This window comes from Pelobates fuscus, chromosome 5 (assembly GCF_036172605.1).
Source record: "Pelobates fuscus isolate aPelFus1 chromosome 5, aPelFus1.pri, whole genome shotgun sequence".
NCBI lineage: Eukaryota > Metazoa > Chordata > Amphibia > Anura > Pelobatidae > Pelobates > Pelobates fuscus.
Genome location: NC_086321.1, coordinates 237,059,283 through 237,197,209, shown reverse-complemented (window position 1 = coordinate 237,197,209; position 137,927 = coordinate 237,059,283). Strand labels below are relative to the sequence as shown.

General features: G+C 42.5%; 1 protein-coding gene across 3 annotated transcripts; it reads right to left on the bottom strand.

The window, feature by feature from the left end:
- Window positions 1-21,087: 21,087 nt before the first annotated feature.
- Window positions 21,088-87,506, bottom strand: LOC134612781 (uncharacterized). Of its 3 annotated transcripts, none has more exons than XM_063457223.1 (5): window positions 87,333-87,506; window positions 74,447-74,602; window positions 48,273-48,617; window positions 43,746-43,876; window positions 21,088-21,208 (listed from the first exon to the last, which is right to left on the bottom strand). In XM_063457223.1, exons 1-5 carry the CDS (start codon window positions 87,394-87,396, stop codon window positions 21,185-21,187), a joined length of 720 nt encoding a protein of 239 aa, XP_063313293.1. In that variant the 5' UTR covers window positions 87,397-87,506; the 3' UTR covers window positions 21,088-21,184. The 3 variants fall into 3 exon arrangements, with proteins under 3 accessions (XP_063313293.1, XP_063313291.1, XP_063313292.1); XM_063457221.1 differs by having other exon boundaries at window positions 21,088-21,211; window positions 43,750-43,876; XM_063457222.1 differs by having other exon boundaries at window positions 21,088-21,211; window positions 43,750-43,876; window positions 48,285-48,617.
- Between the last annotated feature and the right edge of the window lie 50,421 nt (window positions 87,507-137,927).

Genomic DNA, 137,927 nt, shown 5'->3' with positions numbered 1-137,927 from the left:
CCTCACCTGCCTGGACTGATAGCTTTACTTTTAAATGTATGTAAACGATTAAAAGAATTACATCATAACCTAGATGAGATAAGTAGAAGGCTGTGCAAATATTACATTTTTCTTCTTCTCTGTATACCTTCTGCTATGTGCAATGACCACACCCTGCTCAATACAGGGCCTTTACAATGAAGTTGATGGTCAACCAGAAAGACTTCTGTTCCTGGCTTCTGTAAACATACCTGCTTTTATACCATCCTGCTGAAACCCAACCTGATCTACTCTACCAAGCTTATCTATTCCAACCTGATCTTCGTTACCAACTTTTCTTACCAACCTACTTTATTCCAACCTGAACTACTCTATAATCCAACTTTATTACCAATCTGAGCTACGCTGCTAACCTATTTTATCTTACCAACCTGCTTTATACCTACCTGATTTACACAACCAACCTGCTCTATACCAATGTGCGTAACACCAACCTGGACTTCACTACTAACTAATATTGCTATTTACCTGTATTATCAGTACTCCCTCCCAAACAGGGGACAGATTCCCCAAATGTCTAGTTTACCTGAAATTCTGAAATCTTACTGTTCTGTTCTGTTCTATTTTACTTGTTTTTCTATATACCCTATACTTTCAACTATAGGTGTTTGCTACCATCTAATTATATCTTGGTAACAACCTGTCTGGGGCATATTGCCTAAACCTCTATTTCTATTATTTAACCTCCTACCTATTTACCTATAATTTCGTTTATAGGTTCTATCTATCTACCTTTGCCTATAATTACATTTATAGGTTCACCTTTTATCCATTAGCTATATTTTCGTTTATAGGTTCTCCTTTTTTCCTTCTGCCCACAATCTCATTTATTGGATTTCCTGCTACTTTATTATGTCCAATCTCACCAATAAAGAACCTAACGTTAATTCTGGCCAAAGTCTCTTATTTGACCTGATTAAGACCATGACAGAGAGATTTAACCAGGTACTATCAATGAAAATCACCTATAATATGTGTTAACTTTTTTTCATGAGTTGCTTCACTTTTTAATGTATGTAAACAATAAAAAAATGACATCATAACCTAGATGAGATGAGTAAAAAGCTGTGCAAATATTGCATTTTCTTCTTCTCTGTATACCTTCCCTATGCTGACTGCCATGTGCAAAGGACAGGGCTTATAAGAATGATTGACAGGGAGCTAAGATGGATATTTGTTAAACATATTGGAATAATAATGGAATGTGACACTCCTTTTTTTTCCCTGTGCTCTGTCTTTTGTCTTCTCTCTCTCATCTTTAATTCTCGTACATTTTGGCTCTCAGTACTATTTGAATGGGACAGTTATGTTGATGTCGTCAGACTCCAACACATATTGTTAAAATGTAATGGAATATCAGATGCTCACGAATTTCTTCTACAGAATATATTGTGTACATTTGCCCAAGATGCCACACTTTCCTCTTTTTGGTTAAATAAGATTACCCTATGTTATGAGTTATATGACATATATTTCTGTACCATGACATTCTTCTTTGCATTTTAAAGAAATAAAGATTGTAAAAAAACACAGAATGTTACAGTCCTCCTCTAAGTAACCCTGCACAATGCCATGCTCAGTACAATATTTCACATTTTCAAAAGTGTCAGTCATCCAAAATTACTTTTTACTATACCCACCATAGCTAAGCCTTTTCCTCACCCTGTTCACTAAATATTAAGAATAAGAGAGTACATCCTATTGCTAGGATGGCTATCAAAACAATTTACATAACATTGTGACAATATTATTGAACTGTCAACTGTTAAGCACAGAATATATGTTTATTATATTTTAAAACAAGTAAAAATTCAGTTTGCAGAGAAGGCATATTATCCATATATAAAGAGCATATTTGTGTAAACCAGGCATCTCAAATTAAGTCTTCAGATCTCAAATCTTGACTTTAAAGAGATTCTTGGCAAACCACTTCCTTTTATGTTAAATTAGCACTCACAGATATTATTTCATTACAAACTGCAATTCATTCATATTTTGGCCGATTTGGTGATCATATGACTTCCAGAACTCCAATCCAAAATGTAGCTCAATCATGAATCAATTGAATTGTGCAATGGATAAGAATGTTCATTTTGATTCATCATTTGGAATTCTTGGCACCAAAAAAATGTATGATTTATAGGGAAATGTATTTTGATGGGGGAAAAAAAGATGATTGATGACTAGTAGACAGCCATTGAATGTTGATTTTCATATCAAGTAAGAAGTGACAAAAAAAAAGGAAAAATAAATAAAAAAGAAGAGCATTAAACAATATATAAATCTATAGTTATATTGTATATATTTAATCAATATTATTAGATTTGCATTAAACATAGTATAGAATTTTTTTTACTGCTCCTTCTCTTTTTCCATTTTTTTTTACTTTTTCTAACTTGATCTGTGAGTCAAATGGAGAGAAATGCACATATCAGTGTACTGCAAAACAGATACATTATATTTATATCATGTAAATCTCATTGCAGTATTTAAATTATGTAAATCTCATTGCAGTATTTTTGCTCACATTCAGTTTATACAATTCATTTTACCACAAATATTTTTTTTAAGTGTTTTGCCCCAAAACATTATTTTTTTTTATTTTGGACAGGTTTAGTGAAGTATGAACTATGACAAACATGAACAACCTTCATAAATAGAACATAGAAACTTCTATACAATATATATAATTATTTAAATGTGCCGAATATCTACTTTATTGGTGTTGTCTAGCATTGTTGTGTCTAGCATTGTTGTGTGATAGAAATATGGTTTTGCTTTAGACATCTGTTGATCTTTTGTCCATAATTATATCCTTCATTTCACTATTCTTCTTTTCTTCACCTTTCTGAGCAACAGGATGCTGATATTCTACTGCATGTGGGCTAAAACAAAAGATAATGGCAACACTATAAGTAACAAATGATATAACTTTTTTTTTTAAATACAGAAATACATATACTTCATTATCTTATAATCAGCATTTATATAGTGCCAAAATATTCTGCAGCACTTTACAATTATACAGGCCCTGCTCAAACAAGCTTGCAATATATGAGGATTTGAGGTACACTGATAAGCCACAACATTAAAACCACCTACCTAATATCATGTAGGTCCCCCCGTGCTACCAAAACAGCTCTAATGCATCGAGATATGTAATCCACAAGACCTCTGAATGTTTCCTGTGGTATCTGGCACCAAAATATAGGAAGCATATTCTTCAGGTTGCAAAGTGGGGCCTCCATGGATCTAATTTGTTGTTCCAGCACATCCCACAGATGCTCAGTTGGATTGAGATCTGGCGAATTTGGAGGCCAAGCAGGGCCGGACTGGGGATTCCAAAGCAGCCCTGGAAAAAAAATCTATGCCAGCCCCATAAGTCATTGCGACATATATTGTCGCATGTAATATGTAAGGCTATGTCTTGCCACCTTAGATGATTGATTATATATATATATATATAGCTTGATGATCTCAGCCAATCCGCACTGACACAGTAAGGACCAATATTTTATATTGGAATAAGCAATATATATATATATATATATATTATATATGTAATCAATCATCTAGGCTGGCAAGACATAGCCTTACATATTACATGCAACAATATATGGCGCAATGACTTATGGGGCTGGCATAGATTTTTTTCCAGGGCAGGGCCAGTTGAGGGGAGACCAGCACGACGTGGGGGAAAAAAAAAGTGAGTAAAAACACACATACACACACACATAGCATGACAGACACACACCATGACACAGACATACCGTGACACAGACACACACACCGTGACACAGACAGAAACACAAACACCATGACAGACAGACACACCATGACACAGGCACACACACCATGACAGAGATACACACATACCATGACAGACACACCTTAAAAAAGACACACACACACACACCTTGACACACACACACCATAACACAGACAGACCATGACACAAACACACACACACTATGACACAGACACACATTACATGACATATGCAGACACACACACACACACCACGACACAGAGAGACCGTGACACAGACACACACACACACCGTGACACAGACAGACACACACACATTACATGACACAGACGCACACACATTCCATGACAAACACACACACACACACCGTGACAGACAGAAACACACACACACACCATGACAGACAGACACACCATGACACAGACACACACATACCATGACAGACACACACCTTAAAAAAGACACACACACACACACACACACTTTGACACACACACACACAACATAACACACACATACACATACATGACAGACACACACACACAATGACACAGACACACATTGCATGAAACAGACAGACACACACACCATGACACAGAGAGACACACACACACCCCATGACACAGACAGACACACCATTACAGACAGAGACAGACACACACAATGACACAGACAGACACACACACACAATGACACAGACAGACACACACAGTGACACAGACAGACACACACACCATGACAGACAGAGACACACACACAATGACACAGGCAGACACACACACACCATGACACACACACATACACTCACACTGACACACATAATTTTTACCTTTGTGCTGGCGGCCGCATGGGGAGCTCAGGTTGATGGTGGCTGCATGGGGGAGCTCAGCTGGCTCTTCTGGTGGCCGCAGAGGGAGCCGTTCTGGCGGCCGCTGGCTGGGGGAGCTCTTTTGGCGGCCGCAGGGGGAGCAGGCTGTTCTGTCTCTGCTCCCCCGCCCCAACGTGCCGCTTAATGAGACCGCGGCCGGAATATGACGTCAGATTCCGGCCGCGGTCTCATTAAGCTGCGCGCGAGGGCGGGGGAGCAGAGACCGAACAGCCTGCTCCCCCTGCGGCCGCCAAAAGAGCTCCCCCAGCCAGCGGCCGCTAGAACGGCTCCCCCAGCCAGCCAGCAGCCGCAGGTCAGCCAGCTGCCTGCCCGGCCCCAGGTGCCGACGGCCCACCGGGAAATTTCCCAGTATCCCGGTGGGCCAGTCCGGCCCTGAGGCCAAGGATACAAGATTTCACAGCAAAATATTGTTCAGAGAATAACACTTCCACTGCGGCCTGCCTTCTTACCGTAGTGCACCTTGATGCACACATAAACCCAGCCACCCACCTGATTTAAAAGAAAATGTGATTGATCAGACCAGGCGACCTTCTTCCATTGCTCAATGGTTTAGTTTTGACGCTCACGTCCCTGTCTAAGGTACTTTTGTAGATGGACAAAGGTCATCATGGGCACTCTGAACAGTCTGTGACTACCCAGCCCTACATGCACAAACCTGCAATGAATGGACTGTATGTTCCGACACCTTTTTATCATGTGCAGCATTAAGTTTTTTTTGTTTTGTTTTTTAACAATTTGAGCTATAGTACTTTTATGTGTGAACGGACCAGACAATCACTTAGATCTTTTTGCATGCCCACTTTTCCTGCTTCTAACACATGAAATTCAAGAACTGACTGTTCAGCTGCTGCCAAATAACAACAATGAGCAAATTAAGTCCTCCCCATAGAATAAAACATTGAATCAATGTAATAGTACAGAAGATAAGACATTCTAAATTAAACATAATGTGCAATAAAGTATGTTTAAACATTAGATTTTACTTTGCAGGAAGTATTTAGGAAGGCAGTGCAAGTCACATGCAGGGAGGTGTGACTAGGGCTGCATAAACAAAACAATGTAATTAAAAAATGGCATAGAATTGAGCAGTGGGACTGCAGGGACATGATTTATACACCAATACTACTTCAATAAGCTGAAGTTGTTTTGGTGCATATAGTGTCCCTTTAACTTAAAAAAAACTAGCAGAAATAACATAACATGCTCATAAGATATTGGTCCTTTCAGAGTAAAACGTTTAATTATACAGTAAGCATACTAACATGCAGACACAGGCAATCTCACTGACATCTCAATGACACACACAAGCTCATTGATACACAGCCTCATAGACAAACAATCTCACTGATATACATCAGCTCATTGACATAAAAAACACAAGCTCACTCACTAGCAGGCACACACATGCATGCAAGCAAGCTCACTCACTAGCACTATGAGCCTTATAGCAATATGCTTTTCATCAAATATCTATATTATGCTATACATAAATTGTATTATTCTTCCATTATATTTGAAATGTTTTTAACACATGCACATCTTTCTTCCCTTTCTTCCTCACTTAGAATGTGCTGGGATTTGATTATTCACTACCATATTTTTCATGATATTGATCACATTTTGGATAGTTCATTCACTCTTACACATATCACTTGTTAAGCATAGTCTCTCATTGAGGACAGAGGTTTTGCTCTGCTATTTTTACTTCATTTCACGCTTTATGCACAACGCGGATTGAATACCGATCATATAATTCTATTTGTTTATCGGTATCTTAGCAACCGGTAACACGTCACCACGCTCCCATTACGGCACGTCACGTGATTGTGGGTTTCACTTCCGGGTTGACACGGAGGGAGTTAGGAGTTCCTTCACTATTGGTGAGTACACTTTGATATTTCTTATATATATAACTTTTCTGTATGGGTACATTGATCTTGAGGAAGACCCGAACTGATCGAAACGTCGGTCATTTTTTTGATGTATCACTTATTGGAATAAATTCCTCTTTATTCACCTAAAAGTCCTGAGAGTGCATCTCTTACTTTATTTTTCTATATATTCACAATGTGGGATTGCACCCATGCATAAATTAACTTTGTTTGGAGAAAGGGTGAGTGCCAAGATACCTTTTTTGTTTATATATATATATATATATATATATATATATACAACAAGCGATAAATAGGAGCACCCAAAAAGGACTTCTCTGTAGTATATTTATTGTGCAAAATTTTTTACAACTAAGTGTAAAACATCTCAATCGACGTTTCGACCCCTCAGGGTCTTTTTCAATCTTGAAAAAGACCGTGAGGGGTCGAAACGTCGATTGAGATGTTTTACACTTAGTTGTAAAATTTTTTGCACAATAAATATACTACAGAGAAGTCCTTTTTGAGTGCTCCTATTTATCGCTTGTTATATATTTGGGACGTTGGATGCACCAAAGGCAAGATTCATTGGAACCTTTCAGGGGTGAGTGCCTAAATTATAATTTTTTGTACATATATATATATATATATATATATATATATATATATATATATTGCTTTTTCTAATATAAAATATTGGTCCTTTCAGAGTAAAACTTTTAATTATACAGTAAGCATACTAACATGCAGACACAGGCAATCTCACTGACATCTCAATGACATTGATACACAGCCTCATAGACAAACAATTTTACAAAAATGAGAGCCTAGTGTAAAAATATATCTAGGCAGTGAAGGGGTTAACCCTACATGGAAATTGGTTGAGAAAAAAGGAGAGCGAGGAACACTGCCTATAAAGTATACGTATGTCCAGAGAAATTGAATTAAAGTAAAATAAAAAATATATTTATTAGTGAACAAGATACAAAGTGATTATTTCGTATATCCACTCCATCCATTACTCAGACAGCACTGTCTCTTGCTTTGTGACCACAGTGACAGTACCCTATAACTCTAGGACAGCATTTAGACAGCACCTGCCTCCTGTCTTACAGCTATAGATAATATCTTTCGCAACCTGACTACATCGAGGCATTACTAATCATAACGGCAGAGACATTACTCTGATAGCACTGTCTCCTGCCGTCTGACCACAGCTATAGACAGCATTTTGTGCAGTTGTACGAACTGCCGAAAGTACTACCAGTCGTGACAGTAGAGACATTGCAACGATTAACCTAAGAATAGCTGTGTTTCAAGTGCTGTTGATTTTCGTTTTTAAACCCTTTTTTATTTCTGCATAGCACTTCCGTATGCCCCTGTATGTACTTATACAGACGGTTTAGGAGTGGATATACGAAATAATCACTTTGTATCTTGTTCACTAATAAATATATTTTTTATTTTACTTTAATTCAATTTCTCTGGACATACGTATACTTTATAGGCAGTGTTCCTCGCTCTCCTTTTTTCTCAATCATAGACAAACAATCTCACTGATATACATCAGCTCATTGACATAAAAACACAAGCTCACTCTCTAGCAGACGCACACACACAGCTTAATGTAGTGGTACTGGCGTCTATAGCATGTCCCTACAGGCTTTTAAACGTAAACACTGACTTTTCAGAGAAAAGGCAGTGTTTACATTGCTTCAAAGTGACACCGCTAGTGACAGTCACTCAGACGCTCACTAGAGGTGCTTCCTGTGTCAGTGCACCTACATTCAGGGCCTCCACACTCTGCCGGTACTGAACGTTCCCCATAGAGATATATTGATTCAATGATTGGTGTAGCGTTTTGCAGCCAATCCTATGGCAAAGCATTGGATTGGCTGAGATCATCAAGCTTGATGATCTCAGCCATAGAGGCAGGGCCAGTCGAGGGGAGACCAGCACGCTGTGTGGGGAAAAAAAAGGTGAGCAAAAACACTATTTTGAAACACACATATACACCATAACAGACACAGATACACACATATACCATGACAGATACACACCCCATGACAGACACACACACACCATGACAGACCATGACACAGACAGACCATGACACAGACAGACCCACACACACACCATGACACAGACAGACATACACACATATACCATGACACAGACAGAAACACACCACATGACAGACAGACACACACACACCATGACACAGACACACACACCATGACGGACAGACATACACACACACACACACACCATGACACAGACAGACAGACAGACACACCCACACCATGACAGACAGACAGACACACACACACACACACACAATGACACACACACACACCATGACAGACAGACACACACACACACCATGAAAGACAGGCACACACACACACCATGGCAGACACACACACACACCATACAGACATATACCATGACACAGACAGACAGACACACACACACACACCATACAGACAGACACCATGACACAGACAGACACACACACACACACACACACCATACAGACAGACACCATGACACAGACAGACACACCATAACAGACAGACAAGCTCACACTGACACACATTACTACTACCTGCCAGGGGGTCATGCAGTGCAGTCTGTCTGTGCTGGAGCACCTCTGCTGGAGGCTGCTGGGGCACCTGTGCTGGTGGCTACTGGGGGAGGTCTTCTGGCGGCCGCTGGGGGAGGTATGCTGGCTCTGCTCTCCCGCCCTAGCACGCTGCTGAATGAGACCGGGGCCGGAATATGACGTCATATTCCGGCCCCAGTCTCATTAAGCTGCACGCTGGGGAGCAGAGACAGCGCTGCTCCCCCAGTGGCTGCCAGAAGACCTCCCCCAGCAGACCCAGGTGTCTGCCCGGCCCAGGTGCCGACGGCACCTGGTAGAGAAAAGGTTAAGGCCATGCACTGGATCTCTCCTTGGTTAAGAATTGAACTCTACCTCACCCTGCCTGTGTGGTTGAGGAAGAGTGGAGTCATTTGCTAGTCCTGGGGAAGCAGCCAAACTCTCTTGGGTAGATTCTGATATCTCGCAAAGCCCAGAGTATCAATGGCTCTATATGGCTGTGGCACTGAAAGGATTAATTTAAACTATGATGCACAAAAACAGTAAAGCTATAAGTATATAGCCTAACTGACATTACAGGGAGTGCATAATTATTAGGCAAATTAGTATTTTGACCACATCATCCTCTTTATGCATGTTGTCTTACTCCAAGCTGTATAGGCTCGAAAGCCTACTACCAATTAAGCATTAGTGTTGTCGCGAACCCGAAATTTTCGGTTAGTGAACGGCGAACGCGAACTTCCGCAAATGTTCGCGAACCGGCGAACCGCGCGAACCGCCATTGACTTCAATGGGCAGGCGAATTTTAAAAACAACAGGGACTCTTTCTGGCCACAATAGTGATGGAAAAGTTGTTTCAAGGGGACTAACACCTGGACTGTGGCATGCCAGAGGGGGATCCATGGCAAAACTCCCATGGAAAATTGCACAGTTGATGCAGAGTCTGCTTTTAATCCATAAAGGGCAGAAATCACCTAACATTGACACCTGTCCTCAAAGCCCAGCCCTGATACACACTGACACAGAGCAGAATAGAGACTGTTCCCCCTACATAGGGTCACTTGGCAGATATGGATTGACACCTGTCCTCAAAACCCCTGATACACACTGACACAGAGCAGAATAGGGACTGTTCCCCCTACATAGGGTCACTTGGCAGATATGGATTGACACCTGTCCTCAAAACCCCTGATACACACTGACACAGAGCAGAATAGAGACTGTTCCCTGTCCACAGAGACCATGATACACACTGACACAGAGCAGAATAGAGACTGTTCACCGTCCACAGAGACCATGATACACACTGACACAGAGCAGAATAGAGACTGTTCCCCCTACATAGGGTCACTTGGCAGATATGGATTGACACCTGTCCTCAAAACCCCTGATACACACTGACACAGAGCAGAATAGGGACTGTTCCCCCTACATAGGGTCACTTGGCAGATATGGATTGACACCTGTCCTCAAAACCCCTGATACACACTGACACAGAGCAGAATAGAGACTGTTCCCCCTACATAGGGTCACTTGGCAGATATGGATTGACACCTGTCCTCAAAACCCCTGATACACACTGACACAGAGCAGAATAGAGACTGTTCCCCCTACATAGGGTCACTTGGCAGATATGGATTAACACCTGTCCTCAAAACCCCTGATACACACTGACACAGAGCAGAATAGGGACTGTTCCCCCTACATAGGGTCACTTGGCAGATATGGATTGACACCTGTCCTCAAAACCCCTGATACACACTGACACAGAGCAGAATAGAGACTGTTCACCCTACATAGGGTCACTTGGCAGATATGGATTGACACCTGTCCTCAAAACCCCTGATACACACTGACACAGAGCAGAATAGGGACTGTTCCCCCTACATAGGGTGGCAGATATGGATTGACACCTATCCTAATGATCCCTGATACACACTGACACAGAGCAGAATAGAGACTGTTCCCCCTACATAGGGTCACTTGGAAGATATGGATTGACACCTATCCTAATGATCCCTGATACACACTGACACAGAGCAGAATAGAGACTGTTCCCCCTACATCGGGTCACTTAGCAGATATGGATTGACACCTGTCCTCAAAACCCCTGATACACACTGACACAGAGCAGAATAGAGACTGTTCCCTGTCCACAGAGACCATGATACACACTGACACAGAGCAGAATAGAGACTGTTCACCGTCCACAGAGACCATGATACACACTGACACAGAGCAGAATAGAGACTGTTCCCCCTACATAGGGTCACTTGGCAGGTATGGATTGACACCTGTCCTCAAAGCCCCTGATACACACTGGGGGGAGCTACTGTCCTCCCCAACCCCTGTGCGGTGGGTGGGGGCCATAAATCACAATGGGGTGACCTACTGTCCTCCCCCCCTCGGCCCCCACCCCTGCGCGGTGGGTGGGGGGCATAAATCACAATGGGGGGGCCTACTTTCCTCCCCCCCGGCCCCCATCCCTGCGCGGTGGGTGGGGGGCATAAATCACCATGGGACGGACCTACTGATAGGAGTGGAGTATTGTTCATATCAGTTTAATAACTTCCGCGTCTCCTATCAGTGGACGTGTAAATGGCAGAGATTTTTAATTGTTGAATCACCTCCCCTTTTTAGGCCAAGGTGGGAAGATGCTTAGACCACTGGTATATTGGTGCCATCTTGGAGGATTTTAATTTTTGGTTTGGTTTTTGAAGCCACAGTGCTGCACCAGTGGGCCTAAAAATTAGGCATGTACACATGCCTGAAAAATGTGGTATTGTTGCAGCCGCTGCTGTAGCAGGGGCCAGAAAAATTGATGTTTGTTTCACAGGCAGAAAGTGCCCTAAAACATGGTGGCTTGAACCCTAGTTGGTGGCGGATAAGTCACGCAAGTCAAACGTCATTCAGAGCTAAAATACAGCAGCGTGTGGACCATTTTTAGCCCAAGGCAGCTCATCTCATCAGGCCTTTTTTAAGCGAATGTATCGCCCTTCGGGATCCATCCCTCATTCATCTTAATAAAGGTGAGGTAATCTAGACTTTTTTGACCTAGGCGACTTCTCTTCTCAGTGACAATACCTCCTGCTGCACTGAAGGTCCTTTCTGACAGGACACTTGAAGCGGGGCAGGCCAGAAGTTCTATCGCAAATTGGGATAGCTCAGGCCACAGGTCAAGCCTGCACACCCAGTAGTCAAGGGGTTCATCGCTCCTCAGAGTGTCGATATCTGCAGTTAAGGCGAGGAAGTCTGCTACCTGTCGGTCCAGTCGCTCTCTGAGGGTGGATCCCGAAGGGCTGTGGCGATGCATAGGACTTAAAAAGGTCCGCATGTCCTCCATCAACAACACGTCTTTAAAGCGTCCTGTCCTTGCCGGCGTGGTCGTGGGAGGAGGAGGATGACTTCCACCTCTCCCCCTGTTAGATTCCCGTTGTGCTGTGACATCACCCTTATACGCTGTGTAAAGCATACTTTTTAATTTATTTTGCAAATGCTGCATCCTTTCCGACTTGTTGTAATTGGGTAACATTTCCGCCACTTTCTGCTTATATCGGGGGTCTAGTAGCGTGGACACCCAGTACAGGTCGTTCTCCTTCAGCCATTTTATACGAGGGTCCCTCAACAGGCAGGACAGCATGAAAGACCCCATTTGCACAAGGTTGGATGCCGAGCTACTCATTTCCCATTCCTCCTCCTCACTGATGTCATTGAAGGTATGTTCTTCCCCCCAGCCACGTACAACACCACGGGTACCAGATAGGTGACAACGAGCACCCTGGGATGCCTGTTGTGTTTGGTCTTGCTCCTCCTCCTCCTCCTCAAAGCTACAATCCTCCTCTGACTCCTCTTCCTCACAATCCTCTTCCAGCGTTGCCGCAGGTCCAGCAAGCGATGCTGATAAGGCTGTTTCTGGTGGTGATGGTGACCACAACTCTTCCTCTTCCTCTTCACGCTCATCTACAGCCTGATCCAGCACTCTTCGCAGGGCACGCTCCATGAAGAAAACAAATGGTATGATGTCGCTGATGGTGCCTTTGTTGCAACTGACTAGGTTTGTCACCTCCTCAAAAGGACGCATGAGCCTACAGGCATTGCGCATGAGCGTCCAGTAACGTGGCAAAAAAATTCCCAGCTCCCCAGAGGCTGTCCTAGCACCCCGGTCATACAAATATTCATTAACAGCTTTTTCTTGTTGGAGCAGGCGGTCGAACATTAGGAGTGTTGAATTCCAACGTGTAGGGCTGTCGCAAATCAAGCGCCTCACTGGCATGTTGTTTCGCCGCTGGATATCGGCAAAGTGAGCCATGGCCGTGTAGGAACGCCTGAAATGGCCACACACCTTCCTGGCCTGCTTCAGGACGTCCTGTAAGCCTGTGTACTTATGCACAAAGCGTTGTACGATCAGATTACACACATGTGCCATGCACGGCACATGTGTCAACTTGCCCAACTTCAATGCCGCTATCAAATTTTTTCCATTGTCACACACCACTTTGCCGATATCCAGTTGCTGCGGAGTCAGCCACTTTTCCACCTGTGCGTTCAGGGCGGACAGGAGTGCTTGTCCGGTGTGACTCTCTGCTTTCAAGCAAGTCAAACCCAAGACGGCGTGACACTGCCGTATCCGGGATGTGGTATAGTACCTGGGGAGCTGGGGGGGTGCCGTTGATGTGGAGCAAGAAGCAGCGGCACAAGAGGACTCAGCCGAGGAGGTTATGGAAGAGGATGGAGTAGGAGGAGTAGAGGAGGTGGCAGCAGGACTGCCTGCAATTCGTGGCGGTGTCACCAACTCCTCTGCAATGCCACGCATTCCTTGCTTGTCAGCCGTCAGCAGGTTTACCCAATGCGCAGTGTAGGTGATATACCTGCCCTGACCATGCTTTGCAGACCAGGTATCAGTGGTCAGATGGACCCTTGCCCCAACACTGTGTGCCAGACATGCCATGACTTCCTTTTGCACAATCGAGTACAAGTTGGGGATTGCCTTTTGTGAAAAGAAATTCCGTCCGGGTACCTTCCACTGCGGTGTCCCAATAGCTACAAATTTTTTGAACGCCTCAGACTCAACCAGATTGTATGGTAAAAGCTGGCGGGCTAATAGTTCGGACAAGCCAGCTGTCAGACGCTGGGCAAGGGGGTGACTTGGTGACATTGGCTTCTTACGCTCAAACATGTCCTTGACAGACACATGACTGTGGGCAGATGAGCGGGAACTGCTCAAGGCGGGAGACGGAGTGGCGGATGGTTGAGAGGGGGCAAGAAGGACAGCAGTGGTTGACGTGGCTGAAGATGCTGGACCAGGAGGAGGATGGCGTCTTAGAGTAGGCGTGCTGCTTGTACTCATGTGTTGATCCCATAGGCATTTGTGATGTGAGATCATGTGCCTATGCAAAGCAGTTGTACCTAGGTGGGTGTTGGACCTCCCACGACTCAGTTTCCTTTGGCACAGGTTGCAAATGGCATCGCTTTTGTCAGAGGCAGACACACAAAAAAAATGCCACACTGCTGAGCTCTGCAATGACGGCATTCTGGTGGTGGACACAGCATGCGTTGATTGGCGTGCTGTCGGGCTGACCCCGGGTGCGATGCATGCTGTCTGACTGTGCCACTAGCTCCTTGCGACGACACCCCCTGCTTCCAACTCGTCTCCACCTCCTCGTCTCTGTCTCCCCATCTGAACTTTCGCCCTGTTCTTCTTCTTGCCGAGCGGGCACCCACGTGACATCCATGGACGCATCGTCATCATCAACCGCTTCGCTTGTATCTGACAACTCAGAAAAGGAAGCAGCAGCGGGTACAACATCATCATCATCACATCGTACCTCCATGTGTTTAATGCTGCCTGCCTGAGACATATCCCTGTTATCTACATCCTCTAGCAATAATGGTTGCGCATCACTCATTTCTTCAAACGGGTGTGGTGCTAGTTTTGGTGGTGGCGGCTGTGGTGCTAGTTTTGGTGGTGGCGGCAGGCGGGTGAGTGCTATCTTGAGAGGAGCCTGAAGCTAAGCTGGAGGAGGATGGTGCGTCAAGGTTCCGAGCGGAGGCTGTACAAGATTGGGTGTCCTGTGTTAGCCAGTCAACTAAGTCCTCAGAACTTTTCAAGTTCAGGGTACGTGGCTTCTGAAAACTGGGCATTATTCTAGGGCAAAAGGGAATCACAGCACCACGACCACGACGGCCCCTGCGGGGTGGCCTGCCTCTGCCTGTCATTTTTTTGGGGATTAGTGGTACTATGCGTGCAAGCTACTGTGAGACCAGATATGATTGGCAATGTGCACTGGAACAGTTCTGCAGAGCACACGCTGAAGGAAGGACTGACAGAGCCGCTTGAAGACAAGTAACTGCTATTCAATCTATAACAGTGAAAAACAAATTTTGGTTTTAAAAGCACGCTATAAAGACACCAGATATGATTGGCAATGTGCACTGGAACAGTTCTGCAGAGCACACACTGTAGGCCTGAGACACCCGCTTGAAGACAAGTAACTGCTATTCAATCTATAACAGTGAAAAACAAATTTTGGTTTTAAAAGCACGCTATAGAGACACCAAATATGATTGGCAACTGGCAAAGCACGCTGGAACAGGTCTGCAGAGCACACGCTGAAGTAGGCCTGAAACACAGACGCTTGCAGACAACTAACTGCTCTTCTATTACAGTGAAAAAAAAATATTTATTTTAAATGTAAAGCTTAACCAGTTGTTAAAACAGATATGAGTGGTGGCACTGGGCTAGTGGGCACAGTATCCAATGTGAACCTCACACAGAAGCTGGCAGGCAGGCAACTGCTCTTCTATTACAGTGGAAACAAAATTTTGGTTGTAAAAGCACGCTATAGAGACACAAGATATGAGTGGCAACTGTCAAAGCACGCTGGCAGGGTTGTGCAGGGCACACGCTGAAGGAAGGCCTGACAGAGCCGCTTGAAGGACACTGACTGTCTGCTATTAGCTTACACTGGAAACCTTTTTTCTTTGTAAAAGCACGCTAAAGAGACACCAGATATGATTGGCAACTGTCAAAGCACGCTGGCACAGGTCTGCAGAGCACACACTGAAGTAGGCCTGACACCCAGACGCTTGCAGACAACTAACTGCTCTTCTATTACAGTGAAAAAAAAATATTTATTTTAAATGTAAAGCTTAACCAATTGTTAAAACAGATATGAGTGGTGGCACTGGGCAAGTAGGCACAGTATCCAATGTGAACCTCACACAGAAGCTGGCAGGCAGGCAACTGCTCTTCTATTACAGTGGAAACAAAATTTTGGTTGTAAAAGCACGCTATAGAGACACCAGATATGATTGGCAACTGTCAAAGCACGCTGGCACAGGTCTGCAGAGCACACGCTGAAGTAGGCCTGACACCCAGATGCTTGCAGACAACTAACTGATCTTCTATTACAGTGAAAAAAAATGATTTCTTTAAAATCTAAAGCATAACCAATTGTTAAAACAGATATGAGTGGTGGCACTGGGCTAGTGGGCACAGTATCCAATGTGAACCTCACACAGAAGCTGGCAGGCAGGCAACTGCTCTTCTATTACAGTGAAAAAAAAATATTTATTTTAAATCTAAAGCTTAACCAATTGTTAAAACAGATATGAGTGGTGGCACTGGGCTAGTGGGCACAGTATCCAATGTGAACCTCACACAGAAGCTGGCAGGCAGGCAACTGCTCTTCTATTACAGTGGAAACAAAATTTTGGTTGTAAAAGCACGCTATAGAGACACAAGATATGAGTGGCAACTGTCAAAGCACGCTGGCAGGGTTGTGCAGGGCACACGCTGAAGGAAGGCCTGACAGAGCCGCTTGAAGGACACTGACTGTCTGCTATTAGCTTACACTGGAAACATTTTTTCTTTGTAAAAGCACGCTAAAGAGACACCAGATATGATTGGCAACTGTCAAAGCACGCTGGCACAGGTCTGCAGAGTACACGCTGAAGTAGGCCTGACACCCAGACGCTTGCAGACAACTAACTGATCTTCTATTACAGTGAAAAAAAATGATTTCTTTAAAATCTAAAGCTTAAGCTATTGTTAAAACAGATATGAGTGGTGGCACTGATTGTGCAAATGAGCAAGGCATCCAACCTGACACAGAAGCTGGCAGGCAGGCAACTGCTCTTCTATTACAGTGAAAAAAAAAAAATTATTTTAAATCTAAAGCTTAACCAATTGTTAAAACAGATATGAGTGGTGGCACTGGGCTAGTGGGCACAGTATCCAATGTGAACCTCACACAGAAGCTGGCAGGCAGGCAACTGCTCTTCTATTACAGTGAAAAAAAAAATATTTTAAATGTAAAGCTTAACCTATTGTTAAAACAGATATGAGTGGTGGCACTGGGCAAAAAGGCACAGTATCCAATGTGAACCTCACACAGAAGCTGGCAGGCAGGCACCTGCAATTACATTACACAGGAAAAAAAAAAAAGCAGCCTGATGTTATAGCCCTAAAAAGGGCTTTTTGGGGTGCTGTCCTTACAGCAGAGATCAGATGAGTCCTTCAGGATTGTAGTGGACACTGAATACCCTAGCCTAGCTATCAATTTCCCTATCTAATCAGCAGCAGCTAAACTTTCCCTCCTCTCACTAAGCATGCATCTTCCGAATGAATCGAAAATGGATGCTGGGAGGGAGGTTGGAGGGTGTGGAAGGGAGGGAGTGCTGCTGATTGGCTGGAATGTGTCTGCTGACCGAGAGGCACAGGGTCAAAGTTTGCCCAATGATGACGAATAGGGGGCGGATCGAACTGCGCATGTGTCCGCCCGCCGCGGCGAACGCGAACACGCTAATTTCGCCGGGAACTGTTCGCCGGCGGACAGTTCGGTACATCACTATTAAGCATATTAGGTGATGTGCATCTCTGTAATGAGAAGGGGTGTGGTCTAATGACATCAACACCCTATATCAGGTGTGCATAATTATTAGGCAACTTCCTTTCCTTTGGCAAAATGGGTCAAAAGAAGGACTTGACAGGCTCAGAAAAGTCAAAAATAGTGAGATATCTTGCAGAGGGATGCAGCACTCTTAAAATTACAAAGTTTCTGAAGCGTGATCATCGAACAATCAAGCGTTTCATTCAAAATAGTCAACAGGGTCGCAAGAAGCGTGTGGAGAAACCAAGGCGCAAAATAACTGCCCATGAACTGAGAAAAGTCAAGCGTGCAGCTGCCAAGATGCCACTTGCCCCCAGTTTGGCCATATTTCAGAGCTGCAACATCACTGGAGTGCCCAAAAGGACAAGGTGTGCAATACTCAGAGACATGGCCAAGGTAAGAAAGGCTGAAAGACGACCACCACTGAACAAGACACACAAGCTGAAACGTCAAGACTGGGCCAAGAAATATCTCAAGACTGATTTTTCTAAGGTTTTATGGACTGATGAAATGAGAGTGAGTCTTGATGGGCCAGATGGATGGGCCCGTGGCTGGATTGGTAAAGGGCAGAGAGCTCCAGTCCGACTCAGACGCCAGCAAGGTGGAGGTGGAGTACTGGTTTGGGCTGGTATCATCAAAGATGAGCTTGTGGGGCCTTTTCGGGTTGAGGATGGAGTCAAGCTCAACTCCCTGTCCTACTGCCAGTTTCTGGAAGACACCTTCTTCAAGCAGTGGTACAGGTAGAAGTCTGCATCCTTCAAGAAAAACATGATTTTCATGCAGGACAATGCTCCATCACACGCGTCCAAGTACTCCACAGCGTGGCTGGCAAGAAAGGGTATAAAAGAAGAAAATCTAATGACATGGCCTCCTTGTTCACCTGATCTGAACCCCATTGAGAACCTGTGGTCCATCATCAAATGTGAGATTTACAAGGAGGGAAAACAGTACACCTCTCTGAACAGTGTCTGGGAGGCTGTGGTTGCTGCTGCACGCAATGTTGATGGTGAACAGATCAAAACACTGACAGAATCCATGGATGACAGGCTTGAGTGTCCTTGCAAAGAAAGGTGGCTATATTGGTCACTGATTTGTTTTTGTTATGTTTTTGAATGTCAGAAATGTATATTTGTGAATGTTGAGATGTTATATTGGTTTCACTGGTAAAAATAAATAATTGAAATGGGTATATATTTGTTTTTTGTTAAGTTGCCTAATAAGTATGCACAGTAATAGTCACCTGCACATACAGATATCCCCCTAAAATAGCTATAACTAAAAACAAACTAAAAACTACTTCCAAAAATATTAGTTTTTTGGGTTCATTGAGAACATGGTTGTTGTTCAATAATAAAATTAATCCTCAAAAATACAACTTGCCTAATAATTCTGCACTCCCTGTAAACCTGGACCTACTATGCATTAGATTCTTCACCATCTATAGTTGCATTTTTTGTGGTTTTCTATGAAGTAGTTTTTTTTTTTTTTTAATTCTTTATTTTTCGTGTGCATGATATTATATAACATAGAGACCTATAGTGCCACAACAGTGAGCACAGGCTTTCAATTGCATACATTGTCATGGCGAGAGTGAAAAGCACACATTTTTTGGGGGGAAGACAAAATAACAGGATAATAATAATAGTTGCTAAGGTATGTGTTTTAGATTATTGCATGATGTAGTCTACGAGTAGTGACACATATTGATTTATGAGTTAGGTGCGTCTGAGAGGTCACAGGCTATGTTCATCTAGTATTCTAGTTATAGACACGGACGGTTATACACGGTAGTCTAACAACTCACTGCTGTATATAGTCTAACAAAATATTACAGTTTCCTCTGAGTAGGAGTACATGAGTGAGCTATGTGTTTGGAAGCATGCTTATATATTATGTGAAAAAAGTTAAACTATATGCTATACTAAGAAGAGCAAAATGTAAACACGCTGGTAAAAAACGGGCTACTAAACATGCAGCACAAAAGAGTATTCTATACATTTAGTGCAGTGCGTAGGTGAGCTAAAAGGCATTAGATATAGTAGAACAGTGCTAGGTCTGGCTTATAACTTGAAATAACATCACTGCACATAAGATTGTTCTGCTATATTAAGGGTTAACTAGGTGATATATACCACTGGAAATACATTTTTAGCAAAAAATAACATTACGAGTAAGGGTTAATGTTGGCACGGGAGCATATTAGGCATGAGACATGCATTTGTTATCAGAGTCTGGGTATTTAGCTGTTGTAGCGGTTGGTGACATTCCAGGCTAAGTATACCATTGTGCGGCAGTATGGTGGGGGCTTCAGCCGATACCCAGAGTTGGTAAGTCCCATGTGCTGCCGTTGGGAGTCCCACCTTTGTTGCCCCTGGGCATGGTGTCTCTGCGTCGGGAGGCAGCTCCGGTAGAGCTCTGTGGGGTGTGCAGCCGCACAGCCATATGTTTTGCAGCGTTGGCTGTAAAGCGTTGAATCATGTAGCACTGAATGCCGTGATTTTGGCCGGGTGAGGTGCTCATATGTGCCGCTTGTTTTGTGGTTCCGCTTTTGTTGGTCAGTGAGTGGGAGCGTGCGCTCGAGGAACATGACGCCTGTTCCTGACTTGAGGATCTTAGGTACCTGCTCCGCCGGACGGCCTCTTTGGACGTTCGAGGTACATGCCTGTGGTAGCGGCGGCGTATCGTTGGTCGGATCCATGAGGCCACCGTTAGTTCTGCCTGGCGGTAGGTTGCTCCTCGGCTAAGCAATGCGTCTCTGAGGATTGCGCAGAGCCGGTCAAAAATCCCCAAAGGTGTCGTGGGTGGTTGGGTGCGGGTGCCCCGCTCCTTAGCTCTACGCTGGGCGGCCATTTTAGCTGTGCCTTTGTCTATGAAGTAGTTTTTTAAACTACTTTTTTAAAAACATATCTTTTTATGCAGTGCAAGTAAACATCGTCTAGGTACCAAAACAGAAAAATGGATTATGAACACTAGCAATTTTACCTAAAAAGTGTTATAAATGTGAACTGTGAAATAAAGTTTGTAATACTTCTATTTACTCACCAATTTAATGTTCCATCCTCTCCATTCACTGTATTATCATTGGATTCCACGTTAATTGTTTCGCCAGCTTCACTATCTTGTTCACAATTTTTGGTAATAATAGCTCTTCTGAAAGAAAAATTATGCAGATAGTTTTTTTTTATTATTAAAGAGCAAACAAAGGGACACTGCATCCAGACCACTTCAATAAGATGCAGTGGTCTCTGTGTCTAGTGTCCCTGTCCCCATAGCTCTGCCACATAAAACATTGCAGTTTCAGAGAAATTGCAATGCTTATATTGCATGGGTAAGACTACCTCTAGTGGCTCTCTGAGAGACACTTTTTGCATTTACACAGAGTTTAACTCCATGAAAAGAAGCTGGGCGTAGCGTGAGGACTCCCAGTGTCTTCAAATTCCCCTCAGGAAAGCATTGAGCCAATGTTTTCTTATGGGATAGCCTAATCTGCCTGCAACATCCTCTGCGCATCTTCATTAGGTTTCCCTCCATTGCCAAAATCGAAGGAGGCGGAGATGGAGCCAGTGCTGAGGGACCTTGGTGCTGCAAGAGGTACATTTTTATAAGGTTTTATAACCTTGTGCAACACCAGATGGAAGTGTTCCTTTAAATATACTGCCACAAAAATTGTAACTGTAACTCATAAACTATTTTGTGTTTTCCTAAAGCACAGAATCCATAGAATTTAACTCTGTCAGCAATATGTTCTGCCTTGGGCATATTCCAATTATGTGAACTATAATCACCAGAGTTGAGAAAATTATTTTCTCATTATTCTTCTGCTTAATTCTGTAAATATCTCATTGTGCATTGTGAGATTGAGTTTGTGAGACAGCTCAAAAGTTAAATATATGCTAAAAGTTCGGTTCTTGTGGTTTATTTTGTTCTTTATCGGAAAACTAATGCTAGTGTGTGTTTTTTTTTAAATTGTCTTTAACTACTACATCAGATCTACCGATCAAGAGACAAACCTAGATCTGTGTGAGAACAACTATGGGATACATTTTTATCTTTGAAGTCTATAATCAAGCTGTGATAATTAAAGCATGTAACACAAAAACCATGAAAATCAAAAGAAAACACCCAGAAGGTCTTTACCTCCCACTAATTGTTCAAACATTCTTGTGCATACATGCTACTCAAATCTGCGTAAAAGGGAGCCAGACTATAAATATATGAACATAAAACATGCAAACATAAAGAAGAGCTTTCCTGGTAGGTTCTATGTCATTTTCCTTATACACACCACCTAATGAGATATTTGTTGCGGAATAGATAAACCCAGACCTTCTTAGCAATAAGACTCACAGTAAAGTGCAGTATGTAAGAGTATATCACAGAGCTCCCTAGTAATAGAACTCACTGCTACATGAAGTGTGTAAGACAGGGCTCCACATTAGGGCAATTGAATATTTATTTCTCTTGCCATAATGACAATATAGTAAATAAACACTAAATATCAGTTTTGCAAATGGGACACATGACATCACGGGTACAGGGAGTGATATTGTGGATAAATATATTAGCTTCCAAAAAGGAATATGCATGGGGCATTAGAGAAATGGTATTATGGTAATGGGGCATAATATGTGTAATTTGCAATATAAATTATCCTTGAATAACTAGAGCTCTAGTGTAAAAAAAAGATAATTGTAGTAGATGATATGCAAAAATGGTATTTAACATTGTGCATATCTCATCTTCTAAAGCAGTGTACCCGCTCCCAAGAGCCCTGATAGTACATATTTCAGAGCCCTGTCCCGCTTTATCTGACTTTGTTTAGAGGTGTCCCATGTTTGGGTACATCAGGAAACTGTACCTAGAAAGTGGAGATTGCACTACACCTAGGGTGTGAAAATTGCCCTACCGCCCCCCATATGTCTAATTCCCCCATCACCCTCTCCATGTGTCATGTTCACGCCCCACAGCACCTCCATGTGTCTCATTCACGGGCTATGGGGTGAGTGTGGCATGGTTGGGATAGAATTGGAGTGGTTAATGTGACCGGGTAAGTGTGGCAGGGTGAAAGGGGGCAAGTGTGACAGAGTGATGGAGAATACGTGTGACAGGATTGTACAGAACTATTTTTCGTCAGTATATATTATGGAGGGTCCTATGGCAATAGATATGCAAATGATTGTTGCAAAACACTTTCAGAAAAATTGTGATCGGATGATCGGATGACTCAAGACTAGGTGCTGCAGCAACTAAAAAGATATTAGTGTAAACAAAGCTCAAAGGCCTGACGGTATTCACCCACGCATACTTAAGGAGCTAAGTGTGGAACAAAGAGAACCTCTGTTTTTAATCTTTCAGGATTCTTTTCTTTTAGGAATTGCACCAGAGAATTGGAAGAAGACAGATGTGGTTCCTATATTCAAAAAAGGTTCAAAATCTTTGCCTGGAAATTATAGACATGTGAGTGTAACTTTTCGAGGCTGGGAAAATATTTGAAAGGTTATTAAGGGATAATATTCAAGGATTCATTGGGAAGAACATTGTTATTAGTAATAATAAGCCTGGTTTCATGAAACATAAGTCATGTCAAACTAACTCAATTGCATTCAACAAAGAAGTAAGTAAAAATATAGATCAAGGTGTTGCAGTGAATATGATTCAAACTAAAAGAAATGGTCTAGATTAGACAGAGGTATTTAGACAGATTGTGGGACTTGGCACTCAAATGGCAGAAGAAATTTAATTTAGAAAAATGCAAAGTTATACACATCAGAGTAAAAAATGCTTAAGCAACAAGGGTTAGTAAGAAGAATAAGGATGTGGAATTCTCTTCCTGAAAAGGTGGTTTCATCAGAGTCTCTACAGATTTTTAAACAACTGGATGAATACTTACAAAAACATAATATTCAGGGATAACATTTTTAACATGTGGGGTAATAATGCCTTGATCCAAGGAGTGCTTCTGTTCCTATCTGTATGGAATATCCTGCTGATTTAAAGGAACACTTCACTGCCCAAATACAAAAATAAAAATCACAGTTTAGTAGATATACCCCAAATGAAACCTTGCATGCATTTAATTATGCATTTTTTCTTTGGAGTTATATCTAAAACCAGCTTGCAAAAACTGCAGATCTCTTATCTGCTGCCATTTCAAGCCCTCCTCTTCTAACCCCACCCAGACTTTGTGGGGATGTCCAATCACAGACTTATCAAGGCAGCTCAATAAGAAATCTTTGCAAGGCAGGTGGTCAGGGCAATTGCTGCCTCTTGAGTTCAGTGCAAATAAGCTAACTAAACCAGGAAGGACCTGTTGTCTGCTTGAAAAGCCAGTGGGTGTAACCAGTACAATTCACATAAGTGTCAATTTCTATTAAAATCTGCACTTTTTCCAAACTCAAAAAATAGTAAACCTTTCACACAAAGCTTTATAGCAATCTAAAGTGCTTTAGGCAGAGGCAGCTCTCTAATTAGGCGGTTTAGGTGGCCACCTAAGGCTTCGCGCTGTCTGGTGCCTCGTGGCCGCCAAACCGCCTTAGGGCAGACTGTGTCAGGTACTCAGTCAGATGGCCGAGGACCCGACACCAGGAGGGGGCCCGGCGGCTTGCTCTGTGTGTCGCCAGATGCGAGGTCCCTCCAATCTGCCAGGAGGAGAGCGTCCATTGCAGACACTGGTCTGCAATGTGCAGAGCTGCAGACCACGTGTCTTGCGAGATCTGGCCAATCAGAACGTTGCCGCACGTTACCACGGCAGCGCTCTGACCAGGTCTTGCAAAATACATGGTATGCACATCTGCACACTGCAGAGGTACAGACTGGATATCCTACCCACCGGACTGCCAGGGTGTCCACACAGGACCACCAGGGAGCCCACCGGACTGCCATGAAATGAAGGACACTGGATCACCAGGGAAATAAGGTATTTAATCTCACTCTCTCCCACACCACCATTACCCCCTCCCTCCCACTTTCACACTGACTCCCAGTATACCCCCTCCCACACCACCATTACCCTCTCTCTCCCAGTCTCCCCCTTCACTATCACCCCCTCCCAGTAGACTTCCTCCCTCACCACCATTACCCTCTCTCTCCCAGTATGCCATTTCACTATCACCTCCTCCCATTATACTCCCTCCCACACCACCATTAGCCCCTCCCTCCCATTATCCCCCCTCACTATCACCCCCTCGCACACCACCATTTCCCCCTCCCTCCCAGTATCCCCCCTCTGTAACACCCCCTCCCAGTATTCCCCCTCCCACACCACCATTACCCCTCCCTCCCAGTATCCCCCTCACTATCACCTCCCTTCCAGTATACTCCCTCTCCATTAACTCTTTCCTCCCAGTATATCCCCTCACTATCACCCCCCTCCAAGTATACCCCTTCCGACACCACCATCATCCCTCCCTCACAGTATCCCCCCTCACTATCAACCCCTCCTAGAATACCCCCTCCCACATAACCATTACCCCCTCCCACCAAGTATCCCCATTCACAGTCACCCCCTCCCAGTATACTCCCTCCTGTACACCATTACCACCTTCCTCCTTTCACTATCATACCACTCCTAGTATACCCCCTCCCTCACACCATCACCCCCTCCCTCCCAGTATCCCCCCTCACAATCACCCCACTCCTAGTATACTCCCTCACTCACACCATCACCCCTCCCTCCCAGTATCCCCCCTCACTATCACCCCACTCCTAGTATACCCCTCCCTCCCTCACACCATCACCCCTTCCTCCTAGTATCCCCCTCACCTTCACCTCCCTAGCAGTATACCACCTTCTTCACACCATTACTCCCTTCCTCCCAGTATCCCCCCTCACTATCACCCCTCCAGTATTCCTCATCCCAGTATTCGCCCTCTCTCCCAGTATTCCCCTCCCTCACACTATCACCCCCTCCCTCCCAATATCCCCCCTCACAGTATCCACTGTCTCTCACACTATAACCACCCTCCCTCACAGTACTTCCTCACTTACAGTATTACCCTCCTCCCTCACAGTATTACCCCTTCCAGTACAGTACGACCACAGTAGTACACCCTCCCTCACAGTATTACCCCCGCCCTCACACTATTACCCCCTCCCTCCCAATATCCCCCCTCACATTATCCACCGTCTCTCACACTATAACCACCCTCCCTCACAGTACCCCCTCCAGTACCCCCTCCTTCACAGTATCCCACACCCTCCCTCACAGTATTACCCCCTTCCCTCACAGTATCTTCCCTCCCTCACAGTAAACCCCCCTCCCTCACACCATCACCCCCTCCCTCACAGTATTACTCCCTCACTAATAGTATCCTCTCCCTCATACCATCATACCCTCCCTCACAGTATTACCCCCTCCCTCACAGTATTACTACCTCCATCACAATATTACCCCCTCCCTCACAGTATTACCCCCTCCTTCACACTATTACCCCCTCCCTCACACTATCACCACCTCCCTCACAGGATCACCCCCTTTACACATCATCACCCCCCACACACTCACAATATCACCCCTTCACACACACACTGTTATGCCCCCCACACACTGCCACTCTCCACAATGTAGTCACCCTACTCTCACACACTGTCAGCCTCCCCACTTACACTGTCAGCCTCCCACATACACTGTCAGCCTCCCCTCATACTGTCACATCCCCACACGTTGTCACTTCCCCACACATTTTCACTCCACACTCACCCTGTCAAATTTATCCCTCTAATTCTGTTGCACTCACCATCTCTAACTCTGTCATACTCTCCCCCCCAACACTGTCACACCTTTTCCATCACAATTAATGCCTCTGATCCTGTCACATTCTGCCAAACTCACCCTGTCACATTAACCACCTTAATCACACAACTACAGCCACTGCAAGCTTCTGAACAATGAATGCAGAGACTAACTCTCTGTATCCAGTGCTGCAAACACGCCTTTCAATATAGCAAATACTGATTACACACACACAAAATACAACCCTATTATTTTATACTTTGGGTATTAATGGGGTCTGAAGTGTGTCTCGTTATTGTCGGCTAATCTAAAAAACTGTCACTAAATTAGTGGAATATTCCTTTCTGATAATGGATCATTACATACAAGATTGGAATGGTGGAAATTTTGCACCATTGGTCCTTAAGTGATTAAACAAAGAAAGTTGGTCATTTTAATAAACCATTATGCTGCAATGGTAACAAAGACTTTTACTGTATTAGTAAACTCAACAAATCACATGATGATAACCAAAGGTTGAATCCTGCCTGGAGAAAACCAGCATGAAGGAAACACTGACATGCATAAGTATTTATTAATGCACAGATTATGGCAGATTCCATACTCACAAAAATATTTTTATTGATGCAAGAACAGTATACTGTACTGTTAAAGGGACGCTCCAAAACATCATAACCAATACTGCATTCTGTAATAGCTAAGGTGCCAGGAGTGCCCTGGCTCCCCCTCCTAAAGTGAGTAGTCAACTAATTTTCATATTGGTTGACTTTTTAAATGGGTTCTGTCGGTCTGTCCCTTCTCTTCCAATCCAACCTAAGGACTGTAATCTACTGCACCGAGCTTCCATTAGCTTTCCTGAACTAAGCCCCCCCCCCCCTCCCAATATAAACAGTCAAATCATTTGCTGACAATTTGACTTCTTACCTGGGATCCACTGCCATTGCCTTCATAGAGTGCTGGTAGCATCTGTTAGCTCTCCTGAGCTAAACCCTGCCAGTGCATTGACTTAGAGCTTTGGCAAAACTACCACCGGTACAGCCTGTGCAAGAGCACTGGTGCCCACAGGCTTTGAGGGCCCATCTGGTAGCCCATGCACTTAGGGCTAACCCAGCAGGCAGGCTGATCTGATCAGGTGCTTGGTCAGTTGCTGCAGGCCTTAAGTAGAGCACCTGGGCCTTATTAATGTAGGCACCCCGTGTTCGGAGTAAGTGATTTTCTGTTACATCCTCCCAGCTTACTTACCACGCAGAGGCTGGGAGGGTGGAAGAGGCACAAAGATGGGAGGAAGGAGAGCCACTGAAGACAGCATCTCCAATTATCCTTAGCCAGTCCTAGAATCCATCCTCCTGCATCCAAAAGGTAAGAAAGCAGGGAGTGAATAAAAATATGGGGGGGTGGGGTGGGGGGGTGGGGGGTGGGGTGACTCGTGTTTCTGTCTGAGGCTTGTAAGGATTTTTGTGGTAATTTATTACTATTATTTTATTGTATCTGCCTTTACTTCTGTTACTTTGTTTATATTTATTTTTTCTTATATGTTTACATTCTGGTACTTTTTTGTACATAATACAATTTAAATATTTTTTTGAGATTGTTATGGTGTGCATTCTATATCCTATATACATTTGAATATTTAAAGCACTTGAGGGAGTGCTTATATGGTTTGCACCTGGCTGTTTTTATATTGTTTTGTCTCTCCATGTGCTGTTGATTTGAGAACACATATAAACACTAATACACAAATACATATAGACACTGATACATGCACATGCAAACACACACAAATACACTGATGCACAGAGACACAATTACTGACTAATATAGACATGCAGTCACAATGTTTATTCATCTGGATGTGTGTATTTGAGTGTGTCTGGCATTGTCTATCTGTGTATGTGCCTGAGAGCAGGCCCGGACTGGCCATTGGGCACACCGGCAAATGCCTGGTGGGCGCCGGTGGCCATGGGCTGTGGCAGGCAGGGGAGATCACAGGAGAGGAACCTGGAGGAGCTCTAACATGCAGCTTCGCCGGGTTCCTCTCGCGAGATTCGGAGCGTTGCCATGGCAACACTCCAGGTCTTGCGAGAGTGAACTTTAGCCCCACAGGCTAGAGTTCACTCACCATTAGCACCACCAGGGATGGCAGCAGCATGATCCCCCCTCCCAGGCTAAAGGTAAGAAGAGAAGGGGGATATAATGACACTCACACACACACACACACACACACTGCATCCCTGACACTCACAGCACCCTTACACTCACAGCACCCTTACACACACACACACAGTGCACCCCTGACACTCACAGCACCCTTACTCAAACACACACACTGCACCCCTGTCTTCACAGCACCCTCACTCACACACTGTCAGGATCGGGACAGGGATCCAACACGCAGAGTACAAAGAGTGGAAAGGTACGTATACCGGGCCTTAGAATGGCCGGACTAACGTACCGAGAGTAATAGAGAATAGTCAGAGACAAGCCGAGGTCGAGGGAACGGGAAGACAGATAAGCGAGAGACAAGCCGGGTCAAGGGAGAACAGAGAAGCAGGGAAGTACAACAAGCCGAGTCAAAACCAAATAGAGCAAACTAGAATACCAGAGCACTGAGTGACTAGACAAGCTAGAACCACGACAGGGCAATGAGCTGAAGAGAGAAGTAAGCTTAAATACCCTGGCTCTGGATGGTAATCACGCCTCTGACAAGTGCCGATTGGATATCGGACACTTGAGTGACAGGTCGCTCGTGATAGCGTCATGACGTCACGTATTGAGCGTCCTGCTAGAAAAGGATGTGGATTCCTCGCGGCCGGTGTTTAAGTGGCTGGATGGACCGCGAGGAACGGAGGAAACAGCTCGCCTGGACGGATAAACCACCAAGTCTCTACCTCCCTTAGAGGTAGAGACCTCAGGTACCCTGACAGTACCCCCCCTCTCAGATACGCCCACCGGGCGGAAGGAACCGGGGCGAGATGGGAAGCGGAGGTGAAATGCTCTGCGAAGGCGAGAAGCATGAACGTCCTCCTGAGGTACCCAACTCCTCTCCTCAGGACCATATCCCCTCCAGTTGACCAGATATTGCAATTTTCCCCTTGAAATTCTGGAATCAACGATGGAGCTTACCTCGTACTCCTCCCGACCCTCCACCTGAACAGGACGAGGCGAGGAGACTTTAGAGGAGAATTTGTTGCAAATAAGAGGTTTCAACAAGGAGACATGAAAAGAGTTAGGAATGCGTAAGGCAGGTGGCAGAGCAAGGCGATACGCAACCGGATTGATACGAGTGAGAACCCTGTAAGGGCCTATGTAGCGAGGAGCAAATTTCATAGATGGAACTTTTAGTCGAATATTCTTAGTACTTAGCCATACCCTATCCCCAGGAACAAAAACAGGAGCCGCTCTTCTATGCTTGTCAGCGTGTTTCTTGAACAACGAGGAACTATGTAACAGAATTTGCCGAGTCTGATCCCATAATTTCTTCAGGTTGGCGACATGATCATCAACCGACGGTATCCCCTGAGAAGAGGAAACCGAAGGAAAAATCGAGGGATGAAAGCCATAGTTCATGAAGAAAGGGCTAGAGCGAGTTGAATCGCAAACAAGGTTATTGTGTGCGAACTCCGCCCAAGGAATCAGACCGACCCAATCGTCCTGGTGTTCGGAAACAAAGCAACGCAGATACTGTTCGATCTTTTGATTGGTACGTTCAGCAGCTCCGTTAGACTGAGGGTGATAGGCCGAGGAGAAGTTCAATTTGATGCCCATTTGAGAACAAAAGGATCTCCAGAAACGTGAGACAAATTGAGAGCCTCTATCAGAAACAATCTCCGAAGGAATCCCATGTAGGCGAAAAACCTCTCTTGCAAAAATCTCCGCCAATTCAGGAGAAGTCGGAAGTTTAGGTAATGGCACGAAATGGGCCATCTTAGTAAATCTATCCACTACCGTGAGAATAACAGTCTGTCTCTTGGAAGCAGGCAAATCAACGATAAAGTCTATGGACAAACAGGACCAAGGTTTCTCAGGAATGTCCAAGGGGTGTAACAGGCCACATGGAGATGCATGAGGTAGTTTAGTCTTGGCACAAGTTTCACAAGCTGCGACGAACTCCTCAATATCTTTTCGAAGTGAAGGCCACCAGAAATCCTTGGATATCAAAGAGTATGTCTTGCGAATACCAGGATGACCAGCTATTTTACTTTCGTGAAAACACTGTAAGAGCTCCAGTTGAAGTTCAGGAGGAACAAAGTTTCTTCCCTCAGGAGTGTTTCCGGGAGCTAGATGTTGTGACTTCAAGATCTGGTCAAGTAGCGGAGAATGAATTTTGAGACTGGTATTAGCAATAATATTGCATTTGGGTACAATGGAGGACATAAGTGGTTCAACTGAAGCAGAGGGCTCATATTGGCGAGATAGCGCATCGGCTTTAGAATTCTTTGACCCAGGTCTGTAAGTCAGAACGTAATTGAAATGGGTAAGAAACAACGACCAACGAGCCTGCCTGGAGGACAACCGCTTAGCCTCTCCGATATAAGACAAATTTTTGTGGTCAGTTAGAATGGTAACAGGATGTAATGTACCTTCCAATAAATGTCTCCACTCTTTCAAAGCCTTGATAACCGCTAGTAATTCTCTGTCACCAATGTCATATCTGCTTTCAGTACCGGTCAATTTTTTAGAGAAAAATCCACATGGATGTAATGGTTTATCAACCCCCAACCTTTGAGATAGGACAGCACCTAAACCAGTCTCTGATGCGTCTACCTCAAGTAGAAAAGGCAGAGAAGTGTCGGGGTGAACTAAAATTGGAGCGGAAGCGAAAAGCTCCTTGAGAGTTTTGAACGCAAGGAGAGCTTCAGTAGTCCAATTCTTAGTATCAGCCCCCTGTTTGGTCATATTAGTGATAGGTGCGATAATGGAAGAATAGCCCTTAATAAAGCGCCTGTAATAATTAGAAAAACCAATAAATCTCTGTATGGCTTTAAGACCTTTAGGTAAAGGCCACTCTAGAATGGATTGGAGCTTATCCGGATCCATCTTAAATCCCTCCCCAGAGATCACATAGCCGAGAAAGGTTACCTGGGTTTGATCAAAGCTACATTTCTCCAACTTGCAGTACAAGCCATGCTGGAGAAGCTTGTGCAAAACCCTCCTGACTTGCTTGTGATGAGTCTCAATCTCACTAGAATGAATGAGTATATCATCTAGGTATACAATGACGCAATCTTGCTGAAATTCCCTAAGAACCTCATTTATCAGATCCTGGAATACAGCTGGCGCATTGCATAACCCAAAAGGCATAACAGTATATTCATAGTGACCATATCGAGTATTGAATGCCGTCATCCACTCATGTCCCTGCTGGATTCTCACCAAGTTATATGCCCCTCTGAGGTCTAACTTGGTGAAAATTGTAGAGCCCTTCAAACGATCGAAGAGTTCGGTGATCAAGGGAATCGGGTAGGCATTTTTAATGGTTATCTTATTCAAGCCTCGATAATCAATACAAGGTCTCAAAGAACCATCTTTCTTTTTAACAAAAAAAAATCCAGCCCCGGCAGGGGAGGAGGACCTCCTGATGAATCCCTTGTCTAAATTCTCGTGAATATACTCCTCTAGAACTGAGTTCTCTTTAGTAGATAATGGGTATACATGACCTCTGGGAGGCATGGTACCAGGGAGTAGGTTAATTTTGCAATCAAAGGACCTGTGTGGGGGTAAGGTATCGGCTCTCTTTTTGTCAAATACTGCCTTTAAATCTAGATACTGAGGCGGAATTTGTGTCTCTGTAGGATTGTCAGAGGTAGTCGATGTATTAGTTAATCCGAGAGGTAAGACCTTCCGCAAGCATTTCTCTTGACAATTCTCTCCCCACGAAACTATCTCCCCTGACTCCCAATTAATAATAGGGTTGTGTCTCCTCAACCAGGAGTACCCCAGGACTATGGGAATAGACGGAGAAGAAATGAGCATTAAGGATATATCCTCTTTATGTAGGATGCCAACAGTTAAGTTAATCGGTATGGTCTCATGGAAAATAACAGGCTCAAGTAACGGTCTACCATCGATGGCCTCAACAGCCAGTGGTGTCTCTTTTAACTGGGATGGGATGGCATGCTTGGCAACAAAACCCTGATCTATAAAGCTCTCAGCAGCTCCAGAATCGATTAGTGCCATAGTCTTTACTACTCCCTTCTCCCACCTCAAAGAAACGGGTAACAGAAGCCTGAACTCTTTGTAATTGTGAATAGAGGACAAAGTAGAAACACCCAAGGCCTGTCCTCTAGAGAAACTTAGGTGCGAGCGTTTCCCGAACGATTGGGACAATTTAGGCGTAAATGTCCTCTGACTCCACAATACATACATAAACCCTCCCTTCTTCTGTACTGTCTCTCTCTCTCTGTGAGATGAGTACTGCCTATCTGCATAGGTTCAGAAATACGTAAGTCCTCGAACTCAGAATTTTGAAAGGTAGGCGCTAGTTTAAAGGAGGGTCTACGGGTCCTATCTCGAGTGTTCTGCCTCTCTCTTATGCGTTCATCAATACGAGATATAAAAGAAATTAAATCCTCCAAATTCTCAGGGAGTTCTCTAGTAGCGACCTCGTCAAGAATTACATCTGATAACCCATTCAGAAACACATCTATATAAGCCTGTTCGTTCCACTTAACTTCTGCCGCCAAGGACCTGAACTCTAGTGCATAGTCCACAAGTGTTCGATTGTCCTGTCTAAGGCGCAACAGTAATCTAGCTGCATTGACCTTTCTACCAGGAGGGTCAAAAGTTCTTCTAAACGCAGCTACAAAGGCATTATAATTATAGACTAGTGGATTATCATTCTCCCATAAAGGATTGGCCCATCTCAGAGCTTTCTCAATGAGTAAAGTAATAACAAATCCAACCTTCGCTCTATCTGTAGGATAAGAGCGGGGTTGTAATTCGAAATGAATGCTAATCTGGTTCAAAAAACCACGGCACTTCTCCGGTGACCCGCCATAACGTACTGGTGGGGTAATACGGGAAGAAGCACCTACAGTGGCTACCTCTAGACCTGAGACTGCAGGAGAAATAGAAGGAGTACGTGTCTCCTCAGGTGGGTTACTAGCACGAGACAAAAGTGCCTGTAGTGCTAGAGCCATCTGATCCATCCTATGCTCCATGGCGTCAAACCTGGGATCAGAAGAACCAAGCTGACTGTTTGTACCTGCAGGATCCATTGGCCCTGTCGTAATGTCAGGATCGGGACAGGGATCCAACACGCAGAGTACAAAGAGTGGAAAGGTACGTATACCGGGCCTTAGAATGGCCGGACTAACGTACCGAGAGTAATAGAGAATAGTCAGAGACAAGCCGAGGTCGAGGGAACGGGAAGACAGATAAGCGAGAGACAAGCCGGGTCAAGGGAGAACAGAGAAGCAGGGAAGTACAACAAGCCGAGTCAAAACCAAATAGAGCAAACTAGAATACCAGAGCACTGAGTGACTAGACAAGCTAGAACCACGACAGGGCAATGAGCTGAAGAGAGAAGTAAGCTTAAATACCCTGGCTCTGGATGGTAATCACGCCTCTGACAAGTGCCGATTGGATATCGGACACTTGAGTGACAGGTCGCTCGTGATAGCGTCATGACGTCACGTATTGAGCGTCCTGCTAGAAAAGGATGTGGATTCCTCGCGGCCGGTGTTTAAGTGGCTGGATGGACCGCGAGGAAGGGAGGAAACAGCTCGCCTGGACGGATAAACCACCAAGTCTCTACCTCCCTTAGAGGTAGAGACCTCAGGTACCCTGACACACACACACACTGCACCCCTGACACTTACCGCACCCTCACTCACACACAGACACACTGCACCCCTGACCTCACAGCACCCTCACTTACACACACACACTGCACATCTGACCTCACAGCACCCTCACACACACACACACACTGCACCCCTGACACTCACAGCACCCTCACTCACACACACACACACACACACACATACACTGCACCCCTGACAATAACAGCACCCTCACACACACAAACACACACACACACACACACACACACTGCACCCCTGACACTCACAGCACCCTCACACACACTGCACCCCTGACACTCACAGCACCCTCATTCACACAAACACACTGCACCTCTGACACTCACAGCACCCTCACTCACACACACTGCACCTCTGACACTCACAGCACCCTCACACACACACACTGCACCTCTGACACTCACAGCACCCTCACACACACACACCGCACCCTCACACACAGCTTCCTCACACGCACATTGCACCCTCACGCAAACACAGTACCCATCACTCACACACAGCACATACACACACTGCACCCCTCACACACACACTGCACCCCTCACACACACACTGCACCCCTCTTGCACACACACATACACACGCACACACACACACATCACCCTCACACACACACACACTACAAAATACTCTTTCCTGGCATTTTTGTCTCCTGGTATCCCATCTATGGAGACACCAGAGACAAATTTCAAGCAAACACAGTGCAAGCATGTAAAATTGCTTGCGCTGTGCAGAACAAATACAGGGCCTTTTCTCATGCTAGAGCTCTTCAGCAGAGCTCTGCGCATGGTCTGCCCTGCATTGAACCAACAGGCTCACTTTGTGATGCAGCGTGCTTGTCATTGGTGATGACAAAACACACCCTATCTGGCCCCTCGCCCTTTTTAGTGGGCCGCTGTAATTAAAAAAAAAATTTCTTCCCAGTCCGGCCCTACCTGAGAGTGTCTGAGATTGAGTATTTTGTGTGTATGTGCGATGTTTTGTGTATATGGGGGGCTGCCTGTGGCCTTTGTGCCGTTTGTTTAAGGCCAGGCAATGTATTATGACTTTGTGTGTATGATGATTGTCTTCAGGGATGACTGTGACAGGGTGAGTAAAGGTGTAACTGTGGCAGGGTGAGTATGACAGGGTAAGGGACTGAATGAGACAGTGTTAAGGGAGGTTAGTGTGACAGAATGAGGAAGGGCAAGTGTGAAATGGGCCGACAGCGTGGAAGGGAAGGACAGAGTGTGGAAGGGAGTGACAGAGTGTGAAAGGGTCACAGAAGCAAAAGGACACAGGCAACACTCCAGGATCAAGAAGGTAAGTTTATTTCTGAAAACACCACCTCATAAAGTGCAAAGTGCAACGTTTCAGCTCAACAGATTAAGCAGCCTGCTTTTTTGGGAGCAGCATTGTTGTAATTGTTTTTATTGAATATTGGTCTTTATTGGTCTATTGAGGAAGTCCCATAAGAGGACGAAATGCGTAAGACCAAATTTTCTTTTTATTGCAATTTTAAACTTACTACCAATAAACCTCTTTTCTACTCATCTACCTGTCGGAATCCTGCATGGTTCCTGATATTGGGTGATACCTGATTCTAAGAGGGAGATATTAGCCCCTCAAATACCAGGAGAGGCACCATTAGATCACATTTAACTCCAAAATCCTGTGAGTGCTATCTTTAGCAGGGATTATTACATTTCTATCAATTGTATTATGCTATGTTCTTTTTTTAATTACATTTTAGGTTTAGCAGCTGCATCCCACGTGTATTCTATATTTTGGCATGTATGTATGTCATATATATGTATGTCAGTATGTATATATGTCAGTATAAGTATGTATGTCGGTATGTATGTATGTCAGTATGTATGTGTGCATGTATGTCAGTATGTATGTGTGTGTATGTCAGTAGGTATGTATGTTAGTATGTATGCATGTCTGTATGTATCTCAGAATGTATATCAGTATTTATGTATATATGTATGTATGTCAGTATGTATGTATGTGTGTATGTATGTATGTGTGTATGTATTTCACTGTCAGTATGTCAGTATGTATGTCAGTATGTATGTGTGTAAGTCAGTATGTTTGTATATGTATGTATGTGTGTGTATGTATGTCAGTATGTCAGTATGTATGTGTGTATATATGTATGTCAGCATGCATTTATGTATGTGTATGTCAGTATGTATGTATGTGTTTGTATGTATGTATGTATGTGTATGTATATCAGTTTGTATGTCAGTATGTATGTATGTGTGTATGTATGTCAGTATGTATGTCAGTATGTATGTGTGTATGTCAGTTTGTATGTATGTATGTATGTATGTATGTCAGCATGTACGTATGTTAGTATGTATGCATGTGTGTGTCTGTATGTATGTTAGTATTTGTCTGTATATGTGTGAATGTCTGTTTCAGTATGTGTGTATGTTTGTTTCAGGATGTGTGTCTGTTGATATGTTTGTGTGGGTCAGTATGTGTGTATCTTTGTGTGTGTGTGTATGTGTGTGTGTGTGTCTGTGTCCTTTTGTATCAGTGCAGGAGTCTTTGTGTGTATTCTGTGTCAATGTTTGAGGATCTGTGTATGTGTGTGTCTGTGTGGGTATATATTTGTGTGTGTATCTGTGTGTCAGTGTGTGTATTTGTATGTGTGTCAGTGTATGTGTCTGAGTATTAGTGTTTACATTCAAACATGCTTACATTCAAACACAAATTGTGTGTGTGTGTGTGTGTATATATATATATATATATATATATACACAATGTAACGGCACCCCCAGGCATAAAAGGGGTTAAGCAATGTTTGGGAGATATTCCCCTTCCAGAGACACAGGCAGCTACTGCAGAACACCAAACTACCGAACTGGATACAAGGGAATGCTCCAAACTCCCGAACTGGATCATGAATAGCTGCTAGCAGACGAACAGGAAAAGCACCCAAGCGGCTTACACTCCTAGCAATCAGTCTCTAACAGCATACAGTAAATCCCCCCAAGAACGAGACAGAGCTCCGTGTTGAGGATCAAGCAGTGATCAGACAGAGCTGTGGGTTTATTCTTACACATTAGTACCACTCACAGGGTTTTGGAAAACAACCAATAAACACGTACAATACACTAAGACACTCCCACACAAAATCCTCCCCTCTGCCTGTGATACAATTACCTTACACAATGGGTTACTGTAATTATCACAGGCAGAGAAATACAGTTTTTCCACATTATTCATAACGTTATTCAAAACGTATACATCACATTCACATAAAACTTACATTTTCAGAATCAGCATACTCCAAATACAAACATATGTCAACATCATCCAAATTGGTCCAGTTGTTCAAAAGATAGATTGAAGTCCTTTGTGACCAAATGAAGCATGGCCAGTTCCAGAGAGTCTGACCCAGTTCCAGAGCGTCTGCTATCCTGGAGATAATTGGGAAGTAATCCAATTATCTCTAAGGACAGAGGCAAAACTCCATTGAACACATGGTAGCAAAAGACAATAAAATACATAAAAATATATAACTGTGCAGCTATTGCATAAAACAGGTACATTCAACATATCCCCAGATAGCTTAGATCTGAGCGCACATTATTGCTGAATGGCGCTCAGATCACATACATACAGTTCAATTGCCATGGAGCCAAAGTCTTTCACATAGTGTTTTGGCATAGCTATCTGGGGTATCACTGTTCAAATAGGGCAAGTACTGAATGACCCGGCTTTCGTGTCTTTGCAGGGGAAAATCAAGCGTTTCAACATGGGGCCATAGTCTAAAGGCAGCAGACGGGCAACCAGGCTCCTCCAATGCACAGTGGCGAGATTGGTCTCGTCACACACACACACACACTATTCACACAGTGCATCCTCTACACACACATTGCATTCCTTACACATGCACTAACACACACTGCAGCCAATATGCAAACACACACTACATCCACAAAACACACACCCTATTTATTTGTGTACTGGATCAGAAATTCATTCCCTTCTCCTTCATAGTCACTAGTATTTTATATTACTCATAGATGTGAAATGACAACCTAAAATTTATAGCAATTATATTGTTGTTGTTTTTTTAATTTACTGTGCAATTAGCTGTTTATGTTTTGGATTCATGAGATCAATGTCATACATTGGAATTAGTCATGCTTGTTACATTGTGACTGTCTGCTAATTATGACACAGTAAGCTCATACACATTGTAATTGCCACATACAAGCCTTGCTGAATGCAAGATTAATGTGTGATAAGCTAGTTATTATATGGATAGCCCAAGCTAATGAAAGAAAACTTTCCAGTTCTTATGTTATTCAGTGTAACACATAAAGTAACATGTGTGAATTTACCCCAAGCATAAAAATGAAAATATTGTTTTCTGAATATCGGTGGTGATAAATAAATGTAAGTGTATCGATCATCCAGACCCTCACTAAATCTGGGAGGAGCCAAAAAGAAGGAGCAGGAGACAGTCATGAAGCACCATACATTTATATTAAAAGACATTTGGGGTTAATCATTACAGTGAGAATTTAAAGTGAATTTAATGTGAATTTCAATTTTAAATTTAAGGCCAAAATAGCTGAATTGGAAAAATTCTTTAAGCCAGGTATGCTTCTAGTTTGGTTGCTTTGGCCTAAAATGTGAAATTTACTTTTAGTTCACTTTGAATTTTCTCTTTAGTAAATAACCCCAAATATTTTACTCATTGATTCTCTTATAGGTTCATAGCACATTTTCATATCCTTCTCTTTGCTAGGCATGCTGTTGAGTATGGGAAGGTACTCCCTGTAATGGATCCCCTATACTCTGGCAGAGTATTTCCGTTAGTAGTCTCCTGAATCCCAAGTGCTGCAGTGACTATAACTCCTGTTTCCAGCAGAGTAGTGAATAGAGCTCACAAATCCCCCAAACATGAGCCTAGACTTCATGAAGGGGTAAAACAAATGTTTAATGGGAGCCACACACGGTCTTTTATGTAACTCTCCATGCAAGGGGTTTCCTTAAACATATTCCAGGGGCATTCCCCTATGGAACTGAGAGGGAACTAATAACAAACAAACATTCCACATACTCCCCTGTGCCTGAGAGATAATTACCTGAGCACATAAACATATACTTACATTATCTCTCAGGTACAAAAACATACAATTTAACAAACCCCCAAAACACATGAAATCCCCACAAAGTCACATCCTAATAGCTCCAATCTGGGTGAGCAACATATCTAAAAATAACCCAGATAGGTTCAGGGGTTCAGGATTTTCATGGAAGTCAATTATTTGACCGACTGTGCACATGGTCCTATGCCCAAAATAGTTCCAGGAAATCAGGGCTAACACAGCCTTTTTTAGGAGCACAAAAGTATGTAAAACACTGAACGGAATCCTTAAGTTACTTGTGTAGCCTGTTCCCCTTGTTTGTGGGAATGATGATGGAAGTCCAGTGGTGTTCGGGAGTTTCTGTGTCCAATTTTAGTTCCATGAGATTTATGCCCAAACATCGCTGCTTGCGTTCGCGGGAACAAGATGGCCACCATCTCGTGGGCGTTCGTACGAAATGTGGCTACCTTGACGAACACTTAGAACACTGCGGTGGAAATTGCTACAAAGTATTAACTGGGCTTAACAAGCACCCGGGTGGTCTCTGGTTCGTGTGGCTGTTCGGTTCCCATACAATTGCACAAACAAGCCTTTTTTCAGTGTATTTGGCATGGTCCATAATCCTGGAGCAGGAGGCTGGCTAGCAGGCTCATCCAGGAACCCGTGACGAGGTTCGGTTCGTCACACTCCCTATTGAATGTTTGTGTAAAGGCTGTCAGTATGGGTTATATTGCAAGGGGCATTATATATATATTTATTGTGTAGTCCTGGCCCATTCCAAAAACTGCTACCTGCCTTTAACATTTTACATATTTTAATTGTTGCTAGCTTTTGGTCTCATTCCATATTATCTCTTGTAGACTGTGAGTACATTAGTCATCTTGCTCTGGACTGTAAAAAATAATGCAAGATGCACACAATTATTCTTTACGTTTGTTTCTTGTTGTCTAATTTTATATAATGCACTTTAATTCCTGTTTGTACAATGTAGCTATTGTTCAGTGCTACAGAAAATGAAAGTATTGCAATTAATACTAGTTGACCTAGTATACCTAGGTAACATATCAAGGTGTAACTAGCTAGACTGTGAGTTTGTTGCATTTGGTGACTGCAACTAGTTTGCTTTCTTTAAGGCAAACAGCTAATTCAAGATAGTTGAAAAATCAGTGCAACTCAGCCTTTAGTGGATAGACCCTGCTGTAAAATAAGATCCATGAGTATTTGTTTTTAACAATTTATACATTATTTATTTGTATCCATCTTATATTTAAAGGGCACTCTAAGCACTAAAACACTACATCTTAATGTAGTGGTTTTAATGAATGAACTATGTCCTTGCAATCGGACAATTGTAAGCATTGTCATTACTGAGAAATGGCAATGTTTAAATTTGTCAGGCATAGTGCCTATAATAGCTGTCAATCAATCAATCAATCAATCTTCCTCATGAAGACTTTCAAATATTTAAAGTCTTCATGTTTAACCCCTTAAGGACACTTGACATGTCTGACGTGTCATGATTCCTTTTTATTCCAGAAGTTTGGTCCTTAAGGGGTTAAAGTCATCATGCACAGCATGCACAATGTAAAAGTTTCTTACAGAGGAGCACTGGTTTCATTTCTTTTCTATGAAAAGCATCAGATTGACTGAGCATAGCAATTACCACACATGCACAGTAAGTCCTCAGTGCTTCTCTATGTCACAACTGGAAATGACTGCAGCGCACACTGTGTTTTAAAAATATTTTATAGATTAGTATCAAACACAGACAGGCCCGGACTGGCCATCGGGCAAACCGGGCAAATGCCCGGTGGGCCGCGATGGCCACGGGCCGAGGAGATCCAGCCGGTCTATGCAGGGCCGGCGCTATCCGAGCGCCAGCCCCGCTGTGTTGCATGAAGGGCCGGTGGGGAGATAGAAGATCTCCCTCACCGGCCCACATGCTCTCAAATGCGGCCGCCGGCTGGGAGAGAGAGGGAGGGAGCCAGCTTGCCTGGAGAGGCGGACCCGGCGGAGCTCTAACTTGCAGCACCGCCGGGTTTCTCTCGCGAGATCTGGGCCGTTGCCATGGCAACCGGCCCGGTCTCGCGAGAGTGAACTCTAGCCCGAAGGCTAGAGTTCACTTACCACGAGGACCACCAGGGAAGGATGTCATCGCCCCCCTTCCAGGCTACAGGTAAGAAGGGAAGGGGGGAGGGGATATTTATTTTTATAATTTAAAAAAAAAAAAACTCAATATTGGCATTTACCTGCCTCCCCCCAATACACAATCCTTGCAAACACACACATCACCCTCACCCAGCACCCTAACACTCACACTCACACAGCACCCTAACATTCACCCATCACCCTAACATACTCACCCATCACTCTAACACTCACACAGCACCCTAACATTCACCCATCACCCTAACATACTCACCCATCACCCTAACATACTCACCCATCACCCTAACATACTCACACAACACCCTAACACTCACACAGCACCCTAACATTCACCCATCACCCTAACATACTCACACAGCACCCTAACATACTCACACAGCACCCTAACATTCACCCATCACCCTAACATACTCACCCAGCACCCTAACATTCGCCCATCACCCTAACATACTCACCCAGCACCTTAACATTCACCCATCACCCTAACATACTCACCCAGCACCCTAACATTCACCCATCACCCTAACATACTCACACAACACCCTAACATTCACCCATCACCCTAACATACTCACCCAGCACCCTAACATTCGCCCATCACCCTAACATACTCACCCATCACCCTAACATACTCACCCATCACCCTAACATACTCACCCAGCACCCTAACATTCACCCATCACCCTAACATACTCACCCAGCACCCTAACATTCACCCATCACCCTAACATACTCACCCAGCACCCTATCACTCACCCAGCACCCTAACACTCACCCAGCACGCTAACATACTCACCCAGCACCCTAACACTCACCCAGCACCCTAACATACTCACCCAGCACCCTAACATACTCACCCAGCACCCTAACGTACTCCCCCAGCACCCTAACGTACTTCCCCAGCACCCTAACGTACTCCCCCAGCACCCTAACGTACTCACCCAGCACCCTAACGTACTCACCCAGCACCCTAACGTACTCACCCAACACCCTAACATACTCACCCAGCACCCTAACGCTCACCCAGCACCCTAGCTCAAACAGAACCCTAGCTCAAACAGCACCCTCACTCACATAGCACCCTGACACACACAGAACCGTCAAACAGCACCCTAACACATAGCACCCACACACAGCGCCCACACACACAGCGCCCTCACACACACACATACTGCACCCTCCCACACACACACAGCACCTTCCCACACACACTATGCTCCTCACAAATGCACACTACACCCCTCACACAGCAGCCTCCACACACGCTGCACCACTCACACACACACTCACTAGATCTCCTATACGCACTCCTTCACACACACTAGATCCCCTACACACAGACGCTGCACCACCTACACACACACTACATTTCTGACATACACACTCTGGATACCCTATGCACACACTAGATTCCAGTTAAGCAAACACATAGTGTCTCCATAAATGGGATACCGTGAGTATCCCAATTATGGAAACCCCTGAGACAAGTTTCAAGCAAACACAACGCAAGCATGTTATTAAATTTGCTTTCGCTGTGCAGAACAAATACAGGGCCCTTTTCTCATGCCCTGGAAGAGCATTGAACCAACATGCTCACTTTGAGATGGGGCGTATACAAAACACACCCTATCTGGCCCCGCCCCCTTTTCAGTGGGCCGCTGTGAATAAAAAATGCCCGGGCCGAATTTTTTCCCCAGTCCGGCCCTGAACACAGATGTGTGTATTGTTGAACTTGATGTGCTTGAGTTTTTTCACAACCTTAATGACCATAAATATGTCAATGTGAGATAGTGTCTGTTAGTTAAAATGCTTTCTTGAAGCACTGATGTTTGAGAAATTGAAGATAATCATTATAGCTATGCAACGTACCTCTTTTTTTTACATACATAGCAATACGCAGTTAGCACCACAACTTCTATGATTAGGAATAAAGCTGCGGAGATTAAACCAATTTTCCATGGTTCAAATCCCATTTTTTCGCATGTCGACGTGAAATCTGTGAATAAACAGATAAACGAGATTAGATCTCACAATCATCTCAACATTCAGTACAGCATTCTTTGTCAATGTGAAATAACTAGCATGCACAATCCAATTTCTTACTTTATTAATCTGAGGAATAATTTCCAGCTCTGTTCTAACAGGCAGTGCTTTTTTGGCAGCTCAATGATGAGATTTTTCGGCTCTTTGTTTCTGTCTTTGTCATACTTTTGCAGATAAAGAGAGTCTTTTGTGTTCTAGTGCAGGGAAGCAAGGGGATCTTTATTTTTCTTCCATGTGACTCATGGAATAAGAGACAATTTTTTTTTTTTTTTTTTTTTTAGCATAGTCAGCAATGAAGCAAAGGAACATAGACCGGTTGCTTCGTAGCATTACAGGTCCAGTAACAGAGATTGAATATCACTTCTGTTAACAGTTCCACATCCTGAGCTCATTATAGTCATACTGTTAACCTTTTGCTATGACTTGACTTCTATAACTATTTCATTTAAGAGGGGATGGTATATAGAGAAACTTGAATTTATAAAGCTGATTTACATGATAAGCACACTATGAGCTACGGGATACTGCTCTCTCTTGGTGCTCCTCCTACCTCTCCCAGCGCTCTTTCAGTGTTTCTTTCTCTGGTTCTGCCTCTTCTCCCCAACCCCTCTCTGTCGGCGTCCCTCAAGGTTCTGTCCTCGGCCCCCTATTGTTCTCTATCTATACTGCCTCCCTTGGTAAACTCATCAGCTCCTTTGGTTTCCAATATCATTTATATGCAGATGACACGCAAATCTACCTGTCCTCCCCTGATCTCTCTCTGCCCATCTTGACTCGTGTCTCTGACTGCCTCTCTGCTATTTCCAACTGGATGGCTGCTCACTTCCTTAAACTCAACCTGTCCAAAACAGAACTTCTAGTTCTTCCTCCCTCAAGTGCTGCTACTCCTGTTGTCTCCATCCAAGTCAACGGCGCTACTATCACCTCTACCTCGCAGGCTCGCTGCCTAAGGGTTCTCTTTTACTCCCCATGTCCAATCGATAGTCAAATCCTGTCGCTTCCAACTCAAGAACATAGCGCGCATACGCCCATATCTAACGCCAGACGCGGCTAATATACTGGTTCATGCTGTTGTTATCTCTCGCCTCGACTACTGCAATCACCTTCTCACCGGTCTTACATGTTCCCAGCTTGCACCGCTGCAATCTATAATGAATGCGGCTGCGAGGCTCATTTTCCTGTCCGGTCGCACCTCCCACGCCTCCATGCTCTGTCAGTCCCTGCATTGGCTTCCAGTTAGATATAGGGCCCAATTCAAAATTCTGGCGCTTGCTTACAAATCCCTACATAATGCTGCTCCAACATACCTATCCTCCCTCATACACAAGTATGTCCCATCGAGACCCCTGCACTCATCCCAAGACTATCCTCTGCCCGGATCCCCACCTCTGACGCTCGCCTTCAAGACTTCTCTAGGGCTGCACCTATTCTGTGGAACTCCCTTCCCTCCTCAATCAGACTTTCACCCAGCCTCCGTTCCTTCAAAAAATCTTTGAAAACTCACTTCTTCATTAAAGCGTATCAATTAAACTGTCAGCAGGCTTCTCATCCCCCACCCCATGACTCCTTCCCTGCAACTGTCAAAAATGACCTACCAAGCACTCAATAAACCCTTCTCTAACAAACTATTTAATCCACCTACTTTAACCCTTTGTGTCACTATACCCCACTCCCTCTAGCATGTAAGCTCATTGAGCAGGGCCCTCAACCCCCTCTGTTCCTGTACGTCCAGTGGTCTGATTTCAATTCTGTGTCTGTTAGTCCACCCCATTGTACAGCGCTACGGAATTTGTTGGCGCTATATAAATAATAAAATAATAATAATAATAATAATAATAATGAGCCTCAGACTCTGTAAGCTTGTTCCAGCAGGGTTCCCTGTAAATAACCCCTTACTTCTGCTAGCAGTCATAATAGCTTGTCTCTCTGTTATATTCACCTATTAAAAAAGCACTGCATGACTTGGGAGTTTTATGACAATAACAATAATTCCAACAATAACTAGCATGACCTTCTTATACCAGTGAAATGTTGGTTGTATTTGCTTTTCTAAAACATTTTTACTCATCAGTGTTTTCTCATACATAACATAGGCAGAACAATGTATGAGTGTATGCGTAACTTCAGCACTGATGTACATTTAAATTTTACAAATGCCTCAAGAAAGGAAATGGCAGGATTGACTTTTAAACTCTATGCACTTATATTGCCAGATACTTGCTCATGTGATGCAAACTTTCAGTAACATAATGAATGAACAAGAGGGGATGACATGACTCCTGACTGTCAACGTGCTAATGTTTTATGCAAGTTTATGTAATCAGGTCTATTTTATGAACTGTAGTATTCCTTTCCTCTCTTTAATTAATGTATTCGTGGCAGCACAAGAGCATTGCTGCTTAGTGTGTAGTGCACTGGTTAAAATGCTACAAATATTAGAGGGAGAGGTCAAGTGCACACTGTCATGCATTAGTGGGGTGGAACAAGATGAGGCAAGTGGAAATATAAAAATAATACAACTTCAAACCTGGCAAACTGTTTAGAAATTGTTCACAATGTATAGATATTTCCTTGTTAATTGATTGATAGTCCTTTATAGTTGTAGGCTTGCAGGGTTCTTTAAATCCAAATGTCCCAGTTCATATTTGGAAATATAATCTTTGACGTTTTGGAGTTATGTGAACGCCACAATCCATACACTGATGACAGTATGAATGTCCAAATTATAGAATTCGTTATCCAAATAGCATTCACTATAAGACTGACTGAGCTTCATAGGAGTTGTGATTCTACAGCAGTTGGGGAATTAATGGTTATATTATTCTAAAGGTTACGGAAGACATTCGACTATGCCCACACAAGCTTAAGGTTTGGGGGGAGGTAAGTCATTATACTATATACACTGCAATATGCACAAATTAGCAAGGACAGTTAAACTGGGGGACTGTGCATCCTGTATAAAAGAAATATAATACATTTTAAATTATCATTAAAGGGTACTGGGTATTACGTTGCTTTTTACTAGTGGGAGACTTTGACTCCTTCCTCATGTACTATGGGTAAGTTAGACTTTGATATCTTTGATAGCACACACCAATGATTGTGGGTAAGTGGGAATCTGGCAGTACCTTTCATCATTAGAGAATAAGATCCCAATCTTTTTTATTGTATTATTTAAGCCACATATACCATCAATAGGTGGGAGAAGAGGCATAACGATTCTTACTCACTATCCTCTTTATAAGGCCCATCCCTCCAATGGACACTCTAAGCAACATTGTCACTAAATCTCATTGAATGATTGTGTTGCTTACTGCTTGGCCAATGTGGGTATAGATTAACACATTCATTCACATTTGAGCATTAATGATACACTGGGGACTCTGGGGGCATTTTGACCCAAACCAAGTGGATGATGCCTACATACTCTTTGCACAATTGCTACTAGTATGAACTGTGGTACACTTATGTATCTCAGCAGGAAATGTTGTGTTATCTGGATTTCCATCTTCTAACATTGCAAAGCTGTGTCTCAGTTTTAGTTTAATCACAACAGCTGCAATGGTCAAATCAACTGTAATTTTAGTCATCAATGTAATAACTTTAATTTAAAAATGAAATCAAATTATACATGGGAGAAGTTGTTATTAAAATATATATATATATATGTACCTGCTTATTATACATTTGCAAAAGGAACCTTATAACGATTTAATCTCATTTATTTGTTTACAGAAACTGAAGTACCATAGCCTTCAACATTAAACCATTTTCTAGCAGTTTAACACTTAGCCTGGGAGATATGGGTAAGGCAGGTATTACACACTTCCTTAGCAATACCAATTCATACCAGCATTGAGCAAATGTGACAGATTGAAAGTGGTCAGCACTCTAAGCCTACAACCATCACGCATTTCTGCTCAGGCTAATGATTCTCATTTAGCTGGATCCGCATATAGGGGATGGACTGCTGTTTAGAACTGGACTCCAGGGCACTATAACCACTACAATGAGAAAAGCATTTAAAGTGCTAAAGTGTCCCCTTAAATAGTGATGCACTCAAAGTACAAAATTCCTCTTAATGTGCTTGGTGTCAGTAGCTAACAGTTAAGAAAGCTAATCTTTAACCCCTTAAGGACACATGACGTGTCTGACACGTCATGATTCCCTTTTATTCCAGAAGTTTGGTCCTTAATGGGTTAAAAGATGGTAAGTACTCCTAGGTCATCTAGTAGAACTTTACTTTTATCTTTTATAAGCCAAAAAGTCAATGTCAATGTTTTCAGTTTAAAATGGTAAACTACATCGGATGTTATACATATATCCAGATCATTTTTTTTTCCTATTACCTTTGTATATACCTTTGTATATATCGTCAGACTCAATTTGGTCAACGATTAGATCTATTTCTGTTTCATCGTAAAGTGTGGATTTTGATTCATTACTGACAGAAATTGTTGGTATTAATGATGGCACATCCTGTATAATCTTCTCATCTTCTGGTGATGTGTTTTTTTGATTATAGTTCAAAAATATATCATCCTCAATAATAATTTCATTTATGTTATTAGTTTCTTCATGTTCATGAACATCTGAAAAATCTGAATCAGCACTCTGAATCTGTGGTAGTTGTGAAGTCCCAGTTCTTTGTGGCACAGGTGACACATCGCTGATGGGTAAATCTGTGCTATTTTCTGAAAGAATGAACACAAATGATAGGAAAAAAAGTGAGAACCATTATTGTGATTGTTTGATAATTGTAATGCCAAACAGACATGTTAAATGCTACACATAGGATTACACATGAAAATGCTGTTGTCACTTTTATAAAACATACTATTTTACATATTTCAATTGGATATAAGTATTTACATAAATGTAAGTTCAAGACTATTTTCCACTACGCAAAAAACACAATGGCACATAGTAAACATCCTTTATTATTGAAAGGAACTGTCACTGCCAAGGATGTTTAATGTTTACTAATTCCTACATTTGACAAATTAGCATTTGTGAGGTTTTTATAATAAAATTTTTGTAGAAAAATCTCTTTATTTGATAGGTGGGCACCTCAGCTCCCTCATCAATGAGCGGATTGCAATTGGCAGTGAGCAGAGAGAAATCATATATAGAAGATGAGAAAGAAAACCACGATTAAAACTGCTTACTCAGATCAATGTGGGTTTGTATTGCACAAAATCCCTCACAAACACTTTTTTGTAAAATTCTGGCTCCGCCCCCTCGATTCACAGAAGTGACAAGAGCAGCCGGATCTTACAAAAGAGCATTTGTGGTGGGATTTGGGGCAATAAAAACAAGCATTGATCTGAGTAAGCAGTTTTAATATCGGTATAAATTTATCTTTTATACCGTGCCATTGGCTTGTTCCTGGTTTGTGTCTCCCACACAGTGTTGCAGATTGTGCTTGGGTTTACTGGAACATCCATAGGAGCCTTTCTCACCCAGAACCAGGGTTGATTAGGCTCTGGGAAATGTGAGGATAAACTCACAATGTGCACAATTATAAACTTGATATCAGATGGTCTGCACTATATTTGCCTATGTGTTTTTCAGATGATTTTATGGAATTTTATTGGTGATATATATAATTGACCATGTGTATGTAATAATATGTTAGGGCAACACCATTTTCCGATTTTGGACTCTTAAAGAGGCACTGTCATGGCTGAATTCCGTTTTTTTTTATCCCCCGTCCCGACTCCACTACATCTAATTGACCCACTAGTCACCCCCAAATGCCCCTAAGCCCCCCATATTACCTATTTTTTTTAATATTTATTTTCTGCCTGGACCTAGGTCCTGGGCACCGCCATCTTTGTGTGAGTAGATGAAGTCCCTGTGGGACACGTCATCTGCCCACACTAGATACCACTGTGAAATTCCCGCACATGCCCAGTTAAAAACTTGGGCATGCGAACGGGAATTTCATCCATTCATTCATCAGAAATCAGTGTTCGTTTATTTGTTCAGTTTATTACAAGGGGAAGCTACAGGCGCGCAGCTCCCGCGTTGTAAAATGTAAAGATAGAAGTGGCAGGGAGCAGTGCTCACCACTACTTCCTGAGCCCCCCATGTCCTCCCTCACTCTATGGGGGTCAATATGACCCTCATAATAGCATAATGTTTAACAGTGAGCAGCCACTGGCGGCTAAGCGGCTGCAAGATGCAGCCGCGGCACGATCAGGATTGGAATGGCATTCATTAGAATGAAATTCCGATACAAACAAAGTCCCAAATTGTGTCCTAACATGAATGAACAAACTGTTCTTATTGTGTTAGGATGCAAATCGGCAGTTTCACCAGTGTCCTGTCGTGACAGGACGTTCAGTAATACTGACAGGAAGCATCGCGGAACAGGGAGGAAAGCTTAGAAATGTGGGAAAATTTCTCTGACCACTGGAAATGAAGCACACTTTGCTCCTCGGCTGGTCAGAGATGGTCAGGCATAGGTAACCTCCATAAGACAAATAGTTCCTACTTTGTCTTATGTTTTAAAAACTAAAAACTAGAGCAGTCAGGAAGAAATGAAGAACAGTTCCTGAGAGAGGGAGAGAAGAGGAATCAATTAAAGAAAGGTAAGTTCGGCATGACAGTGCCGCTTTAATTAGAGAGCCAGGAATGTCACCTCCTGGCCCTCATACCGAGTCATACCATGACGTCACACATGAATGTGCAGTGTCATTCATGGCATGGCATAGAGAATCAATACATTCAATGATTCACTATGACAAGATTTTGATTGGCTGGTCATGGAGACTGAAGCGCATGCACTTATTATCCGCAGCCCTCCTTGATTGAATCAGCAACCTGCATGCAATGCATCCAGAATGATTTTGCACTAGTAGGAGGGGGCTGTAGTGCAGAGGGAGTTTCACCACTGGAGAAATGGTAAGTGAGGGGTTGTCCATTGGAGATTATAATTTTAAGAAAACAGGTTTGAAATGTAAAAAACAAACAAACAAACAAATCTTCATTAACACAGTTTGAAGGAAAAAAAAACAATATATATATATATGTGGAGATTGATGTAGATGTAAACAACAGATACAATTTGTATCTTATAATACCTTTTTTATTGGACTAACATAATTTTTTAATGACAAGCTTTCGGGAGAACCTTCCTTTCTCAAGTCTAAAGCATAGAAATCAAAGATGAGTTGTGATACAAAGGTTAAAGTGTTATGAGTCTAGATGAGACACAGGTTTGATAGAAAATAGACACCATTCTTGCTCGTACATATCTTGTGTGAAGATCACAGAGAGAGAGAAAAAAAAAACAAGGAAACAGTGCAGAAGATGGTGCTAAAAGGGGGGAGTGAAAAAACAACAACTTGTATTTAGAATGCATGAATCTTGGAAAAATGCGTCCACACGCAACTATGTAAATAGTATCAACGATCAAATTATCTGACCCCTGATCAAATAGGCTTTCGTCCAAATCACTCAAGTTCGACTGCCCTCTTAAAAGTTTGCAATGACATTCAAATTGGCATGGAACAAGGAGACTTAACTAGAGATATTTTCCTTGATTTTGCCAAGGCCTTTGACACAGTAGACCATGGCATTCTTTTGCAAAAACTTGAAAACTCAGGCATTGCTGATCGTCCGCTAACCTGGTTTCGATTGTATGTTTTAGACCGATTGCAATATGTGGCCATTTTTGATAGTGCTTCCCTCCCTCTTCCAGTTCTTGTTCCCCAAGTCTCCATACTCAGCCCTCTGCTATTCACATTATTTATAAATGATCTGCCTAAAGTCTGCAAATCCTCAACTGTACACATGTATGCAGACGACACTGTAATCTACGCTAGTAAACCCAAGCTACCCCAGCTCGAGGCTGTGCTCCAATGCCAATTCACAGGGATAGAAAAGTGGATAGCAGATAACAAACTCTTCTTAAACACTGACAAAACTGTTACAATGATCTTTGGAACTGTACCTAAATTACGTAAACTACAAAATCAACAATTGTGTATCAGAACAAATTCAAATAGCACACTGACAGCAGTCTGCTCTTTAAAATATCTAGGTATGTTGCAAGACCCCAATCTATCATTTGGCCTTCACATTGAAAAAAAATCTCTTCAAAACTTTACCCAAAACTAGGTGCCCTGTACAGAAACAAATCCTGCCTGAGCCCTACAATAAGGAAACAGTTAGTGCAGCAAATGCTAATGCCGGTCATTGTTTATGGGGATGTACTGTATGCACCCGCACCACAAACCCACCTTAATAAACTTAATTAGTTATATAATTCGTTCTGCCGCTATACCCACCACTGTGACATGTTAAAAGAGCTAAACTGGCTATTGCTGGAATCCCGACACACTCTTCATCTTTCCAGCCTTGTGCAAAAGAGCATTTCTGGAAAGCTCCCACCTTACCTGAGTAGAATGCTCCCCCCGGCTGTTCCGACCTCCTATAACTTCTGAAGCACGATATTTAGCATACCGCTATACAAAAATAAAGTGGCTCGATCCTCATTTTCCTACAGAGCACCGCAATTATGGAATAACCTCAGGGACACAGTAAAATCTTCATTCAATCTAAAAATGTTTAAGAGATCTATGGCAATATACCTCAGCACAGAATGCACCTGTCATGGTTGAATATATTTATCACCTGTTATATGTTAAATTTATATACGTGTGTGTGTGTGTGTGTGTGTGTGTATATATATATATATTGTTTGTATATTGTATTTTTTAATATCGCATCCTATTGTAACAATGCAATGCATCCTATTGTAACAATGGAATTTTGTGGACCCAGGATATACTTGAAAACAAGAGAAATTGCAATGTATCCATCTTGGTAAAATATTTTATTAACAAATAAATAATCAATACATGACTTCCCATCCAGGAGTTACAGGATATGCATGAATGCCAATATCCGGCATACACAGACACGCTCACACTCACTCTCACACACTTGTGCATATACATATACACATGTAGTGTATATGTACAAGTATACACAAGTACACACACTACACACAAGTACATACAACAATATACATATAAATACAACCACATACCCAAATATATGTACATGCACACCTACACATACATCCACACACAAGCACCAATACATGTGTCTACAAATACATAGACCCATATATATGTATATGTATACATACACCTATTCAAATATACATACATGCATGCATGCATATACACACTTTATACATATACACGCACACAAATATATATATTTATACATATATATATATATATATATATACATGTATATATACATGCACATCAACTCATATACACAAATATAAATGCACAGTCACATATACAAAAATCTGTTGGTGCAATATAAATGGCAATAATAATAATAATACATGCATAGGAGTATGGGAAAGCATAGGTCTACACATAGTACTTTGTATATTGATAGAATAAACATATTGGGATGCATTTTAAAATGTTGATACATATGACAGAACAGTAAGATATTACGGGGGGAGTGTTCATATAAAGTATTGGTAGTGGGACAGGAAACCGAAATCAATATTTAGTCCTCTATTCTTACTGTTAAACAATTTGATCATTCTTGCTTCAAAAGTTTTTCTTTCTTGGGTATTTTTAAATACTTTGATTTTTAGGTCCTTCATTGAGTAGCCAGGCTGAGTAAAGTGGTGTCCCACAGGTAGGATTCTTCTTTGTTGTATTTAATGGAGTGTCTGTGCATATTCATTCTGCCATTTAATTGCTGGGTGGTTTCCGCAATGTAGCATCCTAGGTGGCATTTGGTGCATTGAATCATGTATACTGGATGTGCAGGAGTATGAACCTTTATTGCTGTAGGTTTTATTGTGTGTTGTCTGTGCATATGTCCTGACACAGTTTGCAGCAAGGTTTTTTGTATTGACTGGTCCCATTTTCTTTATTCTTCCCATCAGTGGGTAGCTTCCTGTTAATTCATTTTTGTTAGAGGTTTAGTGGTTGTCTTAAGGCCAAAATGGGTGTTTCAGAGAAAATGTTTTTCAGAGTATCATCTGTTAACATTGGTTGTAGGTCTTTAGTGATTTTCCGTATTTCCTCAAGAGCTGGGTTGTAGGTGACTACAAGTGGCACTCTCGTTGAAATTTGTTTCTAAAATTTAACTTTTCAGCCATCAAAGAAAATGCTATGTCTGGCGCAAACTCAACACATCACATCACCCAAAGAACATCATCCCCACAGCGAAACATGGTGGTGGCAGCATCATGCCGTGGGGATGTTTTTCAGCAGCCGAGACTGGAAAACTGGTCAGAGTTGAGGGCAAGATGGATGCTGCTAAATACAGGCATATTCTTGAGCAAAACCTGTACCACTCTGTGCGTGATTTGAGGCTAGGACGGAGGTTCACCTTCCAGCAGGACAATGACCCCAAACACACTGCTAAAGCAACACTTGAGTGGTTTAAGGGGAAACATGTAAATGTGTTGGAATGGCCTAGTCAAAGCTCAGACCTCAAATTAATAGGAAATATGTGTTCAGACTTAAAGATTGCTGTTCACAAGCGCAAACCATTTAACTTGAAGGAACTGGAGCAAGGAGCAGTTTTGCAAGGACGAATGGGCAAAAATCCCAGTGGTAAGATGAGGCAAGCTCATAGAGACTTATCCAAAGCAACTTGGAGCTGTGTTTGCCACAAAAAGTGGCTCTACAAAGTATTGACCTTAGGGTGGTGAATAGTTATGCACATTATTGGCCTTTTCTGCTATTTTGTCCATTTTATTGTTTGCTTCACAATAGAAAAAAAAATCTTCAAAGTTGTTGGCATGTTCTGTAAATTAAATGATGCAAATCCTCAAACAGTCCATGTTAATTCCATATTTGTGAGGCAACAAAACACGAAAAATGCCAAGGGGTGAATACTTTTGCAAGGCACTGTAACTGCACCTGCCTGGGTGATTTCTGTAAACCGAGGTGTGGATTGTGCCATTGTTGCATGTCAGAGTGGTGTCCAGAAAATTATCTGCACTCATAACGCTTTAACCTCTGTATCACAACTCATCTTTGAATTCTATGTGTCGTCTTGCTCAGAAATGATTTAGACTTGAGAAAGGGAGTGTCACGGTTCCTGGTTCACTCCTTATGTGCAGAACCACTGATCACCACTTGCCCTGTTTGGTGCTATTTCCTACATCTAGGAACATTAGCACCTTCAGCTGGCCCTTGTAGTCTGGCATCACCCTTCCTTCCTGGCCAGATGTTTGTTTTATTTTTCTTGTTGCAGTATAGGCATTGCACCTTGTGGCTCTGTACCCTGTGACTCTGGCCTTGCATCCTGTGGCTCTGTATCTTGTGATCCTGGCCTTGCATCCTTTGGCTCTGACCATGCATCCTGTGGCTCTGGACTTATATATATCCCCTGTATAGGCAGTAGTCTAGGGGATAATAGTGGTGTCTAGGATTGCAGCTTTGCCTTACCCAGGTTAGAGCAGTTTATCTTCATTCCCTCCTCCAGAGACACAGGATTTTTCCTGCCCTGTCAGGTTGGAACCTACCAGGCAGCCTGGTTTATTCCCTTTTTTACAATATTCTCTGTTTTGTTTTCTTCGCTCCTTAGCTGCGCTGCCTATATGTTCTTGTTATATTCAGTTTGGTATACTTATTTTTTCTCCCTTTGGTTTCCTGTCCCCCCCCCCCCTATTTAATTCCCTCTTATATAGATGTCCCCCCATTTATTTCTACTGTCTTTAGTTTTGTTTTCTTTTCTATCGCTTATTGGGTTTTATGTCCTTTGGTACTTTCTTCTTGCTCAGGACGTCGAGAGGCCTCACCTCTGGCCTCACCTCTGGCCTCCTCCGACATCCCAGGCTCTCGAGGACCGCGGAGAACGTCTCCAGCGCCTCCTCAGGTAACCGTTGGCCATCTTGGGTCTCTCGCACTTGTGCAAGATCCCGGCTGCCATGTTGAGTTTTTATTAGGTTTCAGACTATTGATTTCTGTGTCAGAGTGGTACCCCCTCTCTTATCCACAACTAAGCTTGGTTGCTAGTTACATTATTAGAGAGTGCGGCCCTCTCATAAGCTCAGCCTGCTACGGATATGGCTACTTATTACATATTAGTAGGTGCGGCCCTCTTATACACTCTACCTACTACGGATATGACTACTAATTACATTATATGTGGGCGCAGCCCTCTCGTACACGCCTATTACTGATATGGCTGCTTATTACATTATTAGAGGGTGCGGCCCTCTCATGCACTCAGTCTAATACTGTTATGGCTACTTATTACATTATTAGAGGGTGCGGCCCTCTCACAAAAACTCAGCCTGATGCTGATAAGGGTACGGATTATATTATTAGAGGGTGCGGCCCTCTCATAAACTCACCCGGATGCTGTGATGGTTACTTATTTCATCACTAAAGCCCTCTCGTAAACTCAGCCCACTGATGATATCGATGCTAGTTTCTCTATTAGAGGGTGAACCCCTCTCATTATCCAGTTCAACGCTGATAATGATACTGACTACATTATTTGAGGGTGAGCCCCTCATAGAATAAGCCTGACACTGAGGGAGATACCAATTCCGTTGCTAGAGGGTGCGGCCCTCTCATAAATACAGCCTGCTGCGGATATGGAGACGATTGCATTATTAGAGGGTGCGGCCCTCTCACAAGCACAGCCGCTGCTGATATCGATACTTATCTCTCTAGTAGTAGGTGAACCCCTCTCATATCTCAACCCTTGGGTATAACCTCTCAGGTATTGCGGGGGAGAACCATTCACCAAATTCTAGCTTTCCCTGGTACCCTATCGGGCAGAGCACAGGCTTTTTGATCTGGCTGTCGCTGTTACAGCTCCTATGATTGGCTTGCTGTGTCGATGCCACTGTACCTTCCTACTGGATATACTCCTGGGGAGTCCCAGATATTTAATATATATATACCATTTTTTAACATACATTGCATTGAGCAGGCAATCTCACTATGCTATTATTATTTATGCCGTTATGAACATCCTCCTCAGACAGCCTCTCCTATTGGACGAAGCAAGAGATGCTGATGCCTCCGGGAGCTGACATACACTTTCTTGCAGGCACTACTGGAACAGGGTCAACTCATATCCCCAAGTCTGGAAGTACTGGTACGCGCTAGGAGCGGGTACAGACCGGAGCCCCGGGTCAATACTGCGTTCCCTACCCATTAGCTCTTTTAGGAGAAGAGACAGGAGGACCTCTGAAGACTAAGATGGAGAACAAGATTTGGTTGTGGAGGGTCCACCTGGATTTATCTTCCGCCCTGCCACCCATTGCAGGTACCGGCAATGATAATGGTGTGGGTTCGATAGGGATACCACAGCAGGATTGGATTAGGTAAAAAAGTTTTTACATTCATAAAAAATGCAATAAAACAAGGCATCTTTGTGCCTTGTTTTATTGAATTTTTTATGAAAGTAAAAACTTTTTTACCTAATCCAATCCTGCTGTGGTATTCGTGGTGTGGGAGAAGTACCTTACTACCAGATATCAGTGGAGATAGCGTGAATAAGCTTATTATTCAAAGCTTTCATAGTTAGAGCCTGCTTTCCAAGGCTCTACAGATCGTGAGTGACCCATTACCTCCGATTTATTTTGTCTATAAAGTGTTACAGTATTATGCTATGTATATCTTTTTATTTTAGGTTGATTCAGAGATTCACCTAATATAAGTATAATACTTGTTTATCTCTTGCACCTCCCTAAACTTTTTGTCTTGTGTTTTGATATATGTCTATAGTGCCTTTTGGTGATTCTTTGGCACTTGGGAGTAGTTGCTTTCTTTATTAATAGCGCCAATCCACCCATCTATTTTTCTCTGGTTTCCCAGGAATTATAGCTTTGTTTGTTCTTTTCTCTCATTTCAGTTTACATTCCGTCCGTGGTTCCAGGTTTGACATTTCTTCTCGGATCATCATTGCATTCATTGGATTCTAGGACTTCGGTTTCTCTTCAGTGTTTTTTCTGCCTTTTGTTTCTGTTCTGTCGCAGCTTGAAAGAGGAAATTAGGTGTGGGGAGGGAAGCTTTATTGTATCTAACATTTTCTGATTGGTTGTTTTTTCTCTGTGTTAATGTGCTGCTGTGGAGTTCTAGTAAAGAGAGACTTAAGCAAATACTCGCCTCCTGTCATGTTATAAAATTAAGATTATAGGTACACTAAAGCTAGTATAATCTACAATTTATTTTGAAATCTTCACTTTTTGTAAAATGAACTTGTTAAATGCCAACATATTCTCAAGCTATATAGAAGTATGAGATAATGCACAAATATGAAACATCACAATGAATTTTTCTTTTTATAAATAATAAAAAAATAAGGTGGGACCCACCCCTGTCCGTCCTTCCGTCCATTTATGTTATTATTGTTTTGTTACCCTGAGGAAAGTCCCGAACGGGGACTGAAACGTTGGTCTCTTTTTTAATGATTTCTCAATAAATTTTGGACTTTTACAAGACCGGTGAGCGGCAGTTTTTTGGCAAATATCTTTCTATGGGAGTTCATGCCAGGCACCCGGCAAATTGGACACACAACTAAGCGTGAGTGCGGGGGATTTTCAATTTTCTTATATATATATATATATATATATATATACACATATACACACACTGCGATCTGGAAAAGAAGGGCTTAATAAAATCTATGTGTTAACATTTTTGTTCTCATGGGTAAAAAAGAAAACGTGATCCTTCAAGATATTTTGCCAACATAATTGAGATATGCTTAAAGATAAGCTCCTAGTCTAATATGTTGTGGCTTGTGGATTTCTTCTTCCTTTAAATCTGTGAATCATCTTGTTTGAAGCTAAATTAAAACTTATTCATCCAAATTCCTTGGGTGTAATTGTGTTTGCTCATACCACTTCAATACTCTTCTTGCAATATCTGAGACAGATCTAGTTGTTGTCTCTCATGGCCATAACTCTGATCTTCCAGCACACATAGTCACTTATGCTTAAAGGGACACACTACTGCCCAAATAAAATAAAATGAAATCAATGTTTAATCAATGTGCCCCAATGAAAATAAGCATGCCGTAAATTATGTAACAATAAAAAAGTGAGAGCACTCAGTAAATATTCAAAGTTACCACAAATATAGGTGGATACAGTCCTAAAACAAATAAAAAGAGAGACCATAGGGTAATACTGTTATACATTACAGTAAAAACTCATATTACTCATACTCATTAAAGCTGGCTCAGACTAGAGGCTTTAAACGGAGGATACAACAGATACAGTGGATCCATGTTGCAAACAGGATATATCCAGGTTGAATTATCAATTCTCCACCATAAAAAAAGAGTAAACAGGTAGACATAGTTTTATAGATTTTAAAAGTTGCCATTTTAAGCCTTGGCTGTCCAATATACCCAAAGGTCATTTTTTAAGGCTCAGATGGAATTGTACAGAAATAGAACAATATAGGTGCCAGTCAAGGATTTTAAAAACTCAATTTATGGAAAAAGGGTATAATTCTGATTCACTACAAGAAAAATGTGAACTAATTGAAAAAGAACCAAGAGATACCCTATTCAAATATAAAACTAAAAAAACTGGAAGAGGGAGAAAAAGAAATACATTTTATCTTTAATTATTGTTATAACAATAAAAAATGCGTCAAATAATTCAGAAGAATTGGCATATTTTAGAAGAGAATCGTGATATTAATAATTTTTTAGGAGAAAGAACGAAAATTATTTTTAGAGGGGAAAATAATTTTAAACAAATGTTAACTAAGAGTTTTTTAGACCAAGAAAAGACTAATAAGACTCAAGCCTCATCTGTTTTAAAAAGGGAAAATAGTTTTTACTACTGTATGAATTGTAGGGGATGCATTTTAAGAAAAATGTAAACAAATTCACCTCATTTAGAAATAAGCAAGAATTTAATATCAAACTATTCTTAACTTGTAATTCCAAAAGCATTATATATACAGGGCCGGCGCATCCTATATGCGACTTATGCAGTTGCCTAGGGTGCACCGGCCCAGGGGGCGCTAGATTTAGGTGACCGACAGGAGGGAAGCGCACAGCGCTCCCTCTTGCCAGTCACTCAATGTAGCATGGCCGGGCGGCGCGGACCGCAGTACAGGAACTTCTGTTTCCTGTACCCGGCTGCCGGCGGAATGACGGCCGGTCCACGCCACGGGGCCACGCTACATAGGTATGATGAACAAAAGGGGGAAAGGACCACTGAGGGGGGAAGGGGGAGAAGGGGGAAAGAACTACTAAGGGGGGGAGGGGAAAAGGACCACTAAGGGGGGAGGAGGGGGAAAGGATCACTAAGGGGGCGGGGGAAGGGACCACTAAGGGGGGAAGAGGAGAAGGACCACTGGGAGAGGGGGGTGGAGGGAGAGGATGACCACTAAGAGGGGGGAGGGAAGGGGGAGGGTAAGTGGGAAGAAGGTAAGGACCAGTGGGGGGGAGGAGGGGAAGGACCACTAAGGGGTTTGGGAGAGGGGGGAGATGGAGGACCGCTAAGGTGGGGGAAGAAGGTAAGGACCACTGAGGGGGGAGGAGTGGAAGGACCACTGGGAGAGGGGGGGAGAGGAAGGACCACTAATGGGGTGGGGGAGAGGATTACAACTAAGGGGGGGAGGGAGGACCACTAAGGGGGGGGAGGGTAAGGACCACTAAGGTGGGAAGTGTAACGAAAATATACCCCAACATGCAGGATTAAGCGCAACAGAAGACAACACAGAGGGGAGACACATCTACCGGACCTTAGAATGGCTGGACTCGACGTATAGAGTACAGAGTCAGGAGCGATCCGAGGTCAAGGGCACAAAGAGACAGCGTAAACTAGGACTAGCTGGGGTCTGGAACACAGTAAACAGCAAGCCAGCGAACAGATAAGGATAAAGAGAAAACGTAGTCAGAAACAAAGCCAAGGTCAAGTACGAAGGAACACAACTGAACACAACGAGCGCTAAAGGGAACTGAAACAGAAACCACGATAGGGCAAGGAACTAAGGGAAAAAGGTGAGTATATATGCCTTAACATCTATTTTGATTGGCCCCTGTCACATCCACGCCCCCAAAAGGCAAGTGTATGGGGAGTGTGGCATGACAGGGACCAATGGGAGGCCTTTTCCAATTTAGGCTCCCACTGTCCCTTTAAGAGCGCGCCCGAGACCCGCGGCGCACTCTTAGAGTCAGGCAGGACACGTGACTGCTTCTCGCGGTCACTGCCCGCCTTCCTGTTGCAGCCGTCGGATGAGCCGTGCGCGGCTCGTGCAGCAGCAGGACCGCGCGTGGCTTGAACAGAGGACCCCGGCTGGCCCCTGGAAAGGGTAAGTACCGCTACAGTACCCCCCCTGAGGACACGCCCTCTGGGGCGGGGAGGGCCAGGCCTGGCAGGAAAACGAGAATGGAAAGAACACACAAGGCGAGGAGCGTGAACAGCGTCAGCAGAAATCCAACTGTGCTCCTCAGGCCCATAGCCCTTCCAATGCACCAGGTACTGAAGTCGACCTCTAAGGAAACGAGAGTCAATAACGGCAGAAACATCAAACTCCTCATGACCCTCCACAGAGACAGGAGGGGGAGGAGGAGTATGCCGGGTATAGCGGTTGCGTACGTAAGGCTTCAATAATGAAGTGTGAAAGACATTAGGAATACGCAGATTCTTAGGAAGACCCAAGGCATACGAAACAGGATTAACCTTATGCAAAATACGATAAGGACAAATAAAGATGGGAGACAATTTCATAGAAGGCACCTGGAGGCGAATATTTCGCGTGGAAAGCAAAACCCTGTCCCCCACGGCCTATATATATAGCAATCCTAGAAATGACGATAGCACTCTCTGGATTTAGTAAAAAAAAATCACTTCAGTGCAGTGGCGTACATATAGGGGTCGCAGATGCGACCGGGCTCATCGCTCCAGCCACCCTTCAGACCCCTGCGACCAGGTACCAGCCGCCATGTTTTGCGGCCCCTGGCCCACGCAGCAAACCGTCACACATTCAAGGGGTCCATCGAGTGGCCCATGCTGTTAGGGCCAGCCGTTGGGTATGGATTTCCGGGGGTCCGGTCAACGAAGCGGTGACAGCGCGACCGGGCCCCCTGTGATGAGATCACTGCTGCGAGGAAGTGACTGCCCTGGCCACTCCTTCTAGCTATCAGAGAGAGCCCGCGTGGGAGGAAGGAGAGTGAGTCAGAGTGGGAACTCTGACTCCCATCAACCTGAGCCACCACTGGACCCCAGGGAAAGTCACCCTCCTGCACCTAAAAGGTAGGAAACGGTGACTTAAACATTTTGTAAATGTATATGTGTGCGCACTGGGGCCCCATGGATTGTGGGTACACCACTGATTCAGTGTACTCAAATTTGCATTAAAAAAAATAAATCAATGTTTCCACCACTATATAGTCTTTATCAAAAGACCATATAATGGTGAAATGTTGATTTATTTATTCATGTGAATTTGAATTCACTGAATTGATTTTTTCACTAAATCCAGAGAGTGCTCTTGTCATTTCTAGGATTGCAATGTATTGAGCGCTGGGAAGCACCTGGTCTATTTTTGTTTATTAATATATTTTGATTGGGCAGAGTGACATGTTTCTAATTTTTAAGAAATGTACATATATATATATATATAGTGTATCTATACACATGTGAGATTCGGTGTGTAATGGGGTGAAGCATGTATGCATGTATGCATGTGTGTGTGGGTGTGAAGGTATGTGGGGGAAAAAGTGTGTATGTGGGTGAAGATATGATGTGTGTGAGGGATGCACTGTGTGTGTATGCAAAGGTGTACTCTGTGTTGATGGGAGTTACTGTATGTGGGGGGCTTCACTGTCTGTTCAGGGGAGTGTAGGGAGTGGGATAGGAAAGAGCTTTACACTTTTTACTTTATCAATTGTTTTTAAAAAATAAAATAAAAAAACGAATATCCCTTTCCCTGATCTTACCAATCAGATCTGTGGTGGTTGAGAAGGCTGTCTATCCATCGGGTACAGGGGAGATCATGAAATGAGAGGTATCTCTCGTGGAGCTCTAGGACTTACACAGACTGACCCATACAAACCCATAGATTGACCCATCCACATACACAGACTGACCCATACACACACACACACACACAGGCTGACCCATAAACACACACACGGACTGCTCCCCCACATACACAGACTGCTTCCCCACACCCATACACACAGACTGAGCCCCCCCACACAGACAGACTGACCCCCCACACACAGACTGAACTCCACCCACACACAGACTGACCCACTCACACACAGACTGACCCATACACAGACTGAGCCCCCCCACATACAGATTGACCCCTCTCTCCCCCCCACACACACAGAGACTGACAGGCTGTGGGGGACAGGGTGTGGGGGTGCTGGCTGTGGGGGGGGGATGCAGGCTCTGGGGTTGGTTTGTGGGAGCATGACAGAATATCCCGTCTCTTGGGAACATCAACGAATAGTTTATCAGTAGGCCTCTCACTAGGTGCCATGCTTTGTTTCGCTTGTATGGCCTGCAAGAGGGACGAGGAAATAGACAAAATAGTAGTAGCTATTATCCTGTCTGGGGGAATGACAGGAGTAACATCAATCTCCTGTTTGTCAGCAGTTTCGAACTGTCTGGACAGAGCGTCTGCTTTAGTGTTGCGATCACCTGGCCTATAGGTGATAATATAATTGAAATGAGACAAAAACAGTGACCACCTAGCCTGCCTGCCTAGGTAGGATAGGTTCTTGTGATCCATAAATATGAGGATGGGATCCTTAGTTCCTTCTAACAAATGTCTCCATTCTTTAAGTGCTAAAATAATAGCAAGGAGTTCGCGATTACCCACATCATAATTCTTTTCTGCTTTGGACATTTGTTTGGAAAAGAAGCCACAAGGATGCAATGGCTTTTCAGGTGACTCTCTTTGGGATAAGACAGCACCTACCCAGATATCGGAAGCATCAACTTCAAGAATATAGGGCAGTGAGGGGACAGGATGCTGTAAAATAGGTGCAGAGGCGAACGTAGTCTTAAGAAATTCAAAAGCCTGAAGTGCCTCGGGAGACCAGACACGAGTATTGCCATCCTTTTTTGTCAGGAAAAACCTTTAATAAAGAGTCTATAATAGTTGGAGAAACCAAGAAAACGCTGAATGGCTTTCAAACCTTGTGGTAGAGGCCATTCTATGACAGCAGAAAGCTTCTGGGGATCCATACGAAAACCTTTAGCGGAAATCAAATACCCCAAAAACTGGACTTCGGATTGGTCAAATAGACATTTTTCCAGTTTACAATAAAGACCATTAGCAAGAAGGGTCTTCAGAACTGTTGTAACATGTCTGTGATGAGAGTGTAAATCTGTAGAATATATTAATATGTCATCCAAGTACACAATTACAAATGTGTGAATAAAGTCTCTTAAGACGTCATTAATAAATTCTTGAAATACTGCTGGGGCATTACATAGACCAAATGGCATAACATTAATAATACTCGTAATGGCCAGATCTAGTGTTGAATGCCGTCTTCCATTCGTGGTCTTTCTTAATATGTATTAAATTGTATGCACCTCTAAAATCCAATTTAGTGAATACAGTAGCATGTTTGAGCCTGTCAAACAATTCCGTGATTAAAGGTATAGGGTATGCATTTTTGATGGTGATTTTATTTAGACCTCTATAATCGAAACACGGTCTTAAATCACCTTCTTTCTTCGATACAAAGAAGAACCCCGCTTCAGCCGGAGAAGAGGATCTCCTAATAAACCCCTTTTCTAGTGATTCCTTAATATACTCCTCCATGACACGTTTTTTTTGAACAGATAAAGGGTACACCCTGCCCTTTGGAGGTATAGTGCCAGGCAATAAATCAATAGCACAATCGTATGGTCTGTGAGGCGGTAATTTGTCAGCCTCCCTTTTATTGAAGACAGTCTTGAGAAATAAGTACTGAGGGGGTATAACAGTAGACAAAGGAGGAGTAGTAGGAACATTAATAGAATTCAAAGGGGTGACTTCAATAGTACAAGACTCGTGGCAGGCTTCGCTCAATGATTTTATTTGCCCTGACTCCCAGTCGAAAATGGGATTGTGAGCACGTAACCATGGGTACCCTAACACGAGGTGTGAAGAGGGAGAGGTGATGACCTGGAACCGAATGGTTTCAAAGTGTAAAACCCCTGTATACATGTGTAACGGTACAGTTTTATGAGTAACAACTGGAGAACTTAATGGTCTACCATCTATGGCCTCAACGGCCAAGGGTATCTCCTTCTCTCTGATGGGAATGTTGTTTTTCTTAACAAAACCAGAGTCTATGAAATTTTCAGCTGCCCCGGAGTCAACCAGGGCTTGTATGTGCTCAGCTATGCAACTCTTTCCCATATGCAAAGAAACAGGTAGAAGCAAACGGTTAGGAGGCAATTTAGGAGACTTAGATATCACACCCAAGGCCAGTCCCCTATAAGGTCTTAGGTGCGAGAGTTTTCCGGAAGCAAGGGACATTCTTTTACCATATGGTCTCTCCTACCACAGTATAGGCAGAGTCCGTCCCTTCTCCTATGTCATTTTTCAGTATCAGAGAGTTTGGCAACCCCTAATTGCATGGGTTCCTCCTCAGATACTTTAACACTCTCAGGTTTATCAACTCTGGGGTTAATAGGTGTAACCAAACGTCTTTTCCTGTTTTAAGTATATAGCCTGTCACGAATCCTATTATCTATATCAATGAGGTAGTCAATAAGGTCCTCTAATGCAATAGGAAGCTCCCTAGCTGCTACCTCATCCAATATAGTGTCAGATAAACCTTCCATGAATGCAGTAGTTAACCCATTGTTGGTCCAATCTACCTGTGAAGCAATGGTACGAAATTGAATGGCATAGCCAGCCACAGATCTGGAACCCTGTTTAATTCTCATTAATGCTCTGGCGGCATTTTTTGACCTTTTAGTTGTGTCAAAAGTTCTACGAAAAGCCGTAAGGAAACTATTGAAATCATGCACCATAGGTCCATTAGCCTCCCAAATAGGATTTGCCCACTAAAGTGCTTTATCGGTAAGTTGGTGCATAAGCAACCCCACTTTAGACCTATCTGTGGGAAAGGAACGTGGATATATCTCAAAGTGGAATTCTCTTTGATTAATGAAACCTCTGCATGTCTTAGAGTCCCCTCCATACCTAGGAGGAGGTGTTAAATGGGCCGAAGTATTAGGCAAAGTAGATACTTCAGGAGGAAGAGGTGTAGGATGGTTAGGTGTGGTTGCTGGAATAGTTCTAGATAATGTAATGAAAATATACCCCAACACGCAGGACTCAATTCAACAGAAGACAACACAGAGGGGAGATATGTCTACCGGACCTTAGAATGGCCGGACTCGACGTATATGAGAGGATTACAGAGTCAGGAGCGATCTGAGGTCAAGGGCACAAAGAGACAGCGTAAACTAGGACTAGCCGGGGTCTGGTACACAGTAAACAGCAAGCCGGCAAACAGAACAGATAAGGCTTAAGAGATAACATAGTCATAAACAAAGCCAAGGTCAAGTACGAAGGAACACAACTGAACACAACAAGCGCTAAAGGGAACTGAAACAGAAACCACGATAGGGCAAGGTACTAAGGGAAAAAGGTGAGTATATATACCATAGCAATTAATTTAATTGGCCCCTGTCATATCCACACCCCCAAAAGGTGAGTGTATGGGGAATGTGGCATGACAGCGGCCAATGGGAGACCTTTTCCAATTTAGGCTCCCACTGTTCCTTTAAGAGCGTGCCCGAGACCCGCGGCGTGCTCTAAGAGTCAGTCGGGACACGTGACCGCTTCTCGTGGTCACTGCCCGCCTTTCTGTTACAGCCGTCGGATGAGCCGCGCGCGGCTCGTGAAGCAGCAGGACCATGCGCGGCTCGAACAGAGGACCTCGGCCGGCCCCTGGAAAGGGTAAGTACCGCTTCAGGTGCATGGTGTGGGGATGCAAACTGTCGGGGGTAGTTTGTGGGGGCATTGTGTTGGGATGCAGACTGGGGGGGTTATTTGTTGGGCCATGGTGTGAAGATGCAGTATGTGGGGGTGGTTTGTGGGAGCATGGTGTGGGGATGTAGACTGTGGGAGGTGGTTTGTGGGGACATGGTGTGGGGATGTAGACTGTTTGGGCATGGTGGGAATTTCAAATTTTATTAAGACACGGAGGCTCCTATTATGCAGTACTCTTTCTTTATTTTCCTCAGCAGTAAAGAAAAAATATAACATAAAACAGTATGGTAACAATAAATAGCATGAGAGGTATATCTTCCTCGTGACAAGAACAGACACTTGGATTCCACTCTCCAGCATAATAGGCGGTGATCAATACACTACTTCCTCTCTCTTTGCTGCTCCCTCAGTTAAGTAACACTGGTTTCTTAACTCTGGGATCTTTTTTCTATGTAATATTCTTAATTAGTATTACATATTTTCTTACAGTATTAATATTATTTGATTTTATTTTTACTTATTAAAATTTGATTGATATATATGGTTAAATATAGTTTTCTTTAGAGCTTGTTTAATTTTCCTTCTGACCTCCCTGAGCCCAGTTTTTATTAAAGGGCTCAGGGACAGCTGCAGCGAGTTCTGTTTCCCTGTTCGGCATTTTCGCACCATCTTTCCTTCACTTTTAGCCACCCCAGCACCACTCACTGGATTGAAACGCGCATTTAATTTAGTTATAATGTTCGGGAGTTTTTCCCCACGAACGCAGCATTCAGGAGTTTTTTACCGCAAACGCATATGACGCCTCATACGAATGGCTTATTCGTATTATGCCGTGGACGCTCTATTAGCCTTGCATTTTTACTATTAACATGACGTAAAGTCATGATTTTATTAATGACATGGAGGCGAGTATTATCCCTCCCTCCTATCCCGAGGATTGACTGGATATGGGTAAGTTGACTTCACGGTAAGTCTTTTAGTATGGGATTATCCTGTTTATGATTGTCTGTGTTCAATTTGGACTACTTTCGTCTGGTTATATTTGATGACATATTTATGCATAAATCCAGTTTTATACTAGGATATTACCATAGTTCTCCTGTCTATTACAACTTGATTTTGACCTTGTATCTTTATTGGCATTCTCTTTGTTGGTGTTCCCTTCTCTGTTGGATGGTTGCCTTTGTTCGGGATCGCAAGAAAGAGGAAGTAGTCTATTGGTCACCACCTATTATGTTGGAGAGTGGAATCCGATTGGCTGTTCCTGTTGCTAGGAAGGTATACCTTTCATGCCATTTGTTGTTACCATACTGGTTTATGTTATATTTTTTCTTTGCTGCTGAGGGAAATAAAGTAAGAGTGCAGCATAATACTCGTCTCTTTGTCGTTAATAAAATCATGACTTTACGTCATGTTAAAGGGACACTCCAGGCACCCAGACCACTTCTGCCCATTGGAGTGGTCTGGGTGCCAACTCCCACTACTCCTAACTCTGCAAGTGTCATTATTGCAGTTTTTTATAAACTGCAATAATTACCTTGCAGGGTTAACTCCACCTCTAGTGGCTGTCTACTAGACAGCCATTAGCGGTCACTTCCTCCTTCATAGCACAGGAAACCTGTGCTAGAGTGTCGCTGGACGTCCTCATGCTGTGTGAGGACCTCCAGCGTTGCTCATTTCCCCATAGGAAAGCATTGAAATTATTTTTCAATGCTTTCCTATGGGGAGCGCTAATGCGCATGCACGGCATTGCCACGCATGCTCATTAGGTCTCCTCGGCCGGTGGGTGGGATCAGTCTCACCCACCAGCCGATGCAATGCAGAGGAGGAGCGGCGCGGAGGAGGAGACAGCGACGAGGGACATCGTCGCTGCCTCAGGTAAGTGACTGAAGGGGTTTTCACCCCTTCAGTAACCGGGGATTGGTGTGTGGGAGGGAGACAGATTGTTTTCCTGGCACTGGAGATTCCCTTTAATAGTAAAATCTTTGAATTTAAGGCCAAAGTAGCCATACTGGAAGGATAGCTGAATTTTTAAACTTTCGCTGTAATGACCTTAAATTTGAAATTCATCCTGAATTCACTTCAAATTCTCACTTTAGTGAATAACCCTGGAAATGTTGCAGTTTATTCCTATAACATGACATTGGAATATATAAATCTGAAATAAGAAAAACTAACACTGTAGGGCATTCTTATTTACAAATTGCACAGTGCTCACATTTTTATTCTTGGTATTTACAAGAATGGATAGCTCACAATAGTGTCAGCTGCATGCAAACTCTCAGATAAGAAAGTCCCTCTGGCTGGCATGAAAACTATTGCAAGCCATGCATATAGAAACCATTTGTAATTAATGTTACTGAAGCAAGAAAAATAGAGCAATTAAGGTATCGTACTCACTGTAACTGCAGTTAAACATTTTACATCAGCTTTGTGAACTTTTTTAACAAGGCCTCGCAGTGTTTAAAAGAGCGGTCTAAAACCTTGTTGCAAATTAAAATGCTACAAATCAAGCTACTTAGTTTCAAAGGTCTGGAAATTGTACTAAGCAGAGTTATTTTAATTAAACAACAATAATGAATTGGAACAGATAATTAAAAAGCTTTATTTCTTCAGAAAGTAAAATTGAGAAATACACGAGTAAACCATTTGTCTTGTTTAATGCCTCCTTGTGCAGATGCAATTTGTTGTTGTTCATTATAACTTTTAAAGTTTAAACACCTTAAACAAAGAAGTAAACTGAGAGGGCGTTGTGATATATATACAGGAAGAAATCAATACATTTTTTGTTAAAAGTATTCAACATGTGCATGCTGAATAAAATGAGTTTGTCTGATTCTGAATTCTTGAATAATAAAATAATAATTATAATAATAATGATGACATATTCTTAATTATGAATTATATGATGGATCACGATGAACCACATTTTGTTAATATGTTGATTCGGTTTTTCTGAGTTTACTTAAATTTATTTTAATAAAGCTTGTGTGGAAAAAACAACTGCGATGCAAAAGCATAGAATTAACTGATGTAATGCAATGCAAGATTGAAAGCGAAGCAATGCATTAGCATATTGCCAGTGCCACCACACATCAAACAAAACCCCAATTGCATGCATAACAGGATGTAATCACTAAACAATAAAATGTAGCTGCCTTTTTTGCTTGTTGGATATGATTACATCCACCACACCAATACAATTTGTTGTTTAGTAATTAGAGCTCCTTGTGCACGTCACTCCAAGTACTCGTTCGTTTATTGCAAATGCATTTCATTTGAAGCATGACAATTTGTTAATAATCAATACAATACCTGCATATGTACCTACATTTACTATACCTACCTATGCTCACTTACTGTATGTAATAGTTCCTATACATACCTGTGAACTGCACAAAATGTAAAATTGACATTGGCTTGGCAAGTATGCACTATGCAAAGTGTGCATGTTCACTGCAGTTTGCTGTGCAGTTTATGCAATGTTCACTGGATGCTGGAGGTTGGTTTAGGCTGTTGCATATTTTATGCTATTTAAAAAAAAAAGGCATTCCTATGTGCAGCCAATAGCTGAAACCATGTACACCAGTGTGGCGGAATAATATCTCCCTAGTATCTTGACATATGATGTGCTGTTATATGACATATGGTTGTCAGTTTGCCACTGCAGTCAACCACAAAATCCTGAACATAAATCAGAACAACAAGGCGCCACAATCACAAAGTCAAATACAATCCGGAGATTTGCATGGATAGAGGGGACAATGAATAAAGGAAAATATTCACTTTATTGGTAATAAACAAAGATAAAATAGGCAATAGCACACAAAACTGTGCGAAATCGCAACAAAAACATATATTAAAAAGCCAGTTAAGGCAAAACAGCCCCTATGGGCAGCAGCTTAAACAATGCAAGTAACTGTACAAATAAAAGTGCAAGTGCCAAAAGTGCAAAGAATATCAAAAGTCACTCTTACAAAAAAAACACATCAGCACAAACAACAACAGTATACTGACAGAATAAAGACTGCTGCACCACGAATGTAGGGCTCTTGTAGCTGCCCCTCAGTATGAGGGGAAAAGAGCTGCAGCTAGTAGTCAATTAGTGACCATCTCGCTCTCCACCCAGAACAGTCAGTCCATTTCCACACTACTTGCATGTACCTGAGATGCGAAGACAGTGACCACTCTACCAGCTACAGCAGCCTGAGCAATGGAAGCAGTAGGCAGGCTTGGCAGTCAGATACAAAGAGCTCCCTACTGCTGCAGCTAGAAAGCTTTGGCACTTTGTTTTTTTATATATATATATATATTTTTTTACATAAAAATGGATGTGTTGGCAATTGGTGACCCATTCAATGCCAATTTAATAATTATTTTTTTCCCCTTAAAAAGGACAGAAGAATGTGGAGGTGAATGAGAAGTAAAGGATGGAGATCGGGGATAGTTGTGGATAAAAGAGATCTCGGAAATTGCTTGCCAGACCCAAAGTGCAACAATATCTGCAAAAGCTCATGCAAAGTGTCTTCCAACAACTAGAGGGCTACAGGGTCTCACCCCAACTTACAGGATATGGCAAATTCCACAAATAAAAGTTCTAAATAGACATATTACCGGGCCTTAGAGTGGCAGGACTTAGTAAGAAAGATAAAGACCAAGTCAGTAGTAGCCATGGTCAGGATAATGGAACTAGTCCTCCTGAGGCTAATCAGCCCCCCACCCCCTCCACTCTGGGCCATGCGATTGTGATGTAATAACGATCACATGGAATGAATAGCCGTCCAGGCAGCTGCCTGCAAGGGGACTGTCTGGGTTATTAGGCAGTCTTTGTGCTGCTGCACTAAAGTGGGAAAATTAATTATACAGTGCCAAATAAATGTGTATTTTATTGCAGAATATATATATAACATCAAACTTAAAGGGACACTATAGTCACCAGAACAACTACAGCTTATTGCATTTGTTCTGGTGTGTGGAATCATTCCCTTCAGGCTTTTTTGCCCTAGTGATAACTCCACTGGCCACTCCTCAGACGGCTACTAGAGGTGCTTCCTTTGGCAGTGCTGCACTGTGAAAAAATAATGAAAAAAAAATTATATATATGAGCAATTTCATTGTAACCGTATTTTGATATGTATATATATATATATATATATATATATATATATATATATATATATCAATATACACTTAGAATGAAATTATGTAAGTTATATATATATATATATATATAAAAAAAAAAAAAAGAAAAAAGAAAAAGAGACCTTGCACTCCAACTTACTTGATTGTAGACCCGGTGCTAGATTGCACTAAATAGATATAGCCAAAGAAAATCAGCACTCCCAGGATTTGTATCAAAATAAAAATAAATCTTTATTCCAACGGTCAACGTTTCAGTTCCGCTAGGGAACTTTCATCAGGACAGAATACACACATTTAAAAAATGGACATTGTTTAAATAAGGAAGGTAATCAGTGAAACTCACAGTTCAGGTGTGCAGGGGGCTAATCATCCTTCCAAACGAGCGTCTGGGCGAGTGCAGGAGGCAAATGTCTCTCTATACGCGCGCTCAGGTTACTTCCTGGTTGCTCGCGTCCTCCATCACCATGGAGACGTCGGGCACATGCGCAATAGGTATATCTGCTCTCTCTGCAGTCACCCCTCGATCGGAAGTTAGGATTTATACATTGTAACAACTGAATTTGTGCATTGTATCATTGAAACTCACAGTTCTGATGTGCAGGGGGCTAATCATCCTTCCAAACGAGCGTCAGGGCGAGTGTAGGAGGCAAATATCTCTCAGATCATGCACTCAGGTTACTTCCTGGTTGCTCGCGTCCTCCATCACCATGGAGACGTCGGGCACATGCGCAATAGGTATATCTGCTCTCGCTGCAGTCCCCCCTCGCTCGGAAGTTAGGATTTGTGCATTATATCAACTGAAACATTGTTTCAAAACCCTCAAACTGCCGGACAAGGTTATATACTCATTTAGTTAATCGCATACAAAGAAACACCACTATTACATATAGATAAATGTGCTTACAGAAAAATTTTTTTAAAGCGTGCCTGCAAGGGGACTGTCTGGGTTATTAGGCAGTCTTTGTGCTGCTGCACTAAAGTGGGAAAATTAATTATACAGTGCCAAATAAATGTGTATTTTATTGCAGAATATATATATAACATCAAACTTAAAGGGACACTATAGTCACCAGAACAACTACAGCTTATTGCATTTGTTCTGGTGTGTGGAATCATTCCCTTCAGGCTTTTTTGCCCTAGTGATAACTCCACTGGCCACTCCTCAGACGGCTACTAGAGGTGCTTCCTTTGGCAGTGCTGCACTGTGAAAAAATAATGAAAAAAAAATTATATATATGAGCAATTTCATTGTAACCGTATTTTGATATGTATATATATATATATATATATATATATATATATATATATATATCAATATACACTTAGAATGAAATTATGTAAGTTATATATATATATATATATATATATATATATATATATATAAATTTACATAGTTATATATATATGTGTGTGTGTGTGTATAATTTATAGAATTACATAAATATACACATAAAATTTAAATAGATACATATGTATACATATATTTAAATTATATGTGTATATTTATGTAATATTTTTACATAATTATGTTATTTTGTTAATTTGAGGGACCTGCCTGACAACCCAGGCAGAGAGAATAAAATTAGCAAGTTCTATATTAACCTGTAACTTTACAATACACCATAAAACCTGTACATGGGGGCACTGTTGTACTCGTGAGACATTCCTGAACACAAATATTTGACATTCCCAGTTAAAATACCACACAGAACTAAAACACTTCTTAATTTCTCAAACTTTTTTACATTTTATCCATATTAAAGTATGTTTCATATATAAATATTTGATGTGAAATGAAAGCCCTGTTTCTCCTGAACAAAATGATATATAATAAGTGAGGGTGAATTTAATATGAAAGAGGTGAATTACGGTTTAACAGACATATAGCGCAAATTCTAGGTATTCTTTACGTTTTGTTTTGATCAGAACTTGTACAATTGCCTCCGTCCTTAAGGGTTAAAGTTATTTAATATTTTTAAAAATATTATTATATTTTTTTAAAATATTTTTTTTTATATATGATATATTTTTTTATATTTTAATACCTACGCTTCAGCAAGGTTAGTTGACCAATACACAAGTAAAGTAATTTAAAGGAACACTCTGGTCACTATAACTGCTTAATCTAAATTAAACACCTTTGTTTTGAATGGGGAGCTACTGATTGGCCTAAAGCACCCAGCAGTTTGCCTTGATTCCTGAAACTCTGTTTCAGAAGCCAGATGTGCTGGGGGACCTGGAGATAAGGCACTGAAGGCAGCTTTTGGGTTTAAATCATTGGAGAATGTTTTAAATGCTCAAGATAAGAGAGTGCCCAGGGGCCTCCTGTAACAGCTTAAATTAGATAAAGTTGTTACAGTGACCAGACTGTTCATTTAATATTTGATCTTAATTTATTACTTTTTCTTCCCTGGTATAAGAGATAGTCACAATACCTGGTTCAGGAGTTAAGCCTTGTGTCGGTACAGTACTTTCAGGGAAAGTATGGGCTCTCTGTTCAATCATATTTGAGCTTGTTGTGGATTGTATTACTTGTACAGGTACAGGTGTTGCTGCAACAGAATATTCGGGGACTGGAGAGGAAACATTTCCTGCAAAGAAAACAATACAGCAAATTAGTATTCAACAAGCAGGTTACAGGATGTTCTCATATGTTCATGTGTTCATGATTCATCTTAGACTACCATTCTCCACAGGGTATTATGGTTGCCAATCTCTAGCTGTGCTTAATGCAGTACATGCTGTGTGCTATACTTTTGTCACTCACAGATTTATCATGCAATGAAAGTCCTCCGCTAAACTGCTCCCATCGTAATATTCTTTATGATTGCTTTTCAAAATACAGATATAAATAGTTTGTCTACTCACCTGAACTGCATTTTACCAATGTCTCATGGCTTGCAGTAAATATTTATCTCACCAACATAACACATATTTCACTTAAAACTGTAAATGGAATATATTAGCAGATGTTTTATGACTTTACAGAGATTTAAGGATTTTTCTTTATAGTCAAGGAAAGCTGTGAGTCAATTTCCAGTTTGTAATGACTAACCAAGAATAGTAGACATAAAAAAGATTGTAAAAGGAGATTACTGCACATTCACAGTTTACCGTACAGAGAAATATGCATATTGCATTGCTTTGTAAATGTTAATAGAATGGGGTCTGCATGAATAGTCCAGCTCATGGTCAGAAATTAACATCTACTCTTAAAGGAACACTTTAAGTACGATCACCACAACAGTGTGCTCTGGTAGTTCTGGTCCCAGGATTGTCCTGGCGTTATCTCCTTTGTAAGCAGACAAACTGTTTAGAACAAGGTTTTGGTTCTGTCTTAGCAGTAATGGAGACGGGAGAACAATGCGAAGGTGATCCCAGATAAGAACTTAATCAATTCCAATATGATTTGACTAATTCAACAGGTGGTGCCAAAGCATTCCTTGCACCATTACAGCTTGTATGGTGTGTGGAGTGTTCCTTTAATTAATAAATAAGATTACCAAATTGTTATTAAACTGTTTATACATTTGGTAGTGCAACGTATCACACAGAATCCCATATTTGGTTATAACAAAATGAAGCAGCTTATACACAATGTGGCCCAAAGTTTATGTATACTCCTACTAATTACTGTGTTTGGATGTTTCAGCTTCACCTAATGCTAACAAGTGCATAAAATCCAGTAAATAGCCATGAAATCTCCATAGTACTGAAGAGCTCAGTGACTTTAGATGTGACACTGTCAAAGGATGCCATCCATAAAACAAGTGAAATATCTGTTCTACCTGATCTTCTTTGGTAATGGTAGACCATGCATACTCACAGTGTGAAAGCACCAACTGCTGAAGCACAAAGCATGTGAAAAACATAGCAATCTTCTGCTTAAAACACAGTTCCAAACTGACTCTGGAAGATACACACAATTCTCATATATACATGTTTAATGTTAAACCTGATCTGGAGTGGAGTAAAGTGTGCTGCCGCTGGACTATTAAACAGAGGAAACACGTTCTCTGGAGTGGCTTCACAAAAGTATTGCAGTCTGTAAGAATGTAAGAATGTGGGTGTGACTATGCCAGGAGATCGCTACCTGCCAGAATGCATTATACAAAATAATGGTGTAATAACTGTGGGATAATGGTCTGGGGCTGAGCTAGGCCCCTAAGTGAAGGGTAATCTTAGTGCTTCAGGATACATAGACATTTTGGACAACTGTGTGTATCAAATTTTTGTTTCCACAGTTTGGGGAATATCCTTTCCTTTCTCAACATACCCCTTCCCATTGCACAAAACGTGGTCTCAAACTTGGCTTGTTAAATTTGGTATGGAGGATCCTGAGCCATGACCTCAATCCTATTTAACACCTTCAGAATTAATCGCAAACCACACCTTCTCATCTAATATCAGTGCTTGTCCTCAGAAATGCTTTTTTGGCAAACATTTCCACAGAGAGAATCCAAAAGTGGCAGTTGTTCGAGCCACAAGTTAGACGAGTTAGGGGAGGCAACTCAATATTAATGCCAATGGTTTTGGAATGGGATATCTAACAATGTTTAGGTGTCCACATATCTTTGATCATACAGTGCATTTTCATAGTGATATTTACAAATAATGTATATTCTTATTTTGGCCCATTTTTTTTTTTTTTTTTTTTTTAATAAACTTTTAAAATGCTGACACTATAGTCACCAAAACAACGTAAGCTTAATGTAACAGATCTTACCAGTGCAGTCTCACTGCTCAATTCTTCCAATTAGGAGTTAAATCACTTTGTTTATACAGCTCTAGTCACACTTCTCTCCATGTGACTTACATAGCCTTCCTAGACACTTCCTGTAAAGTAAGATCTTATATTTATACTTCCTTTATTGCAAATTTAGTTTAATTCAGAATTTTTATCTACTGCACTATTAATAGCTTACTAGACCTTGCAGGAGCCTCCTGTGTGTAAATAACGTTCAGTTTAAAGATCAGGAGATAAAAGTAAGTTAACATTTGACTAAAATGTAAACCATTTTTTTTCCATGCAGGATGTCTCAGTCACAGCCAGGGGAGGTGTAGCTAGCACTGCATAAACAGGAACAAAAGTGATATAACTCCTAAATGTCAGAGAATTGAGCAGTGAAATTTCAGATGCATAATCTATACACAAAAAAAAAGTTTATTTAAGCTAAAGTTGTTTTGGTGACTATAGTGGCCATTTAACCTGTATATAATTTCATATATTGTGAAAAATATTTTAATAATATGTAATATTTTATATATTTATATGTATTATACATTATTAGATATTGTAATATTTTTAAACAAAAACATATTTTAAAAAATGTACCCAAAAACCTCAAAAGTTTATCAAACATGTTAAATCAGGTTCTTTAATGGAAATTATACAAGTCAGGAACACCCTAGCTTTAGCTTAATGTGTTAATATATTTAGTACCAGCTGATATAGTGGACATACTTCAAAAAGATACATCTCAATATATTCTTCCTGGTAAAATATTTCATAGAGAAATAAATAAATAAATTGCTAACTACTGAAACTAATCTCTACTGTAATGTAGTTATGACACTCATGTTCTGTGAATGACAACTTTTATGTAGGCACACAATATTAATTTTCTAAAACTATTTTACAATTATGTCTAATACATGCACAAAAATATACCAAATTAAAAAATATACTAAATACATGTATACTAATACACATATTGCCACTGTTTGTTAATGTTATTTTTTTTTTTTTCAATATATGATTTTTATTGAAGTTAAATGTGCAAGGGAAGAACAATCACATCAATAGTACAACAGTACTGTAGTGAGAAACAATAATGCATACAGAGACTACATGAATTGACAAAAGGAGTACACGCACAATACAAGATACATATTGATTAACAGTATATAGTGTGGTGACTGTAAATTCTCAGTGTATGACAACAAAGCGAGGTTAACAAACAATATTAACTTGCAATTACAATATTTTATATCACTCTGTCTTAGTTGTAGACCGAAGAGAGTTACAATATTGTCATGTGAAACTCAATGACGTTTCAAGTTGGAAAATATACTCTACAGGAGGCATCTGACATCTAATGATGTTCATAGTGAACTTATAGTCTGCAGAACAGGGTGAGCAATTCACATGGCCTAATTATTGATCGTGCTTTGAAATACTTATTACGGCTGTATTACCGTTACCTCGCTTCCTCTCTAGGAAGACTATCTGGCTGTCAACCAGATTTGTCTTAACAGTTACTTAGTTCTCCAGAGCACGTTGCAAAGACTGAACGAGAGTAAACAATAACAAAATTTTTTTTTTTTTTTTTTACTTAAATAGGGTGATGAACAAGGAGAAAGGAAGATGAGGGGGAGAGAATAGGGTAGAGTAGAATAGAATAACACTCTAATACCAGAAATTACGTGAAGTCCGTAATCGAATACGGATTACCAATGGCTTCCCAGTTATACCACATTACATTAAAGGAATCCAAGTTTTTTCCCATTGCCCACTTTTTTTCAAAGACATAAGTGGAGTTGACTTTGTTTATTACCTCCTGAACTATGGGACATTTTACACTTTTCCAATGAGTGGCTATGCTAGTTTTCGCTGCTACCAGAATGTTTAGTACCGCTGCTCTTGATGAGAGGTCGCCTAAATCAGGTAATAAATGGAGCATGTAACTGGCTGGTTTGAGTGGAATATCGTGACCACTAACTGACTTGATCAAAAGCCGTATTGAGTCCCAAAACGTGTGTAGAGCTGTACAATCCCAAAATATATGTTTCAACGTACCATTGGGATCGGCACATCTCCAACAGTTAGGGGTTGAACCTGGATAGATTAATCCTAACCTGGAAGGAGTCAAATACCACCTCATTAATATTTTGAAATAGGCTTCCCAGTGAGTAACACATTGTGAAGATTTTTTAGTGTATGTAATAGCGGTTTCCCAAGTAGATAGGGGAAATATTTCACCTAGGTCTCGTTCCCATCGGACCATGTATGGCAATTTGTTCTCGTCTGGATTGGATGATAGGGACGAGTAGCAAAAGGATAAAGATCTTACAGAGGGTGTGCTTTGGCGGGCCACAAAGCACAAGTGCCCTAGCCTACTCCACTCTCGTGGGTTGATGTATTTGATGGATCTGGATTGCAGAATATGTTTCAAACGTAAGTACACAAAAAGGTCTTTTGGTGGCAGCTGGAAAAGTTTTTGTATGGTAGGAAATGACATTAAACCTGTCTTTGTATATAAAGAAGACACATGTGAAATACCGCTTGAGACCCAGCGTGATACTGGCAAGTCCGGGGAAATAGCTGTGAGTGCCTGCAAGGGAGCCACGAAGAGTAGCTCTGAACAGGGCCCCAGCAATGAGCTCCAAGATTGCCATGATTTCAATAAAAAAGTCGTAGTAGACAACATGGTTGGGGATGTTGGATGTGTCATTGACCATAAATTATAACTCAGGGGGATTGAAGTACCACATTTAATTTCCAGATCCAGCCACACAGGTGTCGACTTGAGTGTCATTATATCTATACCTTGAGCTAGAGCAGACGCTATATAGTAGTTTTTAACGTTAGGAATTTGAAGGCCACCTTTTTTAATGGGGTACCACAGGGAACGGAAGGATACTCTCGGGGGCTTTTTTTTCCATACATGAGCATTTAAGGTCATTTTAAAACGTTTTAGCAGGGCATTAGGAAGGGCTATAGGCAATGTTCTGAATAGATATAGGATATGCGGTAGAGCCATCATTTTTAGGGAGTTAATTCTGCCTATCCAGGAGGCATTTGCCCCATTCCAGGATGCAATTTGTTTTGAGATTTTTGCTAGTACCACTTCGTGATTTTCTAGGATAGTTTGTTTCGTTGATCGAGCTATTTTGACACCTAGGTAGGAGATAGAAGTTTTGCGCCATTCGAATGTATATTGGGCTTGAAGTGAGTTTAACAGCTGCGTATCCATGTTAAAGGGAAGAATTTGTGTTTTAACTATGTTGTTCTTATAGTACGATATTTTGCCATACTCTAGCAATTTATTTATAACATGCGGAATTGAATGAGACGGTTCGGTAAGAAATAACATGATATCATCTGCGAAAAGTGCTGCCTTCTTTTCACCTGCCGGCGTGAGTATGCCAGGTATCGAGGGATCTTGTTTGATCGCTCTGATCAGTGGTTCCAGGCAGAGGATGAAAATGTGGGGAGAAAGGGGGTGTCAGGATTCACACCGAGACCTCCAGACTGCCAGACGGGGTCACCCTTTTATTGCCCGAAGAGGGATTTGAACCTGTATACTTGGCAGTTCTGAACCTGCTCTTTAACATCTGAGCCATTTCAGGACTTGGGATAACTCCTGTTTTATCTTGTATTGCCTGCAGCACTAAGGGGCTGGACTTCACCTGGCTCAGACCTGTCGATCACTCTCCAGCTGAACCTGATATACTAATCATCAAGGTATAAGACACTGCTCCTCCCTAAGGGCAGTGTCAGTTCAATGACTCTGGTTAGAGAGTTGCTACTCCACGTGCTAAGTATTCTCCTGACCTTGGATTGTGACTCGTATCTCCTGAATTCTGGCATCCTTTGACCTTGGCTTGTTACTCGTATCCCCTGATTTCCGGCACCCTCTGACCATTGGCTTACCTACGACTATTCTCCTGGATTTCCTTGTCTGTACTGCGACTACAAGCATTCACCTGCACAGCCCCCGTGCACAGATTCACAGGCCAGGTGAGTTCTACCTTGACCACCTCGGCCTGTGTCTAAATGCAAGGGTGAGCTTTTATCTCTGCATGTTGGACTCCCAGCAAGGTAAGCCTGACAGGGGGCAGCCTTGCCTAGTCCCATTAGTTATAGGAAAACTGCGAGAGAGAAAGCCGGTGTTGAACACCTTGGCAGAGGGCGCTGAGTATAGGGCTTTAATGCTATTAATGAAGGGGCTGGAGAATTGAAATGCCAATAGTGTATTTTCCATGTATGACCAATTGAGGCGATCGAACGCTTTTTCAGCGTCTAATGCCATAAAAACGCCTTGCACTTTTTTCTTCATGGCCCATTCTAATATATCTATGCAATACCTGGTATTGTCTCCTACCTGTTTACCTGGGACGAAACCTGCCTGTTCTTCTGAGACTAGATTGGGCAGTAAAGGTTTCAATCTGTTGGCGATGATCTTGGCATATAATTTAACATCAGCATTTAGGAGTGAGATCGGCCGAAGGTTACTACAGATCGTAGGGGGTTTATTTGGTTTGGGTAGAGTTATGATGAATGCCTCTAACATTTCTTGCGGGAAAGACCCAGATTTTTGGACTGCATTGAACATGTTTGTAATGTGAGGGGACAGATGTGATGCCATTTTAATGTAATAATAATTGGAGAGGCCGTCAGGGCCAGGGGCTTTATGTTTAGGGAGGGAGTGGATAGCTGATTCAACCTCTTCGGTCGTGAACGGTGTGCTCAGCAACTCGTTTTGCTGCGATGTGACCTGTGGGAGAGTTATATGTGTTAAAAAGTGCTTAATTTCTCCTATAGTGGGTGTGTGCGTGTCAGTGTGTTTTCCCAGATTATATAGGTCTTCGTAATAGTGAGATAGTTCGTTAACAATATCATTAGGATTAAACAATTTCACTCCGTCTTTGGATGTAATATAGGGAATTTTAGTCTGGATATATCTAGATTTTAATTGGCGCGCCAACAATTTACCGGCTTTATTACCCATATGGTAGAAATGTTGTTTCAGTTTTCGAGCGTGCTTAATATAGTCGTCTGCGTGTAGATGATGAATGGCCTCCTGTATTTTGGCTATTTGTTTGGATATGGACTTCGAGGGGGAAGTTTTATTGGATTTTTCCAATGATTCCAGCTGTTGGGTAAGCTGAACCATGGAGTTTTGGATGCGTTTTTTGTTTTTTGAGCCCAGTTTTATAAATGCACCCCTAATGACTGCTTTATGGGCAAGCCATTGTGTTTCAACGGAAGTGTGTTCGGTAGAGTTAGTCTGAAAATAGTGGTCTAATTCAGCAGCAATTGTTTTATGGTTATCCGGACAGTCTAAAAGTGATTCGTTTAATCTCCACTTTCCCCGACCTTTGGCGGGGTACGGGATCTCGATGGTGGTTTCAATTGGGGCATGGTTGGACCAGGTGCGTTGGCCTATTGTTTGGCTGACCAGATGTGGTAAAGTAGATTTGTCTATGATGCAAAGGTCTATACGCGAGTAAGTCGTGTGGACGTGTGAGAAATAGGAGTAATCTCTGCCCGTAGGATATAAATTTCTCCAGGCATCATATAAATCAGATGTATGTAGAAGATGGGTAAATAGTTTGCCGTTCTGTATAGATGTCTTAGTGGGGGGTTTTTTATGCGTGCGTTGAGTGTCCAACTGGGGGTCTAAGGCGCAATTGAAGTCGCCACAAATTATTAAATGTCCTTGTTTAAGCTTGGAGATTTTATTAAAGGCTTTTTTTAAGAAAGGATATTGAGCTTCATTAGGTGCATATAGGGATACTACTGTAGCTTTTATTCCGTTCATTTCACCCACTAAAATTAGTAATCTACCCGCTGGGTCTACGTATTGTTTGTACAATGAGAAAGCCCAATCTGAGTGGAAGAATATGGCAACTCCCTTGGTTTTATTTGGTGCATGTGCGTGAAACCCAGTTGGGTAACGTGGCGAGTATAGCCTAGGCGGGCCTTTCTTTTGGAGGTGAGTTTCCTGTAAGCAAACGATTGCTGCATTAGAGGCATGCATGTCTCGTAACAGCTGCCGCCGTTTGTTTGGACTATTAAGCCCTTTGACGTTGAGGGACATAATTTTCATTGTATTACGAGTCATACCAACAACAGTGTAGAGAAAGTGCTAATGACATGACCGTAACGTCCGATGGGCAGATGAGAATATTGAACTGTACTTTGAGTGAATGTTTGTTTTACAGATAAACCGCCCTGCGAAGTGATCGGGTTGTATTTGTGCCTCCCTCGCAAGCCAATAATGATGAATGCATCATCCTTTGGTAACATGTATAAGAGTGTGGAAATTACGGGGGAAAGGGGAGAGAGGGAAAAGATAAAGGGAAACAGCAAACACAAGTATATACAATTATCTCCATTTAGAAGGAGATGAGAAAGGGTCATATAGAGTTCACCGAAAGATGCACTCAAGAGGTGACCTGAAAAGTTGGTGGGAACGTGGGAACGTGGAGCTCCTACCGTCCTGATGTTGTATAACTCAAAAGCAGAAAAAGAGAGAACGTAGTTTTCTAACGAGTAGTATCGTGGCGGATATGCCGCGCCCTGCTCATGTTAGGAAACAGCACTTTTAAACATCAACATAACAAGTGATTCGAATAGAGTGCAGTTGGTAGCCACAACAAATAAACCTGGGACAAACTACAGTATAAAGTAACAAGTTAACTTTGGTCTAAGTACGGAGTAGGTATAATCATTAGGTTGTATTGGTCAGGGTGGCTTTTTAACTAAGCTGAGCCTTAAAGTTAGGTCTAAAGTTTACGTGAGTCGCGGTGCGGCCCATGCACACACAAAGCACATTGAAAGGGCCAATGTTACATTAATCACGGCATTAGAAGAATAAAACAATATAAATAAAGCATGAACATTATGCATAAAGTTGAACCTTCCGCATGGCCAAGGGTGCGGATCGACTTAAGCGTCTGTACGCCTTCTAAAGGGACAATATAGTGAGACATATCATATAATGGTAACTTCAGTCCCAAGGCCTACAAAGTGATTACTATTTCCGACCAAGAAATAAATAAATGAGGGAAGTTGTAATCATATGGACAGGGTGAAAAATGCTTACATTCGCTTTTACTCTTATTTCTATGTCCCTGTAACAAGATTTAGCCTTGGTATATGCAATAAGTTAACAGGTGGGTGTTCACATACAGGATAGGAACCTCTGTTGAGCATAAAATGGAATACTATACCAATATTGCTCGAAATATGTGGTGCATGATGGCTGTAAAAGTTCATTTCACTGTGGTTCGGGCTCCTGCCATGTGCCACTCATTTTGGATTTTCTTCGGAGAACTCTCCCCGGATGCCACTTGATGTTCTCCTGTTGGTCGCCATAGTCCCCATTCAGAGAGAGTCTTCATACCTTCTTTAGGGTCGTTGATAACACGGGTTGTTCCCTGTCTCCAGACGATCAACTTTGTAGGGTAACCCCACTTGTAATTCACATTGTTGTTCCGCAAAGTTTTTGTAATGGTGATAAATTCTCTGCGCTTCGCCATGGTGGCAGCAGACAAGTCCGCAAATAAAGCAATTGCAGTGTGTGGGTCTGGAAGGTTCGCCATTTTCCTCGCTGCTGACAATAGGGATTCTTTGTGTACATAGTAATGAAATTTTACTATCACGTCTCTGGGCGATTCAGGAGGTAAACGAGACGGTCGAGGGAGTCTGTGCATACGATCATATGCCCATGCAGAGTCGGGTAAGTCCGGGACCAAGGCCTTGCAAATAGAAAGAATATGCGCTGGGAGAGCATCGTGGGAAATGTCGTCGGGAATACCCCGGAATCTGATATTTTGCCGCCTGGATCTGTCCTCCAGGTCAGCCAGCTTCAGTTTCAGTGCTTCATTTTCATCTGATAATGATTGGAGCTTGTCCACAACTTCGTTATGGGCATTGCATAGGTCGCCTGTTTTATTCTCCAGGTGGCTAGTCCGGTCGCCCAGGCTTGTAATCTCTTTCCGCAATTCTTTGTCAATACGCTGGAAATCAGCTTTTATGGTAGCTCTCAGCTCTTGCAGCATTTTATGGAGACTCTTCTCCGTTACTGGAGAGTCTGTATATTTGGAAGAGATTGACTCTTGATCGGAAGCACCGTCCGACATAGTTTCTGTCTCCTCGCCGCCATCTTGGGTAAGTACTTGGCGTTCTTTTTTCTTTATTTTGGCCGATTCTCGAGTTCTCGGCTGCTTGGGATAAGACATACTTCCTACACCGAAGTTCTGCTACGTTAGGGTAAGGTAATCTGTTGAGTTATCGCTTTGGGTAGCTTGAATTGTAGCTTTCAGGGCGGTTTAACGCCGGAGCTCCTACTCCATGCGGCCGCTCACACCGGAAGCCAGACACGCCCCCTGTTTGTTAATGTTAAAGCACTACCAAATAAAAAACTGCATTTCCGTTATTGAAAATAAATATAAATTACATATACAGTAAAGATTTACAAAAGAAAGCAGATTAAACTATTTGAAACAGCTTAAGTTAAGCATGCTTAAAAATTAGATTAAACTAAAATAAATATTGTAATTTAGAGGAACAACAAAGTATCTTATTTACACAGGCTGATCTCTAAACACATTTATTGTAGTTTAAAGACACATTATGGACTTTAACCGTGTTCCCCCCTGACTGAATGCTTGTTCTACTTACTGACTTTATGTTTGATACCATGTTATAACTTATTATTTGACTTTATTTTCCCTTCTGTACATACTTTACTTATTTCATTTATAGTGAAAACTATAATTGTTATGTGTATTTCACTTATTTATCTGTTTTTTTTTACAACAGTTCATATATTGTTGTGTATATGTCATTATAATATTAATTATATTAATAAATATATTAGACAAGACATAAAGACACATTGATTTTGTTGGTCTGATGTTTTTTTTAAGGTTACGTGCTTCCGCAATACATTGCTTTAAATGCTGTTCGGGTGATACTTCAACTACTTTGAAAGCCAGTGCAGACATACAAAGCAGCAGTAAAAAGCAGCGTAAAGGGCATTCTCAAACCCAGGCATATTTTTTTTTTTTTTTTTAAAAAGGCATGAACAGGGGTTTACCAACTGGGTTCTTTTTGGCTTAATCCTGTTCTGGCCATTAGATTCTGGGGTAGTAACAACCTGATGTGGGGTCATCTGACACCTGTTTATGAATATGAATAATGCACCCAAATAAGATCCAAACTTTGTGCAACATTGACACAGGAATTTGTAGAACACTATTAATAAAAACCTTACTGCCAAAGGCATACATCTTAATTTAACTTTCAGTCTTGCCTAGGTTGAGTCTCAGCAGGTCTTGCCCACCCTCATGAAAATACTTGATAAACCTTCATAAGAGTTATCTATAGTGGTATCATGTCAGCTAACATGGAATCATAGATATGTGTATCATCAACACACAACAATCCATGTACCTGGGTACGGTGTCCCAATAAATTAATATAGATAGAGATCAACTGCATCCTTTCAAAGAGATCTGGGTCAGTTTCTACACAGAATGAACTTATTGCAAAATGCAGAAGAGGTGAAAGAATTATCTTTAAAAAATAATCTAGGTGGTTGGGGCTTGGTTCTTTTAGAATAGTAAGAGTTTACTCTGCAATTCCTCTTTTGAAGTTTATGGGAAAACTGGCATTCAGTAAGCAGAGTAACCTCTTACTCTGTTAAGACAATTCAATCTTATGCATTTACTACATTAAAACACAGTTTCAGTCTATGACGTAATAGTCATGTATTTGTTTAAGTGTTGCATTTCAGTGGACGATAAATTAAATTCCCATTATTGACCAAAAAAAACATTGCAAAATATGCTAATAAGGTAATATTAATAGACAATGATAAGGTACATAATACTATATGTCTTCTTTGCCATATTTTATTTTAAGCCTGGATGTGCCATGCATGTTATACACCAACATACCGGCAAGATTATGTGGTTCTGTGCTTGGAAGTATATGTTGACACTACTATTCCATGGGCTTGTCTATCCTTCTCAGTAATTATTTTGGTTTATGGCCAATTTTATGTCTTTGCCTCTTGGGATATGTGAACTAGTACTAATATACTCTACTGCCCCTCATTTGTGATGATCTGGAGAGTAGTCATATATGGCACGTGGTATTCAGAATACTGGTTCACTTTGGCAGCAAAGGTTTAAAAAGAGATTACAGTTCTTAATTTACAAAAATAACAGTCTCGCTGAATGAGAATTGCGTTGCGTCTTGCAAATTCATTTTTTTCCCCGCAATTGCACTCAATATAACCCATACAAGTTATCAATTGTAAACATAATACGCACACGTTTAAAGTCACTCACTTTTTATGAGTCTCAGAAAATAGAGCACTGGTTATATTAGTTAGCTTACATGATATCATTTATCATAGACTAGGTTTTCTGTTATAATTTTTTTTAAATACATTTTTTAAATAGAAATATTGTTATATATTTTTACTAAACAGTTTTTATGAAATCTGACGTGTTTTTTTTTCAATTTGTTATATATTAAAATGTCATGCATTAATCATTGAATTAAAGATACTGACTCACCTGTTGTTCCATCAGTAGCAAATAAAACAATAAAAGCAAAGCAGTTAAAAGCAGGCGTTTTCATGATTTAATCCAAGAAAATCCTGGAAATCGAGAAGAAAATGTTGGCTGTGAAATGGGATAGTTTGAAATTGCTTTCATGCAATTGAGCGTCGGCTCAACCCACTGAACAGAAAATATAATTCTCTGGTCACTATGTAGTGAGAGCACACTATGAAATTTGACTCTTCTTCAAGTCGTACATTCTAGCTTTACCCATATCTGCCATCCTCAAAAAATCACAGATTGCTTCCAAATACCAGAGAGAATATTACACCTCAAAGAGAATGCATGGACGTCTAACAAGCACCTTTAAAATGTATTTCTAATCAAAGATTTTTAATTTTAACCAGAGTGATAGTATTTAAAGAATGTGAACTGTGCAAGAACCATAATGAAAAACATGTACTGTATATGGAAAAATACACCCTTCAAAGACTTCCAAAGTATACTACTGTAGATGGAAAAATGCAACATTGACTTTAATATTAAGCTAATTGAAATATTTACATAAGGTGAACAGTTCACATTTTATATTCAAGAAGTTTATAGTAAATGCATTACATCCACACAAAATAAAATTTTAATGAAATATGTTATTTTGTCAGTTAAATAAATGGACACTTATTGAAATAAGATGCCACTAGGAAGATTTCTATTACGATGGGAAGAGTTCACCTTATTAAATTGCTGGAGCATATTCTGCTGGTGTCAGCGATATTGATCATTCACATAGAAATAATGTTCTAAATAATGATTTGAAATCTGCATATTTGCATACAATAATAATCACCATGGATGATGTGTATCTTGATATTTAAAGGTTCTCTGTCACCTTAATTCACAAAGCAGCAGTTATATTACTGATTGTCTCTCTCAAGTAATAAAGATTAAAAAAAATAATAATAAATAAAAAAAATAATATAATACAGTGCTCTATTTTCTGAGACTCATAAAAAGTGTGTGAATTTAAACGAGTGCAAATTATGTTTACAATTGATTACTTGTATGGGTTATATTGAGTGCAATTGCGAAAAAAAAAAATAATTTGCAAGACGCAACGCAATTCTCATTCAGTGAGACTGTTATTTTTGTAAATTAATTGCAAGAGATCTGTAATCTCTTTTTAAACCTATGCTGCCAAAGCGAACCAGTATTCTGAATACCACGTGCCATATATGACTACTCTGCAGATCATCACAAATGTGGGGCAGTAGAGAATATTAATACTAATTCACATATCAAAAGAGGCCAAGACACAGAATGGGCCATAAACAAAAATATAATAATATAATACAGTGTAATGAAACAAGAATCAAGAAGAGGCCTGGCAAATGGAACCTTGTCTTTCTCTAGCCCTTGGGTTGTAAATATTTAGCAGTAACTGATTGACTCTTTTTCGTGTCCTTTTGGTTAATCTGAATATCTTTTCCATATTTTAATTAATTAAATTTGGACGAGCCAAACTATTACATGGATGAAATTTGGATGACCCACCTTTTATATTGGACAAAGTGGGTCAGTTAAAACAAATGTTTTCGCTATTCACAAGTTTAGTTGAGAGTATTATATATTAAGGTCATCGAAAGACCCAGGAGATGCTCACCTTTTTCATAAATAGCCCAAAAAGGGTCTAGGAGTTGCCAATTCTTTTGGGTCCTAAGTGAAAAATTCCTAAAGGGACTAAACCTTTTTTATATATGACCCATAAAGCATCTGTGCATTTCCTGTTCCCTAAGTGGTTAATCAATTATTTAATATAAAGGTAAGTATAACAACCCCACACAATGCCTAAACCTATACCATCCAAAGAGATAAACAAAGGATCGCAACATATTGCCAAACCTTATGGTGGCAATACTTAAAGCAATGTCTGTAGTAGGCAAAATAGCAACATTAAGACACAAAGCAATGTCAAAAATGCCAGAAGTACACAACAGCGAGAAGCCAAGGAGTCTAGAATAATAGAATAGTCAGATAAGCCAAATCGAGAAACCAGAATATCACAAAACGAGGAACGTGCTATTGGAATCACAAGGAAATCCAACAGGGCAATGAACAGATATAGAGAATATATAGGCCTTGACAGCTGCACCCTTAAAATTTGAGAGGACATCGGCAACGATGTGAGTTTGCATCAATACAGTCATGATGTGGCTGTGGTGCTACACGGTCTGATGCTAGAAACGCTGGCAGTGTTATCTTAGGGTGTGAAACTGATGTGATGCTTACTTGCGTAGGTACATGTAAAAATTTGATAGAAGTGCACTCCACCCCTTGCCAAGGAATCCAGGGTGCTTCACTGGATATGTCCCAGTACCAAAATGGACCAAATGTAATAGTAGAAATAGAAAATGAATCCAGGCACTCCAAATGAATTCCAAGAAAAAGGCAATTTATTGGAACCAGCAGCTACAAAGCGACGTTTCAACCCCTTAGGGTCTTTATCAAGCTTGATAAAGACCCTTAGGGGATGAAACGTCGCTTTGTAGCTGCTGGTTCCAATAAATTGCCTTTTTCTTGGAATTCATTTGGAGTGCCTGGATTCATTTTCTATTTATACTTGCGTAGGTAGGCGCACTAAATGAGACATTATAAGGGAGTGCATTCTTACAATAGATAAGTGACAAGGGGTCTCCAAGTATGGTCCCAACTAACCTAAAAAGATAAATAAATACAATTTGCAAAAATAAAAAGTTCATACTCACCTGTAGACGTCCTGATTGATTAAAGATTATATACCAATGCAACTTGTGAATCTCAGTTTATATTTGTAAGCATGATTTTACATGACAATCCTGTGTGGTGGTATTTCCTTCGCGGTAGTGATTTGAGTTTCATGTTCTGCCTTTCCAGAGCACTAGTTCTGCCTAGTGTTCTCTTCATATATACTGTACTTATATCTAGATTCACTTAGAAGCACATGGTTAGAAACTGGCATTGCAGCAAATTTACATCATAAAAAATATTGACTAATTGGTGTAAATCTCTAGTGAATTCAATTAGTAAACATTTTTTGTCAGGAAACCACATAAATAATTTCAAGCATAACAAAAATCTATTTCATTGGTACTCCTTACCGTGTGTAAGGTTTCACTAGCTGAGTACCACTGGATAAAATAACACTTTTATTGTTGCAGCCAGAAGTAGTGCTATGTGCTCCTTCCTGTGGCACTGATAGTAAATTATAACAGAGGGATATTGGAGATCTCAAACAAACATGGAGAGGCCCAGAATATAAACCAAGAGCAAGGCATTAGGCTGCTAGAGTAGAACCTGCCAAGAATGTAGTACATTGACGTTGTGGCATGCTTATGCAATGTATGATCATATAATGTAACTAAACCCCCATTATTTTTGGTGAGATGCTTTTAAATAAAACTATTATATTCTATGAGACTTAAAATTGCTTTATCCAAGCATCTCCTTGGATCCAAGCATTTCCTTGTCTGTGCTAAACATGTAAGGAACTCTTGTCATCTTCATTAGATGGTGGGGAGATCAGAGTGGCACAGGGAGTCTCACCTCTGGCTGGGAGCCATATTCTCGCAAACTCAGGTCACTGAGAGTGTTGTCGCTGGTTCCCATGTCAAAGCTCTCAGTAAAGCTGGAGCTCATCTGAAGTAAGTATACCAGAGCGCACTGAGCCCGCTGGACAACCAGGAATGTCCCCCTGATGCCGACTCCCTTAGCCAAAGGGAACAAACGGAGGGGAGAACTAATATATATATATTTTTTTTTTATATTTTCTTCCACTCTGCAGCCTGAACCCCTATGCCCACATACACAACAGCCACACATATACACAATAAAGCCCCCTATACATACACATACACACACACACAAAACAGCCCCACCTAAACTCACTGTTGCCAATGTAGATTAAATACATGTATACGCACACTGCAGCCCCTAGATGCACACACTCCTTCTAGAAACACATTACATCTCATGGACTAACACATACACTATACCCTCTAGACTCACAAATACTCTATAGTCCCTGGACATACACACTACAGTACATATGCAAACACAAACTACCTTTTGCACACATGCTACAGCCCCTATATATAAACACGCACATTACAGTCCCTGTACACATACAAGCCCACAACAAGATACACCCACATGCACACAACAGCCACTATACACATACAAGCCCACAACACCTTCTAGAAACACTTTAAATACACACACATGCTTTCTCGCTCTCTTTACCACCACTAGACACACACACACACAAACACACACAATTTATACAGCCTCTGGATGCATACACTTTACATTCAGTTGAAACACATACACACTAGAGTCCCTAGCCACAAATAGTACACCACAGACTCCTTTACACACACACTACACCACAAACAGTCACCTCTACATACATGCAACTCCACAATCCCACAATCCCACAATTAGCCTTTAACTAAATGCAGCATCACAGACAGCCTCCCCATACATGCACAACACCCTTTACTGGCCATGCCCCACTTTTGTCCTCTGGACTGGTATCCCTCTTAAATGGACACCAGAGACAAGTCACCCGGAAATGCAGAGCTGTGCTGTGTAAAATAAACACAGGGCATTACTCCACGTGAGAGCTCTTCAGCAGGGTTCTGCGCCGGAGATTCCATGGAGGAACAGGGAATTAACATACTCACTTTGAGGTGGTGAGCATGTCATTGTTGATGATGACATGATACGTCCCCTCTCTATTTCAGCCCCCTCTTACTGGGCTGCTCTGCCTTTAAATGCATGGGCTGAATTTTTTTTTGCCCTGTATGGCTATATATATACATATACACATACACATACACACTGTCATGGGAAAAAGAAAATACATACTCTTTGAATGCTATGGTTTTGCATATCGGGACACATTATCATCTGCTTCTTCACAGGTCTTATAATTAGGTAAATACAGCCTAAGATGAAAATCAACACAGTGTCATGATTTATATTACATAAATAAATCTAAAATGGAAAAGCCATGTGTGAAAAACGAAGTACACTTTATGATTCAATAGCATGTAGAACAACCTTTAGCAGCAATAACTTGAAATAATTATTTTCTATATGACTTATCAGTCTCTCACACCATTGTGGAAGAATTTTGGTCCATTCTGCTTTAAAATGTTGCTTCAGTTCACTGATGTTTGCTGGCATTTGTTTATGCACAGCTCTCTTAAGGTCCCACCACAGCATTTCAATCGGGTTGAGGTCTGGACTCTAACTGGGTCATTGAAATACCTTGATCTTTTTATTTTCAGCCATTCTGTCGTAGATTTTCTGATGTGATGGGATCATGGGATCATTATCCTGTTGCATGACCCAATTTCAGCCAAGCTCTAGCTGCCAGGCAGATTGCCTCACTTTTGACTCAAGAATAATTTGGTATACAGAGGAGTTCATTGTTGAAACAATGACTGCATGGTTCCAGGAATCCCGTGGCTGCAAAACAAACCCAAAACCATCAGCCTTCCACCACCATGCTTGACAGTTGGTATAAGGTATTTGTGCTGATATGCTGTGTTTGGTTTTTGCCAAAAGTGGCGCTGTGCATTATGGCTGAACATCTCCACTTTGGTCTTGTCTGTCCAAAGGACATTGTTCCAGAGGTCTTGTGGTTTGTTCAGATACAACTTTGGAAACCAATTCCATAATACCATGATCTTTTTAGAGAGAAGAGGGTTTCTCCAGGCAACCCTTCCAAATAAACCATACTTGTTTAGCAGGGCCAGATTAAGAGCCCAGTGGGCCTGGTGCTGACAATGATGATGGGCCTAATTTGGTCTTATCGACTAAAAACACTAAACCAGTCATACCTACCAATCGTCATGTATCTGGCGGAAGTGGTGCTGAAGGGAAACTCGAATTTATGCTTTCATCTTTCAAGTAAATCCATACCTCTAACAGCAGTGTCCAGTGAAGCAGGCAGTCAATGGACGGGGTAAAAAAGTGGGCCACTGAAGCAAATCATGTAATCAGAAGTGGCAAAAGGCGTGTCTGTCTAAAGAATTGGAAGGCCAGCCTGGCATGAATGCATGTTAGGCTGCCTGCCAATCATGCATGCTGGCCAACTAAGGGCACACTATGCAGACAGCACCCTGAGCTTGGCATAAATGCGTCTAATGATGAGTTCGCTCCACACTTTCTATGGACTGTCCCCTAGCACTCGTTGGTTCATTCCTCTACTAACCTCCTTACTAGCAGGCAGAAACTCCTGGTATATAGTCTGGGACAGAGAAAAGCGGTATGTAGTGAGTGCAGAAGAAAGGGAACATGCCACAGTGTTAGAGAGACTGAAACAGCAAGAGTATTTGCATTGTGCACACAGTCAGCTTTACCTTAACTAATTTCATTGTCAGCCAGTCCACACAAGTTTTGTTCCCATACATCCCTCTAAAGTTTCCATGCTTAAGCAAGAGTATGTAAAGGATAGTTAGGGTTGCCACCTTTCGTGGAAAAAAATACCGGCCTTACTAATTTGCATAATTAAATATGTATGCGTGTAAATCACAAGGAGTGACCTAAGAGAAAATTCTATAAAATCACCAAAAAACTACTTACATTTATTCTGCTGAATAAAAGATGGATTGTTCCCAGTGTCTTAGTGTCCCCTAGTCTTCCAGTGTCCTCGTATTCCAGTATCCCCTAGTGTCTGTGTCCCCTATTAGTGATGTACCGAACTGTTCGCTGGCGAATAGTTCCCGACGAACATAGCGTGTTCGCGTTCGCCACCACGGGCGAACACATGGGCGCTTGGATCCGCCCCCTATTCATCATCATTGAGCAAACTTTGACCCTGTGCCTCACGGTCAGCAGACACATTCCAGCTAATTAGCAGCAGACCCTCCCTTCCACACCCTCCCACCTCCCTCCCAGCATCCATTTTAGATTCATTCTGAAGCTGCATGCTTAGTGAGAGGAGGGAAAGTGTAGCTGCTGCTCATTAGATAGGGAAATTGATAGCTAGGCTAGGGTATTCAGTGTCCACTACAGTCCTGAAGGACTCATCTGATCTCTGCTGTAAGAACAGTACTCCAAAAAGCCCTTTTTAGGGCTAGAACATCAGTCTGCCTTATTTTTTTTATTTTTTTTCTGTGTAATGTAATTGCAGTTGCCTGCCTGCCAGCTTCTGTGTCAGGCTCACAGTGCATACTGTGCCCATTTGCCCAGTGCCACCATTCACTCACTGGTGTCACAATAGCTTAAGCTTGACATTTAAAAAGAAAAAACATTTTTTCACTGTAATAAATTGAATAGCAGTTAGTTGTCTGCCAGCTTCTGTGTCAGGCTCAGTGGATACTGTGCCCATTTGCCCAGTGCCACCACTCATATCTGTTTTCACAATAGCTTATGCTTGACATTTAAAAATATTTTTTTTTCACTGTAATAGATTGAATAGCAGTTAGTTGCCTGCCAGCTTCTGTGTCAGGCTCACAGTGGATACTGTGCCCATTTGCCCAGTCAGTGCCACCACTCATATCTGGTGTCTCTATAGCGTGCTTTTACAAAGTTTTCCAGTGTAAGCTAATAGCAGTCAGTGTCCTTAAAGCGGGTGTGTCAGGCCTTCAGCGTGTGCCCTGCAGACCCCTGGCAGTGTACTTTGACAGTTGCCACTCATATCTGGTATCTCTATAGCGTGCTTTTACAAAGAAAAAAGTTTTCCAGTGTAAGCTAATAGCAGTCAGTGTCCTTAAAGCGGGTGTGTCAGGCCTTCAGCGTGTGCCCTGCAGACCCCTGGCAGTGTACTTTGACAGTTGCCACTCATATCTGGTGTCTCTATAGCGTGCTTTTACAAAAAAAAGTTTTCCAGTGTAAGCTAATAGCAGTCAGTGTCCTTGAAGCGGGTGTGTCAGGCCTTCAGCGTGTGCCCTGCAGACCCCTGGCAGTGTACTTTGACAGTTGCCACTCATATCTGGTGTCTCTATAGCGTGCTTTTACAAAGAAAAAAAGTTTTCCAGTGTAAGCTAATAGCAGTCAGTGTCATTAAAGCAGGTGTGTCAGGCCTTCAGCGTGTGCCTTGCAGACCCCTGGCAGTGTACTTTGACAGTTGCCACTTATATCTGGTGTCTCTATAGCATGCTTTTACAAAGAAAAAACGTTTTCCAGTGTAAGCTAATAGCAGTCAGTGTCCTTGAAGCGGGTGTGTCAGGCCTTCAGCGTGTGCCCTGCAGACCCCTGGCAGTGTACTTTGACAGTTGCCACTCATATCTGGTGTCTCTATAGCGTGCATTTACAAAGAAAAAAAGTTTTCCAGTGTACGCTAATAGTAGTCAGTGTCCTTAAAGCGGGTGTGTCAGGCCTTCAGCGTGTGCCCTGCAGACCCCTGGCAGTGTACTTTGACAGTTGCCACTCATATCTGGTGTCTCTATAGCGTGCTTTTACAAAGAAAAAAAGTTTTCCAGTGTACGCTAATAGCAGTCAGTGTCCTTAAAGCGGGTGTGTCAGGCCTTCAGCGTGTGCCCTGCAGACCCCTGGCAGTTTACTTTGACAGAAGCCACTCATATCTGGTGCCTCCATAGAGTGCTTTTACAAAGAAAAAAAGTTTTCCAGTGTACGCTAATAGCAGTCAGTGTCCTTAAAGCAGGTGTGTCAGGCCTTCAGCGTGTGCCCTGCAGACCCCTGGCAGTTTACTTTCACAGTTGCCACTCATATCTGGTGTCTCTATAGCGTGCTTTTACAAAGAAAAAAAGTTTTCCAGTGTAAGCTATTAGCAGTCAGTGTCCTTAAAGCGGGTGTGTCACGCCTTCAGCGTGTGCTCTGCAGACCCCTGCCAGTGTACTTTGACAGTTGCCACTCATATCTAGTGTCTCTATAGCGTGCTTTTACAAAGAAAAAAAGTTTTCCAGTGTAAGCTAATAGCAGTCAGTGTCCTTAAAGCGGGTGTGTCAGGCCGTCAGCGTGTGCCCTGCAGACCCCTGCCAGTGTACTTTGACAGTTGCCACTCATATCTGGTGTCTCTATAGCGTGCTTTTACAAAGAAAAAAGTTTACCAGTGTAAGCTAATAGCAGCCAGTGTCCTTAACCCCTTAAGGACCAAACTTCTGGAATAAAAGGGAATCATGACATGTCACACATGTCATGTGTCCTTAAGGGGTTAAAGCGGGTGTGTCACGCCTTCAGCGTGTGCTCTGCAGACCCCTGCCAGTGTACTTTGACAGTTGCCACTCATATCTAGTGTCTCTATAGCGTGCTTTTACAAAGAAAAAAAGTTTTCCAGTGTAAGCTAATAGCAGTCAGTGTCCTTAAAGCGGGTGTGTCAGGCCTTCAGCGTGTGCCCTGCAGACCCCTGCCAGTGTACTTTGACAGTTGCCACTCATATCTGGTGTCTCTATAGCGTGCTTTTACAAAGAAAAAAAGTTTACCAGTGTAAGCTAATAGCAGCCAGTGTCCTTAAAGCGGGTGTGTCAGGCCTTCAGCGTGTGCCCTGCAGACCCCTGCCAGTGTACTTTGACAGTTGCCACTCATATCTGGTGTCTCTATAGCATGCTTTTACAAAGAAAAAAAGTTTTCCAGTGTAAGCTAATAGCAGTCAGTGTCCTTAAAGCGGGTGTGTCAGGCCTTCAGCGGGTGTCCTGCAGACCCCTGGCAATGTACTTTGACAGATGCCACTCATATCTGGTGTCCATAGGCGTGCGCAGCCTATTGCATTAGGGTGTGCACCCTAAAGCACAAGCACACGCGGCGTGTATATATATATATATATATATATATATATATATATGTATGTATGTATGTATATATATATACACATATATACACACACACACACAAAGCTGTGTGTGTGCTGTGTGAGGGTGCTGTTAGTGTGATGTGTGTGTGAGGGTGCTGGTAGTGTACTATGTGGGTGAGGGTGTTTGTGTGTGCGTGCTTGTGAGGGTGCTGTGAATGTACTGTGTGTGAGGGTGCTGTTTGTGTGTTTGTGTTTGTTAGGGTCCTGTTTGTGTTTGTGAGGGTACTGTTAGTGTGCTGTGTGAGTGTGAGGGTGCTGTTTGTGTAATGTGTGTGAGGGTGCTGTGTGTGTGGGTGCTGTATGTGTGTGTGGGTGCTGTATGTGTGTTGGTGCTGTGTATGTGTGTTGGTGCTGTGTATGTGTGTGGGTGATGTGTATGTGTGTGGGTGCTGTGTATGTTTGTGGGTGCTGTATGTGTGTATGTGCTGTATGTCTGTGGGTGCTGTATGTGTGTATGTGCTGTGTATGTGTGTGTGTGTGCTGTATGTGTGTGGGTGCTGTATGTGTGTGGGTGCTGTATGTGTGTAGGTGCTGTATGTGTGTAAGTGCTGTGTATGTCTGTGGGTGCTGAATGTGTGTTGGTGCTGTGTATGTGTGTAGGTGCTGTGTATGTGTGTGGGTGCTGTGTATGTGTGTGGGTGCTGTGTATGTGTGTGGGTGATGTGTATGTGTGTGGGTGCTGTGTATGTTTGTGGGTGCTGTATGTGTGTATGTGCTGTATGTCTGTGGGTGCTGTATGTGTGTGTGTGCTGTATGTGTGTGGGTGCTGTATGTGTGTGGGTGCTGTATGTGTGTAGGTGCTGTATGTGTGTGGGTGCTGTATGTGTGTAGGTGCTGTATGTGTGTAGGTGCTGTGTATGTCTGTGGGTGCTGAATGTGTGTTGGTGCTGTGTATGTATGTGGGTGCTGTATGTGTGTAGGTGCTGTATGTGTGTAGGTGCTGTATGTGTGTGGGTGCTGTGTGTGTGTGGGTGCTGTGTATGTGTGTAGGTGCTGTATGTGTGTTGGTGCTGTGTATGTCTGTGGGTGCTGTGTATGTGTGTGGGTGATTGTGGGGGGTGGAGGTGGGGGTACATTACTTGATATCCCCCCTCCCTTCTTACTTTATGTAGGGAGGGGGGATCCTTCCCTGCTGCCTTCCCTGGTGGTCCAGTGGAGGTGGGGGCAGATCAGTTATCCCCCCTCCCTTCTTACCTTATGCCTGGGAGGGGGGATCCTGCTGCTGCCGCCATCCATCCCTGGTGGTCCAATGGAGAGTGAACTCTAGCCCCGCAGGGACCGTGGCAACGCTCAGATCTCGCGAGAGGAGCCCGGCGGAGCTGCTGGCAATAGCTCCGCTGGTCCTCTCCTGCCTCCCTCACTGCCTGTGAGCCGGTGAGGGGAGGCTGAGAGCAGAGCCGGCGCTCGGATAGCGCCGGCTCTGCTTGAGCCGACAGGGGGGATCCTGAGATCTCCCCTGCCGGTCTCAATACATAGGCGTGCCACGGGGATTAGGGTGTGCCCAGGCACACCCGGCACACCCCGTGCGCACGCCTATGCTGGTGTCTCTATAGCGTGCTTTTACAAAGAAAAAAAGTTTTCCAGTGTAAGCTAATAGCAGTCAGTGTCCTTAAAGCAGGTGTGTCAGGCCTTCAGCGTGTGCTCTGCAGAACCCTGCCAGTGTACTTTGACAGTTGCCACTCATATCTGGTGTCTCTATAGCGTGCTTTAACAAAGAAAAAAAGTTTTCCAGTGTAAGCTAATAGCAGTCAGTGTCCTTAAAGCGGGTGTGTCAGGCCTTCAGCGTGTGCTCTGCAGACCTCTGCCAGTGCACATTACCACTCATATCTGGTGTCACAATAGCATGCATTTAAAACCAAAAAACTTTTTTCACTGTTATAGATTGAATAGCAGTTAGTTGTCTTCAAGCGGGTGTGTCAGGCCTACAGCGTGTGCTCTGCAGACCTCTGCCAGTGCACATTGCCACTCATATCTGGTGTCACAATAGCGTGCATTTAAAACCAAAAAACTTTTTTCACTGTTATACATTGAATAGCAGTTAGGTGTCTTCAAGTGGGTGTGTCAGGCCTACTGCGTGTACTCTGCAGACCTCTGCCAGTGCACATTGCCACTCATATCTGGTGTCAAAATAGCATGCATTTAAAACCCAAAAACTTTTTTCACTGTTATAGATTGAATAGCAGTTAGTTGTCTTCAAGCGGGTGTGTCAGGCCTACAGCGTGTACTCTGCAGACCTCTGCCAGTGCACATTGCCACTCATATCTGGTGTCAAAATAGCATGCATTTAAAACCAAAAAACTTTTTTCACTGTTATAGATTTAATAGCAGTTAGTTGTCTTCAAGCGGGTGTGTCAGGCCTACAGCGTGTGCTCTGCCAACCTCAGCAAGTGTAATTTGCCACTCATATCTGGTGTCTCTATAGCGTGCCTTTACAAAAAAAATCTTTTTTTCACTGTTATAGATTGAATAGCAGTTAGTTGTCTTCAAGCGGGTGTGTCAGGCCTACAGCGTGTACTCTGAAGACCTCTGCCATTGCACATTGCCACTCATATCTGGTCTCACAGTAGCTTGCACGCATAGTACCACTAATCCCCCAAAAAATGACAGGCAGAGGCAGGCCACCCCGCAGGGGCCATCATGGTCATGGTGCTGTGATTCCCTTGGCCCTAGAATAATGCCCAGTTTTATGAGGCCACGTACCCTAAACTGGAAAAGTTCTGAGGACATAGTTGACTGGCTAACACAGGACACCCAATCTTCTACAGCTTCCGCTCGGAACCTTGACGCACCATCCTCCTCCAGCTTAGTTTCAGGCACCTCTCAAGATACCACTCACCCGCCGGCCGCCAGCACCAAAATTAGCACCACAGCCGCTTTACTTGGTATGTCAGAGGAGTTAATCACACATCCGTTTGAAGAAATGAGTGATGCGCAACCATTATTGCCAGAGGATGTAGATAACAGGGATATGTCTCAGGCAGGCAGCATTACACACATGGACGTACGGTGTGATGATGATGATGTTGTACCCGCTGCTGCTTCCTTTGCTGAGTTGTCAGATACAAGTGAAGCGGTTGATGATGACGATGCGTCCATGGATGTCACGTGGGTGCCCGCTCGGCAAGAAGAAGAACAGGACAAAAGTTCAGATGGGGAGACAGAGAGGAGGAGGAGACGAGTTGGAAGCAGGGGGAGGTCGTCGCAAAGAGCTAGTGGCACAGTCAGACAGCATGCATCGGCACCCCTGGAGTCAGCCCGAGAGCACGCCAATCAACGCATGCTGTGTCCACCACCAGAATGCCGTCTTTGCAGAGCTTAGCAGTGTGGATTTTTTTTTGTGTGTCTGCCTCTGACAACAGCAATGCCATTTGCAACCTGTGCCAAAAGAAACTGAGTCGTGGGAAGTCCAACACCCACCTAGGTACAACTGCTTTGCGTAGGCACATGATCGCACATCACAAACGCCTATGGGATCAACACATGAGTACAAGCAGCACACAAACTCTAAGCCGCCATCCTCCTCCTGGTCCAGCATCTTCAGCCACGTCAACCACTGCTGTCCTTCTTGCCCCCTCTCAATCATCCGCCACTCAGTCTCCCGCCTTGAGCAGTTCCTGCTCATTTGCCCACAGTCATGTGTCTGTCAAGGACATGTTTGAGCGTAAGAAGCCAATGTCAGAAAGTCACCCCCTTGCCCAGCGTCTGACAGCTGGCTTGTCCGAACTATTAGCCCGCCAGCTTTTACCATACAAGCTGGTGGAGTCTGAGGCGTTAAAAAAAATTTGTAGCTATTGGGACACCGCAGTGGAAGGTACCCGGACAAAATTTATTTTCACAAAAGGCAATCCCCAACCTGTACTCGATTGTGCAAAAGGAAGTAATGGCATGTATGGCACACAGTGTTGGGGCAAGGGTCCATCTGACCACTGATACCTGGTCTACAAAGCATGGTCAGGGCAGGTATATCACCTACACTGCGCATTGGGTAAACCTGCTGATGGCTGCCAAGCATGGAATGCATGATTCTGCAGAGGAGTTGGTGACAATGCCACGACTTGCAGGCAGGCCTGCTGCCACCTCCTCTACTCCTCCTACTCCATCCTCTTCCATAACCTCCTCTGCTGAGTCCTCTTCTGCTGCTGCATCTTGCTCCACATCAACGGAACCCCCCCATCTCCCCAGGTACTATTCCACATCCGGATACGGCAGTGTCACGCTGTCTTGGGTTTGACTTTCTTGAAAGCAGAGAGTCACACCGGAAAACCACTCCTGTCCGCCCTGAATGCACAGGTGGAAAAGTGGCTGACTCCGCAGTAACTGGATATCGGCAAAGTGGTTTGTGACAACGGAACAAATTTGTTGGCGGCATTGTTGGGCAAGTTGACACATGTGCCGTGCATGGCACATGTGTGTAATCTGATCGTACAATGCTTTGTGCATAAGTACACAGGCTTACAGGACGTCCTGAAGCAGGCCAGGTGTGTGGCCATTTCAGGCATTCCTACACGGCCATGGCGCACTTTGCTGATATCCAGCGGCGAAACAACATGCCAGTGAGGCGCTTGATTTGCGACAGCCCGACACGTTTGAATTCAACATGTAACGGACCGTTTCAGCAGACAAGGGGTTAAAATCCGTTTAGGCGATATGCCCCTTTCTGAGAGACAGGCACAGCTACTGCAGAATACCAAACTCCAGAACTGGATACAAAATAGCACTTCAAACTGGGACCTCACGAATAGCTGCTAGCAGACGAACAGGAAAAGCAGACATCAGCTTACACTCCTAGCAATCGATCTCCAACAGCATACAGTGAATCCCCCCAAGAACGAGACAAGGCTCCGTGTTGAGGGTCAAGCAGTGGTCTGAGGTGCTGGCACACCCAGCCTGGTTTTTATTACAAGTGAACACATACAGGCCACACCCGGGGGGAGGCATAAAATGACCAATAGTATCACGGGTGCAACCCACACATCCCCTCCCCTTAGTGTGACACATAATCCCATTATACATACAGTTAAAACATACTTTTTACCCAACTTTCATAACTCTAAAACCATACATCACATTCACATAAAAATCCATATCCACAATCAATCCATTCAGGGGAACAACATATTAAAAATTGGCATGAATCAGACCAGGGGTTCAAAAGTTAGTAAAGTATCTTTTAAAACCCCTGGCAGCATGGCAAAAAAAACATCCCCACAATGCATCCTGGTTTCATCCCTTCTGCCCTGGAGATAATTGGAGAAGGAATCCAATTATCCAGGACTAGAGGCAGACTTCATTAACCACATGGTTGCAAAACAACATAAAACTCTTTAAAATACATAAAGTCACATTTTACACATAACACACAGACATTTCACATATCCCCAGATAGCTCAGGTCTGAGTGCACATTATTAGGTGAATGGCACTCAGACCAACCGAATACAGTTTAATCGCCATAGAGCCAAAGTCTTTAATCACACGAATAGGCTCCATGGCATAGCTATCTGGGTTACCACAGCTCACACAGGGCAAGTACCAAATGACCCCACTGTATTTAAAGGGCCAGAATGAGTGACATACACTCTGGTATGGCCGAATACTGTTTTTAAAGGGCCCAAACTCCCAGGGCCATAGTCCAAAGGCAGCAGGCGGGCAGCCAGGCTTCTCCAATGCAATGTGGCGAGATTGCTCTTGTCACACAACACTCCTAATGTTTGACCGCCTGCTCCAACAAGAAAAAGCCATTAATGAATATTTGTATGACCGGGGTGCTAGGACAGCCTCTGGGGAGCTGGGAATTTTTTTGCCACGTTACTGGATGCTCATGCGCAATGCCTGTAGGCTCATGCGTCCTTTTGAGGAGGTGACAAACCTAGTCAGTCGCACCAAAGGCACCATCAGCGACATCATACCATTTGTTTTCTTCTGGGAGCGTGCCCTGCGAAGAGTGCTGGATCAGGCCGTAGATGAGCGTGAAGAGGAAGAGGAAGAGTTGTGGTCACCATCACCACCAGAAACAGCCTTATCAGCATCACTTGCTGGACCTGCGGCAACGCTGGAAGAGGATTGTGAGGAAGAGGAGTCAGAGGAGGAATGTGACTTTGAGGAGGAGGAGGAAGACCAACCACAACAGGCATCCCAGGGTGCTCGTTGTCACCTATCTGGTACCCGTGGTGTTGTACGTGGCTGGGGGGAAGAAAATACCTTCATTGACATCACTGAGGAGGAGGAACGGGAAATAAGTAGCTCGGCATCCAACCTTGTGCAAATGGGGTCTTTCATGCTGTCTTGCCTGTTGTGCCCTCATATAAAAAGGCTGAAGGAGAACGACCTGTACTTGGTGTCCACGCTACTAGACCCCCGGTATAAGCAGAAAGTGGCGGAAATGTTACCCAATTACAACAAGTCGGAAAGGATGCAGCATTTGCAAAATAAATTAAAAAGTATGCTTTACACAGCGTATAAGGGTGATGTCACAGCACAACGGGAATCTAACAGGGGAAGAGGTGGAAGTCATCCTCCTCCTCCTCCCACGACCACGTCGGCAAGGACAGGACGCTTTAAAGACGTGTTGTTGATGGAGGACATGCGCACCTTTTTAATTCCTACGCATCGCCACAGCCCTTCGGGATCCACCCTCAGAGAACGACTCGACCGACAGGTAGCAGACTACCTCGCCTTAACTGTAGATATCGACACTCTGAGGAGCAATGAACCCCTTGACTACTGGGTGTGCAGGCTTGACCTGTGGCCTGAGCTATCCCAATTTGCGATAATACTTCTGGCCTGCCCCGCTTCAAGTGTCCTGTCAGAAAGGACCTTCAGTGCAGCAGGAGGTATTGTCACTGAGAAGAGAAGTCCCCTAGGTCAAAAAAGTCTAGATTACCTCACCTTTATTAATATGAATGAGGGATGGATCCCGAAGGAACTGACACTGGGCGATACATTCGACTAAAAAAGGCCTGATGAGATGAGCTGCCTTGGGCTAAAAATGGTCCACACGCTGCTGTATTTTAGCTCTGAATGCCGGTTGACTTGCGTGACTTATCCGCCACCAACTAGGGTTCAAGCCGCCATGTTTTAGGGCACTTTCTGCCTGTGAAACAATCATCAATTTTTCTGCAACAATACCTAATTTTTCAGGCATGTGTACATGCCTAATTTTTAGGCCCTCTGGTGCTGCACTGTGGCTTCAAAAACCAAACAAAAAAAAAGGCACATAGTGACCCTATGTAGGGGGAACAGTCCCTATTCTGCTCTGTGTCAGTGTGTATCAGGGATTTGACTATCTTTATTCAGATTAAAAAATTACAATTCCAGGAAAAATGGAACAAACATTTACAAGAACATGTTATGCACATCATAGAAACAACGTGAACCTCTTTAAAGCCACAAACTTAAGACAAAAAATACGTACACACAATGTGTAAGGGTTTGAAAGAAAATTCTGAATCCTTACATGTTTACTTTATCGTTTGTTTGATTTTTGTGAACCATATATAAACTACAAGCAGCGTGAAAACTATAAAAACTCAAGTGGCCATGCTGATCAAATTAAATAGTATGCTTTACGCAGCGTATAAGGGTGATGTCACAGCACAACGGGAATCTAACAGGGGAAGAGGTGAAAGTCATCCTCCTCCTCCCATGACCACGCCATATCTGCCAAGTGACCCTATGTAGGGGGAACAGTCTCTATTCTGCTCTGTTTCAGTGTGTATCATGGGCTCTGAGGACGGGGAAGAGTCTCTATTCTGCTCTTTGTCAGTGTGTATCATGGGCTCTGAGGACAGGTGTCAATCCATATCTGCCAAGTGATCCTATGTAGGGGAACAGTCTCTATTCTGCTCTGTGTCAGTGTGTATCATGGTCTCTGAGGATGGGGAACAGTCTCTATTCTGCTCTGTGTCAGTGTGTATCAGGGGCTTTGAGGACAGGTGTCAATCCATACCTGCCAAGTGACCCTATGTAGGGGTAACAGTCTCTATTCTGCTCTGTGTCAGTGTGTATCATGGGCTCTGAGGACAGGTGTTAATCCATACCTGCCAAGTGACCCTATGTAGGGGGAACAGTCCCTATTCTGCTCTGTGTGAGGAGGAGGAATGGGAAATGAGTAGCTCGGCACCCAACCTTGTGCAAATGGGGTCTATCATGCTGTCGTGCCTGTTGAGGGACCCTCGTATAAAAAAGCTGAAGGAGAACGACCTGTGCTGGGTGTCCACGCTACTAGACCCCCGGTATAAGCAGACAGTGGCGGAAATGTTACTGAATTACAAGTTGGAAAGGATGCAGCATTTGCAAAATAAATTAAAAAGTGTGCTTTACACAGCTTATAAGAGTGATGTCACAGCACAACGGGAATCTAACAGGGGAAGAGGTGAAAGTCATCCTCCTCCTCCCACGACCACGCCATATCTGCCAAGTGACCCTATGTAGGGGTAACAGTCTCTATTCTGCTCTGTGTCAGTGTGTATCATGGTCTCTGAGGACGGGGTACAGTCTCTATTGCGCTTTTTTTCAGTGTGTATCAGGGGCTTTGAGGACAGGTGTCAATCCATACCTGCCACGTGACCCTATGTAGGGGGAACAGTCTCTATTCTGCTCTGTGTCTGTGTGTATCATGGTCTCTGAGTATGGGGAACAGTCTCTATTCTGCTCTGTGTCAGTGTGTTTCAGGGGCTTTGAGGACAGGTGTCAATCCATACCTGCCAAGTGACCCTATGTAGGGGGAACAATCTCTATTCTGCTCTGTGTCAGTGTGTATCATGGTCTCTGAGGACGGGGAACAGTCTCTATTCTGCTCTGTGTCAGTGTGTATCATGGTCTCTGAGGAAGTGGAACAGTCTCTATTCTGCTCTGTGTCAGTGTGTATCATGGGCTCTGAGGACAGGTGTTAATCCATACCTGCCAAGTGACCCTATGTAGGGGGAACAGTCTCTATTCTGCTCTGTGTCGTGTGTATCATGGTCTCTGAGGACGGGGAACAGTCTCTATTCTGCTCTGTGTCAGTGTGTATCAGGATCCCTGAGGACAGGTGTCAATCCATATCTGCCACGTGACCCTATGTAGGGGGAACAGTCCCTATTGTGCTCTGTGTCAGTGTGTATCAGGGTCTCTGAGGACAGGTGTCAATCCATATGTCAAGGTGTCAATCCATATGTCAAGGTGTCAATATGTCATATGTCAGGTATCAATCCATATCCATTGTGATTTAGGAATGTTAGGTGATTTCTGCCCTTTATGTATTAAAACCAGACTCTGCATCAACTGTGTAATTTTCCATGGGAGTTTTGCCATGGATCCCCCTCCGGCATGCCACAGTCAAGGTGTTAGTCCCCTTGAAACAACTTTTCCATCACTTTTGTGGCCAGAAAGAGTCCCTGTGGGTTTTAAAATTCGCCTGCCCATTGAAGTCAATGGTGGTTCGCCCGGTTCGCCCGGTTCGCCCGGTTCGCCGGTTCATGAACGTTTACGGAAGTTCCCGTTCGCCGTTCGGGACCGAAAATGTTGTGTTCGCGACATCACTATCCCCTATTTATCACAGTGTTTCAGTGCCCCGTGTGTCCCAGTGTCCCCTCATGTCCCCATGTCTCAGTGTCTTCTATGTATCACAGTGTCCCTATGTATCACAATGACTCAGTGCCCGATGTCTCACAGTGTCCCCTCTTCTCCCCATGTTTCCCATTGTCACTTAAACACTAGGAGAAACTTAAGAGACATGGGAACACTCTGAGACATTGGGACACTGGGAGACACTGAGACATAGGGACACTGGGAGACATGTGGACACTGAGAAACTAGGGGCACTGGCTAGGAGATATGGGGACACTGAGAGACTTGGGGACATTGGGAGACATAGTGTCTCAGTGTCCCCAAGTGCCTAGTGTCTCACAGCGTCCCCTAGTGTCTCAGGGTCCCCAGGTCTCTCAGTGTACCCAAGTGTCTCAGTGTTCCCAGTGTCCCCATGTCTCCCTGCAGCCTTTACCCCATCCCTCACTTCCCTGAGCTCTAGTCTGTCTCTGCAGGCTGGGAGCTGCTGTCTGGACTCTCTGTGCTGTGTAGCTGCTCCCCCATGGATCAGTGAGTAGAGAGGCAGGGATATGCTGTAACTTCCTATCCCTGCCTCTCTTCACACACAGTGACCCCTACTGGCCGGAGCAGGTATTGCAGAGTAATCTCTGTTTATACATAGAAACATGCTGGCATTTGTATTGCTGGTTTTACTGCAATACTGGCACTGGCCAGGCAGTCTCAAATACCATAAAATACCAGCCAGGTGGCAACTCTAAAAGTAATGTGTAAAAATTAAAAGAAGTGTTTTTTTTTTCTTCAAATCAATGGGCCTATTCCATGGGCCTGGGCCTGGAGCTGCAGCTCCATCAGCCCCTATGTTAATCCAGCCCTGTTGTTTAGTCTTTTTTCTAATTGTACTGTCATAAACCTTAGCATTTAACATGCTCACAGGTGGCCTGTAGAGTCTGAGATGTAACTCATGGGTTTTTTGCAATTTATCTGAGCATTGTATGGTATGACCTTGGGGTGAATTTGTTGGGACATCAACTCCTTTCTTGAATGTATTTCACTTTTGAATAATCTTTCTCACTGTAGATAGATGGACTTTAAATAGTTTAGAAATGTACGTATAACCCTTCCAAGTTTGCTGATGTCTTTGCTCCTTGGCACTGTGTTAACACACTATACATAGAAAACACTATAGCAAGCTGTCCCTTTAAGGGTTAATGTGTGAATCATGCACACATCAGAAAAAAGGGTGAATAAATTAGTACATTACCTGTTAACTTCTCAGACTCACCAAAACATAGACAAATAGAACACCAAAGTATTGCATAGAAAATAACTTTATTCACAAATAATGTGATTATACATACAATAGAAATAAAGTGCAGAGCAATACTATTAGCAAAACAAAAAGGCCCATGAATAAAGTGCCCATGCATAAACTGTAAAATGTATTCTCAGGTATACTGACCAAGAGCAGGAGATGACACCAAGCCCCAATGTTTCGGCTTCTCGCCTTCCTCAAGGTAATCTCAAAGCTATTGGTCATCTGTTTTTCTTATGAACACTGAACAAAATTATAAACGCCCCCATTTTTCATGAGCTGAACTCAAAGATCTAAGACTTTTTCTATGCACACAAAAGGCCTATTTCTCTCAAATATTGTTCACAAATCTGTCTAAATCTGTGTCAGTGAGCACTCTTTTGCCAAGATCATCCAGGTGTGGCATATCAAGATGCTGATTAGACAGCATGATTATTGCAAAGGTGTGCCTTAGGCTGGCCACAATAAAAGGTGAATTGAATGTTCATTTCTCTACCATAAGCCATCTTCAAAGGCGTTTCAGGGAATTTGGCAGTACATCCAACCGGCCTCACAACCGCATACCATGTGTAACCACACCAGCTCAGGACCTCCACATCCAGCATCTTCACCTCCAAGATCATCTGACACCAGCCATCCAGACAGCTGCTGCAACAAACTGTCAGAAAATGTCTCAGGGAAGCTCATCTGCATGCTCGTCATCCTCATCGGGGTCTCGACCCGACTTGAGTGGGCAAATGCTCACATTCGATGGCATCTGGCACTTTGGAGAGATGTCTTCTTCACGGATGAATGTATGGCGTCATGTGGGTGAGCAGTTTGCTGATGTCAACCTTGTGGATCGAGTGGCCTATGGTGGCAGTGGGGTTATGGTATGGGCAGGCATATCACAGGTGCATTTTATTGATACCGTGATGAAATCTTGAGGCCCCTTGTTGTGCCATTCATCCACAACCATCACCATATGTTGAATGAAAAATGGGGGCAAAAACAAAAGTGTTGGATGTCTCCCAAGATGTATATCTAAAAACCGCTGTGGTTTAGCTGAATTTTATAATTGAAAACATCTATAGTCGCTCCAATATGATACCATTGGCATTTGCAAACACAGCCAACTTTGATATTAACTTCCTAATTCCCATGAGAAAACTATCCGGGTTATTCACTAAAGTGAGAATAAGTTAGAGTAATTCCTAGTCAGCGGTGTAACTTGGTCCAAGATCTATATACATCGAAGGACACAAGCTTAATTGTTTGGAATTCAAAGTGAATTTAAAAATGTATTCTAAAATAGTTGAACTGGAAAAATTCTCCAAGCTATGTTTTCATTTCAGACACTTTTCGAGGGGTCTGTTCTGGTGAGGAATGCACTGGACACGTGCTCCATGTAAGGAGCTGAAAGGCGTGATTTTCTGACCTCTTTAACAAGCTTTATCAGATGTAGCAGCTTATATAAAGTCTGCACACATGACAGTTCTTATTTACACTCACTTAAATAGGTATCATATCTACTTTTAAGAGTTTAAAACAACAGTAAAGAATATTGCACTCATGTTCCAATCTGAACTATCTACTATATTATGTCTGCAGGTTCTGATTTTCACTGGACCACTTGTAATACTATAGAGATTGACTTCTATTGCACAAAATATGACATTTGAAGAAAGCATTTTTGATTCATTTATGTTCAAATGCTGGGCAGATTTTCTTAGTAGTATAAGGGTTAACTCTGCTTACAGAGTAGCAATCTCTCCATTAATGTTTATCAGGATATTGCTATCCCATAAGCAGAGTTAACCATTAGTCACCTAACAGATTTCAGCCTGAAATAAAGAAACAACTGAATAATATTGCTTAGAGAACTGTGAATACTCTGTTAAGTAGTATATTGCCCAATTACAATGCTATATATGTTAAAAGTAAATATGTAGTGTAGCATATGCATAGCATATAGATAATACTTCTGGACATCAGATATCAGACTCTGAGTTAAAGAAAAACCTGAAAGAATACTGCAAGAACCATAATAACTACAGTGCACTGTAGTAGATATGGTGACAGGAGTTCCTTGGAGCCCCCCAATAGAAGTAGTCAAATCGCTATCTAATGGTTATCTGGGAAACCACCGGGCACCAGGCTCTGGTCCTTCATGGACAGTCAGAAAGTTTTCCACAAGAAAGGAGAGAGAGTTTAGTCTGAGGGTGTAAACTGATCACTCTCTGTCAATCAACTAAGCTTTAAACTGCACATGCGTATCTCAGAACAGGGAGTTTTTACCACAGGCAAGAAGTCATATTATCGAGGTGATGTGCCAGGGCATTCTTGTCACCATAAGCATTACAGTGCACTGTAGTGGTTATAGTACTTGGAGTGTTCTGTAAACAATGGAATGTTAAATGGACACTATTGTCACCAGAACAACTTCCGCTTAATGTAATGACTGGTCTCTATAGTCTTTTTAAAATTCAAGTCAAATCTTAGGCATGTGGAGTGTGACGAGGAAAATGTGGAAGCTTTATGGGTAGATATCTGCTTGGGGCAAACAAAGGGAAATACGTTATTGGTTGGGATATGTTATAAACCACCAAATGTAAATAGTAATGAGGAAGATCTGCTGTTAGAGCAAATTGGTGAAGCTGCAAATCGGGGGAACACATTAATTATTGGAGATTTCAATTACCCGGACATAAATTGGGATAGAGGGACTAGTACTTCAGCTAGGGGAATCCGTTTTTTGAATGTGTTAAATGACACCTTTATGTCACAACTGGTACAAGGACCAACTAGAAAGGATGCTTGTCTAACCGCCTTAGTGATAAAAACACTGAGGAAAAATGGAAACTATTCAAACAAATATTAGAAAGGTACATTTCACAGTATGTGCCATTGGGTAATAAATATAAAAGAAACAAATGAAAACCAATGTGGCTTAGTGGAGAAGTAAAACAAGAGATTAAAAATAAGAAAAGGGCTTTTAAAGCATTTAAATCGGACCAATCAGATGCATCCTATATAAGATATAAGGAAGCCAATAATATTTGCAAAAAGGCAATTAAAGTGGCTAAACTAGAAAATGAGAAATTGATAGCCAAAGAATGCAAAACCAACCCCAAACATTTTTTCAAGTACATTAATTCTAAAAAAAAAAAAAAAAAAATGAAAGTGTAGGTACACTGAAAACAGAGATGGGTCTGTTAGTCAATGAAGACCAGGAAAAGGCAGAAATTTTAAATAACTATTTTTCTTCGGTATATATTAATGAGGATCCTATGGCAAGAGATATGCATATGATTGTTGCAACAAATTTGCAGATAACTTGTGATTGGATAACTCGAGACAAGGTGCTACAGCTATTAAAGAAAATTAATGTAAATAAAGCTCTGGGGCCTGACGGTATCCACCCACGAGTACTTAAGGAGCTAAGTGGGGAAATAAGTGAACCTCTGTATTTAATTTTTCAAGATTCTTTTGTTTCAGGTATTGTACCGGAGTATTGGAGGAAGGCAGATGTTGTTCCTATATTTAAAAAGGGTTCAAAATCCTTGCCTGGAAATTATAGACCTGTGAGCTTAACTACTGTGACTGGGAAATTATTTGAACGGCTATTAAGGGATAATATTCAGGAATTCATTGGGAAGAACTGTGTTATTAGCAATAATCAGCATGGTTTTATGAAACATAGGTCATGTCAAACTAACCTAATTGCATTCTACGAAGAAGTAAGTAGAAATATAGATCAGGGTGTTGCAGTGGATGTGATCTACCGTATATACTCGAGTATAAGCCGACCCGAATATAAGCCGAGGCCCCTAATTTTACCCCAAAAAACTGGGAAAACTTATTGACTCGAGTATAAGACTAAGGTGAGAAATGCAGCAGCTACTGGCAAATTTCTAAATAAAATTAGATCCTAAAAAAATATATTAATTGAATATTTATTTACAGTGTGTGTATAATGAATGCAGTGTGCGTGTGTATGAATGCAGTGTGAGTGTATGAATGCAGTGTGTGTATGAGTGCAGTGTGTGTATGAGTGCAGTGTGTGTGTATGAATGCAGTGTGTGTATGAATGCAGTGTGTGTGTATGAATGCAGCGTGTGTGTATGAATGCAGCGTGTGTGTATGAGTGCAGCGTGTGTATGAGTGCAGTGTGTGTATGAGTGCAGTGTGTGTATGAATGCAGTGTGTGTATGAGTGCAGTGTGTGTGTATGAGTGCAGTGTGTGTGTATGAGTGCAGTGTGTGTATGAGTGCAGTGTGTGTGTATGAGTGCAGTGTGTGTATGAGTGCAGTGTGTGTGTATGAGTGCAGTGTGTGTGTATGAGTGCAGTGTGTGTGTGTGTGTGTGTGTGTGTGTGTTGCAGAGCCTTGGTGGGGGGTGGGCAATTTTTTATTTTTTTTATTATTTTAATATTTTTTGTATTATTATTTTATTTTATTTTTTTATAATTTAATTATTATTATTATTATTTATTTAATTATTTTTTATTATTATTATTATTAATTAAATTTTTTTCGTCCCCCCTCCCTGCTTGATATATGGCAGGGAGGGGGGCTCTCCATCCCTGGTGGTCCAGCATTGGCAGTTCAGTGGGGGGGCTGTGGGGGCTGACAGAGCTGTAACTTACCTGTCCTGCAGCTCCTGTCAGCTCTCTCCTCCTCCGCGCCGTCCGTGCAGCTCCCTCTGTCAGCTCCCAGTGTAAGTCTCGCGAGAGCCGCGGCTCTCGCGAGACTTACAGTGGGAGCTGACCGAGGTGCTGAACGGACGGCGCGGAGGAGGAGGGAGCTGACAGGAGCTGCAGGACAGGTAAGTTACAGCTCTGCCAGCCCCCACAGCCCCTGTCTGTATTATGGCAATGCAAATTGCCATAATACAGACTATTGACTCGAGTATAAGCCGAGTTAGGGTTTTTTAGCACAAAAAATGTGCTGAAAAACTCGGCTTATACTCGAGTATATACGGTACTTGGATTTTGCCAAGGCATTTGATACGGTTCCTCACAATAGGTTAGTCTTCAAACTAAAAGAAATTGGTCTAGATGAATATTCTTGTTCTTGGGTAGAACATTGGCTTAAGGATAGAGTACAGCGAGTTGTCATAAATGGTAAATTTTCAAGCTGGACAAAAGTGGTAAGTGGTGTCCCTCAGGGTTCTGTTTTGGGACCGCTTCTATTTAACATATTTATACATGATCTTGAAATGGGCATTATAAGCCATGTATCAGTGTTTGCAGATGACACAAAACTTTGTAAAGTAATAAAATGTGAGCAGGATATTGCCTTGCTGCAGAGGGATTTGGATAGATTGGGGGACTGGGCACTAAAATGGCAGATGAAATTTAACGTAGGAAAATGCAAAGTTATGCACTTCGGGGTTAAGAATGCACAAACAATTTACACCCTAAATGGTAGTGAACTAGGGATAACCACACACGAGAAGGATTTGGGAATTGTTATAGACAACAAATTAGGTAGCAATATGCAATGTCAATCTGCCATTGCTAAGGCCAGTAAGGTTTTGTCATGTATAAATAGGGGCATAAATTCTCAAGATGAAAATATAATTTTGCCTCTTTATAAATCGCTGGTAAGACCACACCTTGAGAATGCTGTGCAAGACCACACCTTGAGAATGCTGTGTTCTAAAGAAGGATAGCATGGCACTAGAAAAAGTGCAGAGACGAGCTACAAAATTGATAAAAGGAATGGAGCATTTTAGTTATGAAGAAAGGTTAAAAAATGTAAATCTCTTCAGTTTGGAAAAACGGCGCCTTAGAGGGGATATGATAACATTATACAAATATATTCGGGGCCAGTACAAACCATTATCTGGAAATCTATTCATAAACAGGGCTATACATAGGACACGAGGTCACACATTTAGGTTTGAAGAAAGGAGATTTCATCTAAGGCAAAGAAAAGGTTTTTTTACAGTAAGAGCAATAAGGATATGGAATTCATTGCCGGAAGAGGTGGTTTTGTCAGAGTCTATACAGATGTTTAAATTGCAATTGAATAAATACTTGCAAAAACATAACATACAGGGATACAATTTCTAATTAGTGGGCTAATAGCTGCTTGATCTAAGGAGACATCTGACTGCTATTTTGGGGTCAAGAAGGATTTTTTTCCTAGTTTGTTGCAAAATTGAAAGCGCTTCAGACTGGGTTTTTTGCCTTCTTTTGGATCAACAGCAAAAACAAATCTGAGGAAGGCTGAAATTGATGGACGCAAGTCTCTTTTCAGCTATGTAACTATGTAAAATAAACACTACCTTTTCAGAGAAAAGGCAGTATTTACATTACTGCCTAGGAACACCAGAAGTGGCAGTCACTGAGATGACCACGAGAGGTGCTTCCTGGGGTTGTGCTGCACTACACTACATGCTCTCCATAGAGATGCATTGATTGGTTCTCACCATGACATCCAGATACGGTCACCCCAGAAGTGCCCAACAGAGGATTTGAACTGTGGCCCTCATGTGTCCTGTTCCTGCTGTCTTGCCTGTGAACCACACTTCAGCTCATGTGTCAGCTTGATGTTAAACCTTGCCTTGTTTCCAGCACTAGGGGGCTGGACTTTATCTGTGGCTGCACCTGTCTATCAAAGACCACCTGAGGCAGATGGCTTGTGATCCAAGGTATATAACACTGCCTCTCCCTGAGGACAGTGTCAGTTTGTTGTATCTGGTTTCATGTATCCTGTTTCCTAAGACTGACTTGGCTTGTGACCTTTCTTCTTGGATTATCCGTTATTGCCTGTTTGCTGCCTGCCCTGACTTTTGGAACCGTGTCTGACCACTCTTTTGGATTTGCCCTTGTCTGTACTATGTATTGGAAACATCTTTCATGCACAGATTCACAGTCCTGGTGGTTTTGAACCTTTGTCACCTTGGACTGTGTATATTTGCTATGGTGAGCAGAAATCTCTGACTACCAGACTCCCAACTAAGGTAAACTGTGACATAACGAACTGACGATCATGGATTCCACACAAGTGTTCAAACTGCTTACCCAGCATGTATCCAGCCTGGCTCAGACTGTTTTGGAGCTGCAGCGAGAAGTTCAGATTCTTAAAGGCACAGTACGCCAAGGAGATATCTGACTGACATTCTGGGACCAAGAAGGACATTTTTCCTTGATTAATGCACAATTGGAAGCACTTCAGACTGGGTTTTTTTTGCCTTCTTTTGGTTCATCAACAAAAATCAAATGTGATTATTAGACTTGTACATTGCCCAAAAAATTTAGTTTGTAGAAATTGATTTATCTGAAAAAAAAAAATTGTTTTGGACAAACCGAGTTTTAGCCATGTGGTATTTAAACACACACACAAAAAATATCCAGGAAGAAAATCTTTGCTAGTACAGATTAATTGCTAGAAAAAGACTTACCCATGCAGCCCAAATGAGTGGAAACAAACCCAAAAAATCCATCCAACTGATAGAAGTGGAGAAGGGTGGGGCCTGGAGGGTGTATTTTTTGTTTTTGACATTCTTTATTTTTTTCAGTGCATGTTGTGAGTTCAAGCATTGGAAAGACATTTCAGCAAGAATATATATGAAAAATATTTTGAATTATTACATGAAAGGTCACCCACACTGTGCTTTTTTATTTTATTTTAATATAAAATAGAAAGTGAGGAAAGAACAATGGGTGTACCCCAAGGTTGAGTACTTGGTCCCCTAGTGTTCTCTATCTATACTGCCTCCCTTGGTAAACTCATTCGCTCCTTTGGCTTCCAATATCATTTCTATGCAGATGACACGCAAATCTCCCTTTCCTCTTCTGATCTCTCCCGTCCCTCTTAACTAGTGTCTCTGACTGCCTCTCTGCTATTTCTAACTGGATGGCTGCCCACTTCCTTAAACTCAACTTGACCAAAACTGAAATTCTGGTCTTTCCTCCCTCAAGTGTCTGTCTCTAAGTCAACGGTGCTACCATCAGCTCCACCACTCAGGCTCACTGCATAGGTGTTCTCTTGGACTTCAACCTCTCCTTTACGCCTCCTGTTCAGTCTATCACCAAATCCTGTTGTTTCTATCTCAAAAACATTGCGCGCATCCTGTGGTGGAATCTCGGTAAAAATAAATTTAGTAGGCCGAGATTACCACGTGGCATGTGTACGTGCATATACTGGTGTATCGGTCGGTTGGTTGCACGTGGCAAAGATACAATCAGTGGTGTACGGAGGTGCCATCGCACGGACGAAGAATGAGGAAGAAGACGTCGAAAGAAATGCTCTTGATACTGTATATATTTGTGATTTTAATTATTCAGGAAGGTAGAGGTACCGACACACCTGGCTGTGAGGTTTGCATTAAGACTACTAAAACAGGTAATCATATTTCCCAGACCCTTATTTGGCATTCACAATTTGAGTGTAAAGGATATGTATCTAGGTGTAGATACTTAGGTATAGATTATAGTGTATGACATTTAGGAGTAGGAAAACCTAAGTGCTTCAATCCAGAGTATCAACCCCGTACAATTTGGTTGACCCTCCGGAATGGAGACCCACAGGGGACCCTAATAAATAAGACAGTATTAGAAACCGTACATTCTTCGGGTGTTCTGCTATTTGATGCATGTAAGGCGATATCAGGTGGTAGAAAACCGTGGAATGTATGTGGGGATCTTAAGTGGGAGAGAACGTATGGGTCTAATGATAAGTATATTTGTCCCAGTAGTAAAAACAAGTATGTAAATCCAAAATGCCCAGATAGGGATTATAATTATTGTCCATATTGGTCTTGTGTGGGGTGGGCAACTTGGGGACAGACAGTAGATAGGGATATGCTTGTTACTAAGTTGCCTACCAAACGATATTGTAAGTCTATGGAGTGTAACCAAGTCCATATACTTATTAATAATCCTGAACAATTTATAGATAGGTTCGGAAACTTATTTGGGTTCCAGATATATGGGACGGGTTTGGATCCTGGGACAATATTATTTATAGGGATTGAGACCGATACTGTAGCATCCCAAACTCATCAGGTTTTCCATTCTTTTTATGAAGAGATGAGTGTAGAAAATAAGATCCCCCATAATGCTAAAAACCTGTTTATTGATCTGGCTGAGAGTATTGCTGGTAGTCTTAATGTGACCAACTGCTATATGTGTGGAGGTACTAATATGGGAGACCAATGGCCCTGGGAAGCAAAGGAGGTAATGTATTCTGGTTCTGAGACAATTGAACAAATAATATCTTCTCAAGCCGATTATCAAATGAGTGTTAGAGGTAAATCTGAGTGGCTATTAAAGACCTCCATTATAGGTTATGTTTGCATAGCAAGAAAAGGAATAATGTTTAATACATCTGTAGGAGAACTGACTTGTCTAGGGCAAAAAGCTTATGATGATAATACAAAGAATACAACTTGATGGTCGGCTTCAAATGTCTCAGAACCACCTAACCTGTTTGCAAGTTATACCAATTTAAAGGACGTGTGGTTTGATCTATCTATTACATCTAGTTGGAAAGCCCCAGCAAATTTGTACTGGATCTGTGGTAAGAAAGCCTATTCGGAGTTACCACAGGACTGGGAAGGGGCATGTGTGTTAGGTATGCTCAAACCATCCTTCTTCTTGTTGCCTATTGAAACAGGAGAGACTTTGGGAGTTAAAGTATATGATGTGAATCATAGGAAGAAAAGGGGACCCCTAGAGATAGGTACCTGGGAAGATAATGAATGGCCTCCCCAACGTATAATTGATTATTATGGGCCAGCTACATGGGCAGAAGATGGTACTTTTGGATATAGAACCCCAATATATATGCTCAACCGTATTATAAGATTACAGGCAGTGGTTGAGATAATTACTAATGAGACATCGCAAGCGCTCAATCTCCTAGCGAAGCATAATACTAGGATGAGGACAGCCGTTTACCAAAATAGATTAGCTTTGGATTACCTATTGGCAGTAGAGGGAGGTGTATGTGGGAAGTTTAACCTAAGCAATTGCTGTCTTCAAATAGATGATGAAGGGCAAGCAATAGCTGAGCTTACTAGCCATATGGTTAAACTAGCGCATGTGCCTACTCAGGTATGGAAAGGGTATAATCCAAGTAGTTGGTTTGGTAATTGGTATGAGCAGTTTGGAGGACTTAAGGCATTGGTAGGTGGAGTGATGCTAATCTTAATGCTGTGTCTTCTCCTACCATGTCTTGTTCCTTTGGTAGTTAGGTCTGTGCAGGGCATTATAGAAAATATAGCAGAGAGAAAGGCTGCTGCACAGATAATGGCTATATATAGATATGAGGCTCTAAATCAGGGAGAACTAGTACAGGAAGAGGAATGTTGAGGGATTCATGTCTTTAGGGAGTCACAAAGTCTGGTCTGGTTCATGGCAACCTGAGGTATATGCAAACTACGGTTAAGTGATGCCTCTGGAATTGTGAAAATATCAGAAGCATCAAAGGGGGGAATGTGGTGGAATCTCGGTAAAAATAAATTTAGTAGGCCGAGATTACCACGTGGCATGTGTACGTGCATATACTGGTGTATCGGTCGGTTGGTTGCACGTGGCAAAGATACAATCAGTGGTGTACGGAGCATGTGTGAGAATACAGGATGTAGTATTCCCCTCCTCCATTGTGCTGGGCAAGCCATGTGGTGAAACAGGAAGTTAGTTCTTGTTCGATTGATTGGGTAAGAGTATGTGTGGGTGGAGCTAATTATGGGTGGAGTTACATGTCTATATAAGGAGCCTACACTATTGTCCGGGGCTCAGATCTTGTTGCATTTTGGTGACACTAGTCCCTCTGAGTCCCGTTCGGTGAATCGCATAAAGAATCTCTTCCTTCCTGAAGAAACCTGTGTCCATCTCTCTCTGCTTGGCTTCCGTCAGTTTCTCCGGTATCAATCCGACCTTACTTAACGCCAGATGCGACTAAGGTGCTGGTCCATTCTACTGTCCTTTCTCGTCTTACTACTGTAATCCGCTTCTCAGTGGTCTTACGTGTACCCAACTTGCGCCGTTACAGTCCATAATGAATGCAGCGGCGTTGCTCATCTTCCTGTCTGCCCGCACTTCCCCCGCCTCACCCTTCTGTCAGTCCCTACCTAGGCTTCCTAGGTAGGGACTTAATATTGCAGAGTAATCTCTGTTTATACATAGAAATATGCTGGCATTTGTATTGCCGGGTTTACTGCAATACTGGCACTGGCCAGGCAGCCTCAAATACTATAAAATACCAAAATACCAGCCAGGTGGCAAGTCTAAAAGTAATGTATAAAAAAAAAATTCTTCAAATCAATGGGCCTATTCCATGGGTTTGGGCCTGGGCCTGGGCCTGGAGCTGTAGCTCCAGCTCCATCAGCCCCTATGTTAATCTGGCCCTGTTGTTTAGTCTTTTTTCTAATTGTACGGTCATAAACCTTAGCATTTAACATGCTCACAGGTGGCCTGTAGAGTCTGAGATGTAACTCGTTTTTTTTGCAATTTATCTGAGCATTGTATGGTATGACCTTGGGGTGAATTTGTTGGGACATCAACTCCTGTCTTGAATGTATTTCACTTTTGAATAATCTTTCTCACTGTAGATAGATGGCCTTTAAATAGTTTAGAAATGTACGTATACCCCTTCCAAGTTTGCTGATGTCTTTGCTCCTTGGCACTGTGTTAACACACTATATATAGAAAACACTATAGCAAGCTGTCCCTTTAAGGGTTAATGTGTGAATCATGCACACATCAGAAAAAAAGGGTGAATAAATTAGTACATTACCTGTTAACTTCTCAGACTCACCAAAACATAGACAAATAGAACACCAAAGTATTGCATAGAAAATAACTTTATTCACAAATACCGGTAATGTGATTATACATACAATAGAAATAAAGTGCAGACTAATACTATTATCAAAACACAAAGGCCCATAAATAAAGTGCCCATGCATAAACCGTAAAATGTATTCTCAGGTATATTGACCAAGAGCAGGAGATGACACCAAGCCCCAATGTTTCGGCTTCTCGCCTTCCTCAAGGTAATCTCAAAGCTATTGGTCATCTGTTTTTCTTATATACACTGAACAAAATTATAAATACCCCCATTTTTCATGAGCTGAACTCAAAGATCTAAGACTTTTTCTACGTACACAAAAGGCCTACTTCTCTCAAATATTGTTCACAAATCTGTCTAAATCTGTGTTAGTGAGCACTTCTCTTTTGCCAAGATCATCCAGGTGTGGCATATCAAGATGCTGATTAGACAGTATGATTATTGCAAAGGTGTACCTTAGGCTGTCCACAATAAAAGGTGAATTAAATGTTAATTTCTCTACCATAAGTCATCTTCAAAGGCGTTTCAGGGAATTTTGGCAGTACATCCACAACCGCATACCACGTGTAACCACACCAGCTCAGGACCTCCACATCCAGCATCTTCACCTCCAAGATCATCTGACACCAGCCACCCAGACAGCTGCTGCACCAAACTGTCAGAAAATGTCTCAGGGAAGCTCATCTGCATGCTCATCATCCTCATCGGGGTCTCGACCCGACTTGAGTGGGCAAATGCTCACATTCAATGGCGTCTGGCACTTTGGAGAGATGTTTTCATCATGGATGAATGTATGGCGTTGTGTGGGTGAGCAGTTGCTGATGTCAACGTTGTGGATCGAGTGGCCTATGGTGGCAGTGGGGTTATGGTATGGGCAGGCATATGTTGTGGACAACGATCACAGGTGCATTTTATTGATACCGTGATGAAATCTTGAGGCCCCTTGTTGTGCCAATCATCCACAACCATCACCATATGTTGAATGCAAAATTGGGGCAAAAACAAAATTGTTGGATGTCTCCCAAGATGTATATCTAAAAAACGCTGTGGTTTAGCTGAATTTTATAATTGAAAACATCTATAGTCGCCCCAATCTGATACCATTGGCATTTGCAAACACAGCCAACTTTGATATTAACTTCCTAATTCCCATGAGAAAACTATCCGGGTTATTCACTAAAGTGAGAATAAGTTAGAGTAATTCCTAGTCAGCGGTGTAACTTGGTCCAAGATCTATATAATCGAAGGACACAAGCATAATTGTTTGGAATTCAAAGTGAATTTAAAAATGTATTCTAAAATAGTTGAACTGGAAAAATTCTCCAAGCTATGTTTTCATTTCAGACACTTTTCGAGGGGTCTGTTCTGGTGAGGAATGCACTGGACACGTGCTCCATGTAAGGAGCTGAAAGGCGTGATTTTCTGACCTCTTTAACAAGCTTTATCAGATGTAGCAGCTTATATAAAGTCTGCACACATGACAGTTCTTATTTACACTCACTTAAATAGGTATCATATCTACTTTTAAGAGTTTAAAACAACAGTAAAGAATATTGCACACATGTTCCAATCTGAACTATCTACCATATTATGTCTGCAGGTTCTGATTTTCACTGGACCACTTGTAATACTACAGAGATTGACTTCTATTGCACAATATATGAAATTTGAAGAAAGCATTTTTGATTCATTTATGTTCAAATGCTGGGAAGGATTTTCTTAGTAGTGTAAGGGTTAACTCTGCTTACAGAGTAGCAATTTCCCCATTAATATTTATCAGGATATTGCTATCCCATAAGCAGAGTTAACCATTAGTCACCTAACAGATTTCAGCCTGAAATAAAGAAACAACTGAATAATATTGCTTAGAGAACTGTGAATACTCTGTTAAGTAGTATATTGCCCAATTACAATGTTATATATGTTAAAAGTAAATATGCAATGTAGCATATGCATAGCATATAGATAATACTTCTGGACATCAGATATCAGACTCTGAGTTAAAGAAAAACCTGAAAGAATACTGCAAGAACCATAATAACTACAGTGCACTGTAGTAGATTTGGTGACAGGAGTTCCTTGGAGCCCCCCAATAGAAGTAGTCAAATCGCTATCTAATGGCTATCTGGGAAACCACCGGGCACCAGGCTCTGGTCCTCCATGGACAGTCGGAAAGTTTTCCACAAGAAAGTAGAGAGAGTTTAGTCTGAGAGTGTAAACTGATCACTCTCTGTCAATCAACTAAGCTTTAAACTGCACATGTGTATCTCAGAACAGGGAGTTTTTACCACAGGCAAGAAGTCATATTATCGAGGTGATGTGCCAGGGCATTCTTGTCACCATAAGCATTACAGTGCACTGTAGTGGTTATAGTACTTGGAGTGTTCTGTAAACAATGGAATGTTAAATGGACACTATTGTCACCAGAACAACTTCCGCTTAATGTAATGACTGGTCTCTATAGTCTTTTTAAAATTCAAGTCAAATCTTAGGCATGTGGAGTGTGACGAGGAAAATGTGGAAGCTTTATGGGTAGATATCTGCTTGGGGCAAACAAAGGGAAATACGTTATTGGTTGGGATATGTTATAAACCACCAAATGTAAATAGTAATGAGGAAGATCTGCTGTTAGAGCAAATTGGTGAAGCTGCAAATCGGGGGAACACATTAATTATTGGAGATTTCAATTACCCGGACATAAATTGGGAAAGAGGGACTAGTACTTCAGCTAGGGGAATCCGTTTTTTGAATGTGTTAAATGACACCTTTATGTCACAACTGGTACAAGGACCAACTAGAAAGGATGCTTGTCTGGATCTCGTTATAACAAACAATGTTAATCTTTTAACCAACATTCAAGTAGGGGAGCATTTGGGAAATAGTGATCACAATATGGTAACTTTTGAAATAAACTCAAAAAAGCAAAAGCATGTGGGGTATATTAAAACGTATAATTTAAAAAAAAGCCAATTTTAATAAGATTAGGGCAGCTCTACAACATATCGACTGGCATAACCGCCTTAGTGATAAAAACACTGAGGAAAAATGGAAACTATTCAAACAAATATTAGAAAGGTACATTTCACAGTATGTGCCATTGGGTAATAAATATAAAAGAAACAAATGAAAACCAATGTGGCTTAGTGGAGAAGTAAAACAAGAGATTAAAAATAAGAAAAGGGCTTTTAAAGCATTTAAATCGGACCAATCAGATGCATCCTATATAAGATATAAGGAAGCCAATAATACTTGCAAAAAGGCAATTAAAGTGGCTAAACTAGAAAATGAGAAATTGATAGCCAAAGAATGCAAAACCAACCCCAAACATTTTTTCAAGTACATTCTAAAAAAACAAAAGATGAAAGTGTAGGTACACTGAAAACAGAGATGGGTCTGTTAGTCAATGTAGACCAGGAAAAGGCAGAAATGTTAAATAACTATTTTTCTTCAGTATATATTAATGAGGATCCTATGGCAAGAGATATGCATATGATTGCTGCAACAAACTTACAGATAACTTGTGATTGGATAACTCGAGACAAGGTGCTACAGCTATTAAAGAAAATTAATGTAAATAAAGCTCTGGGGCCTGACGGTATCCACCCACGAGTACTTAAGGAGCTAAGTGGGGAAATAAGTGGACCTCTGTATTTAATTTTTCAAGATTCTTTTGTTTCAGGTATTGTACCGGAGGATTGGAGGAAGGCAGATGTTGTTCCTATATTTAAAAAGGGTTCAAAATCCTTGCCTTGAAATTATAGACCTGTCAGCTTAACTTCTGTTACTGGGAAATTATTTGAACGGCTATTAAGGGATAATATTCAGGAATTCATTGGGAAGAACTGTGTTATTAGCAATAATCAGCATGGTTTCATGAAACATAGGTCATGTCAAACTAACCTAATTGCATTCTACGAAGAAGTAAGTAGAAATATAGATCAGGGTGTTGCAGTGGATGTGATCTACTTGGATTTTGCCAAGGCATTTGATACGGTTCCTCACAATAGGTTAGTCTTCAAACTAAAAGAAATTGGTCTAGATGAATATTCTTGTTCTTGGGTAGAACATTGGCTTAAGGATAGAGTACAGCGAGTTGTCATAAATGGTAAATTTTCAAGCTGGACAAAAGTGGTAAGTGGTGTCCCTCAGGGTTCTGTTTTGGGACCGCTTCTATTTAACATATTTATAAATGATCTTGAAATGGGCATTATAAGCCATGTATCAGTGTTTGCAGATGACACAAAACTTTGTAAAGTAATAAAATGTGAGCAGGATATTGCCTTGCTGCAGAGGGATTTGGATAGATTGGGGGACTGGGCACTAAAATGGCAGATGAAATTTAACGTAGGAAAATGCAAAGTTATACACTTCGGGGTTAAGAATGCACAAACAATTTACACCCTAAATGGTAGTGAACTAGGGATAACCACACACGAGAAGGATTTGGGAATTGTTATAGACAACAAATTAGGTAGCAATATGCAATGTCAATCTGCCGTTGCTAAGGCCAGTAAGGTTTTGTCATGTATAAATAGGGGCATAAATTCTCGAGATGAAAATATAATTTTGCCTCTTTATAAATCGCTGGTAAGACCACACCTTGAGTATGCTGTGCAATTTTGGGCACCTGTTTTAAAGAAGGATATCATGGCACTAGAAAAAGTGCAGAGACGAGCTACAAAATTGATAAAAGGAATGAAGCATTTTAGTTATGAAGAAAGGTTAAAAAATGTAAATCTCTTCAGTTTGGAAAAACGGCGCCTTAGAGGGGATATGATAACATTATACAAATATATTCAGGGCCAGTACAAACCATTATCTGGAAACCTATTCATAAACAGGGCTATACATAGGACACGAGGTGACACATTTAGGCTTGAAGAAAGGAGATTTCATCTAAGGCAAAGAAAAGTTTTTTTTTACAGTAAGAGCAATAAGGATATGGAATTCATTGCCGGAAGAGGTGGTTTTGTCAGAGTCTATACAGATGTTTAAATTGCAATTGGATAAATACTTGCAAAAACATAACATACAGGGATACAATTTCTAATTAGTGGGCTAATAGCTGCTTGATCCAAGGAGACATCTGACTGCTATTTTTGGGTCAAGAAGGATTTTTTCCTAGTTTGTTGCAAAATTGGAAGCGCTTCAGACTGGGTTTTTTGCCTTCTTTTGGATCAACAGCAAAAGCATATGTGAGGAAGGCTGAACTTGATGGACGCAAGTCTCTTTTCAGCTATGTAACTATGTAAAATAAACACTACCTTTTCAGAGAAAATGCAGTATTTACAGTACTGCCTAGGAACACCAGTAGTGGCAGTCACTGAGATGACCATGAGAGGTGCTTCCTGGGGTTGTGCTGCACTACACTACATGCTCTCCATAGAGATGCATTGATTGGTTCTCACCATGACATCCAGATACGGTCATGGTGTCTTGCCTGTGAACCACACTTCAGCTCATGTGTCAGCTTGATGTTAAACCTTGCCTTGTTTCCAGCACTAGGGGGCTGGACTTTATCTGTGGCTGCACCTGTCTATCAAAGACCACCTGAGGCAGATGGCTTGTGATCCAAGGTATATAACACTACCTCTCCCTGAGGACAGTGTCAGTTTGTTGTATCTGGTTTCATGTATCCTGTTTCCTAAGACTGACTTGGCTTGTGACCTTTCTTCTTGGATTATCCGTTATTGCCTGTTTGCTGCCTGCCCTGACTTTTGGAACCGTGTCTGACCACTCTTTTGGATTTGCCCTTGTCTGTACTATGTATTGGAAACATCTTTCATGCACAGATTCACAGTCCTGGTGGTTTTGAACCTTTGTCACCTTAGACTGTGTATATTTGCTATGGTGAGCAGAAATCTCTGCCTACCAGACTCCCAACTAAGGTAAACTGTGACATAACGAACTGACGATCATGGATTCCACAGAGGTGTTCAAACTGCTTACCCAGCATGTATCCAGCCTGGCTCAGACTATTTTGGAGCTGCAGCGAGAAGTTCAGATTCTTAAAGGCACAGTACGCCAAGGAGATATCTGACTGACATTCTGGGACCAAGAAGGACTTTTTTCCTTGATTAATGCACAATTGGAAGCACTTCAGACTTTTTTTGCCTTCTTTTGGTTCATCAACAAAAATCAAATGTGAGAAAGGCTGGACTTGATGGACGCATGTTTCTTTTCAGCTATGTAACCATACTTTCACTATATTTTCTCGTCCCTTTTAGTTTGAAGAATCTTATCAACCGTCAAGGTGCCTTTCCTGTTCTTCCTAGTGCATTTGTTCTTCATCATCCTGTTTGAACTGTTACCAGCTTACATGGCTGACTACATATCTTTTTTGAACTGTTTACGATTTACATTGCTGACTACATATTGTTCGGCTGCATCAAGAAAGAGGAATTTGGAGGAGTCTCACAGCCCTATATTACTCCTATATTCATTCTGATTGGTTGATTCTGTTTACATGTTTAACTGTTTGCTGCTGTGAGGTGTACAGTAAAGAAGGTTAAGCAAATATTTGCCTCATGTCTTAACTGAAATTTGGATTATTCAGTCACTGAAGCTTGTATAATCCCTCATTGTTATGCATAGGTTGTGTAAAACTCATATTTTAAATAGGGATCTAATTTTTCACACACCTGTCTGTACAATGCTTCTTCTTGGAATTCCACTGACAAATACCTGTGAAACTATAAAATTCAAGGATGTTATCAAGAACTCAGACAATAAATGTGTGTAATATGACTTAGTCGCAGTCTTCATGGTTTTAAGATATCCCTTGAGAATTACATCCACTGCCAACTGAGAGCTGTCTTAGGTATAAGAGCACTCTTAACACCAGAACTACTGCAGTTTAAAGGGTCACTCCTTACCCCTAAAGCACTTCAGCTTGCTGAACTGCTTTATGTGTGATGTGTGTGCTATTTTTTTCATTATATAAAAAGTGGTGATTGCAACAGAAATTAGCACTTTTAAAAATTAACCTGGTTGTCATTGATACAAAAGGTCAAGTTACTTACTGGTTTTGTTAGCTCAGTAGAGCTAAACTCAAGAGGCAGCATATGCCCAGCGCACCTGCCATGCAAAGACTTTTCATTGAGCTGCTTTGTGACATCTGTGGGGACAGTCACAAAAAAGTTAGAAGTGGAGGGTTTGCAAAGACTGCAGACAAGAGAACTGCAGGTTTTGCAAGCTGTTTTTAGATTTAGCCTTAATAAAAAAATGTATATTAAATACATGCATGTTTTCATTTGGGGTATATCTATGAAACAGTGATTTTCATTTGGGTAGTGGTGTTTCCCTTTAATGTACTGGTTTAACTGCAAAGTTACTGACCCTGCAGTACCTTTTCACAGAATAAAGCAGTGTTTTATTTACTATCTAAGGACACCTCTAGTGGCTTTCACTTACATAGTGACTAGTGGTTCTTCCTATTGCAATCTTACACAATTTGCAGTACCGAAATGATAATACCAAATACTCCCAATAGATATGCATTGTGATAATGCATCTCTATAAAGAGTTGCTGAATGACAATAGCCACCTGTCCATAGTAGGTCACCTATGAGGAATCAATTGGCTAAGATCATCAGTAATGATGCAGCGGTATAGCAGCAGCTGATGTAAGACCTCTGCATCATTACTGATGATCTTAGCCAATCAATTTAAGTATTTTGTCTTTATTTTATTATGGGGTGGGGTGGTGATGTGAATCTCATCTCTAGACCTATAAAAAAATACATCACTACTGATTATGCAGTAGCTATGTAAATATTAGACTTGTACATCGCCAAAAAAAATTAGTTTGTAGAAATTGATTTATCTGAAAAAATGTTTTGTTTTGGACAAACCGAGTTTTAGCCATGTGGTATTTAAACACACACACACAAAATATCCAGGAAGAAAATCTTTGCTAGTACAGATTAATTGCTAGAAAATGACTTACCCATGCAGCCCAAATGAGTGGAAACAAACCAAAAAAAATCCATACAACTGATAGAAGTGGAGAAGGGTGGGACCTGGGGGGTGTATTTTTTGTTTTTGACATTCTTTAGTTTTTTCAGTGCATGTTGTGAGTTCAAGCATTGGAAAGACATTTCAGCAAGAATATATATGATACATATTTCAAATTATTACATGAAAGGTACACTGTGCTTTTTTATTTTAATATAAAATAGAAAGTGAGGAAAGAACAATGGGTGTACCCCAAGGTTCAGTCCTTGGTCCCCTAGTGTTCTCTATCTATACTGCCTCCCTTGGTAAACTAATTCGCTCCTTTGGCTTCCAATATAATTTCTATGCAGATGACACGCAAACAGTGGCGTACATATCAGGGTCGCAGGTATGTATGTCACTTGGCCAGCCTCTTCTCCTGGGGGGCCCAGGAGCCGGCCACCTCCGGGCCCCCCGAGGCTGGCCCTGCTGTCACCCGGCTGGCCGGTCCTGCGGGCGCGCGAGGGAGCACTCTCCCCTGAGTGCTTCCTCTTCAGCTCTCTCGCGCACTGCAATGATACCGGAGTCAGAAGATGACATCATCTTCCGGCGCCGGTATCAGTACGCGGCACGCGAGGGAGCTGAAGAGGAAGCACTCAGGGGAGAGTGCTCCCTCGCGCGCCGGCCTGCTTGCCTGCCCGCCGGGTGACCGGCCCCCCAGGAGCCCAGCAGCACCACTGGACTCCAGGGAATCCCCTCAGCACTCCAAAAGGTAAGGAGGCTGGGGGGATTAAAAAAAAAATGTGTGTGTGTGTGTTAGTGTGTGTGTGTGTTAGTGTGTGTGTGTGTTAGTGTGTGTGTGTGTGTGTTAGTGTGTGTTTTACTGTGAGTGTTAGTGTTAGTGTGTGTGTTAGTGTTACTGTGTGTGTTAGTGTGTGTTTTACTGTGAGTGTTAGTGTTAGTGTGTGTGTTAGTGTCACTGTGAGTGTTAGTGTGTGTTTTACTGTGAGTGTTAGTGTGTGTGTTAGTGTTACTGTGAGTGTTACTGTGAGTGTTAGTGTGTGTGTTAGTGTGTGTGTTAGTATTACTGTGAGTGTTAGTGTGTGTGTTAGTGTTAGTGTGTGTTTTACTGTGAGTGTTAGTGTGTGTGTTAGTGTTACACACTAACACTCACAGTAACACTAACACACACACTAACACTCGCAGTAACACTAACACACACACTAACACTCAGTGTGTTAGTGTTACTGTGAGTGTTAATGTGTGTTAGTGTGTGTGTTAGTGTGTGTGTTAGTGTGTGTGTTAGTGTGTGTGTTACTGTGAGTGTTAGCGTGTGTGTTACTGTGTGTGTTAGTGTGTGTTTTACTGTGAGTGTTAGTGTGTGTGTTAGTGTTAGTGTGTGTGTTAGTGTTAGCGTGTGTGTTACTGTGAGTGTTAGCGTGTGTGTTACTGTGAGTGTTAGCGTGTGTGTTAGTGTTACTGTGAGTGTTACTGTGTGTTAGTGTGAGTGTCAGTGAGTGTGTTACTGTGTGTCTGTTACTGAGTGTGTTTGTATTAGTGAGTCTGTTTGATGTCTGTTAGTGAGTGTATGTTTTGTAAGTGAGTGTGTATGTATGTCTGTCGCTGAGTGTGTCTCTGTCAGTAAATGTGTGTGTCTGTTAGCTAGTGTGTATGCATGTGTTAGCTAGTGTGTATGCGTCTGTTCGTGAGAGTGTGTATGTGCGTGTCTTCAGCACTTACCTTTCTCCAGTGCCGGACTCCCTTGGCGCTGGGGATCCCTCCGCCTCTCAGCTCCGAATGCGCATGCACAGCATGAGCCATGCGCGCATTCAAACCGCCCATAGGAAAGCATTACTCAATGCTTTTCTATGGACGTTCAGTGTCTGAGAATCGCGGAAGCTCCTCTAGCGGCTGTCAGTGAGACAGCCACTAGAGGCTGGATTAACCCTCAGTGAAACATAGCAGTTTCTCTGAAACTGCTATGCTTTCAGCTGCAGGGTTAAAACTAGAGGGACCTGACACCCAGACAACTTCATTGAGCTGATGTGATCTGGGTGTCTGTACTGGTCCTTTAAGTGTGTGTGCATCTGCATGTACTGGTGTACATACCGCAGTCGCAGCCCTGCAACCCCTGCGACCAGGTGCCCGCCGCCATGTGTTGCGGCCCCGGCCCGCTCAGAGTAAGCGTGCGGGGGGGGGGGGGCACGGATCAATTTTCGCACAGGGGCCCCATAGGTCATGTGTACGCCACTGCACGCAAATCTCCCTTTCCTCTCCTGATCTCTCCCGTCCCTCTTGACTAGTGTCTCTGACTGTCTCTCTGCTATTTCTAACTGGATGGCTGCCCACTTCCTTAAACTCAACCTGACCAAAACTGAAATTCTGGTCTTTCCTCCCTCAAGTGTTGCTATTCGTGTGTCTGTCTCCAAGTCAACGGTGCTACCATCAGCTCCACCACTCAGGCTCGCTGCCTAGGTGTTCTCTTGGACTTCAACCTCTCCTTTACGACTCATGTTCAGTCTATCGCCAAATTATGTTGTTTCTATCTCAAAAACATTGCGCGCATCCGACCCTACTTAATGCCTGATGCGACTAAGGTGCTGGTCCATTCCACTGTACTTTCTCGTCTTACTACTGTAATCCGCTTCTCAGCGGTCTTACGTGTACCCAACTTGCGCCGTTACAGTCCATAATGAATGCAGCGGCGTGTCTCATCTTCCTGTATGCCCGCACCTCCCCCGCCTCACCCTTCTGTCAGTCCCTACCTAGGCTTCCTGTAAGATCTAGGGCTCAATTTCAAATTTTAGTTCTTGCTTTCCATTCTCTACATAATGCTGCTCCCACCTAACTATCCTCCCTAATACACAAGTATGTCCCGTCTAGGCCCTTCGCTCTGCTGAATTCTTACGTCTATCTTCTGTCCGTACTTCCACCTCTGATGCTCGCTTTCAAGACTTCTCGAGTGCTGAAGTGTTCCTGTGGAACTCACTTCCCTCCTCCGTTAGATGCTCACCCAGTCTCCACTCCTTCAAAAAATCATTAAAAACCCACTTATTCATAAAAGCGTATCAATTAAACTATTAATAGCTCCCGACTGATTCCGCTCTTGCAACTGTCATTAGTCTAATACTATCCTTACATTTTGTGTCACTTTACCCCACTCCCTCTAGAATGTAAGCTCATTGAGCAGGGCCCTCAACCCCTCTGTTCCTATGTGTCCAAATTCTCTGGTTACAAAAACATGTCTGTTCGTCCACCCATTGTAAAGCGCTGCAGAATTTGTTGGCGCTATATAAATAATAACATAATAATAACAAGATTATGGGCAGGAGTTTAAATGTATATAACATGATCAGGCCATTCTATCATGTCTGAGTAAACAAAAGGCAAAAAAGAAAGACATTGAAAGTGATCTATATTAGCACATGCAGTACACAAGCTAATAACAACATAGATTTACCACTGTAGCCCACCACCGTTTAAAGGTAAGCAAGGTAAATCAACTTAGAAAAAGCTGAATGGCATCTTAAGAACATAGCTAGGGCACTAGGCCTAGGCAGGAGGTATTGATGTTATAGGGGAGATAGTCACCAACCCCAAAAGTCTGTAGGGACCAGGGATTTGCAGATGATCTACTTGGATGATTAGCACACCAGCACCAAGGGAAAATACCTCTCCATCCCCAGGCCTTGATGAGGAGTAACCACCTCCACACATGGACTCATGGGTTTTCAAAAGCAAAGTCCTCTCACAACTGTAGCTTTTTGCTGCTGGCATTCTACTGGTGTAGATTTTGTTATGGAGATAAGCCCCAGTGCTGCAGGAGTTGGGCTGAGGGGTACGATCGTCCCCCGACATGGACTCCTCTGGGTTCCGCTGCTTGTTGTCCTGGACAGTCTTGTGACATAGGAGCATTGCTACCATTGCTCTCACCTCTGTTGTTGCCCAGAACCTAGTAATAACATCTTCCAGGAGAAGTAAAAGTGTGCTCTGTGTGGCAGTGCAGATCACAATTCGCCCTCTCGTGACCCTACTTCCTCAAGACTCTGCCATCCACCATCTTGTGGTGTCTTGTTGCTGCAAAACAGACAGTGGTAGCAGGTGTCTGGAGCTGGTATAATAGGGCACATTAGTAGAGTGGGGAGCGGGATAACCCCCACTGGTCTGGGGGGAGGGGGGGAGGCAGTAGGAGAATCACGATGCTGCATGGCTCTGTTTAGATTGAGGAAATTGGCCACCTTTCCCCAACTCAGGCGTTAGTAGCCTGCAATCTGCCACCATGGGTCCTGGTGGCCTGGGGCCTTAAAATTATTGTTGCGGTGCTCCCTGTGTAGTTTGCACCATGGCTTGTGGTTTCCAGCTCAGCAGTATGCGATATCCCTGGAAAAGCAGTGCGTATGGCAGGAGCTTGCACAGAACATATCTGGATAGCTCGAGATTCAGGCTCCCCCTCGGGAAAATAATTTTTTGCATTCAAATTTCATTCAGAGCAGAATCTGCAGTAATGGAGTAGTTGGGGGATTTTCAGTTAGGTTTACCTGTACCCCTATGTTCCTATGTTCATATATCTTTTTTTATATATATACTACATTTATGTGCAGCACATGAAAAAGAATGCTCTGCAGTATGACGAATTAAAATGCTACAGGACTCCTCAGTGATTAATGTGCTGATATCCTTCCTCTGCCATTGAGTTGTGCATGCTGCAGGGCAGCACGTTTTATGTGCTCCACATAATTGTATTAAAAGTAATGCATTTGGGGGGGGGGGGGGGGCTGACCGTGGAGCCGAGAGGACATTAGCCTCAACAGCTCCGGCCAGGAACAATAAAAAAAAACGACAATACGCGACGGAAACGGCAACCGAGTGGCGGATAAGGGCTACCAGGCGAAGGAGGACACCGAGACTCATTCAACTATACCCTCCAAGCGACTATTGCTCCAGTGTATGCCCGATACCCTGGCAAGACCTCCCAGCATGGCGGGCGCGGGAGAGCCGGACGCTCTCCTGCCGCCGGAAACGGATGGAAATCTGGGTTATCCCAGTCCCCTCCTGCTATCGGCCCCCAGTCGGCCAGGGGCAAGGAGGTAAGAGGCACCGAGCGCCTGACACTTCACACGGCAAAGATGGCGGCCGTGAGGACACACGGGGTGTTGTGCCCCCACGAGGATCAAATCGCACAGGCCTTTGAGCGCTTCTGGGCATGGTTCTGGGCCACAGAAACATATGGGGATAGACGATTCCCGACAGTCCACTGCAACACCTGCACAGAGTCACAGGCCTGCACTAAATCTCACACAGAGGTCTGCACCAAACCCTGCACAACGCTCTACACAGAGGCCTGCACCCAAGCCTGTACAGCGGCCTGCATCCAAGCCTGCACAGTGGCCTGCACCCAAGCCTGCACAGCGGCCTGCACCCAAGCCTGCACACCGGCCTGCACTCAAGCCTGCACCCAAGCCTGCACCCAAGCCTGTACAGCGGCCTGCACCCAAGCCGGCACAGCGGCCTGCACCCAAGCCTGCACAGCGGCCTGCACTCAAGCCTGCACAGCGTCCTGCACCCAAGCCTGCACAGCGGCCTGCACTCAAGCCTGCACAGAGGCCTGCACCCAAGCCTGCACAGCGGCCTGCACCAGAGCCTGCACAGCGGACTGCACCCCACGACCAGCCAGAGGGACACAGCCACTTTCCGACAGCGGGAATAGGCTGACGAGGTGACTTAACATGATCTCTCCTGTGGGCCCTTACACAAAAGTCGCAACAGTGAGACCTCACATGTACTATGGTATGCCTTGTGTATGCCATTTGTTTGCCATTCGATCACTTTCATTTGCCTTTTGCCTAATTTTTGTACAGTATTTTTACCCTATTTTACCCATGTGTAGGACTTAAAGTGTATATACCATACATTATTTGAAGCCCCAGACTGCAACAACTTACATTCACTAACATAGCCAATTCTACACAGCAACCACCCTCACCAGCATGACTGACTCTCACAGAACCACACTAGCGGACTAGTCAGAGGTGTTCACGCGGATGACAACATTGGACAACCAAAACGAGCACACATGAGCAACCCCACACTATATGACTGTCCCTATCCCCAGTGACACTTACTGAAACCGACAATAATCTCAAAATCAGCCACTCTAGAAATGCATTATGTGACATGTTACTTCACACTGCTGGGCACCAGGCTCAGGAGATTCACCCACAGGCTGCCATAAACCTAACCATCCAGCGGCTACTAAACGACAACCTTACCTTGCCTCGTTATCTTGCTTACTTATTTATGTCATAGTCAACATGTCAGATAGCTCTCATTTGGGAAACTGCTGCCTTGTCTCTCCAACCGACATGTGTACTCAGGCACTTACTATTCTGCAGCAACATAAAGCAACGCAATAATTGATTATTTATGTACAGCCTGTTATCATTAAGCTAATATGATAGACACGTGTACGCTGTTGTGGCGAATGTCAATGTTTATGTACCCACCTGCGCAACAAAAATAAAGAATAAAAAAAAAAAAAAAAAAGTAATGCATTTGTGGATGTATCCCAGAATCATTGCAGGTCTGTCATTACTAGCTTTGAGTGATATTCTGATGTTCTCTGTCTCTTGATTAGGGGTTAATTGAATAAAATCCCATGTATTCACTGGTGAACTCATACCTTTCTGATGCATTTGCTTACCTTGCACAGGGGCGTATTAGCCGCAAGGCAAACAAGGCATTTGCCTTGGGCGGCATTTTCCAGGGGGCGGCAAAAAAAGCCGCCCCCAAATGCCCAAGGCAAATGTCTTGTTAGCCTTGCGGCTAACAGACATTCCGGCGGTCTGGCGGCGCTGGCGGCGCTGGCGGCGCTGGCGGCGCTGGCGGCGCTGGCGGGCAGGCGGCCGGCGAGGGAGCACTTCCCCTGAGCTGTCTGCTCAGCTCCCTCGCCAGCCGCAGAGTGAGGCTGGGAGGCGGAGCCGGAATATGACGTCATATTCCGGCTCCCAGCCTCACTCTGCGGCTGGCGAGGGAGCTGAGCAGACAGCTCAGGGGAAGTGCTCCCTCGCCGGCCGCCCGCCCGCCCGCCAGGCAGTGCCGCCCGATCGCCCAGCAGCCACTGGACCACCAGGGAGGAAGAGACCCCCCCCCCAGCATTCCCAAAGGTAAGGAGGCGGGGGGGGGGGGGGGTTACATTTTAAAAAAAATGTGTTAAAAATAAATAAAAAAAAAAAAAGTGTTAATAATAAATTAAAAAAAATGTGTTCAAAATAAATTTAAAAAAAATGTGTTAAAAATAAATTTAAAAAAATGTGTTAATGTCGGTGGGTGAGTGTGTGTTTGTGTCTGTTAGTGTCTGTGTCTGTTAGTGTGTGTCTGTGTCTGTTAGTGTGTGTGTGTGCCTGTTAGTGTCTGTGTCTGTTAGTGTGTGTGTCTGTTAGTGTTTGTGTGTGTGTGTCTGACTGTGTGTGTCTGTTAGTGTGTGTGTCTGCTAGTGAGTGTGTGTCTGTTAGTGTGTGTCTGTTAGTGAGTGTGTTTGTCTGTTACTGAGTGTGAGTGTGTCTGTTAGTGTGTGTGTGTTTCTGTTAGCTAGTGTATGCGTATCTGTCAGTGAATGTGTGTGTGTGTATTTAGAATGCGGGGCGGGGGGAAAGGTTGGGTGGGGGTGGCGCGGGGGGGAAAGGGGGGGCGCCTGAGTTTTGTCCTGCCTAGGGCTGCACAAAACCAGGATACACCACTGACCTTGCATGAATAGTAACAATAGTCCTGGGGTGATTATTTCCTTGTATGTACGTAGTGGGGAATCGCGATGCAGCCTAGAACAAAATCTAACCCCATTCAACCCCCCAGTAACGACAGACCACTTAGTATGGATGAAACAGGCCACAGCATTTATTATCACAAACTAAATTACTGCATAACACATCCATAACTTTATTTATTAAATCTCTTCTTTTCTGTAACAAAAATGTTAGACATAAATAAGCATAAATTAACATATATACATATATAACTCCACACATAGTGTTATACAGTGACCCAACCGTCCTTGCCAATAAACATAGAGTGGTTCCTAATCACCACTCCCTCTCCCCTCCCCCCTCGTCATAAAAATCATATATTTCCAATGCCTGCCATCAGCTGACCTTATCCTCGCTCGATGGGCACAAGACCTCAGGCAACCTAAAGTTTAACCTTTGGAGCAGGGGAGGTTTGAGACCTTAAAAAACTTGTTCATCTCATTCCATATACTTAAACGTAACCTCAAACTCAATTGGCAAGGACATACCCCCGGCTAGCTGTGACTAAATATATTAATAGGGCGGGCGGGAGGGAAGCTGTTTGCTGGCCCAAATCCCAAGTGGCACTGAGGTAAGACCTCCCCCACACTAACTTACACAGAACATAATCCCACCCACAGACTTTTTCCCAACCAATCCCATGCATCTATCCCCACACTCCTACATGTGCCCTTGTCCGCTTAGCTGCGCTATCTCCCCAGGGCCTTGATTGCTTGTGCTGGCGCAAGTTTAGTTTTCTGCAGTATGTTTATCTTTGGAAGCAGTTGTGTACTAAATGGAGGGGTGAGGAGTGGTCCACACGGTGACAGACACAAGGGACGTGCACAAAGCACCGTCCTGTCTGTCGCACTTTCTAATGTGACCACACCAGACCCGAGTAAAATATTTTATTATAATCTATTCAGGTCTAGTACAGAGTAAGCTTCCTCACTGATATAGGTAGCAGGAGGTGAAGTTATTAGCCACCAGCACTCGCTGCCTATTAACTGCATGCTAAAGGGGAAGCAGACAGAGTCTCTGCTTCCACTACTACTAGCAAGCAAAGACTGCCATGCCTTCAGCCTCCATTCCTCCCCCTCTAGTGCCCATAAAGTTTAGAGGAACAGTTGGTGACTTGTGTCTGTTTCTGGGTGTTACTGTGTGTTTGTGCGCTTTTAACTGTATGTGACTGTGTGCTTGTGTGTGACTGAGTGCGATTGTGTGCCTGTATGACTATGTGCCTGTGTGTGCCTGTGTGAATGTATGACTATGTGTCCGTGACTGTGTGTGAGACTGTTACTGTACACAACAGTAGATTTGAGTGACTGTGTACCTGACTGTGTGTATGTGACTGTACATCTTAGTATGTGACTATGTTTGTGACTCTGTCTATGTGCCTCTGATTGTGTGTATGACTATATGTGACTGTGCACCTGTGACTGTATGTGACTGCCTGCAACTATTTGTTACTGAAAGTGACATAGTGTATATGTGAATGTGTGCATCTGTGTGTATATAGGTAACCGTGTGTATAGGTATATGTATGTGTAAGGGACTGTGTTTATATAATTGTGTGATTATGTATGTTATGCCAGTGTGGGATTGCGTGGCAATATATGTGACTGTGCATGTCTTTGTATGTATGTGACTGTGAGTTTGTCCTTGTTTGTTCATGTATGATTGCATGTCTATGTATGAATGTATGCATGTCACTGTGTATGTATGAGAGGGGACAAAAAAAAGGTTAAGTGGGTTCTTAAAGCAGACAAGAGGAATGTGGGGTTAAAAGATACACAAAATGGTTGAAGGGAGGTTTAGGAGAAACAAACAAGAATTTCCAGGAGATACACACAAAGCGGTAAGTTGGTGCAGAGCAGCACACAAACGTATAAAATTTTTGTTTTGCTTTTTGTTTGAAAATGAATGCACACATCTACGGGACATAATTGCCATCTGTTCTGAAACCGTTTAAGTCTATTGACAAAGTTAATCTGGCTCTCATGAAGTAAGTCATAGACTACAACTGGCTCCCATAGTTAGTTATAATCAAGTATGACTTGATCTCAGGTTGTTGCAGGATAGCTTTTTTTTTTTTTCTTTTTTTTTTTTTTAGCAAACTGTGACTTGTACCTGGCCACTAACAAGTAGCTTTTCAATGGTTTAAATTAGGGTTACAAGGTTGACTGCTTAGTTTTCTTACAAGGTTACAAGGTTGACTGCTTAGTGCTAATATGCTCCACAAATTGTCCATGTAGTTTTATGAGAGCTAGCATATTCACATGTCCCATGTTAAAACGTGTTTTGGATCTATCATTAGTGGGATACCTTGCCTCATGGTGTGACTAAATTCTCATATTTATCATTTAAGATGCCCTATGATTTGAAACTGAAAACGTGATGCGTGCACCAAACTTATTTTACAGGTGCTCAGGTATACAGATTCATAAAAAAAATGTAGTGTTAACTAGCTGCCTAA

What these genes read in the sequence shown, in the direction of transcription:
- LOC134612781 (XM_063457221.1), bottom strand. Translation starts at nt 87,396, where the DNA reads ATGAAAACGCCTGCTTTTAACTGCTTTGCTTTTATTGTTTTATTTGCT. An exon ending in AGGCTTAACTCCTGAACCAG is followed by an intron (nt 48,618 to 74,446) that starts GTATTGTGACTA and finishes TCATTCTTTCAG; the next exon opens with AAAATAGCACAGATTTACCC. An exon ending in TATGTATGTAAAAAAAAGAG is followed by an intron (nt 21,212 to 43,749) that starts GTACGTTGCATA and finishes TTTTTCTTTCAG; the next exon opens with AAGAGCTATTATTACCAAAA.